Raw genomic sequence first — 144179 nt, 5'->3', positions numbered from 1 at the left:
GTAGACGTGAACGTCCCAAACCCCAACGAACTGATGTGACACTGGAAAGAAGACCAATCCAGAACTCCTCCACAACCACGAGACCCTGATGAGGTCAGGCAGGAAACTTATTTAGGCTCGTGCTGCTGATTAGACTGAACACGGTTTCAGAACTGGTACAAACTGGTAGATTTATTTTTCTTAGGTGTGGGTGGATGGATGGTGTCCTAACATGAGATGAGTGTATAGTACATGTGGAAGTCTGATGCATCTTTACACAAAAAAGAAAATAATTTCACTCTAGAATCTACAGACGGATGGACCAATGCAGAAGTGGAGACCAAAAGCCCTTGTTCATCTTTAAACTATCACCGACCAAACTTCTTCATTCTGCTTTAAAAATACCACCAATGTGACCATACAGAAGCAGAACTGAGACAGACTGAATGCTCCGAGAAGCCAGCAAACAGAAGACTGAAAAATGAAATAAACGCTCATGACAAGCAGAATGAGTGTGCAGCTGCTGAATGCCTACTGATGCTTGCAGTTCATCCGAGATACTCCTGGCCTCTCGGGTGGCGGGGTTGTGCCCTCCCTCTTCCACTCTAGTTGCAGTTCAGGTAAAGCACTTGTTTTCACCTTGCACACACACATTTACACAGACATACACACCTGCTCACTCCCCTACATACTCACCCCACAGTTTTGGGGACAGATAATGGCAGTATTCTTGTCAGGGTTTGACAGGGTTTGTGTTTTCTGACAGAGACGCTTCATGCCCTCAATACAGACATTAATCCATGGACATGGAGTTCTCTTTATCACTAAATTAGATTTAACAGGCGCACTCTGATCCAAAATAGATTTACTGTTAAAACTATAAGTGAGGCTATCCACATCTTGACATTCCTCAAGCACTTTAGAGTCAAACAAGGCAGAGAACCGAACTGCTGTATCCTCAGTGATGATGCACCTCATTGACCCTAATCTCAGAGGGCGTAGGTTTGGGAGCAAAGGACAGGTCAAATAAAACTCAGCAATGATCACTAATGTGGATATCTTTTACACAAAGGGTGGTAACGTTGATGCCAAGAGAAAAAACTAGGTCAAGAGTGTGGCCTCTTTGGTGGGTGGAGCCAGAAACATGTTGCTCAGAATTAAAAGTTTCAGTTAGTGTTAAAGGTTCCCTTCCTGCACAAGAATTGCTGTCATCTACATGAATATTCAAATCACCAACTATTAAGACTTTTTCCAACTTGATTATTGAAGATAAAAAGTCACTAAAATCCATAAAAAATGCAGCTGCAGGGCTAGATAACAACCGAATCAAATCCATGTCTTGTCTGACCTGACCTGGCCAAATAACGTGATTCTGATTCTGATTCTAAGGAACAGGAAATCCAAGTTTTGTCTGATAAAATTTAATTTAATTCATTTAATAAAAAGTATTTATTTGCAATTGAACGAGCATTCAATAAAAAAGCTGAGACAAAGGTCACAGACTTTGTGTCCTCTGGACACAGCGGAAAAAGAGGACACTTGATCTCATTGATCTTTAGCACTATCTGTTGCTCCATCACCTCATCCACTGTGTATTATTCATGCTTCTTTGTCCCACGTTGTCGCCAAGCTTAATGAAATATCGTTGCATTTTGTGCCCTCAACATGTAATGACAATAAAGTACTCTTGTGTTCTGGAACACAAATCTTAGAGTCAATTGCATATAAATGGACTTTTCTATTAACACTATAAGTTTTACGTCAGCGTAACGAAAATAAAGAATCAGAGGTCCTTATACAAAGCCTTGTGGTACTCCTCAGTTAGTATAACCAGGTTTAGACTTGTCCTTTTCCCAGGTTCCATGAATGGTTAAAGATATTCAGAGAAATGTGCAAATGCCATCACATTTTTCTTGTTTCAATATTTTTTTAAACACATTCATTTTCTTCCACATTTGTTGACAGAGTTGGGAACCTCTGTCCATCGTTGCTCCTCATGGAATCATCCCTTAATGGAAACTGGTTTTGAACCAAATTATATTCACAGTCACCACTTTACATCACCTATTCATTTTAAATCAATATGAACATTGAATTTCCCCATGCCAACTTTTTCTGGAATGTGTTGCAGAATAAAATATAAATATAGACTGTCTGAAAGGAAATAAAACTTGTTTAAGTTGAACCCGTGCGTATCTTCAATTCCAACGTGAAAGCATCCTTCTCTACGGTTCAGAGACGTGGAGAAGGACAAAAAGGACGTTGCAGAAGATACAAACCTTCATCAACTGCTGTCTGAGACGCATCTTCAGAATCAGGTGGCCAGACAAAAGAAACGAGGGAACTGTAGCAGAGAGGAAGACAGGAGCCAGTAGAGAAACAAACACTGAGGCGAAAGTGGGGATGGATCGGACACACCCTGAGGAAACCGGCAGCTACTACTACACGCCAGGCCCTGACTTGGAACCCCCAGGGGAGTTGAAAGAGAGGACAGCCCAGAAACAGCTGGAGACGGGACACTGAGGCAGAACTCAAGAGCCATGGAATCAGCTGGGGGAGGCAGAAAGGACAGCCAGTCGTCGGTGGCCTATGCTCCACTGGGAGCGACGGGCCTAAGTAAGTAAGTAAGTTGAACCCGGTCAGACCCCATGGGTAAAAGTACCAGACACTAACCAATGATCCCCTCCCCCAAGCTTCGCACCAGGGTGGGGATCCTTAATCTGAGCAATGGATATTGAGTTATTGATCTTTCACTACCCAGAAGACCCAGTGGAACCTTGGATGGATGATGGATGGATGGATGGATGGATGGATGGATGGATGGATGGATGGATGGATGATGGATGGATGGATGGATGGATGGATGGATGGATGGATGGATGGATGGATGGATGGATGGATGGATGATGGATGGATGGATGGATGGATGGATGGATGGATGGATGGATGGATGGATGGATGGATGGATGGATGGATGGATGGATGGATGGATGGATGGATGGATGGATGATGGATAGATGGATGGATGATGGATAGATGGGTGGATGGATGGATGATGGATGATGGATGGATGGATGGATGGATGGATGGATGGATGGATGGATGGATGGATGGATGGATGGATGGATGATGGATAGATGGGTGGATGGATGGATGGATGGATGGATGGATGGATGGATGGATGATGCATGGATGGATGGATGATGGATAGATGGGTGGATGGATGGATGGATGGATGGATGGATGGATGGATGATGGATGGATGGATGGATGGATGGATGGATGGATGGATGGATGGATGGATGGATGGATGGATGGATGGATGGATGGATGGATGCATGCATGAGTGGATGGATGGATGGATGGATGGATGGATGGATGATGGATGATGGATGGATGGATGGATGGATGGATGGATGGATGGATGATGGATGGATGGATGGATGGATGGATGGATGGATGGATGGATGGATGGATGGATGGATGGATGGATGGATGGATGATGGATGGATGGATGGATGGATGGATGGATGCATGGATGGATGGATGGATGGATGGATGGATGGATGGATGGATGGATGGATGATGGATGGATGGATGATGGATGGATGATGGATGATGGATGGATGGATGGATGGATGGATATATGGATGGATGGATGGATGGATGGATGGATGATGGATGGATGGATGATGGATGGATGATGGATGATGGATGGATGGATGGATGAATGGATGGATATATGGATGGATGGATGGATGGATGGATGGATGGATGATGGATGATGGATGGATGGATGGATGGATGGATGGATATATGGATGGATGGATGGATGGATGGATGGTATTATTCACATTCTCCCTACTTTTAAAACCCAGTAAAAACTAGTAAACACATTAGTATAGGAGCCGAGATGATCACATGACTTTGTAAAATCTGGTTTCTGTCGCTCAAAAGGCACAAGAATGATGGAACCATCAGAAGAAGGACAGCATTCTGGTTAACAGAAGAGGATCTGAGGCTGTCAGGATGATGAGACAACAGAAAAGGGAAGGAACGGGGTCAATAAGGGACAAAAAAACTAGGACGAGGGGGAGTACGGGGACAAGAGAGCAGTGACTAGGATGAGAGGACACAAAGAAGAGCAAAGGAACCCAATAAAAATGAGCTGAAGGAACGGGAAGTGTGTCCACGAGGAGGAAGAGATGTTGAGGTTCAGGGAGGAAACTGAACTCTGATCCTCTCATCTTTCAAAGACGACGCCTCGTCATATTTCTGGCTTCGGGAGCGTCCTCAGCGATTTATGTGAGCACTTTATCACTGACCTCCAGTTCGCCGGCAGCAGTGCACCATAGCAAGGCTTTCACGGGTCACAGGTCGGCTAAACACATGAGCCAGGAATGAGGCAACATCCACGAAGAGTTCCACCTTATCTGAGCATTGGAATCCCTGCAGACGCGGAGCTGAGCTGCAGAAATACGACTTCTTACAATTGAAAACCTCCAAAAATGATCTCACACTTTTTCACAATTCTCATTCATAAAAGAAATACCCTAAAGAGAAAGCCCATGCCAAAGGTAGTGCTTGCTAAGATCAGAAGGTCAGAAGATATGGCGAGGGCGTGCAGGGTGGGGTGTGGTCGGTTCCCTGGTTTGCTGCCTGTGTGTGGTAAGCAGTGTTGTGCTAGTTACTGAAAAATAGTAACTAGTTACCGTTATTAGTTACTTTATTAAAAAGTAACTCAGTTAGTAACTCAGTTACTTAGACCAAAAAGTAATGCGTTACTATGAAAAGTAACTTTTTAGTTACTTTAAATAAAAACATTATTTTAAATGCTCCCATTAATCCCCTCTAGCCTTCATTTCAGCAGGTACTGTGTGTATTTGCATTGTGCATCGTGTTCTGAATTCTGATTGGCTAAACAGTCTCCCCGCTTCTTCACTTCCTGTGTCAATAACGTTGGTTGCTTAGCAACAAGCTGAGAACGGCCAATGAGCTTCAGCAGCAGCTAAAGAACGGGAGCCTTTGATGAATCGTTCATTACAGTCTCAGATATAATCCATGGTGGCATGTCGGTTTATAAGAATCTTTTTGTCCAGAAGAAAAAGAGAGCGACAAAACGACCCATAACTATGTTCTTCTCTGGAAAAAACACACCTGCACCGCGGCTTTAGGAGAAAAAGACACTACAGAGTCGGGATGCAGCGGCTCAGAAGAGCCGCTGCCGAAGAGTGAAATACGTGCGAGGCGGTGCTGATCTCTGCAATTTGAAGTATACTGTATAATAATTGTAAAAAGAATTTCACTTATCACGGATTCTTCTTGGAACGTAACCCCTGCAAAAAAACAGGGATTACTGTAATGACAATATCTCCACGTTGCGAAACTCGCCTTCTCTTGGCTCATGGCCGTCATGTTTCTGAACGCACACACACTACGTTTCCTCTGGTCTCCACGTGTAGGGAAAAAAAGCTTCACTGTAGCCAGAAATAACGGAGTAACGCACCGTTTGGTAACGGCAACTGCGTTACTGAATTTAAAAAGTAAAACAAACGGCGTTACTGTAACGCGTTACTAAAAGCGCGTTAGTCCCAACACTGGTGATACGGTGGCAGGCGAATGCAGGGGGGCTGGTGCTGAGGAGGCCGCACTTTAAAGGTCCTCCCAGGGTTCTCCCGCCAGCCGGCTGGGGTCCGGCACTTTCCCAGCCCGGTGTCTCTGCTTGGGGCTTCCCTTGGTACCTGGTGTGCAGCTCAGGCCCTGTTTGGGGACTGGGGGTAGTTGTTGGAAGGGGAAACCTGGCCTACTGGCTTGGGCCCCCTGGGCCGCCCCAGGTTCTCATGGAAAGTGGGGCCCCTTACAGCTCCCTAACCTGCCTCCCTCCTACATGCAATTCTTATTTCACCCATGCACCCCAAAGAAAACATCAAGAAATTTTAGAAAAACAACACCAACTCCAGGGAACAATGAGGTGTGCATGCCAGCAAACACCTTGCATGTCGCATCCTTTTTCTTTTTAATATTCTCACCTTAGAAACACACATCCTTACAAAAAAAAATGGAAATCCAGGACCTATTTGCAGATGGATGAGCTCAGTCTGAGTGCTGCTGATCCGGGAGCTGCTCAGGACCCGAGTACGCCATAAACCGGGGTATGTCCGGAAACACAGAGGATGGTCCATGGTTGGAACTAGTGGACACAAAAAGGATTAACCGGGTCTTTGCAAGAACCAGAATCCGGCCAAGAAAGGTTAATCCTGATGTTCATCCATCCTCTTAAAACTACACCTGTCTGACAGTGTATGAATCCTGTCATTCTACATGCCCACACAAGTGACGTTTTGTCAGCAGTTAACACCCCTAAATTCGCCTTCAGGCCCGCCTAGCGTTTATATTACCAACGCGCGTTAAACACGCGTTCATCATCCAGCAGGACCCAACCTAGGAACGCCTGTAAATGTCTGTTAACACCTCAGAAAGCTGGTGTGAACAGCTTCTCAGTACCTGCCCAGGAATGTGGTCCAGACCTGCACCTGTGGGGAGTAACCCTCTGCAGGATCTGTCTCCACTGTCTTTTTCTCTTCTGTGGCCGTCTGGTGGGCGGTGGAAGTGATGCTGCTGCAGCCGGACTGCACAGGGGGGCTGGTTGCTCCTGGGGGCATCGTTGCTGTGGAGGGAGCGTGGTAGGTGGGGGTCCCTCAAGGTCCTGGTCGTCTGGGTTCAAGGCCTTCTGTAAATGGGCGTGACCTGTTGTGTCAGGGGCATGGCGGGGGCTCGGCTGGAGCTGGCGTACCTGTCATGGGATATGAGGAAAGCTGAGATCCCCTGAAGCTGACTTGCCATGAGCCAGCGCTGCATATTTAGCACATGCCAGACGCTGTCAAGCGTTGAGAGGACGTGCCAATTTTTCCGATAAGTGCAATGAAGAGATTTTACACGTAAAACATTTGCCCACGTTCCTACTCTTCCCCCTCTGTCCTGTTTGGTCTCCCTTTTAGGGGTCAATCAGAATCAGAATCAGAATCAGAAATAAGTTTATTGCCAAGTCGTTTAACACACACAAGGAATTTGTTGTGGTGATTGGTGCAGTACAAAAGAACAAATAATATTATTGTGTCTCTTGGAGACAGAGTAGGCAGTGTCGCTGGTTACTTTTCCTAGTTGTCGCAGCCTGGTCACGGCGTCTTGTTGTGTACGGGTCTCCGTTCCTGCTTGTCAAAGCGTCAGAACATTTGCAGGTCACTCCTTTGTAACATGGATGGACGAAAGATCCGTTCATTGGTTCTTGGTGTAGCGGTTGTACTCGTTCTCTTGCGTTGTGTAATTGAAGAAGAAGAAGACACGTTCATTTTCTGGCTCCGCTCATATTTATTCAGCTGAACCTGGTAATAGAACATCACAGTATTAGCTCCAACAGCCAGTTTTGCAGTTCACAGCTCCGCACACACACTGAAACAAAGCGACATGAGTTAGCCAGCTACACCACGAGGGTTAGCCACAAGCTAAATGTAGCTGGTAATTTCACCGACAACCTGCTCCATAAATCGTCCCACACAAATTGCAACCGACTCGCATCATTACAGAGCATTTGTAATGGTAACCGGAAGCTTAACTCACATATATTTAAACATAAATCACACTTAACACAAAATTACAAAAGTTACCAACGGAGCTTAACATAAGACGACTCACCACAAGCATTGGAGATGAAGACTGAAGACCCGACACGAGGCGTCTCCGTTAAATCCCCAGACTCGTGAGTGAGGCGTTAAAGTACATACATCTCCGTCGTAAATGTCAATGACAAGTGACATTACAGTAAAAGTAACAAAATAAAACAGTAAACACAAACGACACTACTAGCAGGTGACTGCTGATGGATGAAACTAATAAATCATAGCCAGACAGCTAGTAATGGCAAGTGGAATCATTAACTCCGTTACATTGGTAACCAGTGGGCTTTCACAAGTGCAGCTGGCGGGGTGGCTCCTCGGCTGATGCTAGCCACGCTGATCGAAGTTGAGGTGTAGTGCTTACAAAATGTAAGGACCGTAGACGTCGTCATCTTGTGATGAGGAAGGTCGGAGAGATTCTCTATGGCAGATCAGCGTTCCTTGGTGAACAGCTACATGGTTACGCTCCGCAAGGGGTCCCGGTGAAGAGCGGCTCTTTTCCCTGATTTCCTCGTCTCCGTGTTGACGAGCATCGAGCATTTGTAGCTCACAGAGAGTTCCATGGGAGATCTTGGAAGCTTGGAAGAAAAGAGAACGAGATTCGGGAAGCCACTGCTATTTAACAACCAGCGGAGCGATCTATGCGTCAGCAGGGGGGCCTCCTGTAAATCGGGGGCACTGACCAATGCACTGTCCGTGCGTCAATTTCATACTACCGTATTTTCGCGACCATTCGGTGCACCAACCAAAAAGGCGCCGTCAACACACACATGGAGCTCCGCCTTACAACACACACACGCGCGCACACAACACACAAATAGAGTGAAAAATAAATACATTAAAAATAAAGCGGGAGCAAAACTTATTTTGATTGTACTTTATTTAAGTTATTACATTAATCAAACCCATTGAAATCTTCATCCTCTGTTTCTGCATTCATCCGAGCCTGATCGCGCCCGGAGACCCGGAGAACTGATCAGCTGCGACGGGCAGAGCCCGCAGCTCTCTGGCCGCGCTGCAGCCGAGTCATTTTCCTCCCGTGCGGCCCCTCGGAATTGATGCCGGCCTTTGCAAAAGCCCGAACAACAGTCCAACCCAGCAGACACGTCAGCCCACGCATCTACAATCCTTCAACAGTAAACGACGGAGCCCGCCGACCAACCGAGCAGCAGCCGACGTGTCGGCTGCTGCTCGGTTGTTCCTCCGGCCTTCCGGCCCGCCTCTGCGGCGCAGCTCCCCCCTGGGAGCCGCGTCTCCTTCTCAGTAGCGAGGCCGAGTCTCCCCGCCTCCCTTCCCCCTTTAACGTTCTCATGGTGGTCCCTACTACGTCCCCAATTCACGCGCCCCTCTTCCCCCTTTAACTTCTCATGGTGGCCTCAATTACATCCGCCTTATGGATCCGCGTTAAGTTGACGCAGCCCTACGCCGTAGGCTCTGCGTTGGTGTAACGCGGAACCATAAATCAGCCTTTAAATAATACAATGGGCACATTGCATCATTGGGCGCGAGGCACATTTAAAAAAAAAAAAAGACGTTTATATGCGCCTAATGGTCGCAAAAATACGGTACCCCTTTTATTGCCCCCAAGGTAATAAACTGTCATTCCTTAATTTCCCTTGTATTAAGACCATGCGGTCAATGTTAAGACAATGTGGTCTTAAAATCGAGGCTGGTCTCTGAGTTAGGCCTCAGAGCTCGGCCTCAAAGTTGAAATTGAGGCTTCCCATGTTCACATAGGACTGTAGCCCAACACTGTGTTGTGAAGAGGATGTTCACGGTTCTCCATGATCTTCTTCATTTTATGAAGTATCCTCCTTCAGTCATCTCCACAGGCCCCAGGACAGTTCCCAGTCCCCCTCAGGCTGCTTTGCTTAGCTTCACCAACCAACCAGAGGTTTGGTGGTGCAGTTCACACAACAAGAAGACATGTCTTTACCATGAAACTGATTATGTTCTGTTCGTCTTTATTTACAGCTCAAGCTAACATATGTTCAAATATGAACTTTAAAGATTTATGTCATTTGATGGGGGGGTCAATCCGCGCAAAAAAAGCCTCTCAGGTAAGCGTGTCTTTGAATGCCATAGTCTGAGCCCATAATGATGGTGTGTTGATCCGTCACCACGGTGACATCACTCCTCCCACGCAGCCAATGGCAGGTCGAAGCAGGCGGACGATGGCTCCCGATTGGCTGCCAGCCTTGCCCTCAATTAAAGCTCATCATCCATCAAATGCAGCTCAGATACCTGACAGGGTAATTATCAGGCAGAGCGTCACTCGGCCGGAATCTTATTTATTTTATCAATCAGTCAGCGGATTAAAGAGCTTCTGGGAGAGGAGCTGGAGGCCCTGGAACTCAGCTTTGTATTTGTTTTCCACAGATTGTTTCTGCACCACAATTACAGCTGTGGGCTGCAGAGAAAACAGTGGGGATTTAACGGGACAGTGGTGAACCGCAGAGCAGCAGCAGCCAAAGACAAGATCACGGAAGCTCTCGGAGCAGCCGGGAGGCGGCGTTCCAGGAGTAATGAGGCCCGTCCAGAGTCCAAACTAACCCAGCAGCTCTCTGGTCCCCCTCCTTGTAGCTGCAGAGCTCCTCAGTGCTGCTCCCAAGCTGATGATGAAGTCCTTTATTTGGTCCATCAGTTTCTATTGATAAATACATTGCATTTCCTTTCCTTTTGTAGGAAAGAAATAATAAAAAAAAGAAGTAAGGAATAAACCGACCAAAAGGTGTAGCTGAAGCCTAAGCTTATTGTGCCTACCCTTTTTAACTTTGTTTACTTCATAGTACTACTACTGTACTAATACAACAAGGACAAACATAACTCTCATAACCCTCCATGTCCACATTGTAACCTTTATCTTTGTTGAGCCAGGTTTCAGACACCACAATAACATTGAATTTGGTGAATTTACTGAGATATTTTTTAATTTTTTAGTGATTTCTGTATAGGCTCCTACTGTTAAAGTGAATTATCGAAAATGCATCTTCTTTTTTTAAGGCTTGTTAATTTCTCATCATTATAATACTCACATGAATCAAGCATTGTATGTTCTGTGTGTTCAAAAGTTTTCAGATTGAGATTTTCATATTTAGTATACAACTGATATATAGGATCACCCACATTTAAGTCATTGGAATAGTTAACAGATTCTAATTCTTCGTCATCATTGTCCCTAAAAGGGAATACAGTCTCATCCTCATTTGATGTCATTGTTCTTGAAATAATTTTTCCTTAAAGTATTTGGATTCAGTTTAGATACAGACACTTGCACACGAGTCACCAGGCTGAATTAGAGAGTGTCTCATTTGAGAGCAGGTAGCTGCTGAATCATGGTGCCGTGCAGGTGATGTTTCACTCATATCACTCTCTCATATCAAAGTCATGTGACGTTCCATAACAATACTGACCCCAGAGTGGAGTTTCTGACTCTTTGTGGGGGTTTCACTTCCACTTCTCTCACTCTTTAATGTGACCTGTTATTCACACTGCTGCACCCTGCCCCCAGCTCCCATGTCCCCTCCAGAGGTGTGTAGTAACGAGTTACATTTACTCCGTTACATTTACTTGAGTAAGTTTTGGGAAATTTTGTACTTTTAGGAGTAGTTTTGAATCACTATACTTTTTACTTTTACTTGAGTAGATTTGTGAAGAAGAAACTGTTCCTCTTACTCCGCTACATTAGGCTACGTTGAGCTGTTACTTTTCTTTTATCCCTTTTATCCGCGTACGCGTCAATCTCATGACATCACTGGGTGATTCTTTGGTAAAAATGTTTGTTTTTGCATGTTTTGTCACATTTACACAGACTCAAACACACACAGAGTTTCTATGAGTTCATGTTTGTTCTAGTTCTGCCTGGTTAAAAAAGAAAAGTACAAAGGCTGGAAATTTTGTGCTACTTGTACTTAATTTATTTTTTTATTCTGTTATTATTTTATTATTTATTAAAATACTTGAATTTACTTTAAGATTATTTTAATTTAAAGGAGCTGTATGTAAGAGCAATAATAAAAGGAATCATAAAATGACCCCGATATGTCAACAGACATTTAAAAATCATGTTCATTTCAAATACTTATGTCACTGACAACAGCACTCAAGCCAGGATATTCCAGTTTAAAAAGAGGAGTTGCAGCCCTCAACTGATGTTTATGTTGTCATGTTTTGTTTTGGCCTGAAGCTCCACCCTCCACCTATCTCCCAATCACCAAGTCAGTATTGTTTCTGAAGCTCCACCCATCTCCCAATCACCAAGTCAGTATTGTTTCTGAAGCTCCACCCTCCACCTATCTCCCAATCACCAAGTCAGTATTGTTTCTGAAGCTCCACCCTCCACCTATCTCCCAATCACCAAGTCAGTATTGTTTCTGAAGCTCCACCCTCCACCTATCTCCCAATCACCAAGTCAGTATTGTTTCTGAAGCTCCACCCTCCACCTATCTCCCAATCACCAAGTCAGTATTGTTTCGGCATCCGGGTTGCCAGCTCGGCTCTAATTATGGCAGCCATGGCAGCCTATGTTCCTGCTGCATTCTGCAGCCTACCTGGCAACCTCTGGTCGGGGGGAGGAGGGGGAGGGTACACGCCGCTCAACAATATTTTGAAAGTGACTGCAGTACCAGTTTTGGACATTTCTTACAGACGGCTCCTTTAAGCTATTTTTTATTTTTTATTCATTTTAATTTATTTTATTATTTTATTGATTTAATTTGCCTGAAGATGATTATTTTGTACTTTTGTCTGTTTGAATGGTTGTGTTAAAAAAATAAATCAGACGTTACTCAACAGTTACTCAGTACTTGAGTAGTTTTTTCACCAAGTACTTTTTTACTTTTACTCAAGTCATTATTTGGATGACTACTTTTTACTTCTACTTGAGTCATATTATTCTGAAGTAACAGTACTTTTACTTGAGTACAATTTTTGGCTCCTCTACCCAGCTCTGGTCCCCTCATTGACCCGACAAGGACTCTTCTCCGGCCCCTCTTCAGCCTTCTGTGTCCAACCTTCAGCCCTTTGTGGCCCCTTATCTTTCTCTCTTTAGCCCTCTGATACCCCTTTTCCACCAAACAGGTTCTTGGGCTGGTTCTGGACCAGTGCTAGTGCTGAAAGAAAAACGCTTCATAACCGGTCACTACAACCGGAAGTGCTCCAAACCTGCAGGGGGCGCTCTCGGCGTAACAGCTGACTGAACCACAGTGTTTACATCCATGGTTTAAACATACAGTGGGAACGGTAATGTGATATAATGTGGTTTATATCACTGTACAACGCTGTACATTACGAGACGTTTCTTTATTATATTTTAACGTTACAGTCACCTGTTCGGTCTCTCTCTACATCCCGTGTGTCTGTCCATTGAGCTGTTATGCCGAGAGTGCCCCCTGCAGGTTTGGTAACCGGTTATGAAGCGTTTTTTTTGTTTTTTGCAGCACGTTCCTCTTTTTGTACCTCGTTTTGAGTTTGTGAATTTGAATCGTTTCTGTACTTGAAGCCGTTTTCCTTAACTGAGACGCATTAGGCCGTTGCAGTGCGTTTGGCCCTTGTCGGCCACCGTACTAAGGGGAGCCACGTTAGTACATTGCTGCGTTTGCATTGGCGCGAAAGTTGAAGCAACAGCAACTTATTTGCTCTAATACGGACTTGGTGCGCAAAGCACCCTCCGTGACCATATCGCTAAAATACAGGTTGTGTCCTCCACGGACCACTGCTGCTTTGTTGATCCATATTAATCTGTCGCTTATTTGAAAATCTTGCCGTCTCGCGGTCTTGCTATTGCCGTTGGTCTTAACAACTCCGCCCCCTTCGCTTACGTAAGCGGTTCTGTCCTCTAGCCCAGCAAAGAGTTGGTGCTACCTTGGAACTGTTTTTATGGCCCAGAACCAGTTCTTTGTCAGTGGGAACACAAAGCCCAGTTCCAAACTCAGCACTGGTCCAGAACCAGCCCTGGAACAGTCCTGGAAAAGGGGTATGTAACTCTCTTTAGCCCACTGTGGCTCTCTTTAGCCCTCTGTGGCCCTGTTTAGCCCATTTCGGCCCTGTTTAGCCCTCTGTGGCCTTGCTTCGCCCGCTGTGGCTGCCTATGGCTCCTTTGTGGCTCTCTTTGGTCCTCTGTGGTTCTCTTTAGCCCTCTCTGGCCCTGTTAGCCACTGTGGCTCTCTTTAGGTCCTCTGTGGCTATGCCCCGTCTTTACCTTCTGTGGTCACTGTTTAGCCCTCTGTGGCTCTTTCTATCCTACTCTGGCCCTTATTGGCGTCCCGTGGCCCCTCTTTAGCTGTCTCTTTTCCCTCTTTTCCCACCAGTGGTGTTTTCCAGCCCACCGAGGCCCTTCCTAAAGCCTCTGAACTGGTCTGAGTTCCACCTGCAGCGTCTGCACATGTGTTGAAAGTATTTTCCTGCTGTTGTTGCTGCTGTTTCTTCAGCGCAGGCGGTTTTGAAAGCCGCTGGCTTGAAGGCGGTTCTTCTTCAGACAGTTCTCCATCGTAGTGCTGTGGTCAGGTAGTTCTGCAAAACCTGGTCGCCGTTTACGGGATGAGGCCCTAAGCCGTTGGCCAACAGCACAGCAAACAGGAAGTTGCAGGTTTTTCTGAGCAGAGTTCGTTAACTCCACCTCGTTCACGGTCCGGGTCCGGCTCCGACGTCACTTAGCAAAAGACGGTTACCTAACAGCGGTGACCGGAGGACGGCGGCCCGCCAGGATCAGTCACATTCTTCTCAGGGTTTGTTCTGCTCCAACAGTGGCACCTAACATCGCCCAGTGTTAACCGTTTCAGCACTGTTTCAGTGCTGAAACGGTTTCAGTCCGTCCCTCATCTGGCCAGAGGGATTTACCAGCTCTAAGCAGGCACCCGCTCTTCAGTCAGTTCTGGAGTTGAGGGGGGATGAGGGGGGGTGGCATCCCCCCTGAAATAAAAACGGTCCAAATCATCCCCCCTGAAATAAAAACGGTCCAAATCATCCCCCCTGAAATAAAAATGGTCAAAATCCCCCCTGTAAAACTGCCATCCCCCCTTTCCATCCCTTATGTCATTTCATCAATAAATGTGGTTTTACTGCTATTTCAACATTTAGAGTCATCACCAGAAAAATAACACCAGAAAAATAACTTATTTGACAATTTTCACCTGTTTCCAGGTTTTCTAGGAAAATCTGCCAGTGGGACAAGATTTATCTTCTCATTACAAGCAAAAAAATCTTGTTCCACTGACAGATTTTTCTACTTATTTTAAGTGAAAATCTACTTGAAACAGGTGAAAATTGTTGTTTTTTCCAGTGATGAGTCTTGTTTTAAGTGTAATGAGATTTTTTTTACTAAAATAGAATAGAATAGAAGACTTTATTGATCTCCCAGAGGAAAAATTCAATCGTGCAGCAGCCAAACACACACACGCTCAACGGTTTATACAAAAAATAAAATAGAAACATATAAAATAAAAATGATAAATAAATAAAAATATAAAATGTAGAAAAATGAGCAATGTACAAGAGAAAAAATAGTAAACACAAAAAAACGGATAATATTTACATGTGCAAAAATACGTGATGAGAAATGAGACATTTTAAAATGAGACATTTTAACTAGAAATAAGACAAATATTCTTGTTAATATTTGGAGTTTTTGCAGCGATCCATTTTACTTATCCTGTGAAGGACAGAGTCATATTGATAAGTTCAGAAAAGTGTTTTTTATTGTTGTGTTTTGATGTATTTGATGTAAGCCCAGTGGATATTTAAAGCTTACAGAAGGCTGCATTTAACTGCTGCTATGTCATTCCTGCAGTATTTCTGCAGGTGTTTTGGTCACTGCTATTATTTGTAATATATTATATTATTTGTAATCAGCACAAATGATCTGTCCCCATATGATCAAATCCACCCCCCCCCCTGATTTTTCTTTTACAACTGGAGTACTGGTCAGGACTGCAGATATCTTCAGAGGACTGTTTCTCGTTGAGACCTAAATAAATACGTCCGGCTCATCTCGGCCACTGCATGATAACTGAACTGTGATGAATAAAGCCGTCTCTCTTACACGGGGAGACGGCTCATCTCCACCACAGCGCCTGTCTGGACTCTCTCTGACGTCTTTGGCCTTCTCTTTTCCTCTTCTCCTTCTTTCAGGCTGTTTTGTAACTCTGTTGTTGTTTTGTGCATCTTTGAGGTTATTTTGGACTAATTGGACTGTCTCTTAGGGTATCTTCACGCTGCCAGCCCAAATTACAACCAAACCACATGAAATGCGATTTGGAAGAATCAGATTTAAACCACATACGGAAATGGTATAAATGGGATTCCAGTCAGATTTTCACAGATGTGTCTCACAGAGCGTCTGGTTGCTCAAACAGAATGTGAAATGGTTTCTGTGTCCTTGACCAGGTGACACGTCTGCTGCTACCGGAGGGATGAGGGGGACGGGGATTCTTCGTCCTGCCTGACCCAACGGGCCAACAGAAGCCTCCTCCTCCACTAACAGGTAAGGATTTAGACAGGAGCAAAGCCAGTTCCCCGTCCTCTGTTCTGGTTCCCATCACTTCTAAGTGACCAAAAATAACATTTATTCACTGGGACAGATGAAGGACATCCTGTCATCATGAGGAAGATGACGTGATAAGTTCATGGAAACACTCATCAGCATCTTCACCTGGACTTTGTCTGGACTCAGAAGCGCTTCTTCTCCTCTCCTCTTCCCTTCCTCTCTTCTCCATTTCCATTTTTATTTATCATAAGTATCTCATAGCTATCATTTTTGTCCATCACTCCTGTAGTTTCTTGTGCTGGCCCCCTTTTTTCTCTTTTGTGCATGTTTGCAGGCCGGACATTATTGTCACAAATTTATCCATCAGGTCTAACTAATGTTAAAAAATGTAACTCACAAATTATTTTGGTTTAAATTGCCTTTATTTCTTTTTAAAGGGTACCTATTACGAAAAACATGTTTTCTCTTGCTTTAACATATATAAAGTGGTCTCCCCTCAGCCTGCCAACACAGAGAAGGAGGAAAGAAACCAAATTCTGCAGTGTCTGTACAGCCGCCCGGATGAGCCGTCCAGTGTGATGTGGATCTACGAGCCAATAAGATTCTGCGCCTGTCGTGACGTCACAAGGTTTATGATTTCCTTACAGTTAACATGATTCATTTGTCTTGTAACATAAGTGAAATGATAAGGAATCTGAGTAAATAACTGTGGTGTACCTGTTTAGAATTCAATTAAATCTTCCTGTGTGAATTAGTGTGAAGACGAGGTGACCCGTTCCCTCTTCAGGGAACTAAGGGCTGATTTATGGTTCTGCGTTACACCAACGCAGAGCCTACGGCGTAGGGTACGCGACGATTTAACGCAGAACCGTAATTCAGGCTTTAAGACCTGGAGAGGCTTTGTTCCCTCCCCTGCTACACATCATTCAAGCAGCCAATCAGCACAGAGCCTCATTATCATAGCTTCCCCTCTCCTCAGAATCCCTCACAGAAAATGAGGTTAGAAGCGGTTGCAGCAGCACGAGTACTGACAGGAATCAGCAGGAGAGACCACGTCTCTCCAGTGTTAGCGTCGCTCCATTGGTTACCCGTAAAATTCAGAATCCAATTTAAAATTGTATTACTTGCGTATAAAACCCAAAACGGCTTAGCTCCGCAGTATTTACAAGATTTGATAGTGCCTTATGTTCCTGTCAGAGCTCTCCGTTCTCAGAGTGCAGGTTTACTCGTAGTTCCTAGAGTATCCAAATGTAGATTTGGAGGGCGGGCGTTCTGCTATCAGGCACCATTACTATGGAACCAACTTCCAATCTGGGTTAAGGAGGCTGACACCACCTCCACCTTTAAAACTAAACTTAAAACCTTTCTGTTTAGTAAAGCCTATAGTTCGTGTTTAGTAAACCTCTAGCTGGTGTTGGTAAATCTCTAGGTAGTGTAAACTCTAGTGTGTTAGAGTCGCTCCTGTAGTTTCTTGTGCTGCCCCCCCCCCCCTTTCTCTTCTATTTTTTCTTGGTGCAGCATCCTCTGCCGGTGGCGAAGAGCATCTCTGAATGCAAAACACCGGATCCTGCAGTGTGGGAGTGAGGGGGGCAGGGCAGGGAGAAGGTTCGTCCCTCAAGACTCCTCTCACTGGCCCTGCCCCTTTTCAACCTTTCCCCGACCCTGCACCCCAACCTGGGACTTGCTGATTGGGCCGGAGCTTCGGGAGCTGCGTGCTGGCCTGCGGTCCCCACCCCTGGTCATCCCGTTGCTGCTTCCACCTGCCTGCTGTGCTGTTGCCGTCCCTGACCCACCAGTCTGGCCCTCGGCAGGAGGGTCCCCCCTTATGAGCCTGGTCCTGCTCAAGGTTTCTTCCCTCCTAAAGGGGAGTTTTTCCTTGCCACTGTTTGGCTTACGGTTTTTCTCCTACTAGGGGAGTTTTTACCTGCCATTGTTTATGTAATAATTGCTCGGGGGTCATGTCCTGGGTATGGGTCTCTGGAAAGCGTCTAGAGACAACCTTTGTTGTATTAGACGCTATATAAATAAAATTGAATTGAATTGAATTAAAACTAGAGACATGGCCCACAGGCTGAATTTCTGTTTTATGTAGAAAAAACAAGCTTTTGATTGTTTTTAAGACATTCAAGGCCTGTTTAAAATATATATTAAATGCCATAATATGTCTCCTTTAAGTTGGAGGACCCCCTGCAGTACCTCCGCTACCCCTAGGGGGGCCGCGGACCCCCGGTTGAAGACCCCTGCTTTAGAGGGTTCACTCTCCTCCAGAGAACTCCCAAAGATCTTAATACCCTTCCTGCTCCGTCCCCAGGTGACCACTGGTCGGGGTCACGCCGGGCCCCTGCCGGGCTGAGCCATGCCCCCGCCGGGCCGAGCCTTGCCCCCGCCGGGCCGTGACGTCAACGTTCCCAACCTGCAGATTAAAACTCCAAAGTTCAGTTCCTGTTTGAAGTGTTCTGAATAGGCTGGCTCGGAACCCTTGGATTAAACGGGTTTATTTTTGTTGAAGGACACGAGGACAGATTAGCGGCAGCCAGCATCCCTGGTCCCCCCACGCCGGAGCTGCGGCTGGTTTGGGAGTTAAAAATATCTTTTAAAGGCTTAGTGGGGGGAACGACAGAGAGGACTCCTCAGTGTTCAATTATTTATTTGTATTTTTTATTGACCTTTATTTATCCAGGTAAGTCTCACTGAGACCCAGGGTGTCATTTACAAGAGAGACCCTCTGGTTTAAGAAGGTAACATCCATCTGTTCATCCATCCATCCATCTGTTCATCATCCATCCATCTGTTCATCCATCCATCCATCCATCTGTTCATCATCATCCATCCATCTGTTCATCCATCCATCCATCTGTTCATCATCATCCATCCATCCATCCATCCATCTGTTCATCATCCATCCATCTGTTCATCCATCCATCCATCTGTTCATCATCATCCATCCGTCTGATAATCATCATCCATCCATCTGTTTATCATCATCCATCCATCTGATAATAATCATCATCCATCCATCCATCCATCCATCCATCCATCTGTTCATCATCCATCCATCCATCCATCCATCCATCCATCTGTTCATCATCATCCATCTGTTCATCATCCATCCATCTGATAATCATCATCCATCCATCTGTTCATCATCATCCATCCATCTGTTCATCATCATCCATCCATCTGTTCATCATCATCCATCCATCTGATAATCATCATCCATCCATCTGTTCATCATCATCCATCCATCTGTTCATCATCATCCATCCATCTGTTCATCATCATCCATCCATCTGTTCATCATCATCCATCCATCTGATAATCATCATCCATCCATCTGTTCATCATCATCCATTGTTTATTTGTTTATGTATTTATTTGTTTGCACTTACAAACATACAAGCATCAAAAAAAGAACAGAAAAAAAACAAAGATAAAATGTGCAGGAAAGATCATGAAGCCCGACGGGCTTATAAGCCATCCTCCCCTCTTAAACACACAAATAATTATAATAAACAATTATAATAAACTATAATAAATAAATTATAATAAATAATAAATCCATCCATCTGTTCATCATCATCCATCCATCTGTTCATCATCATCCATCCATCTGTTCATCATCATCCATCCATCTGTTCATCATCATCCATCCATCTGTTCATCATCATCCATCCATCTGATAATCATCATCCATCCATCTGTTCATCATCATCCATCCATCTCTTCATCATCATCCATCCATCTGTTCATCATCATCATCATCCATCCATCTGTTCATCATCATCCATCCATCTGTTCATCATCATCCATCTGTTCCTCATCATCCATCCATCTGTTCATCATCATCATCATCCATCCATCTGTTCATCATCATCATCATCATCATCATCCATCCATCTGTTCATCATCATCCATCCATCTGTTCATCATCATCATCATCATCCATCCATCTGTTCATCATCATCATCCATCTGTTCATCATCATCCATCCATCTGTTCATCATCATCCATCCATCTGTTCATCATCATCCATCCATCTGTTCATCATCCATCCATCTGTTCATCATCATCCATCCATCTGTTCATCATCCATCCATCTGTTCATCATCCATCCATCTGTCCATCATCATCCATCCATCTGTTCATCATCCATCCATCCATCCATCATCCATCCATCCATCCATCCATCCAACCATCCATCCATCCATCCATCATCCATCCATCCATCCATCCATCCATCCAACTATCCCTCCATCCATCCATCCATCCATCCAACCATCCATCCATCCATCCATCCATCCAACCATCCATCCATCCATCCATCCATCCAACCATCCATCCATCCATCCATCCATCCATCCAACCATCCATCCATCCATCCATCATCCATCCATCCATCCATCATCCATCCATCATCCATCCATCCATCCATCATCCATCCATCATCCATCATCCATCCATCATCCATCCATCCATCCATCATCCATCCATCCATCCATCCATCATCCATCCATCCATCCATCCATCCATCCATCATCCATCATCCATCATCCATCCATCATCCATCCATCCATTCATCATCCATCCATCCATCCATCCATCATCCATCATCCATCCATCATCCATCCATCCATCCATCCATCATCCATCCATCATCCATCCATCCATCCATCCATCATCCATCCATCCATCCATCCATCATCCATCATCCATCCATCCATCCATCCATCCATCATCCATCATCCATCCATCCATCCATCCATCCATCCATCCATCCATCCATCCATCCATCATCCATCCATCCATCCATCCATCCATCCATCATCCATCCATCCATCCATCCATCATCCATCCATCCATCCATCCATCATCCATCATCCATCCATCCATCCATCCATCATCCATCATCCATCCATCCATCCATCCATCATCCATCATCCATCCATCCATCCATCCATCCATCATCCATCATCCATCCATCCATCCATCCATCCATCCATCCATCCATCCATCCATCCATCCATCCATCATCCATCCATCCAACCCTCCAGCTTCACTAGTAAGGTAATAAGTGTGTGATATCTTAGCCATCCAATGGGAGATTAACGAGTGATCATCAGGATGACAGGAACAAGTGATTAAATGCTGTTTAAGGAGGCCAAGAGTAAACACACACACACACACACACACACACACACACACACACACACACACACACACACACACACACACACACACACGCCCCATGCCAACTGAGCACTAAATTTAGGTGACAGATTGTGCTGATTGATGACTGGAGCTTCAGTCCCTCATTCCTCTGAAACCACGAAGCACAACAACACACCGGCCTGCCAAACCCGCAGGACTGGGCCAGAAACACCCAGCGTAGGTGAGGGGGGGAGGGGAACATGCCGGAGGGGTGAGGAAGGCAGGGAGAGCGGGGGGAGATGGAGAGGAAGGTGTGTCCTGACCTCAGATCAGTGTTTACCCTGATGACTGAGCTGTCAGCCCAACCGCTGCTCCACCACCTCGTCACCTCTGCTGACATCTGTCAGGAATGGGACTGGGTCTGTCCGCCCCGCCCACCTGTCAATCATCCGTCAGGAATGGGACTGGGTCTGTCGGCCCCGCCCACCTGTCAATCATCTGTCAGGAATGGGACGGGGTCTGTCGGCCCCGCCCACCTGTCAATCATAGAGCTGTCGCTACAGACGCCAGCACACAGTCACGTATAGAAGTTCTGCTCAGCCCAGGTTTCATTTGTGAAAAATCTCACATCTTCTTGTAGTCCCCTACGGTGGCCGAGACCCGCCATTGCTGAAAATAAAAGTAACGCTGCAAACAAAAAGAAACGCTGCTGCAAAATAAAATAAACGCTGCAAATAAAAACAAACGCCGCTGCAAATAAAAGAAACGCTGCAAATATAAAGAAACCCCACTGCAAATAAAATAGACCCCGCTGCAAATAAAATAAACGCAGCTGCAAATAAAAAAAAAATGACGCAAATAAAAAAGCCACTACAGAAGTGAATTACCGGGGACTATTTTTGCTGATGCACCAGTGTTTTTTAAGTGAGAGGAGAAGAAGAAGACGAAGAGGATGTAAGTGAAAGTTCTTCATATTTCTTCCTTTTCACTTACGTCCTCTTTTTCTTTTAAAACCCGAATATTGGCAATAACCCGAATTTGCACGGCCATGTAAACACCAATAACCCCTTTGAATAACCTGAATTTGCTCATATTCTCATATTCGGGGTCATATTCGGGTTTTAAAAACCTGGGTTACTCATTTTAAAACCCGAATATTGGGTCATGTAAACGCCAAACGGAATATCCCCATCAAACGGAACAGGAATCTGTTTTCTGCACATGCTCTGTTCACAAGGAATCCTGGTCTTTTGAGACCAGGAAGTTCTTATAAACACGGAGAAACCAAGACCAGGAGGAGACTAATCACTTCATAAATGTAATGAAGGATATGAACATTTCTGCATTTGTAGACGGTAGAAAGTACGGGGATATCGAAATTTAAAAGAAGGTGAGAGAAAAGTTGCACGAAGCAGCATTTGTTTTGAATTTGGATACAGGAAGAAGATGCAGAAATGACAGGAATTGCGTCATGACGTTCTCCGCGCGTCGCTGGTTTGATGGAGATATCCCGAATGATTAATCACCATGTAATTAATGACTTTTTTCATGCGTGACCCTTTTTGGTCACGCATGTAAACTGAATATTCCGAATGTTTCAGTAACCGGAATATTAGCAATAACCCGAATTTTGACTGCATGTAAACGTAGTCATTGATTAACATATGGTGGGCACGTCTCATCCGTCCACAGGATCTTGTTCCATAAGTCTTGTGTAAAGCTGAGAGCACTGCCGATGTTTTTCCCTTCTTGCGTTGTGTTAACACATACTCCTGTCCAAACGTCTGCTTTGGATGATCAGCAGCACTTAAATCTTCTGGGAGTAGAGTGGAGTACTTCAGATTGCCCACATCGCTGCTGCTCAGGACTGCAGGAGAACAAGCCTGAGACGAAGCTGACGTGGATATTTGAGCAGTAGATGAGGGCTGAAACCTCACAAGACAGCAGATTTTTGGGGTTGGTGAGGAGCCACTTCCACATGCACACAAACTGGAGTCCAAACAGCAGCTGACCAGTGCCGAGGAGGACGCCGGCTCTGCCGAGGAGCCAGTCGGACGGGGTCCCGGCAGAGTGTGTGGGAGGACTGTCGCTGCTGTTGAAACCGTGTTTACACTGCATGTGGGAGACAATGGTGGCCGCAGAGGCCTGTCATTACATGGTATGTTAGTGATATCTGTACATTCCCTCTCTAAATGGAGTTATTCTTCAGCTGCAGATCCCAGAACGGTCTGGAGGTCCAGAGGTTGACCGCTTAACAAACACTGAACTGGACCCTCAGCACTTTTCTGCTGGTTCACACGACAGCGCGCTCGAAAAACCCTGCACCTCAGCAGTCAGCCAGGGTGGAAAACAAGTTTACTGAACATGGTTTTTAGTCTGAAACAACTTGTTTTAGAAGCCCATGTTATGGTTCGGATCGTTCTTGGAAGCAACCACGAAACTCAAGTATCAGAGAAAGACAACCCCCGAGACATTACCCACGGGTTTCTGGAGGGAGGATTTGAAGGTTTTTCAACGCCATGTTGGAAGGAACTGACTCCACTCAACCTCAATTGATCCAAAATAAGTGGTTCTGCAAGCCGGCTACACGGACCGCCCTCGGCTCGGTTTCCACGAGTTAGCTGTTTTATCTTGGCCGCTTGGCTTGTGCTCACCTATGATGCTAAGTAACGTCACCTTTACTGCAGTTGAATTTATCCGTCCATCCTCATTCACATGGACGTTTGAACCAAGTGTTGCGAGAGTGGAACCAGGAGTGGGCGGCAGTAGCTCAGGTGGTAGAGCGGGTCGTCCAATGATAGGAAGGTCGGCGGTTCGAATCCCGCTCGATCCCAGTTGCTGTCGTAGTGTCCTTAGGCAAGACACCTTACCCACCTTGCCCCGTGTGAATGTGTATGAATGTTTGGTGGTGGTCGGAGGGGCCGTTTGGCGCGGAATGGCAGCAACGCTTCCGTCAGTCTGCCCCAGGGCAGCTGTGGCTACAAAACGTAGCTACCACCACCAGAGAGAATGTGAATGAATGAATAATGATCTCTGTAAAGCCCTCTGGGTGCCTTGAAGGGCGCTATATAAAACCAAGCCATTATTATCATTATTATTAGGACTGGGGGGGCTTGTCAGGGGAGTCTCAAAAGTCACACGCAAATCAAGTGCAGCTCACACACAAAGAAACGTTTGTAAATCAGGTTATATTTGTGTGTGCATCAAAAATACATTTGTATATCTTGTCCTAAGCTTGTGTGAATTGTTCTGTGCATTTGTGAAACTTGTCCTGTGCATTTGTGAAACGGTGTGTGCATTTGCGAATCGGTGTGTGCATTTGTGAAACTTGTCCTGTGCATTTGCGAATCGTTGTGTGCATTTGTGAATTTTCTTCCTGTGCATTTGCGAATCGGTGTGTGCATTTGTGAATTTTGTCCTGTGCATTTGCGAATTATGAGACTGTTCTAACTCCATATTTGTCAGGTCCTGCCGGAGGTCCAGGCAAAGTTAATCGGTCTGAAAAGGTGCGGGCCAACCTGGAGGGTGGCCCGGCAATCTGGAATCTGTTCACTGGGTCGACATGGAGACCTTCATCCACGGACGAGTGGAGCTGCTAACCCGACCACACCAGCTCAGAACCAGTTGCAGGAGTCGAGGCGAGCAGCAACAGTTATCATCCATCTGGGAGTAATTATCCTAGAGACCTTAACTTACAGCTCAGCAGTCAAACCTCCCGGGGCCAACCCCCAAACTAAAGACCACACCCCTGATTATGCAGACATTTGGGACTGATGTGATACATCAAGATTTATCACAGATGTGGAATCTAACTGCAGACACCAAATCAGGGCAACTCAGAACATTTCTAATTTCTGCTGTAAAGAACCATCTAACATGGAGGTCAATGGACATGGACTCTGGGAACCCCGGAGCAGCTAATACCGCAGCTGACCCTGACCCGGTCAGCACAGGAACCGCATGAACGTCTTTGTCGAGGTGTTTCTTGGGAACATCACCATGGAGCCTGGTCCAGTAGCGGATGGTTGGACTGTTCCGAGGCTTGGCAGGTCAGGTCTTGGGCCGGTTACTCAGGTGATGTCAGAGCAGTGTGCCGATCTTTGCTCAGCGTTTTTAGCTGTGATGACATCACCCATTCCTCGCAGCCTCGCTGGGTGACAGCAGCCGGGGCTAAATTTAGCTCTTGTCAGCAGGCGGTGACTGAGAGTCACAGGAGAGGAAACCCCAGAGTCTTGTGGTCGGAGCATGACTGATGTCCATGTCAGGGCTCTTCCTTGATTCTGCTGCAAGGCCCCACATGGACTGTAGAGTCCGCCAGAACCGTCCCGCTGTTGTGGGGAGGACTCGTCGTCCCTCTCTGGCTCCACTTTGACACAACAAGCTCTTAGAGATTCCTAAAATATCAGATGTGTCACACTCAATTTGGGGAAATGTGTGTAAAAGGACGCAGCCCGGCGGCGCTCGTGGGTCAGCCTCCGACAGCAGCTGTTTCAGTTTAATGCTGAATACCTCTCCACATAAACAGAACAAAACCACCGTTACAGCTTCAGCTCAACATGACACACAGACCATTAAATATACGCAATAAATTACTCCGTTACTCTCCCACGAGTATAACGTGCTTTCTGTTTGTGTACATGCTGAAATCTGCTGATAAGACCTCTAAAAGTGGTTTGTTCCTGCCTCCCAGCCAATGGTTCATATGTAACACTTGTAGTTAACCCTTTCCTAACGGCCCAGCACACATTTATGTCTGGGCCCGATGTGGGTCAAACGTTGCCTGACTTAAAAGCCCTGGTAGCATCCTCAACCAGAGCACCAGAGGGGCTCATGGCAGTCCTGGAGCTCCACCAGCACCAGCCGCTCTACCAGCTCCAGTAGCTCCAGCAGCTCCAGCAGTGCCAGCAGCTCCACCAGCTCCAGCAGTCCCAGCAGCTCCAGCAGATCCAGAAGCTCCAGCAGCTCCAGCAGTGCCAGCAGCTCCACCAGCTCCAGTAGCTCCAGCAGCTCCAGCAGATCCAGAAGCTCCACCAGCTCCAGCAGTGCCAGCAGCTCCGCCAGCTCCAGAAGCTCCACCAGGTCCAGAAGCTCCACCAGCTCCACCAGGTCCATAAGCTCCACCAGCTCCACCAGATCCAGAAGCTCCACCAGCTCCAGCGGCTTCAGCAGCTCTACCAGCTCCAGTAGCTCCAGCAGCTCCAGCAACTCTACCAGCTCCAGTAGCTCCAGCAGCTCCAGCAACTCTACCAGCTCCAGTAGCTCCAGCAGCTTCAGCAGCTCCACCAGCTCCACCAGGTCTAGAAGCTACAGCAGCTCCAGCAGCTCCAGAAGCTCCAGCATCTCCAGCAGCTTCAGCAGTTCTAACAGCTCCAGTATTTCCAGCACCTCCAGCAGCTCCACCAGCTCCACCAGGTCCAGAAGCTTCAGCAGCTCCAGCATCGACAACAGCCCTACAAGCTCCACCAGCTCCACCAGGTCCAGAAGCTCCAGCATCGACAACAGCCCTACAAGCTCCACCAGCTCCACCAGGTCCAGAAGCTCCAGCATCGACAACAGCCCTACAAGCTCCACCAGCTCCAGCAGCTCCAGACTCTCCAGCATCGACAACAGCCCTACAAGCTCCACCAGCTCCACCAGGTCCAGAAGCTCCAGCAGCCCTACAAGCTCCAGTAGCTCCAGCAGCTCCAGCAGTGCCAGCAGTTCCACCAGGTCCAGAAGCTCCAGCAGCTTCAGTAGCTCCAACAGCCCTACAAGCTCCAGCAGCTCCAGCAGCTCCAGAAGCTCCAGCATCTCCAGCAGCTTCAGCAGCTTCAGCAGCTCTACCAGCTCCAGTAGTTCCAGCACCTCCAGCAGTTCCACCAGCTCCACCAGCTGACAGCAGTCTGATAGTTACAGTTAATAAATAAATCTAAATTAAGAGAAATAATGACACTTTTTTTATGTTGTAAACATATAGTTGTTTATCTTCCGAGCTGACAGCATGCTGCGAGAACAACAGCACGACTCAGCTGTCTGCGTTCATAATTCTTCATCTTTAAAGGTGAATAAAATGTTTTTAAACTAAAAGGTTTATATTTGTGAACATTTGTTTAAAGTTGGGAAGTAACTGTCCTGCAAAGAGTGAATAATATCTGAGACAGTTTAATGCTGATATTTTATTTTCAACTCATGTGACGAGACAAACGTTGGAGTTGTGAAGTAAAAATGAAGACAGCGCAGTGACACCATCAATAAATCACACAGAAAACATTCATGTAAATTAATCTCTCCAGCAGCAATTATGTAATGAAGGGCGACAACAATTTTACCCCAGTGGAGTATGAAAGTTCCTTCAGCTGATTGACTAACTTCAGGGTTCTCTGCAAATGAGTCCTGCAGAGAACTGGACCAGTGGACTAGAGAAAGACTAGGACGGTTACGAGTGGCCATGGACCAGTGGACAAGCGAGAGACTCGGAAGATTACGAGTGACCATGCACCAGTGGACTAGCGTGAGACTAGGACGGTTACGAATGGCCAGGGACCAGTGGACTAGCGAGATATTAGGATGGTTACGAGTGACATTGGATAAGTTGACTAGCGAGAGACTAGAACGGTTAGGAGTGACCATGGACAAGTGGACTAGAGAGGTACTAGGTCGGTTACAAGCAGCCATGGACCAATGGACTAAGTAGAGAATAGGACGATGACAAGTGACCATGCACCAGTGGACTAGCGAGAGACTAGGACGGTTCTGAGTGGCCATGGACCAGTAAATTAGCGAGAGACTAGGATGGTTACGAGTGGCCATGGACAGGTACTAGCGAGAGGCTAAGACCGTTAGAGATTAAGACGGTTGCGAGTGATGATGGTCAAGTAGACTAGCAAGAGACTAGGATGGTACGAGTGACCATGGACAAGTGGACTACCGAGAGACTAGGATGGTTACGAGGGACCATGGACAAGTGGACCAAAGATAGACAAGGATGGTTATGAGTGGCCATGGACAAGTGGAGACTAGGATGGTTACGAATGACCATGCACAAGTGGACTAGCAAGAGACTAGGACGGTTATAAGTGGCCATGGACAAGTGGACTAGCAAGAGACTAGAACGGTTACAAGTGGCCATGGACAAGTAGACTAGCGAGAGACAGGGGCAGTTACGAGTGACCATGGACAAGTGGACTAGCGAGAGACTAGGACCGTTACGAGTGACCATGGACAAGTGGAGACTGGGATGGTTACGAGTAACCATGGACCAGTAGACTAGATTATATTATATTAGATTAGATTAGATTGTCCTTTATTCATCCCTGTTGTGTTCATGCAATGAATAGTTCTTACAATAATATGCCCTCACTGCAATTGCCTGATTGTCATATTTGAGGACCTATAGAGGGTGCTGTTACACTGTGTACTGCATGGGAATGAGACATTGCATTGTGGGAAGAATGAGATGACTGAGAAGGAATGAAGATGAATAAAGTCGCGTCCTGTTCTGTTCCTTAGTACTGTGTGGTAAATTCCTGATACACCCACTCAACAATCACTCAGTGGGGAAATTCACTTTGAGCCGCAGCAATACACACAACACACACTTGCAGCAAAAGAAGGATAAAAAAAGTAAGAAATATATAATTAAAAAATATAAACAGTATATACAGTGGAATGGAAATAAAAATAGTGCAGCACAGGAAAGAAAAAAAAACAGTGCAAAAAAAGCAGTTAGGATGAGTATGAGGTTGAAAGATATTGCACATCTTGTTGTTATTGTCCGTTTGCTACTGTGAGCAGGCCTGATTGTAGAGTCTGATAGCAGCGGGGAGGAAGGACCTGCAATGCCTCTCAGGGTGACGAAGGCGGTCGCTAATGGAGCTCTCCAGGGCTCTGACAGTCCCATGAAGGGGGTGGGAGACATTGTCCATGATGGACTAGCGAAAGACTAGGACGGTTGAAGGAAACCAAGTGGACAAGTGGAGTAGCAAGAGACTAGGACTGTTACAAGTGACCATGGACCAGTGGACTAGAGAGAGATTAGGACAGTTACGAGTGACCATGGACAAGTTGACTAGCCGAGATTAGGATGGTTACGGGTGACATTGGACAACTGGACTAGTGAGAGACTAAGATGGTGACCATGGTAAAGTGGAGACTAGGATGGTAACGAGTGACCATGGACAAGTGGAGACTAGGATTGTTACGAGTGACCACAGACAAGTGGACTAGCGAGAGACTAGGACGGTTACGAGTGACCATACACCAGTAGACTAGCGAGAGACTAAGACGGTAACGAGTGGCCATGGATCAGTAGACTAGCGATAAACTAGGATGGTTATGAGTGGCCATGGACAAGTAGAATAATGAGAGACTAGGACGGCTGGTCTTCAGCAGGAGGGTCCCCCCTTATGATCCAGGTCCTGGTCCAGGTTTCTTCCCCCCCTTATGATCCAGGTCCTGGTCCAGATTTCTTCCCCCCCTTATGATCCAGGTCCTGGTGCAGGTTTCTTCCCCCCTTATGATGCAGGTCCTGGTCCAGGTTTCTTCCCCCCTTGTGATCCAGGTACTGGTCCAGGGTTCTTCCCTCCTAAAGGGGAGTTTTTCTTGCCACTGTTAGGTTTTTCTCTAGCGGAGTTTTTACCTGACATTGTTTATGTTATGTTTATGTAATAATTGCTCAGGGGTCATGTTCTGGTCTCTGGAAAGATCCTAGAGACAACTTCTGTTGTAATAGACGCTATATAAATAAAATTGAATTGAATTGAATTGAATTGAATTGAAAAAAAACCTGTCTCCAAAGGTAGCATGTAAAGAGATAACAGTAATGGGCCCAACATGAAGCCTGGCCCCACGAGACAGAGGGACTACAGTACATACGAAAACTAATTTATGTGAACAGGAAAGCTCCTGTTCACATAAGCTGACTTTTCAGCAGCGCCGAGACAAACTAACAAAAAAAAACGTTGCCGCTTGAAGCTTCTCTCACTCTTGTTTTTTAACTTGATATGGAACACAAGCCACAGACCCAGCAGCACATCTATCATCTCCTCCAGGTTCTACATCTTTAGTGTTGTTGTATTCTTCGTTTAAATCACAAAATCAAATACGTCACAGCAGCTTTGCTCCAACCCTCCTACTTCTGCTCCAGGTGCTGAATTGTACCGTATTTTGACGACCATACGGCGCGCCGTGTGGAAAGGCCCACCCTCAGTTTTGTGTGTCATTTCTGCATTTAAAACACACATACAGCGCAGCGACCGAAAAGGCGCCGTCTACACACACCAGAGCGCCAACTTACAACAACACACACACGCGCGCCGCCTTACAACAACACACACACACACACACAAGCACACAAGTGCGCGTATTTAAAAATAGAGCGGGAGCAAAACTTAGTTTTATTGTGCTTCATTTAAGTTATTACAATCGTTATTGCATTAATCAAACCGATCGAAGTCTTCATCCTCCGTTTCTGCATTAAACAGGTGCGCTAAATCGAATATGCAACAGTTGTGTGTCAGCGTGTCAGACTTTTTCCGAGTCTGATCGCGCTGAGACCGGGAGAACCGCAGCTCTCTGGCCATGCTGAGCAGCCTAGTCATTTTCCGTGCCGTGCGGCCCCTCGGAAATGATGCCGGCTTTTGCGAAAGCTCAAACAACAGTCCAGCCCAGCAGACATGTTAGCCCACGCATCTTCAATCCATCAACAGTAAACGACGGAGCCCGCCGACCGAGCGGCAGCCGACGGTTCCTCCGGCCTTAGGTTTAGGGTTAGGGTTAGGGTTAGGGTTAGGGTTAGGGTTAGCGAGCCCGAGTCTCCCCGTTCACTCCAGGTGTCCCGCCACAGATCCCGCCGCCGGTCAATCACGGGCAATTCATGCGCCCCCCTTGCCCCTTTAACGTTCTCATGGTGGCCTCAATTACGTCCGCCTTACAATAATACAATGGGCGCATTGCGTCATTAGGCGCGCGGCACATTAAAAAAAAAAAAAAGACGTTTATATGCGCCTAATGGTCGTCAAAATACGGTAGTTGAAAAGAAACCAGGCCGAGTTGAGTCGAGCCGAGTAGGTACTAGTGGGAAAGCGCTATTATTCGCCCATAATTCTAAAACCATAATGAACACATGACGTTTGATCATTTGGAGCCCAAACCCACTTTATACCCAACGAGCCCACTTTCAATCCAGAGGGGGTTCACATTGCCAAGCTGGCTGGGGCCTGTTTTAGAGCTAGTTGTCGAAAGATAGAGCAGAGCTCATTCTGACAAGATCTTTTAGAGGCCATATATGTTCAGATTCACAGAGGAAAAAACTCAACACTGGAAATCTCTTCTGGAACATTCTCTCCATTTATTTATTTATTGGACCAACACTGAAGACCAAGTTCATCTATCAATCACTAGGGTCTGGATCCAGACCTGCAGTTCCTCTACAGACCACTAGGGTTTGGATCCAGACCTGCAGTTCCTCTACAGACCACTAGGGTTTGGATCCAGACCTGCAGTTCCTCTACAGACCACTAGGGTTTGGATCCTGACTGCAGTTCCTCTACAGACCACTAATATCTGGGTCCTGACCTGCAGTTCACGTGGGTGATGTTGGTGACGTGTAGATATCCAGATAGATCAACTTTCCCAACTGGCAGTTTTGGCTCCAATCATTGGTTCAGGGTGTTTTGTGAGGTTGTAAATGTCAGTGATGGGAGGGGTACCGGGGGCACCAGAATCCTTTTTAAGAGAGAGAAATGTCATGAAGTGCACGAGTTGCCCATCTTAGATTGGAGACATGAACACAACAGATGATTAACACTCAAAGCAATGAGCTAAAGTTCACCAGAAAGTCCTTCAAACCTTGTTCAGCATGTCCTTATTTCCTGACCTTGTCTCCTCTCCTCCTTTTTTGTCTCCTTGGATTTTGAGGTTTGTGTATGCAAAAATGAAAACATCCCATTTAGGGATTACACCTCTCGTTACTATGTTTGTGTGTTTTGAAATGTGTGTGAAGACCAAACTCCATTAGAGAGGGTGTGGGTCCCACATCACCCGCGTTCCCTCACCGGCCTGGGATAGGTGGGTCGGGATACCCGGGCCCGGTGGGGCTCGCCGTGCAGCCTGGGGTGCCTTCTGGCGGTGCTGGACCCCCCCGGGGAGGGGGAAACGGTGCATGATTGTGTGTCTGTGTCGGTGAGAATGCGGTATGGAAGGGTCCTGCCATGGAGGATTTGAGCCTCCATTGGCAGGACATCAAAACTTAATAATTTATCAATATTATATTATACAAAGATGGTTATTATTATTATTATTATTAGTAGTAGTAGTAGTAGTAGTAGTAGTAGTAGTATTAGTATTATTAGTATTATTAGTATTATTAGTATTATTAGTATTATTAGTATATCATATTATTATTAGTATAGATATCGGATAGTTGAATGGATGAATGAATGGGATGCCTGGGTCTGGGGCCCTCCGTTGTCGGGCCTGCACGGGTGTCGCCTTGTTGGGGGGTTCCCTCTCTCCGGGCCCGTCTCCGGTCCCCCCCGCTGCCTCTGCGGCGGGGCGCCCCTCTGGTCTTGGAGGGCCACTTTCGTGGGGGGCGGGTGCGCCTGCCCGCGTCGGCGGCCGGGGCGGCTCTGTCTCTCCGGGCAGGCTGGCCCCCTGCCGGGTGGGGGTTGTTGGCCTGAAGGGTGAGGGCCTCCTGGCCGCGTGTCCGACCCGGACCGGGTGGCCGGGGATTGCCTGGGTCGCGGTCCGCCGCCGCGGGATCCCTGGCTGCTTCTTCCCGCGCCGTGGGGGCCCCGCCCGCGGACCCCCTCGGCCGGGGGGGGGGCCTCGCAGGCGGTGGGTTGCCTCCCTCCTGCTTCTTCCCTCTGTGGGGTTGCCGGTGGCCTGGGTTCCAGGCTCTTCCGTGTCGGCCTCTGGTCTCGCGGGTGGCGGGGTTGCTCCCCCCCCTCTCCCACTATAGATACACTTCAGGTAGAACTTTGTTTGGTTTATTACACACACACACACACATACACACACACACACACACACACACACACATATAGCCACTTAGTCACATACATATACACAAACAGACACAGCCACACAAACATATACACACACACACACACACACACACACACGCATGATCATATGCACACACACACACACACACACATAGACATACACACTGGCTTGTTCACCTGCATGCTGGCTCTCTAGTTTTTGGGGTTAGGTAGCGGTAGCGGTAGCTTAGCTCAGACTGCGATCAGGGGTCCGTTTCACAAAGCAGGTTCAACAAACTCTGAGTCTAATCCTGAACTCTTAGTTGATCTACTCTGAGATCGGAAACTCTGAGTTTTCGGTTCCAGAACAGCGGATTTGAGGTAATTTACTCAACTCTGAGTAGTTTCACCTGGAGTTAAGCTCGTGCGTGAGGGAAATAAAAAGCCATCATCAGTAGAGCGCTGATACAAGGATTCACCATGGCAACCGGCGACACAAAAGAGCACAATACACTTTCTTTTTTTATTTTAAACTTTATTTATCTTTTCAATTTACAAAATCCCTTTGAGGAAACATTAGTTTGCATCTCAAGATCCACATACTTCACGCCACTGGAGTTAGAAGTGTTAATACGTGCATATGGCGAGTATGAGAGCATATTTTGGAGAAAAAAAATGAAATTTTATTGTCATTTAGATCAGGGCCATCAATTGGGTACGGCAGCCGCCACACCTCGGCTTCAGGGGAAAATGTAAATGTTTTTTTTTTTAAATACATTTATGGAATTACTCTGCATCTATTTGTATTGATTTATTCTATTACTTCATACATATAAAATAACTACAAATGCATATCAGAACAACATGATGGATTTCAGTAGGTATTATCTTTCCCAACACTTGTACCCCCCCCCCTCATATCTTGAAATGTCCCAGCGTCCCTGACGACAGTGGTCGCTATCAATCTGTTTTTTAGCGCTCTCTGCAGTGTTACTAACTTACAAAAATGAAAAGGAAGCAGACAACCACGCAATAAAAAAAAAGAAAGAAGGCAAGTGATGGGTCCAGAAGATATTAACGAGGCTGTTAGCCACTGATGGATTAATTATGGAAGTTCATCTCAAAGTAAGATATAAATCCTCTTATACATCTGTTTAAGGGAAATATTAGACTTTTTTTTTATTCTCCCTCTCCTTTTTGCATTTGGACTTTAACTGTTTGAAGTTAAACTGGGATGTCCCTGTGATATTGTTGCACTGACATAGTGAATAAAGTGAACGAGTTAAATTGCGTTTGTTAGATAAGCCTTTTCTGCTCTCTAACTCTGCCGCTTGCTGTCCGTGGTGCAGAAAACAGATGCAATTGCGTAAAGACCCATTGGCTGAATTGACGCCACTGAGGGAGGAGACAGAGAGAAACTCAGGGTTCATTCATATAAACCTGGTCCCGAGCAGGTTAGGTTCAGAGCGTCTGTTACTACGGTAACTGACCGAGAGCTTAAGTTACCTCTCTTTGTGAAACAGGCTAGAGTTACTCCTCTTTCTCTGGTTTGAGTTACCTCCCTTTGTGAAATGGAAAACTCAGAGTTTCCCTCATTTCAGGGTTAACAGACTCCGAGTTTTCACTAAACCTGCTTTGTGAAACGGACCCCAGATCTCAAGATTTAGGTCGATTGCTGTTGTTGTTTTGGTTGGCTCCGTGCCGGTTTCGTGTTTTGTTCGTGGTTTTTTGTTGCAGATTTCCAGTGCGTGTGTTTCCGTGTGTTCCTGCTTCCTGGATTGGCAGTGGATGTCGTCATTAGCGTCATTAGACGCTATATAAATAAAATTTAATTGAATTGAATAGAATATATGTATATATATTAAATATAGTAATAATGCACATATATATGCAGGGCTGCACATAAGTGGGCCGCCAGAGCGCATGCGCCGTCAAAATCCACAGTGCGCTGTCAATCTTGTGCTGCAAAGCGCTTTTGCGTACCAACAGCTGGGGCTCATATTATTGGTTGTGGCCAGACCAGAATACTAATATTAAAACATCTATTGGGAGAGCTTTTCCCCAGAACCGCCACTCAAAGTTGGTACTGGGCTGGCCAATCACAGCGCGTCCGTTGCTGCGGTGGGTTGCGCAGGGAGAGAGGTAAGGATCAGCTTTACTGAACAAACTTCGACACGTCTCGTCAAAATGTCCAAGAATCAAGCGCCATTAAGTAATTATTTTGGCGTTCCACCACCACCAACTACAAAGAGACGCCAAACTGAACCACTACCCGTGGATAGAAACAGAAAACGTGTGTTCGCCGAGAAGTGGCTGCATGATGTTACGCGGCGACGCGCACCGTACGTTCGCGCTCCCGCGTATCCTACCCCGTAAGCTCTGCGTTGGTGCAACGCGGAACCATAAATCAGCCAGCGTCCGTCACTGCATGCAGCAGTTACCTGCAAGACGCTGCTCTGATTATGGCTCACAGTTTATGAAAACCCCAAATAAAAAATAAATGAGAGAATATTTTATGAAATCAATAAACAATTCCATCATCAAAATTATAACAAATAAAGGTTCAACATATCTTGCTTTGCATGTAATAAGACTAGGTAATATATTAGTTTCACCTTTTAAGTTGAATTATTGAAATAGATTAACTTTTACACCATATTCTATTTGAATTATTGAAATAAATTAACTTTTACACCATATTCTAGTTGAATTATTGAAATAAATTAATTTTTACACCATATTCTAGTTGAATTATTGAAATAAATGAACTTTTACACCATTTTCTAGTTGAATTATTGAAATAAATTAACTTTTACACCATATTCTAGTTGAATTATTGAAATAAATTAACTTTGTAAAGGACCATATTGAGCCATTCATCTTTATAAGTGAATAAATATCGTTTTGCCTATAACTTATTCCTGCATCCCTCTTTTATCGATCCGGCGAGACGGGTCACCGCGTTTTTGGAGGCCCAAGTCACATATCCAGGGGCTCCTCTGAGCACCAGACCAAAATAGTTATGTGCAGCCCTGTATATATGCTTTTGGTTTCTACCGTCATGGTATCAATCATTAATATGTGTGCAGACAAGGGAAAAAAAAAAAAAAAAAAGAGAGGGTGTGGGGGGGGGGGGGGGGGGGGGGGGGATGAGCAAATGGTTGGAGGGTGCTGGCGTGGAAGCTGACGGGAAAATCTCCGTCTTAGTTGGGTAAAACAGTTGAAAAATAAATATAAAATAAATACATTTCTATGCAGTTTAGAAGTTTTGGGGATGACCGTCCCTTATTTCTATTTCTGCAGGTGGCAACCCCTACATGCAAGCCATGCTAGTCAGGTGTGTAACCATGTAGCTATGGTACTCAGGTATGTTTGTCTGCTATAAGTCTGCTTATTTCTTGAAAACAAACTGAAGATGCAATTAACGTTAACAAATAAGAGGAGGAAACAGGGATAACGGAGGTATGGCCGGACTGCATCGGCGAGGCTGACCGTCTGTAAAGGTCACCGGTTTGTTTGTGACCATGGGGAACGGATTTGTAGGAGAACATCTAATCTTTCCAGACTCTAAGACTTCTTCTTCCTCTCCTCTTTCTGTCACAGAGCCAACCTCTGCATTTCAGTGTTCTCTGCAGCCAACAGCGATCATGCTGTAGGCGGCAGTCCACCCGCCAGCTTTTCTTGGCTCCAACCTTCGTGTTCAACACGTTAACGTGCATGTCACTCTTTTTTTCCCAGAGGCCTCCTGAAAATCCTTCTTCCTGTGCAGCTCAGAAGGAGCGCAGAGCCTGCCGAAGCTTCAGGGAGACCTGGGAAAGTTGCAGTCTGGATTTCAGCCTCTGTCATCATCTGAGACGGCAGAGTTTTAACACCGACGGGACAGAGGAAGAGGAGGAGGAGCTCTTCTTTACACAACTTTTTCTTTTTCCAACTCTAAAGTAACTCTGAAAGTTTCAATACTCATCTGCAGGTTTCTGGCTCATGTCTTCAGACTGTAAAACCTAAATAGTTTCATTCTGAGCTAGAAACTAAAACAGAAAGAAAACCTTGTGAAGGTCATGCAGGTCAGTCAGTTCACACGATGACGAACACAAATGTTTATTTTCATTACGATAACCCATCCTTATATTTTGAGTCCAGCACAGATATGTACAGGACCTATTTATAGACCAGTGACAGGATGGTGTTTGCAGCATGCAGTGGTTGGACATCGGTTCTGCTCCTCCGCTGAACGTCTCAAAAACAGCGGCACCTCTTCGGCTCTCAACTTCCTCAGTCTGCTCGCAAAAGGACGACGGTTTCTTTCTTGTTTTCATGCCGTTGACAGGTGTGCCGTGCACGGGTGTGAACACAGTGATAGAGGCGGAGCCTGCAGGGGGATGAACTGATGCATTTAAGCTGCAAAATTCTTATAGAGGGAATGCGCATGACATCACAGATGCAACTTCACAGCGGGTTACGCCCACTGAGTGGCAGAAAGACTGAGTGGCAGAAAGACTGAGTGGCAGAAAGACTGAGTGACAGAAAGACTGAGTGTCAGAAAGACTGAGTGACAGAAAGACTGAGTGTCAGAAAGACTGAGTGTCAGAAAGACTGAGTGGCAGAAAGACTGAGTGTCAGAAAGACTGAGTGGCAGAAAGACTGAGTGGCAGAAAGACTGAGTGGCAGCGTAAACTTTCAGTTTGAACAACTGGAAAACATCTAAAATTGGAAAGAGTTGTTGTGTGATCGAATGTACTCATAGATTTAGCAAGAAATCGGAGTTATCGAGTTATAAAATAGCAGATCTACTTAAGCTTCGTTATTGACGAAGCTTAACTTCGTGTTCCCGTCCGAGCATGCTAACGCTGCTCCAGAGTTGGTAAAATATGCAAGCAAATGATTAACTTGTCATATTTTGTGTTCAAACTTATGAAAGGTTATTTTATTGTAGTTCGCCCGGTGTTTTTGTTGTTTACATGTCTCAAATCTTGGAGAAAAAAAAATTGAGATTAAGGGTGATGGCCAAATGCAGATAATACTGGGGTCCTTGACATGCCAGTTTGAGATCTAAATATGTTATATCGTTATTGAATGCACTGTATTTTTTATTTGTTGCATTGATTGACTGAATGTGCCTATATTTTCAACACTGTGCCTAGTTTTATGTTTTACACTATGCAATACGTTTTACACTGTACAGTATGTTTTTATATAGAACTTTGTATATTTTTCTTTATCCTTTTGAAGAAAAAAAAAGTCTTTGACAGATCACCTGTTTTGGCGTATTTGTTACAAGGTGGTGGTGGTGTGTGAGGAGGTGTGTGTGAGGGGGTATATGTGAGGGGGTGTGGTCCAACTTTCTAATTGCGGGGTAAAGGGGAGGTAATTATCAGACGTTTTGCCAATTGTTCAAATCTTTATAATTATAATCTACAATTACCAGGTAATATTATGGAAACAACACACACTTTCTTTTACAGTCCAGTTTCACTTTAATTAATGGGTAAATATCAGGTAATTATTTCTGTACTTAATGAGGAAGTACCAGGTAATATTATGGAAACAACACACACTTTCTTTTACAGTCCAGTTTCACTTTAATTACTGAGTAAAAGCCAGGTAAAAATGTCTGTACTTATTGGGTAAATACTTAGGAAATAGAATTACTGGGCAAGTAACTACAAGGTAAGTACCTGGATTACCAGGTAAAACATGGTAACTATCAGCTTAATTACAAGGTCAATAGAGTCATTTACACCCTCGGGGGTACATGCACCAATCCATTGATAATACATAAATCAATAATAAATGGGTAAATACCCGGTAGTTATCCATGAAATGTATAGTAAATACAAGGTAACTACATGGTCATTGAAGTGTAATTAGCTGGTAACTACCTCAAATATAGGTTATAATTTCCTGGTAGTTTGCAGAAAAATACTTAGTAATTACCTGGTACTTACTTAGAAATAACTCATGTAATTTCAGAGTAATAACATGGTAAATTGACTGGTAGTTACCAATATTAACCTAGTAAATACCTGTAATTTCCCTCATAGTTCCCATCTAATGTCTTTGTAATTACCTAGTAATGTTTAGTTTAAAGGAGCTTGAGGCTCCTTTTAAGAAATGAGACTCTCTAGCGCCACCCTTCACCACGACGGCCGTTGGGGGTACTGCAGCCAACAGTGAAGCCGGCACGGGAGAACGGGGAGAACGTGCATGCAGCGTCATGTGACGTCACATCCGCAGCCCAGCGCGGGAAATTCGGGACCGAATTGAAGCACATTTTGCAGCACACAGCCTGTTCAAGGCAAAGGAGAGATACACTAGAGGAATCATTATTTTTGGTTTGGAACGCTTCATCTGACATTATTACTAGAAAACTTAAAATGTATACGGATTTTTTTCATAAATCCTGACACAATCCGGCCTCAAGCTCCTTTAAACAACTAGGTATTTACCATGTTATTACATGGTAAATACACATAATTACATGGTACAAGAAAATACGTAATAATTACCTAGTACTTCTGGGTAAATTACCCGGTAGTTACCATGTAATAACCTTGTACATACAAGGTACTACTAGGTAATTACAGTGTAATTACCATGGTATAACCTGGCTATTACTGTACTGTAAAAGAAAGGGTTACCCCCATTTTGTATCAGGTAATGTTGGATTTTTGGGTAGCTAACGTTAAACGGTCAAATCATAAAGTTTGGTGTCCTCATCACTTTAATTTCACCAACAAATCCTGCCTTGAAGTCGGACCAAGCATCAAAACGTTTGTATGCCTTCAAGCTTTGCTTCGTGTATTTCCCCGGCGTAGAAATTAAGTACATATAAATATCAGGAAACTGTATTCGTGGACAAATATTAATGTCCATGGACCACTGGTTCTTGGTAACTGTACCAAATATTAATGTCCATGGACCACTGGTTCTTGGTAACTGTACCAAATATTAATGTCCATGGACCACTGGTTCTTGGTAACTGTACCAAATATTAATGTCCATGGACCACTGGTTCTTGGTAACTGTATGGGTCACTGTCAAGTCCAACTGACTTTAATTTAAACCCATAATCTGCTGTTATCCCGTCTTCTCCACTAGTTGCATACATTTTTACCACTCAGTGTGAGTAAGGGGGCTGGTCCATTGGGGAGGTGACATCAATGCAGACCCTCTATAGAAGTAAATACAATATTCTGTTTATTTTGAATTATTTAAATGAACATCAGTCATGCAGGAACGAATGTAACAAGAACAGTGGACCAACATTTTTGTGTGACCTGTTGCAGATACCGCCCCTGGCTCTTGTGGGGAGGAACGGTACTACTGGTGCTGCCTTGGCTCAAGGGCACGAGGTCAGGGACCTCAGTTCTGACAGCAGCGCTCATGCTCATTCCTCCACAGCTTTCCTGCCGTCTACGTTCTCCCATATGAAGCAGAAAGCTGAGATTATCCGCTGCACCATCTTAATCTGGGGTGAAGTGAGGGCCATGTGACTGTAGGGGCTGATGGGAGCCCACAGTGGCCCGTTTGTTCCGGTGACATTTGCACAGTTCCAGTCTCGGCATATGACTAGGGTCAGCTCAGAGGTGAAACTCCATTAACGCTTTCCGCAAAAAAACAAACCTTGAAGTGGACTCAGAGGTGTTGCCCAGGTTGGTGGACTGGAGCAGAACGTAGAGGTGAACAGTGTCATGACTCAAAACTGAATGAAGAGTCACAACCTGGGTCGGATGGAGGTCAGAACAGAGGCTGAAGCTTCCCCCGTATACCTGGGGATCATCACCAATCACACCAATCACAATGAGGCCTGTGGGCAGTTCCACTGAGACCCAGACAAGGGTTATTAGCAGGACCACTGCTAGTCAGGAGGTATAGAGGGTCTGCATTGATGTCACTTTCCCACTGGACCAGCCCCCTTACTCACACTCAGCAAAAATGGCTGCAACCAGTACTCGAGTTGTAAAAAATAATCAGGGGGGATGGTGGATTTTATCATATGGGGACAGATAATTTGTGCTGATTACAAATAATATAATATATTACAAATAATAGCAGTGACCAAAACACCTGCAGAAATACTGCAGGAATGACATAGCAGCAGTTAAATGCAGCCTTCTGTAAGCTTTAAATATCCACTGGGCTTACATCAAATACATCAAAACACAACAATAAAAAACACTTTTCTGAACTTATCAATATGACTCTGTCCTTCACAGGATAAGTAACATGGATCACTGCAAAAACTCACAATCTTAACAAGAATATTTGTCTTATTTCTATTTAAAATGTCTCATTTTAGTAATAAATTCTCATTACACTTAAAACAAAACTCATCACTGGAAAAAACAACAATTTTCATCTGTTTCAAGTAGATTTTCACTTGAAATAAGTAGAAAAATCTGTCAGTGGAACAAGATTTTTTTGCTTGTAATGAGAAGATAAATTGTCAAATAAGTTATTTTTCTGGTGTTATTTTTCTGGTCATGACTCTAAATGTTGAAATAGCAGTAAAACCACATTCATTGATGAAATGACATAAGGGATGGAAAGGAGGGATGACAGTTTTACAGGGGGGATCATTTGGACCGTTTTTATTTCAGGGGGGGATGCCACCCCCCATCATCCCCCCTCAACTCCAGTACTGGCTGCAACTAGTGGAGAAGCCGATTATCGACTTAAATTAAAGGCAGTTGGACTTGACAGAGACCCGTACAGTTACAGCTACTGACCACTAGGGTCCAGAGCCAGACTTGCAGTTCCTCTACAGACCACTAGGGACTGGGTTTGGAGTTAGGGTCCCTGGAGAACCCTCTCCATTGAATTAATGAAGTTCTATCTAAAGTAATCTGATATAACCTCATCTGCTGTAACTATATACAGTAAACGTATTTATTCTGGCTAAAGGTCGTCACTTTGGCTTCTTAGCACTGTCTTGACTCAAGGGTTTCTAAGCTGTGAATAAAGACTTAGCAGGAGATAATCATTGTTATCTTAACAATAATAATAATAATAATGTATCTTGTTCTGCTGTTATCTGTACGAAGAGACCCAGTTCAGGGTTGGGGGCAGCTATCTTCAGCCCCGGTTGTAGGCTGCTTGTCAGGACTAATCAGAGGACACCAGCTGGACTGTCTCTAGATCATCAGCCGGGTCATTCATGACCCTTCTAATTGGACCAGTGCTGAAGCTGAAGGGTGCAGCTGCTTCTCATTGCTCCGTCACACATTTGGTCAGTCCCCGGTCGACTGTGACCATCCCACTGCCTGTAGTCCTAGACCACTAGTGACCACTAGTGTCCACTAAAGATGGGAATCGAAAACCGGTTCTTGTTGAAACCGGTTCCCAGTGTTTCAATTCCTTGGAATCGTTTGCCTTTTTTGCAAACAATTCCCTTATCAATTCCAGTGGGCACAAATGATGTCACCGCGCACGTTGCGTAGTTACGTAACGTGCTCATTCGCGCCCAGCAGGAAAACATGGCGACAAAGCGGCATAAACGCTCGAAGGTTTGGTTACATTTTACCAAAAAGGATGACGACAGGACGACTTGCAATACTTGCAAAATAGACATCAAAGGGAGGAAACACTAGCAACATGCAAAAGCATTTGCATACACAGCATGCAATAACTTGCATGCTGTGTATGCACACCATGGTGCCCCAGCCTTGGGCATCATCGAGGAGCCCAAGGCTGGGGGCGTCTTAAGACCTCATTGTTCACCTCACTTGTATTTTTTTGTTCAAAGATTTAAAACAAAGTTATGCTAATCGACCTGTTTGGTCTCCTTTTGTCCAAATGAGTATCAATAAGAGAATCGATAAAGAATCGAATCGTTAAACAGAATCGAAAATGGAATGGGAATTGGAAAAATCCTATCAATTCCCATCCCTAGTGTCCACTGGTCGCAGGAGAACTTCACCAGCCATTTCAGCAGATGTCAGGAGGATGTTTGGGCAGATGTCAGTGAATGTGAGGTGACAGTATGGAGCTTTTCCACTAGCACCTACTCGGCTCTACTCATCTCAGCTCGGCCTGGTTTCTTTTCCACTACAATTCAGCACCTGGAGCAGAAGTAGGAGGTTGGAGTGAAGCTGCTGCGATGTATTTGATTTTGATTTAAACGAAGAAGACAACAACACTAAAGGTGTAGAACCTGGAGGAGATGATAGATGTGCTGCTGGGTCTGTGGCTTGTGTTTGATATCAAGTTAAAAAATTAGAGATAGAGAAGCTCGAAGTGGCAACGCTTTTTTTTTTAAAGTCCGTTTGGAGCCGCGAGCAGCTATGAAGTGACAGTCGAATAAAATGAACCAGAACCCGCGAGTCTCTTTTTCACTGATTTCCTCCTCCTGACTCAGACGTCTGACTCCAACCCCCCGACCAATCGGTGGCCTGTAGTGTGATCAGTGTGCGAAATACCCATACATATTCGGGGGGGTCCCTAACTCTTTTTTTGTTTTTTGTTTTTTAAACAGTGTGGCCCTATGCAATAAACCAATACAATCAGCCTATTATAGCCTATGACAAATACACGCACACTTGTATGCACAGTGCACCTAATGAATGAATGCCAGGTATAGGACACTGGCGCACAACCAGTGCATTGCAGAAACGAATAAACAAATAAAATAGGCTAATGTATTTTTTTAGATAAATAAAAAAAAATACAATGAAAATGAATTGTGCATTCAAATAACAGTAATAACAACAAATGCCACTATCGGAGACGTGCAATCAGTGCACTTAAACAGATCCTCAGCCTGCACAATGATGACTAATTATTTAACGTTATGTAACCATCCAGGAAATTATGTTTTAACACAGCTTTGTGAACACATTACCAAACTCCACTCATAACAGGTCATAACACAAAAAGAAAAAAAAACAGGTGGGTTCACGCAGCTTACACATTCACAAATCACACTCATAACAGGCCATAACGCAAAATAATAATAACAATTATTAAAAAAAAACATTAGCTCTCAGGTGGGTTCAGGCCATATTAAGCAGGCTGGCCTCTTACCTTAAGTTAAAGCAAGTCACTGCTGGCAGCGGGCGGCGCAGTAGCATCTGCCCCGGAGCACTCGGCCTCGACTTCACTTCCTTCACCAGAGGGTGGGAGAGGAACGGGACCCTCTGTTGTGACATTGTCTCTCTCCTCATCTCTGGCTGCCACTGACACCTTTTTTGATGTGAACCCAAAGTGTTCAAGTGACACACTCTGAGTTAGCTTCTGCTTAGCCATGTTATTGTGGCGTCTCAACTAGCCGGCCTAGTCATTGCGCTGTGCTGGCGCACATGGCTAATTTGCATACATAAAGGTGCAGGACTTGTGTTAAACCAATAAAAGTTTTGAATTGTGAATACTTGATATGGCGATCTCTTAAACATATTTAATTGACCATTAGTGACAATCAAATTATCATATTATATTATATAGCCTATTTTTTTTTTTTTTTTGACAACATTGAGACCCCCCCTAAATTTGGCTTTTGAGTCCTTCAGGGGGGCTCAAGGGTTAATCGAATGTGATGATGTCAGATACAGCCGACTCAGCCGCTTAGAACCTCGGCAGAGTAGTTACAGAAAAAGAATCTACTAGGCACGTTAGACCCCTAGTGGGAAAGAACCAAACCGAGTGAGGGGAAGTCGAGTCGGGCTGAGTAGGTACTAGTGGAAAAGCGCCATTAGTTAGCGTCATAGGTTAGCCTGAGCTAATTTCACAAACTCCAGATTCTTTCTATTTATGATATCAATATTTTTCAGATATGCGTTTTTATTTATAAGCTAAATTCAAGTGAAGGGAATATTCCTGGACCGTTAAAGACTAACTTTAAATTAAATTCACAGGTTCATTCTTATTCAACTTGACAATCCTCAGATCTTCATCTTCCTAAATTTCTCACTTGCAGACGTCAACGTTCGGTGAGATTTAGGGGCACTCAATTGTGGAATGATTTTTCCCACTTGGCAAAGAGCTCTTCCTCTTTGAAATGTTACAAAAGACGTTTGAAGGACCACTGGACTGCTGTTTTGTAACTGTTTTCCCAATGTATTGTTGTACATGTATCCATGTTCTTTTTTTGTGTGTTTGTTTCACACATAGTGACATGTACCCGTCTTATTTGCTCCGGAGTCAATATAAGTAATATAAGTTGCAAAAACAATATCCCATGCACACTCACACACACTTATTTTTTTGTCTTTATTCTTTATTATTAATATATTGCATTATTAGCTTGCCATCACTTTTGTGTAGTTATACGTTTTGTTTTTGTATGTTAATCTTGTGTTCTTTATAACACTTTTATTATTTTAATAACTTCGGTGGAGGCTTCAAATAAGCCCATTAGGTTTTTTGCCTCTTCCTGCACCTATAGTATTTATATTTGATATTTCCTGTATATTTTTAAAACTGTGCAAAACAATAAACTAAACTAAACTAAACTAAACCCGCCAAGCTAAAGCAGCTAACTTGGGGTGACTGAACTAAGGTGGGCGTGTCCCCAACGGATTGTTCCACCCATTTTTGGGTAAATCTGTTTGGGGGCGGAGTCAGCTCTCTTCAGAAAACCTCTGGGTGACATCGGTCTTGGGTTGAGCTGGTGGTTCTGCTCCTGGTCAGGTCCAGTCTCCATCCAGACCTGGATTGGACAGAAGAAGAGACAGACAGCAGCACATATGTTGCACGTGATTCTCTTCTGTCCTCCCCAGGGCCATCTAACTCTCTTTTAAGCCCCTTTCTTTCCTCCTTCCTCATCTCATCCTTTCCTTTACACATGTTTCTATTTTCCTACTTCTTTATTTCCTTTCCTTTGCCTTCCTTTTTCCATCTTCGTCTTTCCTCCCTTACGTTGCGTTTTCATTTCTACTTTCTTCCCGTCATCTACAACATCTTTACTTCCCATTCTCCTTCTCTCCCTGTCTTAACGTCTTCCCATTCCATCTTTTCTACACTGCTTTCCTTCATCCCACGCTCTTCTTCTTGTCTTCTCTCCGAGGCGTTTGGTTGCAGCGTGTTGCCTCATCTTCAGACCTTCAGGAGATCAGCAGCAATGAGTCTCTGAATATTTCAGCAGTCATGACGACATTTGGAGCTGTAGAGGTGAAACTCTGACGGATGAATCTGGACGTTAGCTCCACCATGAAGACGCGTTTCTCTCTTCACTCCCTGTCTTCACATTCCTAATGCACATTCAATCAGAGCTGTTTTCTGTGCAGTCGCGACCTATGCAGGCCGGGGCAGGGGTCCACGCTACGAGGGCCGGTATTTGTCCTGGTGACATGCAAAACTGCAAAACAAAAGAAAGAAAGAAAAGAAACTAACTAAAACAGCATTACAGGGCAGTTTCCTGGTTGCTGGGGCCCCTCCTGTACGTTCACTTTGGGGGCCACTGTTTAGTAAAACTGCAGTACGATGGGGTCAGACTAGTGCTGTCAGGCGATTAAAAAAATGTATCTAATTAATTACAGGATTTATAATTAATTAATCTAATTAATCGCATTTTAATCTCATATCTGCTAAAGGTCCCCAAATAAAGAATTTGAATTCTAGGACATTGCAAAATTGCAGTGTATGACTAATCAATTGAATAACACTAAAAAGAGAAGATTTGAAATCCACATTTTTATTGGTGAAGTGTGTTTCATAAATGAAATTCAAAAGAAAAAGCTCAAGCATCATCAGCAAACCAATTAGTCCAGGTGCATTATTCAAAAATGCAATGCAAATACAGTTAAATAAATAAATTCAGAAATAAAATAAGGCTGAGTCTCAAATAGGCACTTAAGCAGACTCTCAATTCAAAATTAAAACTAAAGCTGACTCAATACAGCAATTTAAGTACTAGTAGCTGTAACGTTTACAGTGGAACTTGTCCGGACATGTTTAGCGTTTAAATGATAATTCAGGCTGGAGCAGCTCCGCTGATAGGAACATTCTTTTTTACAAAATGTGAAATATCACTGCGTTCTTGTTGATAGCCCTTCTTTCTTTTTATACATCAACGTGACCTGCCACTACCAAGTGGCCTACAGCTCCCTCAATGGGCCAAATTTAAGATGCTCGCGCATTTTGCCACTCATAATTAATTGCGTTAATTTTCATAACACGTTAATTAGCTGTGTAATTAATTAATCTGATAGCCCTAGTTCAGACACTTTAAAATGATCCATGATGATGCATCAATCTGGGCCGCTCGGTGGTGCAGTGGGTAAAGCGGCGGCTCATATACTGAGGCTACAGTCCTCCTCCTGCAGCGGTCGCGGGTTCGAATCCAGCCCGTGCACCTTTGATGCGTCTCTTCCCCGTTCTCTCTCTCTACCCCTTTCCAGTCTGCATCTCCAATAAAGGGCCACCAGAGCCCAAAAAAAAAAAAAGATGATGCATCAATCTGCTGCACAGCAGGACAACAGGTGAGTTAGTAGGTTCAGTCACTCTGGGGGAGTTTAGTCTCAGCTCATGCGGGAGCTCTGACTGACCAGGACCCCCAGGGAGCAGGTACTCAGTCAGCTGATCATGCCCTTCGCTGTAGTGGAGCCAGAGGGGGTTAGGGGGTGGTGGCCGTAGGGCCCCGTTTTGTGTGATACGTTCATATATAATCTTAAATTGTAGGCTATAATTACGATAAAATGTGCATTGTGCGGCCAGTGTAGGTTAATCCTTACTTTACAACTGTCCTGAACGCATCAGGGCCGTGAGCCAACGCTGATTGGCTGTAAAGCCTGATTTATGGTTCCAGGATAAATCGACGCAGAGCCTTAGGGTACGGCGTAGGGTACGCAGCGACGCGCACCGTATGTCGCCGCGTACCCTACGCCGTATCTCTGCGTTGGTGTAACGCGGAACCATAAATCAGCCTTAACAGTTACAGCCAATTTGCCGACTCGGCAAGTTTGCTGCCATGAAGGAGATGAGCGCTAAACTTTAAAAGAGGACTAAGCATGTACAAAGTTTTGAATGTTACCCTGTTTTCCACGTTACCTGGATTATTTTGGGTTATGGAAGAGTCGACTACCGTTGGTGAGTCAGTGTAACCTTCATAAATAATTTCTTTATCAGAATGTTGTGTAGCTTTGACCACCTGCCTATTAGAATGTACTTTGTGTTGTTGTCAACTAGTCTAGAGTCTATTCTCTGTTCTAGAGCTCAGAAATGATGTTTTTAGACTTTTTTAGACCAGTTATGTTGTTTTTTGTATTTAAACTGAATCAAAGATGGAACTGAGTCAGTCCGTGACTATCTGAGTTTTCAGCTCCATGTGATTGACAGCTGTCAGGCCTGTATGTGTGTGTGTGTGTGTGTGTGTGTGTGTGTGTGTGTGTGTGTGTGTGTGTGTGTGTGTGTGTGTGTGTGTGTGTGTGTGTGTGTGTGTGTGTGTGTTCTTCTGAACAAGTTTGTGACTTTACTCTGCTTTCTGCAGCATAGTCCTATAGGCTTGGCTCAATAAAAGTGAGAATAAATGTAGTTTGATGGGTAGGATGATGTTGTTGAACGTTAAAATGACTATCATAAGGGCCCGTGGAGAATGCTCCCCCCCCTCTGGACTGAGACCCACGCTGCACCACTGGCCCTTGGGTTCAGTTTTTCAGAGCGAGGTCTTGGCGGTGGTCAGCTCTGCTGGAGGAGCCAGCTGTTCCAGCTGCTGCCAGGGCGGCCGGCCAACCAGTTAGAGGGTGTCTACGTGGTTAGCCCAAGTCTTTTGCTGCGGGTTCAAAACCTTGTTGAGCGAGTAGAATAAATCTAACCAGCCAACACTTATTTAGCTGATAGCAGCTGCGCTAGCCCAATAACTTATCAGGGCCATTTGAGAGGGAAAACTGCATGACCAGGGGCAGCAGTGGAATAAATAAAAAGAGAATAAAAAACTGCAGTTTCTGCCATAAGCCCGTTTCGACAGCTAGAGGTCAGCACACAAAGGACCAATCCCAATGTTCACCCTACTTTCTACCACTAGCCCTAAAAATGAAGCCACAGGCGTAGGGCCCTTGTAATGTTCCCTAGGGATTGGGACACCACTTGCTACGTCACTGCGTGGTTTACGTTCGGGTATGTAAGCGACTGCGTAGTTACGTTAGCACAAACGTCACACCATATCAGGAAGCCCAGAGATAAAAGCTGTTTTAATTTCAGCTGTAGTGCTGTTAATATGCCACTTTATTAAAGGAGCCGTCTGTAAGAAATGGCCAAAACTGGTACTGCAGTCACTTTCAAAATATTGTTGAGCGGCGTGTACCCTCCCCCTCCTCCCCCCGACCAGAGGTTGCCAGGTAGGCTGCAGAATGCAGCAGGAACGTAGGTTGCCATGGCTGCGATAATTAGAGCCGAGCTGGCAACCCGGATGCCGAAACATTACTGACTTGGTGATTGGGAGATAGGTGGAGGGTGGAGCTTCAGAAACAATACTGACTTGGTGATTGGGAGATAGGTGGAGGGTGGAGCTTCAGAAACAATACTGACTTGGTGATTGGGAGATAGGTGGAGGGTGGAGCTTCAGAAACAATACTGACTTGGTGATTGGGAGATAGGTGGAGGGTGGAGCTTCAGAAACAATACTGACTTGGTGATTGGGAGATAGGTGGAGGGTGGAGCTTCAGAAACAATACTGACTTGGTGATTGGGAGATAGGTGGAGGGTGGAGCTTCAGAAACAATACTGACTTGGTCATTGGGAGATAGGTGGAGGGTGGAGCTTCAGGCCAAAACAAAAAATGACAACATAAACATCAGTTGAGGGCTGCAACTCCTCTTTTTAAACTGGAATATCCTGGCTTGAGTGCTGTTGTCAGTGAAGTATTTGAAATGAACATGATTTTTAAATATCGGGGTCATTTTATGATTCGTTTTATTATTGCTCTTACATACAGCTCCTTTAAGTTTTAATATTTTTTCAGGCGCAAAAGTAACCATTAAGATCCCCAACCTGGGCTCAGTTTATCCAAATTAAAGCCTGTTAAGAAATATGATCCAATGTTTTCGGGGATGAGAAGAGCCGCCGGTTCGGGAGCTGATTTATGGTTCCGCGTTACACCAACACAGAGCCTACGGCGTAAGCTCTGTGTTGGTGTAACGCGGAACCATAAATCAGCCTTTATTCTGGCGAGATCTGAAGATACAACGCAACAACGAGCAAGCGAGTGATTATATACATTCACTGAGTGAATATTATGAAAGTAAAATATATATTTCTCGCTAGAAATGTAATCAAAACGCATTTTTATGCAGAAACTAACTCAAAATATTGATTTTATTCACTAAAAATTAGAAATGTCCGCCATGTTTTTTTGTTTGATTCAGTCTGCAAATGATGACGTAAAGCATTCGGGGAAATTTCTCAGGCCCTCGGTCGGTGAGTCAGTATCTGAAATCCCTCGCTGTGAGGGGTTAGATTCATACACACTAGCCCTCGTTATGTCCACTACCCCTACATGCAAAGAGGAATTGGGACACCACTACCCTCACTGGAACGCGCAAAATTTAGGGGTAGGACTGAAAAGTAGGACTAGGGGGGGATTGGGACTGGCCCTAAGGGTCATGCCTTCGACTGCTGCAAAAAACACTTCATACCAACCCATGTGGTCCCTCCTGCAGGTGGTGATACAAAAGAGGATGAAACCAGTGTAGCTTGTTTTGACTGAGCTGCATGTAATAATCCCTGATGGATGGTCCCTGGTCCCTGGTCTCTATAGCAGTGGCGTCATTTCAGTCAAAGCTAAGGTATGGCAAGGTTACGAGTCACAGAACTGAACTACAGTATCAATCAACACGCCCAGTATACTCATCACAGAAGTCTGCTCCAGCTTATCTGTGTGGTCAAGAAAATTTTAACTTTTTCAAATTCAATCTCACTCACATCCTGCTAACTATGAACACTACACTTATGTTTTGATTACGCAATACGCATCCGTTTCGGCTCCGACAGCAAGCGGCAGAGTTAGAGCAGAAATCTTGTATCTGAAAAACGCCATTTAACTCATTCTGTTCACTTCATTCACTATGTCACTGCAACAATATCACAGGGACATCCCAGTTTAACTTCAAACAGTTAAAGTCCAAATGCAAAAAGGAGACGGAGGGAGCAGAAGACAGAAAGAGAGGGTAAAAAATTCAAATATTTCCCTTAAACAGATTTATAAGAGGGTAGGGTGATTTGATATCTTACCTTAAGATGAACTTGCATAATTAATCCATCAGTGGCTACAGCCTCGTTAATATCCTGACTGGGGAAACATTGGACCATCACTTGCCTTCTTTTTTTTAAAAACAATTGCAGGGTTGCCTGCTTTCTTTTCATTTTTGTAAGTTAGTAACACTGCAGAGCTAAAAACCAGATTGACCTAGCGGCCACTGTCGTCAGGGACGCTGGGACATCACATTTCAAGATATGAGGGGGGGTACAAGTGTTGGGAAAGATAATATCTAGTGAAATCGATCAGTTCTGATTTGCATTTGTAGTTATTTTAAATGTATTAAATAATAGAATAATCAATACAAATAGAAACAGAGTAATTCCATAAATGTATTTAAAAAACAAACATTTACATTTTCCCCTGAAGCCGCGGTGTGGCGGCTGCCAAACCTTGCCAAACCAATTGACGCCCCTGCTCTATAGTCCTTCGTCCCCCGTCCCTGGTCCTTGTCCCGGTCCCCAGTCCCTGGTTCTCAGGCATGAACATCTCTCCACCACAATAAAGCAGCGGTTCCAGAGGAGGTTGAGAGGAGCCATGTGAAGTGGTTTCTCTGGTTAGAATGATTCTAATAGAATCCCTCCTGGTCTCCTCCCTGGGGACGTGTTTTGGACACGTCCAACCAGGAGGACGCCCTGAGACAGACCCAGGGACATGCTGGAGAGATGATATTTTTTGGCACATGGAGGTCTGGACCTCCTGCTGAGGCTGTCGCCCCAGTGACCCAGACCTAGATAAGAGGAATTTAAAGGACAGATGGAACTTCAGGTCTCTCTAATAGATGTTTTTGTTTAGGTATCTACAAATTAGGAAAACTCATTCTGTTTATCCACAAACACAGGATGTTGAGGCTGACCTTGTAGCTTGGGAGCCCCCTTAGTGGCTACAGGATCTCAATGCGTCTCTACACTGTCACATGCAGCTCTGCCGTGACGTTAGAATACAGTTTCTTGTCTCAAAGTTTTTTACTTTATAAAACCAATGCTTCATGTGGGAATTTTCTGCATTTTACTTAAATAAATAAGAAAATCAAGCCTTTATTCCCTCTATCCACAGTCAGAAACCGTAAAGCACAACTCATAATCTGTTTTATGTGCAAATATTGGTTGAAACACGGTGTTAAGTGTGGCTGTGTGATGAAAGCAGCGGCTTCACTGACTGAACTGTGGGTAAACGCTGACCCCTGGTGGCCACAAGCAGAACTGCAGCATGGCTGTTGGTTAGCAGGTTTACTGTCACCTCACACCTACACCTATTATATATATATTATATATATATTATATCTCTGTCACCTCACACCTACAACCAGTACTCGAGTTGTAAAAGAAATCAGGGGGATGGTGGATTTTATCATATGGGGACAGATAATTTGTGCTGATTACAAATAATATAATATATTACAAATAATAGCAGTGACCAAAACACCTGCAGAAATACTGCAGGAATGACATAGCAGCAGTTAAATGCAGCCTTCTGTAAGCTTTAAATATCCACTGGGCTTACATCAAATACATCAAAACACAACAATAAAAAACACTTTTCTGAACTTATCAATATGACTCTGTCCTTCACAGGATAAGTAACATGGATCACTGCAAAAACGCAACATCTTAACAAGAATATTTGTCTTATTTCTAGTTAAAATGTCTCATTTTAGTAAAAAATCTCATTACACTTAAAACAAGACTCATCACTGGAAAATACAACAATTTTCACCTGTTTCACTATGAGGGCGTGGCCTACCTGCCAGGTTTGACAGGTAAAAACATAGTAGTAAAGCATAGTAAAAACAGCTGATAAGGACGTTGTCACTTCCCATCCCGTGACACTCTGAGGAAGGCGGGAGAACCACCGAAACTGTTAGAACGGAAGGTAAGAAGTCGGAACTTTGTCTGGAAAAAAGAAACTTTAGGATATCTATTTGAAGACATAATGAACACAATACAACAACAAACCGCTTTATAGTTGAAGGGGATTTTAATCACACCAGTTTAACAACTGTGCTCCCCAAGTTCAAGCAATTCGTGGATTTTAAAAACCTGAGGAGAGAACAGGTCGTATTCAAACTTCCCTGATGCATACAAAGCACCTCCCACCCCCACCTCTGCCAATCTGATCATCTTCCTGTTATGCTGGGGTCATTTAGAAACCCCTACTGAGGCGCAACTGGCCAGTCAAGAAACTAACCGGGATCTGGCCCGAGGGTTTTGATGGATATGGGTAGCAGCTGAATCCCAATACTTTTATTAGGTTTGTACTTTCCAGTGCAGAGAGTCTCACTCACACACACAGGCTGCTGCTTCTCTTCCCCCCCTTTACCGCCTGTACATACATACGGAGAGAGTGATTGTTAATTTGGCCCAGGTGTGGTACTCTGCCCCTCATCGTAACCACCGACTCAGCTCTCCTCTGCAGCTGAGCTGAACACCAACCCACCGCCACATAACCCCACCACCCGATACACTGACAGGTGCCTGAGGCTGCAGCCATGGCTCAGCGCTCCCCTTTTATTAGGTGAGAAAGAGATGACACTTGGAAAGAGGAAAGAAAAAACATCTTACACTGTGTGCTGTACAGCAGTGTCTCCCAACCTAAGGTCCAGACCCCCCTGAGGGGGCGCCAGAGATCTCTGGGGGGAGCGCAAAACTTTGTCTGCTTTGAGGATATGCAGTTGTACAAATTATATTTGTTGGTTGTTAAAGGAAAAATGTTAAACATTTTTGCACTCATATTGAGAGACATTTTTCAGAAATATTTTTATGTCCAATTATTTTTTGTGCATATTTTGTGCATATTTTATACATCTGTGACACAAAATGAAGTGAGTAAAACAAAGTCATATGTATACAGGGTAAACCAAAAATGTATCAAAAAAACATAATTAATGTTCATTTTTTCAAATAAAGATTTGTAACCAATGACTTTACTCTTTCGAGGGGGGGGGGGGGGGGGGGGGGGGGGCTGGTCTTAGACACAAGTAGGGGGGGCTCCAAGGGAAAAAGGTTGGGAACCACTGCTGTAGGCTACAGGACACCGTGAGTGTCCTGTAGCGTATCCAAATGTAGATTTGGAGGGCGGGCGTTCTGCTATCAGGCACCATTACTTTGGAACCAACTTCCAATCTGGGTTAAGGAGGCTGACACCACCTCCACCTTTAAAACTAAACTGAAAACCTTTCTGTTTAGTAAAGCCTATAGTTAGTGTTTAGTAAACCTCTAGCTGGTGTTGGTAAATCTCTAGGTAGTGTAAACTCTAGTGTGTTAGAGTCAGTAGTCATAGCTGCAACTATAGAACAAGACTATAATAGTTAGTCTCAAATATAGCTTCGCGGTAGATATGCTGCTATAGGCTTATGCTGCAGGGGGGCACCGACATGATCCGCTGGGCGGTGCCTCTCACCCTTCTTCTCCTCTCCTTTTCCCTTCCTCTTTTCTTCATTACCATTTTAATTTATTATAAATATCTCATAGCTATCATTTTTGTCCATCGTTCCTGTAGTTTCTTGTGCTGGCCCCCCTTTTTTCTCTTTTGTGCATGTTTCCAGGCATTATGCACTTCGAGGAAAAAGTCGAAATGTCGAGAAAAAAGTCAAAATGTTGATAAAAAAGTCAAAATGTCGAGAAAAAAGTTGAAATATTGAGATTAAAAAGGAAAGGAAAAAGGAAGAAAAAAGAGAAAAAAGGAAAAAAAGAAGAAAAAAGAAAAAAAAGAAGAAAAAAAAGAAAAGAAAAAAGAAAAAAAAGAATGAAAAAAAGGAAAAAAGAAGAAAAAAGGAAAAAAAAGGTTAAACATTTTGAAAAAGCTCCAGGAGCCACTAGGGCGGCGCTAAAGAGCCCCTCTAATGCCGCGGGTTGCCGACCCCCGGGATAGAAACACAACCCTCCACCAGGAGTCCATTGTGTGTCCAGCGACAAACATCCTGTCGGGGCAGGAGGGCTCCCCTTTGCCCAGCCTTCTGGTTGAGAACATTTGATCAATTTCATTGAGAGACCAGCTGACCAGATCCATGGTTTGAAAGTTTCAGAAGATATGCAGAGAGAGGCTCCAAAATAATGATTTACTGGATGCAAGGCGGTGAGAGGAGCACAGGCTCCGCCCCAAACAGATCCTAGAAGGTACAGCCTGTCCATCAATCCATCTCTGACTCAAAATCTAACCTGAGTACATTTCTAAACCCAGTAGCTGCTGTAGATCACCACCTCCACTATTCCCCCTTAACAGGCACCAGGGACTTATCTGGATGCATCCTGTGCAGGTCAGAGATGAGGGTGGAGTTGATGAACCTTCATAACGGGTGGCAGTATAAAGTATAACAAAGGGATTTGTGATCTTCTCCATTTCAAAGTATCATGGGCAAAGAGGGTAGTAGACAGAAGCAGACTGGAAGCTGGTTGGGAATAAACTAAACAGGCCTTGACATATCCACAAATAACCTTTTCAGGAGATGGACACCAATAAGAACATTTAGAAAAAGGATCCCCTGTACTGGCAAGCCAAACGAGCGGGATGAATCCAATGAACTACTAATCGCGCCTTTTCAATGTGGCTGAGAAATCAGCAGCCTCCTCCCGGGGGAGACAGATCTCCCCTAGGTCCATGTCCATGTTGTGGGGTTACTGTAGGGGCACAGGACCCAAGGGCAAGAAATTGGAGCGACAAGAGTTCCAGAAAGGTCATTTTCAAACCAATGCAAAAAAGACATGGCTTGTGTTTGTATCTGTCCCAGTTTTATTTTGAAAGCCTGTGTCCTTGTGTCTGTTTTCAGTTGCCTTTTCCTCTCCGCCCTGATTTTTTTTGTACCTGTGTCTCATCAAGTCCTGTGAGTACTTCTTGTCTCGTCTTTCCCTTTCTCCCTGCTGGTCCGTACTGTTTCTTGTCAGTGTTACTGTTTGAACAGAAAACAGACAAGGTTTGATGCAAAACACAAAACAAGACCAGGGAGCACTGACATAGAACTAAACATGAACAGCATAACAAAATTAAAGAGCCAAGTATAAAAACTGATTTAAACTCCAACCCCACTACAATAACCCTCCACATGACAGAGAAGGCATCAGGCTCAATCTCACAAGTCCCAGGAAGATCAGTGATGATGAAATTAAAGCCATAGGGGGCACCTCCAACCAATTAATCAACCTTATATAGTAAATAATCTGACACTAATGAAAAATGTGAAAGCAGAGGTGATAAATCACAAGGGGTATCTGTTCTTTGCAGTTATCTGGTGCTTGAACGTCTTATCTTTCTTCAGTACAATAAAGTAGCCTGCAGGTAAGTGGGTGGTCAGATTGTCACCTATCAGTACCCCAACTTCTACTGGTAGGTTTGATTGTTTGGCTGCAGCAGAGACGTTGCCACAAAATGTCAGAGCTGAAGTTGTGGTTGCAAGGTCTCCGGTCGTGTCGGGTCCTGTCGTGGCGGCAATCCTAGAACCCGGTGGTGGACACCGGAAGTACAGGATGCCGTCAGACTGAAGAAAGAGTCCTACCAGGCTATGTTGGCCATTGGGACTCCGGACGCAGTAGATAGGTACCGGCAGGCCAAGCGAGCCGCGGCTCGGGTGGTCCTGGAGGCAAAAACCCGGGTCTGGGAGGAGTTCGGGGAGGCCATGGAGGAAGACTTTCGGTCGGCCTCGAGGAAATTCTGGAGGACCGTTCGGTGCCTCAGAAGGCGGAAACAGTACTCTGGCGGCACCGTTTATGGTGCGGGTGGGGAGCTGTTGACCTCGACTGGGGACATCGTCGGACGGTGGAAGGAATACTTTGAGGATCTCCTCAACCCGACTGACATGCCTTCCACTGAGGAAGCAGATGGTGAGGACTCGGAGACGTGCTCATCCATCACCCAAGCCGAGGTTACTGAGGTAGTTCGTAAGCTCCTCAGTGGCAGGGCACCGGGGGTGGATGAGATTCGCCCTGAGTACCTCAAGTCTCTGGATGTCGTAGGGCTGTCTTGGTTGACACGCCTCTGCGACATCGCATGGAGGAAGGGGACAGTACCGCTGGAGTGGCAAACCGGGGTGGTGGTCCCTCTGTTTAAAAAGGGGAACCGGAGAGTGTGTTCCAACTATAGGGGGATCACACTTCTCAGTCTCCCCGGGAAAGTCTACGCCAGGGTACTGGAGAGGAGATTACGGCCGATAGTTGAACCTCGGATTCAGGAGGAACAATGCGGTTTTCGTCCCGGTCGCGGAACACTGGACCAGCTCTATACCCTGTGCAGGGTGCTCGAGGGTTCATGGGAATTTGCCCAACCAGTCTACATGTGCTTCGTGGATCTGGAGAAGCATTTGACCCTCATGCCATTCTGTGGGGGGTGCTCGGTGAGTATGGAGTCCGGGGCCCTCTATTAAGGGCTGTCCAGTCTCTGTATGATCGGAGCAGGAGTCTGGTTCGCATTGCCGGCAGTAAGTCAGACTTGTTTCCGGTGCATGTTGGACTCCAGCAGGGCTGCCCTTTGTCACCGGTCCTGTTCATAATTTTTATGGACAGGATTTCTAGGCGCAGCCAGGGGCCGGAGGGGATCCGGTTTGGGAACCTCAGGATTTCATCTCTGCTTTTTGCAGATGATGTTGTCCTGTTGGCTTCATCGGACAGCATGTGCTGGGGCGGTTTGCGGCCGAGTGCGACGCGGCAGGGATGAGAATCAGCACCTCCAAGACCGAGGCCATGGTTCTCCACCGGGAAAGGGTGGCATGCCTTCTCTGGGTGGGTGGAGAAGTCCTGCCTCAGGTGGAGGAGTTCAAGTATCTCGGAATCTTGTTCACGAGTGAGGGAACAATGGAGCGGGAGATTGACAGACGGATCGGTGCAGCATCCGCAGTTATGCGGTCGATGTACCGGACCATCGTGGTGAAGAGGGAGCTGAGTCAAAAGGCGAAGCTCTCGATTTACCGGTCAATCTACACACTTACCCTCACCTATGGTCATGAACTTTGGGTAGTGTCCGAAAGGACAAGATCGCGGATACAAGCGGCCGAGATGAGTTTCCTCCGCAGGGTGGCTGGACGCTCCCTTAGAGATAGGGTGAGGAGTTCGGTCACCCGGGAGGAGCTCGGAGTCGAACCGCTGCTCCTTCACATTGAGAGGAGTCAGCTGAGGTGGCTTGGGCATCTGTACCGGATGCCTCCTGGACGCCTCCTTAGGGAGGTGTTCCAGGCATGTCCCACCGGTAGGAGACCCCGGGGAAGACCCAGGACACGCTGGAGAGACTATGTCTCTCGGCTGGCCTGGGAACGCCTCGGACTCCCCTCGGAGGAGCTGGAGGAAGTGTCTGGGGTGAAGGAAGTCTGGGCATCTCTGCTGAAGCTGCTGCCCCCGCGACCCGGGAACGGATAAAGCGGCGGACGATGGATGGATGGATGGACACGCATGTGCTTCCCTCCTCTGCCACCCGCCGTTCCTCTAAAATGACGATGCCTCTGCACCACTCTCCATCTAAACGATGGTGTATCTGCACCACCTTCGATCAATATGACGATGCCTTTGCACAACCCTCGATCAATATGACGATCCAAACGCTTCTGCACCACCCTTTACCACAAAGAAGGTGCCTTCGCACCACTCTTGATCACAACGCAGGTGCCTCTGCACCACCCACGGTCAAAAAGATGATGATGCTGCTGCACCACCCCTCGATCAATATGACGATGCCTTTGCACTACCCTCGATCAAAACGACGATGCCTTTGCACAACCCTCGATCAATATGACGATCCAAATGAAGGTGCCTCTGCACCACCTTCGATCAAAATGAAGACGCCTTGGCACCACCCTTGATCAAAATGAAGACGCTTCTGCACTACCCTCAATCAAAACGATGATGCTGCTGCAACACCGTCGATCTATATGACGATACCTCTACACCACCCTCGATCAAATTTAAGACGCCTCTGCACCACCCTTTACCACAAAGAAGGTGCCTTTGCACTACCCTTGATCACATCGCAGGTGCCTCTGCACCACCCTCGATCACAGCAACGACGCCTTCTGCACCACCCTCGATCAATATTATGACGCCTCTGGACCAACGTTGATCATTCATTCATTCAATTTTATTTGTATAGGTAATACAACAGATGTTCAATTCAATGCAATTCAATTGTATTTATATAGCGTCTAATACAACAGATGTTGTCTCTAGACGCTTTCCAGAGATCCAGAACATGAACATAAACATAAACATAAACATAAACCCCCGAGCAATTATTATATAAACAATGGCAGGTACAAACTCCCATAGTGGGAGAAAAGCCTTAAGCCAAACAGTGGCAAGGCGGGAACACAGGCCAGAACGCAGCTCCCGAAGCTCCAGCCTGCAAACATGCACAAAAGAGAAAAAAGGGGGGCCGGCACAATGTTGTCTCCAGACACTTTCCAGAGACCCAGAACACATCACAACGAAAACGCCTCTGCACCACCCTCCATCACAATGTCTTGTCATGGAAAAATTCAAACATTACATGCTTTACAACAAAAGGTCAACAGCGGTGGGGAGCAGGATAGGAGGAGAGGGGTCTAAGCTGTGTAAATGCAAATACCAACAAAAGGCGGACAACAGCTGTGAGAAAGGAATGAGAAGACGGGGTTGTAAAACATGTAGATGCAGATGAACGGGTTACATCTCTTTTGCAGTATGCCTTCCTCTAGGTGAACTAGCACCTACTGTATGTGTCGGGTGCAGGGGGCCACAGTGTCCTCGAATGACCTGTCAGGTTTCCTGTCTTTCTTTTAACCAGCTTCCAATGATCTGTCAGGTGCTACCCATTCCCATATAAAAGGAGTCAAACAACATGTTGCCACGGACTCAACCACCACCCCCAATCAAAATGAAGATACCTCTGCACCATTCTTGATCAATATGATGAAACCTTTGCACCACCCTTGATCAAAACAAAGAAAGATGGTTCTCTGAACCAACTTCTATCACATCGGCGATGCCTCTGCACCACCCTCGATCAATATTATGGCGCCTCTGCACCAATATTGATCACAACGATGATGCCTCTGCACCACCCTCAATCACAATGACCCCACAGCTGCACCACGCTCGATCACAACCACCATGCCTTTGCACCACCATTGATCAAAACAATGAGGTACTGCCCCATCCTACATCAAAATGAAGACGGCACCATCCTTGATAACAATGGCGATGCCTCTACACCACCCTTGATCAAAATAAAGAAGCTCTGCAGCACCTTTGATCAATATTATGGCGCCTTTGCACCACCGTTGATCACAACGATGACGCCTCTGCACCACCCTCGATCAAAACTAAGACGCCTCTGCACCACCCTCGATCAGTAAAACAACGTCTCTGCACCACCCTCCATCACAATGGCGATGCCTCTGCACCACCCTCGATCAAAGTTAAAACACCTCTGCACCACCCTCGAACATCCTGGAGAAATTGTGCACCACCGTTGATCGTCACGACGATGCCTCTCCACCACCCGTCGGAAGCGCAGCGCTCCGTGGTAACAGATCTTATGCCCAGCGGGAAATTCCTGCCCCAGCCCCCCCCCCCCCCCCCAGCTCTGAAGAAAAGGAGAGACGTGGGTCCAAACGCTGGGGGGCAGATACAGTGTATCCACACAAACTGGGGACAAGAGAAGAGCAGAAGAGAGGGGAGGAGAAGACTTTTGTCCACCTGGGGATGCGGTGACGTCATCAGCGCCCGGCCAATCACAGATCATGACTGTGAAGCGCCGCCTCACGAACTGCCTTTTGTTCACACCTCCTGGAATACAAAGCCCAGCGGTTTTGTAGTCTTTTCTTACATTTCCCAAACAAAGCGGTCATTTCACGTAATCACAAATGTTCATAAGAGTTCAAAGTTTACGTTTTTTGCTTGTAATGAGAAGATAAATCTTGTCCCACTGGCAGATTTTCCTACTTATTTCAAGTGAAAATTTACTTGAAACAGGTGAAAATTGTTATTTTTCTGGTGATGACTTTAAATGTTGAAATAGCAGTAAAACCACATTCATTCATGAAATGACATAAGGGATGGAAAGGTGGGGTGGCAGTTTTACAGGGGGGATGATTTGGACCATTTTTATTTCGGGGGGGGGATGCCATCCCCCCTCAACTCCAGTACTGGTTGTGCACAACAGAACAGAACAAAAAGCGGCAGCTATTTTTTTGTAGGTTTGGGTTTTCAATGTAAACAATTTGGAAAGTTTAAATTGAAAGTGTGTTCAATAATAATCGAAACCAAATCAAGTGACAGTGTGTATGTGTCATTCTTTGTGTGAAGTCAAGAAAATTTACAGTCAATAGATTTATTAGTTATTCAGGTTCAATTAATACCTGTTTGATAACTATCTATTCCTCTCGAACCGGAGCATCATTTGCAGATGCGGTGACTCTAGACCTCAATCAATCAATCAAACTTTATTGTCACGTCATATTACTCGGTAACATGGGTAAAAAACTTGTTTGTGCAGGCTCTTCATCATTTGCAGTTAAAAGATAGACATACAAACAAAGTGCATAGTGCATGAATAAAAGCATAAAAACAGTATGTGGAATAAGAGGATAGAAAAACAAATAAATAGTCTTGGGCTTCTATGTATGATATGAAAATCTTCCGTTCAGTCTTTCACAAGAACTATGTCTTGTTCAGTAATGTATTTGCTGACAGATAAAAACTGTTCAGGAATCTGGTGGTGCTGCTCTTTATGCACCGGTACCGTTTGCCCGGCCGTGGCTGGAGCAGGCTATGGCTGGGGTGATGGATGTCCCGGATAATGTTGTGGGCCTTAGCCACACAACGTCTCACATGAAGTTCTTGGAGAGGTGGAAGCTCCCCTCCCACGATGCTGTGATGTTCGCACCGCCCTCTGCAGTGCTTTCTGTTCTGCAGCGGTGCAGTTTCCAAACCAGGCCGTGGTGCCGCTCATCAGGATGCTCTCGATAGTGCTTGTATAGAAAGCCCTGAGGATGCGGGGGCTCACTTTGAAATTCCTCAGACGCCTCAGGCAGTAGAGCCGTTGTTGGGCCTTTTTCACCACTTTTGTGGTGTGTGTAGCCACTTCAGGTCCCTCCATATGTAGATTCCGAGGAACTTGAAGTCTTTGACCTGCTCCACAGCCGCACCATTGATGATCACAGGTGCGTACTTTCTCTCTGATCTCCTAAAGTCCACGATCAGCTCCTTGGTCTTGCTGACGTTTAAAGCCAGGCTGTTCTCTCGACACCACTGTGTCAGTGACCCGACCTCTGCCCTGTAGGCCGACTCGTCATCGTCATCAATCAAGCCTATGACTGTCGTGTCATCCGCATCTGCGACCTTGAGATATCTTTTTTATTTCAGGTGAAACGTCATAGGTGGATTATTTTATTTATTTTTATTTTTTTGTCATAGGTGGATTAAGACCTGGTTACATGTCAGGTGTGTGCTGCCGTCTGTCCTCCACCAGAGGGCGCCAATGCACAAAAAAGCCGCCCCGCTGACTGGACAGTGACGTGTCAGGTTCTCCTGTTGCTGTTGGCAACAACAAGAACAACAACAACGTCACTGCTCAGCGTGTCTCTGTTCTCTGACCATGACATCATGATGACTCACTCACGGTGACGTCATCACCACCAAGTCATCTTAAAGAAACCATAAAGCGCTGGGACACTTCCTTCACAATAAAAGCATCAACTTTATTCTTATTTTTGGAGTAAATGTTTTTTTCCAGGATAGAATAATTCAATTCAATTGTATTTATAAAGCGTCTATTACAACAGAAGTTGTCTCTAGGATCTTTCCAGAGACCAGAACATAAACCCCCGAGCAGTTATTACATAAACAATGGAAAGTAAAAACTCCCCTAGTGGGAGAAAAACCTTAAACCAAACAGTGGCAAGAAAAACTCCCCTTTAGGAGAGAAGAAACCTGGACCAGGACCTGGATCATAAGGGGGGAGAAACCTGGACCAGGACCTGGATCATAAGGGGGGACCCTCCTGCTGGAACAAGTTGCAGGTATGACTACTGACTCTAACAAACTAGAGTTAACACCAACTAGAGGTTTACTAAACAGAAATGTTTTAAGTTTAGTTTTAAAGGTGGAGGTGGTGTCAGCCTCCTTAACCCAGATTGGAAGTTGGTTCCATAGTAGTGGTGCCTGATAGCAGAACGCCCGCCCTCCAAATTTACATTTAGATACTCTAGGAACTACGAGTAAACCTGCACTCTGAGAACGGAGAGCTCTGCCAGGAACATAAGGCACTATCAGGTCTTGTAAATAATGCGGAGCTAAGCCGTTTTGGGCTTTATACACAAGTAATACAATTTAATTGGATTCTGAGTTTTACGGGTAACCAATGGAGTGACGCTAACACTGGAGAGACGTGGTCTCTCCTGCTGATTCCTGTCAGTACTCGTGCTGCTGCATTTTGGATCAGCTGGAGGATATTCAGGGAATTACATGGACATCCTGCTAACAACACATTACAGTAATCTAGTCTAGAAGATGCAAATGCATTAACAAGTTTTTCTGCATCACTCTGTGAGAGGATTTTCCTGATCTTTGTGACTTTACGGAGATGGAAAAAGGCTATGTTACAAACCTGATTGACATATGGTTTAAACGACAAATCCTGATCGAAAACAACACCAAGGCTTCTCACAGTTGCACTGGAAGCCATCGCAACACCATCTAGTCCCTTCCTAAGATGCTCTGGACCAAGAATGATAACCTCTGTTTTATCTGAATTTAGAAGCAAGAAATTTCTGGACATCCAGTCCTTAATTTCCCTAAGACATGCCTGAAGTTTAACTAACGGTTCTGTTTCATCTTCATAGACAAATAGAGCTGCGTATCATCAGCATAGCAATGAAAGTGTATGCTGTGATTCTGGATTATACTTCCCAATGGCTGCATGTATAAACTGAACAAGATTGGCCCTAGCACTGAACCCTGCGGAACACCATAACAGACCCTTGACTGTTCTGAAGAAACCTCATGTACATGAACAAACTGGAACCTGTCAGATAGATATGATTTAAACCAACGTAGAGCTGTCCATTTAATCCCAACAACATGCTCTAACCTGTGCAGTAAAATGCTGATCTACAGTGTCAAAAGCAGCACTGAGGTCCAGTAGAACCAATATGGACACTAATCCCTTATCTGAGGTCCAGTAGAACCAGTATGGACACTAGTTCCTTATCTGAGGTCTAGTAGAACCAGTATGGACACTAATCCCTTATCTGAGGTCCAGTAGAACCAGTATGGACACTAATCCCTTATCTGAGGCCATAAGGAGGTCATTCGTAACTCGAACCAGTGCTGTCTCTGTGCTATGATGCATTCTGAACCCTGACTGAAAGACTTCAAACAGATCATTTCTATACAAATAGTCACATAACTGGCTTGAAACTGCCTTTTCCAGAATTTTAGATACAAATGGAAGGTTGGAAATTGGTCTATAATTAGCTAAGATCTGTGTCAGGACAAGTTTTAATTACTAAGTAAAGGTTTAATTACTGCAACTTTGAAAGCCTGTGGTACATATCCTAAGTTTAGGGATAGATTGATCTGGTCCAGTATTGTTGTGCCAATAAGAGAAAAAATATGTTTGAATAGTCGAGTCGGGATGGGGTCTAACATACATGTGGTTGACTTAGCTCTATTAACGAGTGAGGTCAGCTCAGGGAGGTCTATAGGATCAAAACAGTCTAGAGTCAAGTCAGAGCGTAGGGAAGTCGCTAAAGCTGAAGAAACACCTACAACCGGCTGGTTGATTTCTTCTCTAATTCTCGTGATTTTACTGTTGAAGAAGCTCATAAAGTCTTCACTACTGAGAGCTGCAGGAATGCACGGCTCAACAGAGTTGTGACTCTTTGTCAGCCTGGCTACAGTGCTGAACAGGAAACGTGGGTTATTTTTGTTATCCTCTATCAACAATGAATAAAAAGCTGTTCTGGTTTTGTGAATGGCTTTTTTATATACTATTAGATTATCTTCCCATTTGCGATAGGTATCTACAGACTTACAAGAGTACCACTATTGTTATTTAAGCGTACTCTTAAATTAAATACTCATGATTAAATTAAATACTTGTGATTTTTGAAAACCGCGCAAAGTTATGGATAAGCCCTGAATGCAGGCATTGTGACGTAGAATTGTCAAATTGGTTTGATTCACCACACGAATCTGCACAGATTACTTTTGTAATACTGTATTTGACCTGGTCTTTGTACGTTTTGACCGTATAGAAACGTAATTCTTGCCATTTTAAGAATGAAATGTGTACCTGCTGTACTCTACTGTCCTTACTTTTTAACAACTTCTGCTTTTTTTCCCCACAATATCTTTATTTGAGTTTTATAGCAGCACATGATAATCACAGTACAAACAATCATGACATTACAAAAACACAGAATGAACAATATGCTTCTCTTGTTATTAGACAGATTCTGAACACAATGTAATGGATTGTGAAATAATAGTAATGATAATGATAAGCTAAGGGCTTAAAAGTAACAGAAGATTTTATATATATATATATATATATATATATATATATATATATATATATATATATATATATATATATATATATATATATATATATATATATATATATATATATATACTGTATATATATAAGGATAATAATATTAATAATAATAATAACTGTAGTAGCGAAAAAGACATTAACGTTCACAATTTTGGAAATTGCCATACCCACAGTTAGCCATCAATTTGAACAACTTGTGCTTTTCATTATTTTACCTCTTTCTTATCATTGAATTTCATTTTATTTGTTATTTACTGTTTAATTGTGTCTTGCCGCTTTTATTGTTGATGTAAAGCACTTTGAATTACCTTGTGTTGAATTGTGCTGTACAAATAAACTTGCCTTGCCTGGCCTTACCACTTGTGGACTGGAGTTTTACTCATTATTGATCCCCAGATCAGTGGTGCCACCAGGGAGGGGGGAAGGGGGGCAGGGGTGGCCAGCATATTTGTAGGGGGGACCGTGGCCACCCGACTTGCCTCAATAAAAAAAAAAAACAAAAAAAAACACTTGCTGGTCAAATAAATTCTATCGTCAGTTATGCGTTTCATCCAGAATCATTTGGGCAAAATGCACATCAGTAGGCGTTTCTTTAATTATTTCTGAGCCTAATAATAATAATTAAAAAAAAATATATATATATATACAAAAAATAATTATATATATATATATATATATATATATTGTATTAATATATATGTATATATATTTATTTTATTAATATATATATATATATATATATATATATATATATATATATATATATATATATATATATATATATATATATATATATATATATATATATATGTATATAAAAACCTTAGGTTTTTACCAACTTGGTATTAACCATTAATATATATGCAGACAAGTTAGAAAGTAAAAGAAAAAAAGTATTTCTGAGCATGTATACTACAACAGTATAATAAAGTCCTGTAATGATGGCTTTTAGTTTTGGTTCCACCCCAAGAATTTAAGTGGCCCCATCTGACCCCCCCTAGGAAACATTTTTGGAGGCGCCCCTGCCACAGATCCCCACAGAACTGGGCATCGAAAAAAGCCCTGTAGGTCAGTTATTGAGAAACTTCTGAAGCCCAGCTCTTATTTTGAAAGGCCGCAGACGCAGCCCGCATGCGCGGTGCTCCACAGCGCAGTCCAGTTGGAAGTGTCCTGGGACACGGACGCATCTGTCCGGTCTCTGCCGCTGCTGCCGCTGCTGCCGTGGACCCGAGCCATGGCCTCCGTCACCTGCCGGGTCCAATTCCTGGACGACTCGGACCCCTTCATCTGTACCAACTTCCCGGAGCCGCGCAGACCCCCGACGGTGGACCTGGAGGAGAACCTGCCGCTCAGCGAGCAGGTCGCCGGGATCCACAAGCTGCTGGAGCCGCCGCTCAAGGTGGGTGAATCCCGAGCCTGATTTATGGTTCCGCGTTACATCGACGCAGAGGCTACGGCGTATGGTACGCGGCGACGCGCACCGTACGGCGCGCGTCGCTGCATACCCCGTGGCCGTAGGCTCTGCGTTGGTGTAACGCGCAACCATAAATCAGCCTTTAGTCCCGTATTGAGCTGAAAAGGGACGCACTTTGTCCCGCATTACTGTGAGAGTCAATATCTCATTACATTATCAGCAGAGAGAGCGTATTTTAACCAGAGGTGGGTAGAGTAGCCAAAAACTGTACTCAAGTAAAAGTACTGTTACTTTTACTGTTAAGTAAAAAGTAGTCATCCAAACAATTTCTTGAGTAAAAGTAAAAAAGTACTTGTTGAAAAAAACTACTCAGGTACTAAGTAATTGTTCAGTAACGTCTGATTTATTTTTTTAACACAACCATTCAAACAGACAAAAGTACAAAATAATCATCTTCAGGCAAATTAAATCAATAAAATAAATAAAAATTAATAAAAAATAAAAAAATAGCTTAAATTAAAATAATCTTAAAGTAAATTCAAGTACTTTAATAAATAATAACAGAATAAAAAAAAATTAAGCACTAGTAGCACAAAATTTCCAGCCTTTGTACTTTTCTTTTTTAACCAGGCAGAACTAGAACAAACATGAACTCATAGAAACTCTGTGTGTGTTTGAGTCTGTGTAAATGTGACAAAACATGCAAAAACAAACATTTTTCCCAAAGAATCACTCAGTGATGTCATGAGATTGACGCGTACGTGGATAAAAGGATAAAAGAAAAGGAACAGCTCAACGTAGCCTAATGTAGCGGAGTAAGAGGAACAGTTTCTTCTTCACAAATCTACTCAAGTAAAAGTAAAAAGTATAGTGATTCAAAACTACTCCTAAAAGTACAACATTTCCCAAAACTTACTCAAGTAAATGTAACGGAGTAAATGTAACTCGTTACTACACACTGCTGATTTTAACATTTTCAGTTATTTATAATAAAGCTGAAACATAAAAGGATAAATCCCATTAAAAACACTGAATGTAAAGTATACACAGTGATAAACACTTTCCGGAGGAGTCCAGATTTATTCTGAGTCATATTAATGCTCTGAGTGTTTTTTGGTTGCTTTATTAAATTGTATACATTGTTCCTTGCTCTGCTGTGTTGTGTTGTTCCAGTTCCAGAAAGACTGAAATTCATCCTCTCATCTTCCACAGTACATCACCCCGACTCATATGCCAATTATGAACTATGAAGTACACGAGTCCAAACTTTGGTTAAGAAATGGCCAGTGGCAGCACCGGGGGGGTGCCAGGGCTGGCCACGGCCCCCCCCACAAATTAGCTGGCCACCCAACTGGCGTCAATAAAAAAATAAAAATAAAAAAAAACACTTGCCGGTCACATAGATTCTATCGTCAGTTATGCGTTTCATCCCAAATCATTTGGGCCAAATGCATACCAGTAGATGTTTCTTTAAGTATTTCTGAGCCAACAGTATAATAAAATCCTGCAATGATGGCTTTTAGTTTTGCTGTCCACCCCAAGAATTTAAGTGGCCCCATCTGGCCCCCCCTAGGAAACAGTTTTGGAAATGGCTGATAGGTTCCTCAGCTGCTTTACCCACCACTAGGGTTGCAGACCGTCCCCTGAAAAACGGAATCGTCCCGTATTTATAAACTAAAGTACGCCCCGTATTGAGCTGACTCGTGTACTTCATAGTTCATAATTGGCATATGAGTCGGGGTGATGTACTTTGTCCCGTATTACTGTGAGAGTCAAAAAATAGCCATAAAATGCCAATGGAAAATGGCATTGAGCTGTTGAGTTCATAAGTTATTGTTTTCTGTTTTACTCCAACTGTAGCTACAGCCATGACCTTTGAGGCACAAATATGTTTACAAGTTTTCTACAGACTTTCTGTTTGCACTTTTGTTATTGCACTAAAAATGTGCACTATTACAGGATGGATTGTTAGGATTTTATGAAACTGTTAAAAGTATGAGGGTTTTTCTTCTATAAGATGGTAGTTGCTCTCAGTGCAGAACCAGCTCCTGTTTTTATGAGCAGACTGATTAGCTGAGTTCTTCTTTAGGTGAGGACGGGGAAGGGGAACGGGTGTTTAAGATTGATGGGTCCCATTCAGTTTTTCTCTGGGTTTTGGTCGTCGTAGATCTTTGCTGGGTTGGCACGTCGGATTAGAGATAGACAACAGACAATATATGGCTGAAAGTGTGACATGTTTAGGTTTCTTTCACTGCAGTTGACCTCCCAGATACGGTTCAACAGATAAGGCTCCTATAACATACAACACACCTCCCTTTTCAGTATAAATAGGACTGGATTGATGACCACTGTGTGCATTTCTCTCCTACCTATGTGGTTTGAGAAAAGTGTAGCTCTGGCTGGAAAACATTGTGCATGATATAAAAGCTTGTAATAACTTTGATTCTGTTCCCTGGTTTTCTTATGGTGCACCAGACAAACGAACACAAGGATCTTTCAGGATGTTCTGCTTTCTTTCTATTGTTTTATATTAATTTATACAATTTTAAGTTAAGCAGGACAGGTTTCTGTTTAAGAAAGATACTTATTTTATTCAGTTCATTTTGTTATTTTGTATGAAAGTGAATTGCTGGATAATAATTTGTTTTCCGCGTGTTCATGGCATTCAAAAATATGCATCTAATTCAATTCAGGTTCGAGTCAAATAGTTAAAAGATCGATTCACTCACAAAAAAAGGGGCTAAAAAAATTCACCACGCCAGGAAGTGTGAAGGCAATCGGGTCAGCCGGCCCTGACGATGAAGTGTCTTATTTATTTTTCAGGGAGTTGGCAACCCTAGTCTGACCAGAACCGACTCTGGGATCCAGTCACCTTTGCTACATGTGGAGTTGAGTTGGATGACCGATGAAATGTGCCTCCATTATTCTAGAAACTAACCAAATTCCAGAAATTCTGATTTTATGAACAGAAATGTGCAAGAAGTTACCAGAAGGTGTGACGTTCTCAACTTAATAGATTTAAATGTGAAAGAAAGAAAGAAAGAAAGAAAGAAAGAAAGAAAGAAAGAAAGAAAGAAAGAAAGAAAGAAAGAAAGAAAGAAAGAAAGAAAGAAAGAAAGAAAGAAAGAAAGAAAGAAAGAAAGAAAGAAAGAAAGAAAGAAAATCCCAGTTTTACTTCACAAAGGTAATGAATGTGGGCAGCTCTCTAATTGTGACTTTGTAAAATAGAAATGTGCAAGAAACAAAAGATTACAAGGTTGGGGGTAAAGAAAACCACTTCATAAGAAATTCTGACTTCATGAACTCAACTTCCAAGAAAACAAAACTTTCTGAAGTCATGAAATCCCAAATTTGCAGGAAAAACAGAATTATAAATGTATGACTTTGTAAACTTTGTAAAAACAAAACTCTCATAGAATTGGAATCTAGTGGGAGAAGAGTCAGCGTTTCTGACTCGATAGTCACATTTGAAGAATAAACACAGAAATGTGGAATTTATAAACTTTGTTTGTATCTGAATAGTGTTGTTTTTGTCAGCTTGTTTCAATTTTAGTTTTAGTCTTTGAGTCAAGCTATCATTTTAGTTTATGTTAGTTTTAGTCACGTTCATCCTCCTTTTAGTCGTGTCAAGTTTCAGTCGACTAAAAGTCTGAGCATTTTAGTCTTATTTTAGTCAGAATTGTCCATTTTAGTCTCGTTTTAGTCAAAGATTGTATTTAGCCAAACTCATTTTACAATTCAAACAAGGTTATCTTATTATTATATTATTGTTACCTTATAGACTCAAGAATACATTCATTCCAGATACAGAAGAGACTAATTTGAGTTTACAACATATATATTTTTCTACATTTCTCCCCGTCTTTTTCTTTGTCGACGACACATTGGGTTTTCTTTTCCACGTCTATGTAGGAAAGTGTATCCAAAGATGGATCTTCTTCTCCTCCAGCCCCAGAGCAGATCCCCACGTTTCTCTATGGAACTTTGTTTTTAATAGACGTGAACCTAGAGATCTGCGTTAACGGCATCAGCCTCTAACTCTACAGCTGCATCTTCTGGATCTAAAAGATTGAGGACTAACGTCACCCAGTTTTTATTTTGTAATCTACATTTTAGTCTGGTTTTTATTCGTCAATGCTATTGCATTATATATTTAATTATCGTAATCGTCACATGACCAGAATTCTCGTTGCGTCTCGTCTTGTTTTCCTAAGGTGATAAAGGTTCGTGAACGACGATATTTAGTCATAATCTTCGTTGACAAAAGCAACTTTATATCTGAGTGATAATTTCATGTGTTCAGAACAAGACGGCTCGCTTTGTATTTTTCTCCACAAATTCTGGATTTTGGGGCTGAACTTGTAGATGAGGCGTTCTAGTCCTTCAGTGTGTCCCCCGGGGCCCCGGGGCCCCCGGTCCTGCATGTTTGAGAGGTTTCCCTGCTTCATGATACAAGTAGCTGCGCCACCAGTTGTGCAGACCTTGTTGACAAGCTGATGACGACCGTTAATTGTGGCGCTTTCCCACCAGTACCTACTCAGCCCGACTCCACTCGCCCTCCTTTCTTTTCAATACCCAGATCAGAAGTAGGAGGTTGGAGGAAGCTGCTGTGACGTAAAGGCGCCAAAGACGGAGAACATGGATGAGTTGATATATGTGCGGCTTGTTCTGTGGCATTTATTTGATATAAATTTAAAACAGCGCCATTGGAAAAAATGAACAAGAAGCCACGACTCACTCTTGAAATGTCACATCCAGACTGAGACATTGATTGGCCAACCGCCCGTCCAATCGGTGGCCTGTAGTGTGACCTCAGCAGAATAGTTACAGAAAAATTATCTACTCGGCACGTTAGACCCCTAATGGAAAAGAACCAAACCGAGTGGAGGAGAGTCGGGCTGAGTAGGTTTTAGCAGAAAAACGCCATGTTGGTTCAATTCTGGTCATGATGTGGCAGCTGAATCTCAGCTCTGACTCAGTTTAAACTTCAAGGTTTCTGAGTTTTAGTTTCGGTGCCTCTGGTGGAAAGCCATATTTTTAGTTTTTATTTATTGTATATATACACTCACTTTATTGGTACACCTTGCTAGTACCGGGTTGGACCCCTTTTACCTTCAGAACTGCCTTAATCCTTCCTGGCATAGATTCAACAAGGTTCTGGAAACATTCCTCAGAGAGTTTGGACTTTAGACTCAGGTGTGCTCAAGCAGCGAAACATCTCAAACACATCTCACCTCAAACATGCAGGCCTGCGGGCCCTCAGGGGGGCATGCATGGCATGCATGAAAAAATATCTGATTGTCGGTCAAAGTGTACACGCTCAAATGAACGTCACAACTTCTTTCACATTGCCATTTTCCATGAAACAAAAATGAAGGAATGAACACGAGCCAATGCTAGATCCTGCAGCGAACCCCCGACCATCAACCCTCCACCGCCGGGCCCGTAACGCGCTGCGTCGGCTCTGCATATCACTCTCTTGCTCTGTAGCTGAGCCACAACTACCAAACTACCTCAGAGTTGATGTGCTAACAGGAGCAACGCAGCTCCAGCTTCCCGTTGCTGGGCTGAGGAAAGAGGCTCGGTTGAGGGGGAGCCTCTTCTTCCCGACAGGAAGCGGATGCTCCCGGGTCTCAGTCAGCGTGAGGTCACTGGTCTGAGTCATCCTGATTCCTCGGTTATCAGAGCTCAAAGTACACGGCTGTATCTCCCAAGAGTGTTGTTGTTGTCGCTCTTGAAATGAGGACAGTCCAGATCCTCAGACTCTGGTGTCTGTAGCAGTCAGCGCTTGACCTTCTGGACCCCAGAAATCCATGGCTGGGTGCAGGCGTCGCCTGCATCGATCCCCCATCGGCAGTGGCGGAGCGCAGTTATCAGTCCAGAGGGGGCGGAGCATTCTCCATGGGCCCTTATGATAGTCATTTTAACGTTCAACAACATCATCCTACCCAACAAACTACATTTATTCTCACTTTTATTGAGCCAAGCCTCTAGGCCTATGTCTCAGAAAACAGAGTAAAGTCACAAACTTGTTCAGAAGAACACACACACACACACACACACACACACACACACACACACACACACACACACACACACACACACACACACACACACAGGTCTGACAGCTGTCAATCACACAGCGCTGAAAACTCAGTCACGGACTGACTCAGTTCCATACAAAAAAAAAACATAACTGGTCTAAAATGACACAATCTATTTAGATAGATATAGACACAGCGGTCTATAACATCATTTCTGAGCTCTAGAACAGAGAATAGACTCTAGTCTAGTTGACAGCAACACAAAGCTCATTCAAATAGGCAGGTGGTCAAGAATACACAACATTCTGATAAAGAAATTATTTATGAAGGTTACACTGACTCACCAATGGCAGTCGACTCTTCCATTAAACTTTGTACATGCTTAGTCCTCTTTTAAAGTTTAGCGCTCATCTCCTTCATGGCAGCAAATTTGCCGAGTCGGCTCACAACCCCGATGCGTTCAGGACAGTTGTAAAGTAAGAATTAGCCTACACTGGCCGCACAATGCACAACAATTTACGATTATATATGAACGTATCACACAAAACGGGGCCCTATCATTGGGCCCTATGAGCTTGTGGGCCCCGGGGCGCCCGCCCCCTCACCCCCCTCTGGCTCCACTACAGCCCGTCGGTGCCGGAGTGTTGACACATTTTCAGCTGCCTGATGAACGACCCATCAGGAAAGCAAGGGAGCACTTTTAATGTCGTTAAAAAACAGAGCAAGGCAACCGCGGGGTAACGAGACCGCAACGGTTCCACAGAGGTTCATGGAGCTCTGCAGCAGACGTCATGGTGCACTGCATCCTGGGACACGGAGTGAACCCAAAACCAGGAGCAGACCGCTGCTGATCTTCATTTTGGATGATCCGGTCATCTCCCTCCGTCACCCTCAACCGTCCCCTCAACCGTTGTTTGTTGGGGTCTGAGGGATGCGGGGCCGTGAGGCCGGAGTCTGTTGGAACACCTCAGAGATATGGAGCTTTTCCACTAGCACCTACTCAGACCAACTCGACTCGACTCGGTTTGGTTCTTTTCCACCAGGGATCTAACGTGCTGAGTAGATACTTTTTCTGTAACTATTCTGCTGAGGTTCTAATTCTGAGTCGTCTGTATCTGACATCATCACACTACAGGCCACCGATTGGTCGGGGGGTTGGAGTCAGACGTCTGAGTCTGGAGGAGGAAATCAGAGAAAGAGACTCTGACGGATTCTGGTTCATTTTATTCAACAGGCAATGGCAGCAAAAGTCTGTTTGATCCAACTCTGAGGGTCAGATGTTCATAAACCTGGTGCTGAGGAGAGAATTAAAAAGGGATCTAGACGGAGATAAGGAACAACCAGATCTACCAGGAACTCTGTCTCTTCATAGCTGCTCACGGCTCCAGCTGACTTTTCAGCAGCACCGAGACAAACTAACAAAAATTAAAAAGCGTTGCTGCTTGAAGCTTCTCTCTCTCTCATTTTTTAACTTGATATCGAACACAATCCACAGACCCAGCAGCACATCTATCATCTCCTCCAAGTTCTACATCTTTAGTACTTCTGATCTGGGTATTGAAAAGAAACGAGGGCAAGGCGAGTCGAGTCGGGCTGAGTGGGTATCATCATGCAGCTCGTCCAGCGAACAGGAACAGGTTCCGCTCCAGTCCCGTACAGACAGCCCGGATCCACCTGCTCCCACCCCTCCGGGTTGTGGAACCTCAACCAGGTTTCTGAGGGAAGGCCCAATCTCTTCAGAAAAGCTGGACCTGGAAGAGCGACCTTGAGGGAGCGCCTCACATCCTGTCCTTTGTTCTCCGAGATGAGGTCTCCAGGACCCCCCCTTGGCTGTGACGATTCCGTAGAGGTCAGATCCACCAAAATCCATCGAGCCGTTCCTCAGATATGGCCTGGTTCGACATCTCCAGCGCGGCCTGCTACGGGGCCTTCAAGCACCGCAGGAATCTCCAGCGTCCGATAAAGATCACAGAGCTACCAAATTACATTCCTCCCCCTAATTGTTCCCATCATGCCCTGGGGCTGGACCTGCTGCTTGGGAGATCCTCAGAGATGATATGGTGGCGGCGGAAGAATTCCTCCCATTCTACTGCCCCCCCATCCCCCTTCCTCCCTGCTGGCTGTGGTGGAGGAAGAGGGTGGGGCCTGTAAACAGCAGATAAGCCTGGATGGACGGACGGACGGATGTAATACTGACAGCAGTGTGTGGATAAGGACCAAAGCGGCTTTCCTCCCACAGCTGCACACAACAACCCCACGATTTAAGGAGCAGGTTCTGCCCTCCAGCTACGCTAATGGCGCTTTTCCACTAGAACCTACTAGGCTCTACTCATCTCAGCTCTCAGCACGAAGGAGACAACAATAAAGATGTAGAACCTGGAGGAGATGATAGATGTGCTGCTGGGTCTGTGACTCGTGTTTGATATCAAGTTAAAAAATGAGAGTGAGAGAAGCTTCTACTTTTTTTTTTTAGTTTGTCTCAGCGCTGCTGAGAAGTCCGTTGGAGCCGTGAGCAGCTATGAAGAGACAGAGCTCCTGGTAGATCTGGTCGTTCCTTATCTCCGTCTAGATCCCTTTTTAATTCTCTCCTCAGCACCAGGTTTATGAACATCTGACCCTCAGAGTTGGATCATGAAACAGACTTTTGCTGCTGTTGCTGGTTGAATAAAATGAACAAGAATCCGTCAGAGTCTCTTTCTCTGATTTCCTCCTCCAGATCCAGACCTGCAGTTCCTCTACTGACCACCAGGGTCTGGATCCAGACCTGCAGGTCCTCCAGCAACCCCTATGGCAGGGGTAGGCAATTCCGGTCCTCGAGGGCCGGTGTCCTGCATGTTTTAGATGTTTCCCTGCTTTAACACACCTGATTCTAATTAATCATCGTCATCAGCTTGTCATCAAGGGCTGCACAATTCTGTTAATGACACAGGTACTTTTATCACGGTGTGCTGAAGCAGGGTAACATCTAAGACATGCAGGACACCGGCCCTCGAGGACCGGAATTGCCTACCCCTGCCCTATGGTGTGGATCCAGACTCAGTTGGACAGAAGCTCAGACCTGCTGTGGGTTGTTCTGGAAGGGTTCAGGGACGAAGCCTAGCGAGTCAGCTGCCCCCCTGGTTGAAGGCTGCTAGCCAGGACTAACCGGACCCCCCCAGCTCCAGGTCTGGCTGCAGGTCTGACTGCAGGTCTGGCTGCAGGTCTGACTGCAGGTCTGGCTGCAGGTCTGACTGCAGGTCTGGCTGCAGGTCTGGCTGCAGGTCTGGCTGCAGGACTGCAGGACTGCAGGACTGCAGGTCTGGCTGCAGGACTGCAGGTCCGGCTGCAGGTCTGGCTGCAGGACTGCAGGTCCGGCTGCAGGACTGCAGGACTGCAGGACTGCAGGTCTGGCTGCAGGACTGCAGGTCCGGCTGCAGGTCTGGCTGCAGGACTGCAGGTCCGGCTGCAGGTCTGGCTGCAGGACTGCAGGTCCGACTGCAGGTCTGGCTGCAGGACTGCAGGTCCGACTGCAGGTCTGGCTGCAGGACTGCAGGTCCGACTGCAGGTCTGGCTGCAGGTCTGGCTGCAGGTCTGGCTGCAGGACTGCAGGTCCGGCTGCAGGTCCGGACCCCCCCAGCTCCAGGTCTGGCTGCAGGTCTGCAGATCACCAGCTTCTGCAGATAAAGCAGGTCCTCCATCCACCTTCACCTCCATCATTTCAGGACCGTCCAAACTGACCAACCAATGAGCCAGTCTCACCGGACCACTCAGAACAGGAAGCTGCAGGGTGGTATTGTGGTCCAGGCAGGTCCCGGCCCCAGACCCGTGTGTACGTCCAGAGGGGGGTTCTGCTGCTGCTGGGTACCAGTGCCCCAGAACCCGCTACGCCGGAGGCATGACGTCCTCTACGCCACCATGACGGTGACTGACCCGTCATGGATTCTAAATCGATTCTCATATTACTTCCTAAAAATCCATTCGTATGTCTTGCAGGAGGAAAGAGGGAAAAAAGAAGGGAGGGAGGGAGGGAGGGAGAAAAGAGGAAGGGAGAAGGAAGGAGAGAGCAGGAGGAAAGAATGACAGGAGAATTAGGTCATTTTGACCCAAAGACAGTACAAGGATTAACAAAACAAACAAAAAAATACAAAAATAAGAAGAAAAAAAAGGGAAAGGAAAAAGGGGGAGGGGTTATATCTATACATTGGAAATGTTTGAGGTATCTATCTTTTCAACCTGATCTAGAACTGGTTGCCATATAGAATAGAAGTTGAGGGCACAGCCTTTTGTAACAAATCAGATCTTTTCTAAAGTCAGATGATGGAGAAGAGATCTGGTAATCTTTAAGGTGGGGGTACTGATGTTGCCCAACAAGTGGTTGTATTTATGATTCGGTCCAAACAGAGTCTCCATAAATCACTTCCTACAGATTTACGAAGGATGAGGAGACGAGGTGTTGAGGGATTGCTGTGTAAACTTTGAATCCCTGAGATATGAAACTGCTTTCACAAACATCATAACTGCGGGGTTCCACAGGGCTCCTGGTTAAGACCTCTGCTTCACTTCTGCATAACACTGATCTGGCACTAGACCTGAGAGGGAACAGCAGCGTGTGGCTCCCTGACCCCGTACGCTTGTATGGAAGGGATGCAAGTAGGCCTGTGTTGAAAAAAAACGATTTTCCGATTCTAAATCGATTTTTTATAAAATAAAATAAAATAAAATGTTAGTTAAACAAAATAAAACAAAGTAGATAACAAGTACAAAGAACAACAACTAAAAAGAAAAACAAGACAAAAAAACAAAAACAAATAAAAAATAAAAAATAAATTTCTCAAGATCTATTTCTTTTCTTTATATACTGTCTTGGGGTTACATTTGCATAAAATGCTAAAAACCAAATTCTCAAAAATGGGAAAAACTAAAACCGATTTCATCCGTCTCTGTTTGCTGCCCTGGATCTGTTTGGTAATTCTGATCTTTGATTCTGATTTTTGGCTTTAAATGTATTTAAAGGTATGAAAACATTAAAGTTTTCAGTTATAATTGCATAAATTCTCTATATTTCATTACTTTATATACAGTCTAAAAACCAAATTCTCAAAAATTAAAAACCGAAAAAGACAGACAAATGGAATGTAGGAAAAAATAAAACTGATTTCATCCGTCTCTGTTTCCTCCCTGGATCTGTTTGATAATTCTGACCCACACGATGTTTCTGTTTGCAGTTCTATCAGCATTCTGGGAGCTGATTGGTCCTTACAGCATCATTAGCTGCCAATACTTGCTGTTTAATCTCAATATAATACTAGTATTAATATGTTGCAGAACTACAGTCATATCATTAATGCAACAGCTCAAAAAACAGTTTTAATCACACTAACCCAAATCAATATCCGAAATCGAATCAGATCGAAAAAAATCGTGATAATCGATTCTGAATCTTAGGAATCGGAATCGAATCACTTCATGGCTGTGGTGGAGCTGCAGACGGAGCTGCAGACGGAGCGTGCTCAGTGGGGTGGGGGCGTGTTTGTTGTGGCAGCAGCTGCCGTGGGTTTGTTTATGCTGGTTATAACCGGGGGGGTACCCGGACCTGGCTGACGTTTCCTCTCTCTCTTTGACAGCTGGAGGACTGCACCCTGCAGGTGTCCCCCCACGGGCACTACCTGGACCTGGACTCGTCTCTGGCCGAGCAGCGGGACGAGCTGGAGAGCCTCTACGAGGACGTGGCGTAAGTAGAGATGCACCGATCCATCGGCAACCCATCGGTTTTGATCGGCGTTCTCAAAATAATAGTTCAAATCAGGCCGATCTGATGGCGTTTACAACAACAACCGCGTTCCCACACCTCAGACCCAGGTCTTCCAAGGGGGCGTCGCTGGCCTGGCCGGTACGGGAGTTTTACAATGTCCAAAAAGGACAACAAATTTGCAGTTTGCCAAGTGTGTGCAAAGGAGATACCCAGAGGAGTGATGTTATAAAAGAATTTCAACACAACGAAGCTGATAGGACATTTGAAAGTTTCTCAAGTCAAGGATTATATAAAGAACAGGAGGTGCAGCAACGCAGCTAACTCACCTGTAACAGAGACCTAGAAACGACAGCAGTAAAGCAAGAAACAAAGAACTACATCATAAGCTCATCAGCATCAGACATCGGGTTTAAATGCGTCGTTAGCTGCTCGGATCCGCGGTTTGTGCTGCTGAGTCTTAAATATTTCACTGATGAAATCTTGTTGGAGTTATACCAGAATATATACAGTCCAAAGCCTTAAGCTGCTTTCACATAGAACGCGGTTTGCGCCGTGCACACCGCCGGGGTGGGCGCAGGGTGGGCACAGAGCAAGGCGCACATGCGCGCATCACGTACATATTTATTGCAAATTGCTAGGCGACCGAAAAAAGTTTTTCCGGTCTGGCGCCGTTTTCCCACTCGTTTGGACGTACAGTAGCTACAGCTCGGTTTGAAAAATGTATCTGTCCCTGCGTCAAAGAAAAGCCCTGGCTTTAGTTCTTCTTCTGAGGAGGAGGAGAGCAGCAGCAAGGAGGGTCCATGAAATCCTCATGAAGACAGGATTTGGGGGAATACAGGCTCGTCCCACTTTTAAACACACCTGGAATGTCCAAATTCTGTGAGATTTCTCTCCACTTTTGTCCCTTTTTATTGATGTCCCGATAGGCCTGCAGTCTCATCCCACAGCTCCTCATAGACTCACAGCCAAGATCATTCTTTCTTCCATCTTGATCGTCTCTGATCTACAACCTGCCAGTGTTTTTCACCCTCCACCACCTTCTCTCCGCGGAGCCCGCCGCTCTTGCGCGGCGGCAGCACATACACAATGAATGGGAAAGCCGGCGGCGTTCTATGTGAAAGCCCCTTTATGCAGGACAAGAATCGTCTCAGTCGCTTCACGGGTGACATTAGCAGCTTTAGTATGAAGAGTTTTGCTTCACTCACAACAGTTTACTCACACGCAGTGGATGCGAATGCTAAAGCTTTCACAAAGCTTAATAATTCACAATACATTTTTTTATTTTAAGATTTATTCCTTTTTCTTCAGGAAAACGAAGGTTTATAGTTTACAACCTGTACTATCAACTCTAAGAGAGTGACATGTCTGCTGTTGTGTTGTACACACATTTATTACCACAGGAAAGCTGAAGTTAATAAGCTACATGAGTCTAAATCATCTCTAAGAGTCTCTATACCAGGGGTCAGCAACCCAAAATGTTGAAAGAGCCATATTGGACCAAAAACACAAAAAACAAATATGTCTGGAGCCGCAAAAAATGAAAAGTCTTGTTTAAGCCTTAGAATGAAGGCAACACATGCTGCATGTTTCTATATTAGTTATAACTGGGGGAAGATTTTTTTTTTCATTATGCACTTCGAGAAAAAAGTGGAAATGTCAAAAAAAAAGTTGAAATATCGAGAAAAAAGTAGAAATTTCGAGAAAAAAGTCGAAATGGCGAGATTAAAAAGGAAAGGAAAAGAAGAAAAAAAGAAAAAAAGAGGAAAAAAAAAAAGAAAAAAAATTTAAAAAGAAGAAAAAAAGGAAATAAAAGCTCCAGGAGCCACTAGGACGGCGCTAAAGAGCTGCATGCGGCTCTAGAGCCGCGGGTTGCCGATCCTTGCTCTAGAGGGTGAAATATTGCATATTGCCTCAGTCTGAAATAAGAAGAAAATTCATGATACTTTCTCATCTGCAAATTTTGATACCTATTAATACAATGTCAGTGTTGTTGTACATGAGACAACAATATTGAAGAATTTATGGAATTCACGCTGTGATCGGTGATCGGCGCTCAAAATCCTGATGGGTGCATCTCTAGGCGTGAGAACACCGTTCTCTCCTCTCTGTCACCCTGGGCCCGCCCCCCCAGGGCGACCCTGAGTAGGCGGGGCCCCCAAAACTGCTGCTGCTCAGACTCTCAGGGCCTGAAATGCTGACTCGCTGCCGGTGATGTGGAAACTGTGAGGAGAGCAGGAGTCTTTATTTAGCCTGCGCTTTTCTTCTTCTCCTCATTCTTTCCATACCTCCGAGCCGTCGTCGTTTCCATCTGCAAGCCGCAGGCCGCAGTCTGCAGGCGGGGCGCCGTGGAAACTGGGATCAGCTGTGCGACGTCAGGAACCCGCCTCCAGCGGGGGGGGGGATCTGACCCAGACCCAGGTCATGTGACCTGAGAGTAGAGGCAGCAGTGAAGAGCAGTTCAGACATCACCGTCACCCCCCCCCCCCCCCCCCCTGCTGGCTGGAGCCGAGGCCCAGTCCCTCATCTGGACTCCAGCGGGCCGGGGTCGTGGACTTGGGTCTGTCCCGGGGGGTCCTTGGCTAGAACCGCTGCTCGTCTGTGTCTGTCGTCAGCAGCTCTGACTGTCTGCTGTCTCTCTGTTCCGTTTCCACAGGAAAGGAAGGAAGCCCATCCTGATCCTGAGGACTCAGCTCTCCGTACGCGTCCACTCCATCCTGGGTAATTATCTGCCCCCGTCCTCTTGCAGCAGAACAGTGATGACTCAGGGGAAAATCTCCATCTGGAGGTTTTTTCCCCTCTTTTCTGTCCACACTTCCACCGCAGCGGCCTGGCGGGGCTCCCTGGGGCTCCCTGGGGTCCTGCAGCGAGCTGGCGGGGCTCCCTGGGGTCCTGCAGCGAGCTGGCGGGGCTCCTTTTGGGCTCCCTGGGGCCCTGCAGCGAGCTGGCGGGGCTCCCTGGGGCTCCCTGGGGCTCCCTGGGGCTCCCTGGGGTCCTGCAGCGAGCTGGCGGGGCTCCCTGGGGTTCCCTGGGGTCCTGAAGCGAGCTGGCGGGGCTCCCTGGGGCTCCCTGGGGTCCTGCAGCGAGCTGGTGGGGCTCCCTGGGGTCCTGCAGCGAGCTGGTGGGGCTCCCTGGGGCTCCCTGGGGCTCCCTGGGGTCCTGCAGCGAGCTGGCGGGGCTCCTTTTGGGCTCCCTGGGGTCCTGCAGCGAGCTGGCGGGGCTCCCTGGGGTTCCCTGGGGTCCTGAAGCGAGCTGGCGGGGCTCCTTTGGGCTCCCTGGGGCCCTGCAGCGAGCTGGCGGGGCTCCCTGGGGCTCCCTTGGGCTCCTTGGGGTCCTGCAGCGAGCTGGTGGGGCTCCCTGGGGTCCTGCAGCGAGCTGGTGGGGCTCCCTGGGGCTCCCTGGGGCTCCCTGGGGTCCTGCAGCGAGCTGGCGGGGCTCCCTGGGGCTCCCTGGGGTCCTGCAGCGAGCTGGCGGGGCTCCCTGGGGTCCTGCAGCGAGCTGGCTGGGCTCCCTGGGGTCCTGCAGCGAGCTGGCGGGGCTCCCTGGGGCCCTGCAGCGAGCTGGCGGGGCTCCCTGGGGCCCTGCAGCGAGCTGGCTGGGCTCCCTGGGGTCCTGCAGCGAGCTGGCGGGGCTCCCTGGGGCCCTGCAGCGAGCTGGCGGGGCTCCCTGGGGTCCTGCAGCGAGCTGGCTGGGTTCCCTGGGGTCCTGCAGCGAGCTGGTGGGGCTCCTAGGGGTCCTGCAGCGAGCTGGCTGGGCTCCCTGGGGCCCTGCAGCGAGCTGGCGGGGCTCCTTGGGGTCCTGCAGCGAGCTGGCTGGGCTCCCTGGGGTCCTGCAGCGAGCTGGCGGGGCTCCTAGAGGTCCTGCAGCGAGCTGGCGGGGCTCCTTGGGGTCCTGCAGCGAGCTGGCGGGGCTCCTTGGGGTCCTGCAGCGAGCTGGCGGGGCTCCTTGGGGTCCCGCAGCGAGCTGGCTGGGCTCCTTGGGGTCCCGCAGCGAGCTGGCGGGGCTCCTTGGGGTCCTGCAGCGAGCTGGCGGGGCTCCTTGGGGTCCTGCAGCGAGCTGGCGGGGCTCCCTGGGGTCTTGCAGCGAGCTGGAGGGGCTCCCTGGGGCCCTGCAGCGAGCTGGCTGGGCTCCCTGGGGCCCTGCAGCGAGCTGGCGGGGCTCCTTGGGGTCCTGCAGCGAGCTGGCGGGGCTCCCTGGGGTCCTGCAGGGAGCTGGCGGGGCTCCCTGGGACTCCCTGGGGCCCTGCAGCGAGCCGTCCTCCAGTCAGCAGCCAGAGCCTCACGCCGCGACCTGCAGCATCAGCACTCCGTTCTGCTGTCTCAGATCAGACTTTTTTCCTTATTTTGCAAAGTTTGTGACTCAACAAAAACAAGACATAGCGACGGTGTCAAACATGTTTATAGATGTGTTTATAGAGGTGCAAAAGGTCCCAAATCAAGCGAGTAGAAACGGACTCGGCCGTGGCTCTGACGTGACCTTTGCATATGCAAACCTTTGTCCTGACGGAGTCCCTGGTTCAACGCCAGGGTCGGCTCACGCCGGGACTCATGCATTCTGGGAGGGTCTGACTCTGGTCTGGTGGAGTAAACTGTGTGGCTGGGGGGGGCGTTACAAATCCTTCCATAGAGGGCGATCTGGTGTTTGGGCTTGCTGAGATCTGGGCTGATTGTTTGTTGTTGTAGGACGGGCCTGCAGGACGGGCCTGGGCCTGAACGCGGTGATCCCAGAGTCCAGAGCTCTGGGTTCTGTCCTGCAGCATAAGGCCTGTCTGGCCTTATCTGGGCCTGCCGCTCCGCCGCTCTCCTGCTCTCTGAAGGCCTTCCAAACAATGAGTGAAAACGCTGCAGCAACAGGAAACAAACACCAGTCTTTATTTCGGGGACAAACGAGCTCCGTGTTGCCATGGTAACCCTCCGAGACGTGAAAGCGAGTTGCAACGAGCCTCGGGAGACCCATGAAACCGGTTTAGCGGTGGAGCAGCATGCTGGTTCTGTGCTGCTGTTGCCTTTTAAAGCCATCCAGCTCCGAGGGAAAGGCTCCTGCGCCACAGATCTCCAACCTGAGCGCTTTCCCAGCGTTCCCGCGCTGCTGCCTGGCACCGCCCCACCCTTCCTGCTGGCTGGGGTTTCCCAGCGTGCTTCCTCCACCCAGCCCTCGCTGGGTTCTGTTTGATGACAGATCATCTGAGAAACTACCAGCATACAGGTGGGATTGGGGGATGGGGGGATGTGACGTGGCACCAGTCCAGAACACGTTGGTCTGACGAGCTTCAACAGCTCAGCCACCTCTCTCTCTGGTGGAGTACCCCAACACTCAGTTCTGGGCCCTCTACTAATGTTCCCTTATGGTGCATTTTAATGAATATAATCTGTCCGGGACATCTGAAGCTGATTGGCCATAGCCTCTGTTGAAGAATATTATCAAAACCAGTTCAGAAGTCCGCTGTGGTGTAGTGAGTTTTATTCAGTAAGCCGGCGGTGAGCGGACCGACGCAGCGCATGGCTGGGTTGGTGTGCTGACCCAGAGTGGTTGGAATCATGACTTTTATACAGTAAGTTCAAAGCACAAAAGGCAGGAATAAACAAGCCAAGTGAGAGACGAAAAGCAATTTACAGTCAGATGTGATCTGTGGCCAAATGCCGTTATCGAGCATTTGGCATGAATGTTACTAAGTTGTAAATTATCCCATAGGGTGTTCTCGTGGTTCAAGTCTGTGGCCAAATGAGTTGGTATTAACATATCAGTCAGTCAGGAACTTCGTCATATGGCATTCCCGTGGTTCAAGTCTGTGTTGAAGCCAGTTCCAAGGTGTCGCCCCTGCAGGGGGTAGAAAGCTGGAGTTTCACGTCAGCCACGGTGTCACAATGCCTCATCACCTCTATCGGTCTACTTATGGCGCTTTTCCACTAGTACCTATTCGGCTCGACTCATCTCAGCTCGGCTCTACTCAACTTGGCCTGGTTTCTTTTCCATAACAATCCAGCACCTGGAGCAGAAGTAGGAGAAGCTGCTGTGACGTATTCAATTGTGTGATGAAGATGTAGAACCTGGAGGAGATGATAGATGTGCTGCTGGGTCTGTGGCTTGTGTTCAAAGTTAAAAAATGAGAGTGAAAGAAGCTTCAAGCGGCGACGCTTTTTAATTTAGTTTGTCTCTGCGCTGCTGAAAAGTCAGCTGAAGCCGTGAGCAGCTATGAAGAGACAGAGCTCCTGGTAGATCTGGTCGTTCCTTATCTCCGTCTAGATCTTTTTAATTCTCTCCTCAGCACCAGGTTTATGAACATCTGACCCTCAGAGTTGGATCATGAAACAGACTTTTGCTGCCATTGCTGGTTGAATAAAATGAACAAGAATCCGTCAGAGTCTCTTTCTCTGATTTCCTCCTCCTGACTCAGACGTCTGACTCCAACCCCCGACCAATCGGTGGCCTGTAGTGATGATGTCAGAAACAGCCGACTCAGCAGCTTAGAACCTCGGCAGAATAGTTACAGAAAAGTATCTACTCTGCACGTTAGACACCTAGTGGAAAAGAACCAAACCGAGGTGAGTGGAGTCGGGCTGAGTAGGTACTAGTGGAAAAGCGCCATTAGTCAGACGTGAAGCATCACTGACTTTAGTCCGAAGTTCATAAACAAACAGGATGGAGGACAGAGGTGAAGCCGCTCCACCCACACAATCCTAGCTCCAGCTCTGCGTTCTGACGCTTGTTTATCTGAGCAACTCAAAGCTGCAGGCTGCACGTGTCAGCTCAGCATGAGAGGGCAGTAGAAACGGAGCTGGGAGCAGCTGCACAACCTGAAACCACAACTATGACAAAGATCCCTGCGAGCTGTGGAGCCGCTGGTTCCTGCCAGACCCGCTGGTTCCTGCCAGACCGTCTGAGACGGCCGGGACTCAACCGGCGTCGGGCTGCAGTGAGGGAGCAACCATGTCCGTCTGTGTGGGAGGAGTGAGGCAGGAACCATGTTGGAGTGAGGAGTGATGCAGGAACCATGTTGGAGTGAGGAGTGATGCAGGAACCATGTTGGAGTGAGGAGTGATGCAGGAACCATGTTGGATTGAGGAGTGATGCAGGAACCCTGTTGGAGTGAGGAGTGATGCAGGAACCATGTTGGAGTGAGGAGTGATGCAGGAACCATGTTGGAGTGAGGAGTGATGCAGGAACCATGTTGGAGTGAGGAGTGATGCAGGAACCATGTTGGATTGAGGAGTGATGCAGGAACCCTGTTGGAGTGAGGAGTGATGCAGGAACCATGTTGGAGTGAGAATGATGCAGGAACCATGTTGGAGTGAGAAGGATGCAGGAACCATGTTGGAGTGAGGAGTGATGCAGGAACCATGTTGGATTGAGGAGTGATGCAGGAACCCTGTTGGAGTGAGGAGTGATGCAGGAACCATGTTGGAGTGAGGAGTGATGCAGGAACCATGTTGGAGTGAGAATGATGCAGGAACCATGTTGGAGTGAGAAGGATGCAGGAACCATGTTGGAGTGAGGAGTGATGCAGGAACCATGTTGGAGTGAGGAGTGATGCAGGAACCATGTTGGAGTGAGGAGTGATGCAGGAACCATGTTGGAGTGAGGAGTGATGCAGGAACCATGTTGGAGTGAGGAGTGATGCAGGAACCATGTTGGAGTGAGGAGTGATGCAGGAACCATGTTGGAGTGAGAATGATGCAGGAACCATGTTGGAGTGAGGAGTGATGCAAGAACCATGTTGGAGTGAGGAGTGATGCAGGAACCATGTTGGAGTGAGAATGATGCAGGAACCATGTTGGAGTGAGGAGTGATGCAGGAACCATGTTGGAGTGAGGAGTGATGCAGGAACCATGTTGGAGTGAGGAGTGATGCAGGAACCATGTTGGATTGAGGAGTGATGCAGGAACCCTGTTGGAGTGAGGAGTGATGCAGGAACCATGTTGGAGTGAGAATGATGCAGGAACCATGTTGGAGTGAGGAGTGATGCAGGAACCATGTTGGAGTGAGGAGTGATGCGGGAACCATGTTGGAGTGAGGAGTGATGCAGGAACCATGTTGGATTGAGGAGTGATGCAGGAACCCTGTTGGAGTGAGGAGTGATGCAGGAACCATGTTGGAGTGAGAATGATGCAGGAACCATGTTGGAGTGAGAAGGATGCAGGAACCATGTTGGAGTGAGGAGTGATGCAGGAACCATGTTGGAGTGAGAATGATGCAGGAACCATGTTGGAGTGAGAAGGATGCAGGAACCATGTTGGAGTGAGGAGTGATGCAGGAACCATGTTGGATTGAGGAGTGATGCAGGAACCATGTTGGAGTGAGGAGTGATGCAGGAACCATGTTGGAGTGAGGAGTGATGCAGGAACCATGTTGGAGTGAGGAGTGATGCAGGAACCATGTTGGAGTGAGGAGTGATGCAGGAACCATGTTGGAGTGAGAATGATGCAGGAACCATGTTGGAGTGAGGAGTGATGCAAGAACCATGTTGGAGTGAGGAGTGATGCAGGAACCATGTTGGAATGAGAATGATGCAGGAACCATGTTGGAGTGAGGAGTGATGCAGGAACCATGTTGGAGTGAGGAGTGATGCAGGAACCATGTTGGAGTGAGGAGTGATGCAGGAACCATGTTGGAGTGATGCAGGAACCCTGTTGGAGTGAGAATGATGCAGGAACCATGTTGGAGTGAGAAGGATGCAGGGACCATGTTGGAGTGAGGAGTGATGCAGGAACCATGTTGGAGTGAGAATGATGCAGGAACCATGTTGGAGTGAGGAGTGATGCAGGAACCATGTTGGAGTGAGGAGTGATGCAGGAACCATGTTGGAGTGAGGAGTGATGCAGGAACCATGTTGGAGTGAGGAGTGATGCAGGAACCATGTTGGAGTGAGGAGTGATGCAGGAACCATGTTGGAGTGAGGAGTGATGCAGGAACCATGTTGGAGTGAGGAGTGATGCAGGAACCATGTTGGAGTGAGGAGTGATGCAGGAACCATGTTGGAGTGAGGAGTGATGCAGGAACCATGTTGGAGTGAGGAGTGATGCAGGAACCATGTTGGAGTGAGAATGATGCAGGAACCATGTTGGAGTGAGGAGTGATGCAGGAACCATGTTGGAGTGAGGAGTGATGCAGGAACCATGTTGGAGTGAGGAGTGATGCAAGAACCATGTTGGAGTGAGAATGATGCAGGAACCATGTTGGAGTGAGGAGTGATGCAGGAACCATGTTGGAGTGAGGAGTGATGCAGGAACCATGTTGGAGTGAGGAGTGATGCAGGAACCATGTTGGAGTGAGGAGTGATGCAGGGACCATGTTGGAGTGAGGAGTGATGCAGGGACCATGTTGGAGTGAGGAGTGATGCAGGAACCATGTTGGAGTGAGGAGTGATGCAGGAACCATGTTGGAGTGAGGAGTGATGCAGGAACCATGTTGGAGTGAGGAGTGATGCAGGAACCATGTTGGAGTGAGGAGTGATGCAGGAACCATGTTGGAGTGAGGAGTGATGCAGGAACCATGTTGGAGTGAGGAGTGATGCAGGAACCATGTTGGAGTGAGGAGTGATGCAGGAACCATGTTGGAGTGAGAATGATGCAGGAACCATGTTGGAGTGATGCAGGAACCAAGCGAGACCGGCACGGCCCCGGGTGACCCGGGGGACCAGCACCAGCCCAGATGTACGACCCATCCTGCAGGTTCATCTGTCCGGCCTCTGGTCCTGGTCCGGAGACCACGGCCCCCCACCAGGACCACAGGTTCCTGGGGGGTTCCCAGCATCTGCCAGTAGTTCCTACTTCTACTTCCTACTCTAACATGAACAGTTGAGTCAGAATGTCCAGGATCCAGGAGTTCTCTCTCGTGAGTCCTGCTAGCTCAGCTAGCCACCACTAGGTTTCTGTGAGCTAGCCAGGTTTATTTTTCCAGATCAACCTTTATTTGAACTCCAGACTCTTTGATCCGGCTAGGGAACGTAGACCAGCTTTGTCTCTTCTCAGGCTTCCAGCTCCGGATATTTTAAGACCTGTGAGAAGCGTTTGGGATGCGAGTTGTTTGTTGTCGTAGCCTGTAGCTTATTTATGGAGGAGTGTGTTCAGCAGGAAAGCAGCCAGACCTGCCATCGCAGCAGCTGCTCCTCATAAACATCAGATACTTGTAGTAAAAGAGTCCCAGGATCCCCAGGAACCTGCCCGACCACTGCAGACCCCCAGGCCCGGTTCTACGAGGGTGCATCGGCATTGCACCCTCAGTTTATGTGTTTGCATGCTCAGTGGAAAAGACGAAAAGAAAACTGACAAATGCGCGCGTTAAGCCTGATTTATGGTTTCGGCGTAGGGTCCGCGGCGACGCACACCGTACGTTCACGTTCCCGCGTATCCTACCCTGTAAGCTCTGCGTTGGTGCAACGTGGAACCATAAATCAGCCTTCAGTGTCCGTCACTCATCTGCTTCCAGCAGTTTCCTGCACCAGCAAGATGCTGCTCTCTGCTGCTCCGTTAACACAAAGTAACCATGGATATTCAGAAGTGGTTCAAGCACAACCACGCCAGCAAGTTTACTGGACTGTCTCAGAAAATTAGAATATTGTGATAAAGTCCTTAATTTTCTGTAAAGCAATTTAAAAAAACAAAAATGTCATACATTCTGGATTCATTACAAATCAACTCAAATATTGCAAGCCTTTTATTATTTTAATATTGCTGATTATGGTTTACAGTTTAAGATTAAGATTCCCACAATATTCTAATTTTTTGAGATAGGATATTTGAGTTTTCTTAAACTGTAAGCCATGATCAGCAATATTAAAATAATAAAAGGCTTGCTATATTTCAGTTGATTTGTAATGAACCCAGAATGTATGACATTTTTGTTTTTGTAATTGCATTACAGAAAATCACAATATTCTAATTTTTTGAGACAGTCCTGTAGATTTATGGTTATATTTATTTTTGTTGCTATGTTTTATCTTCAGGGTAAGAAACATCTGTTGCTAGATTGTCTGATGGGTGAGGTAGCCCAGACTAAATGTAGCATTTTCTTTGTAATGCAGCAATATTGGGCAGCACGGTGGCTTAGTGGTTAGCACTGTTGCCTCACAGCAAGAAGGTCCCCGGTTCGACTCCCAGGCCCTGGCAGGGGCCTTTCTGTGTGGAGTTTGCATGTTCTCCCCGTGCTCGCGTGGGTTCTCTCCGGGTACTCCGGCTTCCTCCCACAGTCCAAAAACATGCATATTAGGTTAATTGATGACTCTAAAATTGCCCGTAGGTGTGAGCGTGAGTGTGGTTGTGAGCATGGTTTGTGTGTCTATATGTGGCCCTGTGATGGACTGGTGATCTGTCCAGGGTGTATCCCCTGCCTCTCACCTAAAAATGAGCTGGGATAGGCTCCAGCAGACCCCCGTGACCCCGCAAGGGATAAAGCGGGTAAGATAATGAATGAATGAATGAATGAATGAATGAATGCAGCAATATTGCTATTGCAGCAATATTGCTGCAGAACAAAGAAAATGCTACATTTAGTAGCATATGAAATACACTTTAAATATTCTTGTTTTGCTAGTATCATTTCACTTGAAATTATGGGAAAATGCATAATTTAGTGTTGAATAAGGTGCCAGGCATGTGCACCCCCTCTGATCTGAGATGCAGCCCTAGTCATCATTTTCTAGAACCGGCCTTCCAGACCCCCATCCCAGCTTCTCTGGTGAAGACCGGACCGGTCAGTCTGGCTGAAGTCTTGATGAAGGTTGTTCCTCTAAACAAAGCCCTCAGCCCGGTTCTTCCGCTGAGTCGCCAGTGACACTAACAGGAAATACCGCACAGCGTTTATCAGAGCTACTTCCTGTGTGTGCAGGATAAACAGGAACCCATCCTGATTTCCTGCTGCATTCACTCTGATCCCAGCGATCATTCTGTACGTGAAGAGGATCGACAAAGATCAGCAGGACAAAAACAAAGGGGAGGGACAGAAGCTGAATCAGAAAGACGTTGTTCCTCTCAGACAGAGGAACTCTCCTCCGGTGCTCTGCCATGTTGCCCTGGTTGCTGATGGGAACACGCCCACTGTGTGTCAATCAAAGTTTTCTGTGGCTACCAGAGGAGCTGCAGAGCTGCTGGTGGACGTTTGCAGAACATCCAACTTCACACGTTGTTTCGGTGGTGAAATCAGACTCTGGGTTAGAAAGTGCAGAGAACTCCCCGACCTTTGTTTGACGGTTTCGATGAAAGGACTAGTTCAGGGGTGGGCAATCCTGGTCCTCGAGGGCTGGTGTCCCTACAGGTTTTAGATGTTTCCCTGCTTCGTTGCACCATGATACAAGTGACTGTGTCATTAACAGAATTGTGCAGCCCTGGATGACAAGCTGATGATGATGATGATTAATTAGAATCAGGTGTGTTAAAGGAACCATGGAGGAGTAAGGCAGGAACCATGTTGGAGTGTATAAATACATGTTTTTGACATGTAATTATACAGCAACAATCATTTGTCCCTCATTATTTCACTGTGAAAAACATCTTAAGGGCAACAGAATATTAAAATGGTGTGAGACATGGTGCCTTTTCATCTGAGGTCATATTTACCAAATTTGAAGGTAGATTTTCTCTGCCGATGCATAAAACTGGAGGTCTGATCGAGGGACTACTTTCTTTTCCACGCAACCCTAGAAACACAACAGGCTCGCTACGTGCCTGCCATGCTTTGTAAGTGCTCTATAAATAGGAGTGATTTCACTTCTGTTGAGGAGTTAAGGTGGAGTGTTTAAGGTGGACAGATTGTGGAGCAGACTCCCTGGTCCTGTTCACCTGCATTCCTGCAGAGCTTGAAGCGTCTCCTGAGTCCGTGTGCAGCCGTCACAGCGCAGTAGTGCTGATGTCAACCCGGTTGTGGCTCTGGAGTGGAAGTGGTGGCAGAGCGACTGCAGAGCGTTTTCAGTCCGCGCACGGCAGCGGCTGACCACAGGCGGAAGATGAATCAGCTGTTCATCACATTTCTGTTTATTGGAGCTTGATCCCTCTGTCCGGTGAATGTTTGTGATGTTTTCACAGCAACAGCTTTAAACCTTTAAATCCTCAGAAGTTCAGCTGGATACCAGCCAGAATTAATATTATTATTATGTAATGACAAAGTCTGTGTGATCATAAGCAGAGAGGAAAACTTGCACAAATGTTTACATGGCATGGGAGGTCAGCTGTTCTGTCACGCCAAGTCCAAACGACCCATAGTTCCTTCCCATCCAGGGGTTAAGGCTCAAACGGCTGGTTAGCGCTACGACCAATCCGAGTGACGAACCAGGCGACGTATCCAGAGAGACGAGTCAACGAGAGACTGCGCTGTAACTCTGGACGCTCCTAGTGGCTGCAGGCGCTCTCTGCACCTGTGTGGTCTGGATGCTGAGAGCAACTGAGGCCGAGGCACAGGAGAGGGGATTCCGAGCTTCATCAGCTGTTCCCACGGAAACAAACCTCAGTACAGTGTTGTTGGTGAACACATGCAGAAAAGGTGTTTCCCCTGCTGCTTTTGTGTTGACATTATAAACTAACACTTTCTGTGACTAAGTCTTCAGGAGAGGAAATGGTTGGGGAGTCAGACCGCAGCAGCTTGAAGGTTCAGTCATTTGTTTTTGTGCAAGTCTTACTGGTCCAACTGGTTTATTGTGTCTCCTGTTCACTGAAGCAGCAACATGAATCTTTCAATCTCAGAGCGGGACTGCAGTCATGACGGAGGAATGAAACAGCTGTGTGTGTGTGTGTGTGTGTGTGTGTGTGTGTGTGTGTTGGCCCTGTAAAACACTTATAGCTCTTGATAATCCGCGACCTTGCGGCTGTTGCAGTAAAACCAATGCTGGCAGCCGTTAACGTCGCCTTGAGTCATGGTCTCTGAGCGGCAAGAGGGTATCTTTTACCTGCCAGCAGGTGTGACTGCAGTGCTCCCATCTGGTTCCCCACCAGCTCCCGGTTCCCCACCAGACCACACAGGTGCAGCTCCCGGTTCCCCACCAGCTCCCGGTTCCCCACCAGCTCCCTGTTCCCCACCAGCTCCCTGTTCCCCACCAGCTCCCTGTTCCCCACCAGCTCCCGGTTCCCCACCAGCTCCCGGTTCCCCACCAGCTCCCTGTTCCCCACCAGCTCCCTGTTCCCCACCAGCTCCCGGTTCCCCACCAGCTCCCGGTTCCCCACCAGCTCCCGGTTCCCCACCAGCTCCCTGTTCCCCACCAGCTCCCTGTTCCCCACCAGCTCCCGGTTCCCCACCAGCTCCCGGTTCCCCACCAGCTCCCGGTTCCCCACCAGCTCCCGGTTCCCCACCAGCTCCCTGTTCCCCACCAGCTCCCGGTTCCCCACCAGCTCCCGGTTCCCCACCAGCTCCCTGTTCCCCAACGGCTCCTGGTTCCCCAACGGCTCCTGGTTCCCCAACAGCTCCCAGCTCCCCTCCCGGCGATGAGGGCGCAGCCTGTGGGCTTTGGACCGTTTGGTGTCCAGCTCTGAGCAGGTTGTGGTGCAGTGTTAGTACAGTTAACAGCACAACAAGCCAAAGTAGCTTTAAAGGGACCTATTATGGCATTTAATGTCTATTTTAAACAGGCCTTGAATGTCTTAAAAACTAGCCTTTGATTGTTTTTCTATATAAATTAGAAATTCAGCCTCTGGGCCGTGTCTTTATCTTTACCGTTTCTAACCTCATTCTCTATGTGGGATCCTGAGTGGGCGGGGCTATGATAATGAGGCTCTGTGCTGATTGGCTGCCTGAATGACGCGATACACCGCTACGAAAAAATGGCGGGAGTTCCGGCCGGCGGAGTTAAGCCTGAATTATGGTTCTGCGTTAAATCGACCCACACCGTACCCTACGCCGTAGGCTCTGCGTTGGTGTAACGCGGAACCATAAATCAGCCTTTACACCATGTCATGCATGCGATGCGAGTGAGCGTCAGCGACAAAATCAATTCCATTGCTTTAGTTTCTATTGGACTGTCCTAACTGGCCGTTTTGAGCTGAACATTTGTCGGACGCCCTGCTTCTATCTTCTTCCTGTCGCTCGCCTTGAAAGCCGGTTGAAAGCGCTGTAGGAAACAGTCATGGAAGAGGAACGGCTGATCCAGTTAGTTGAAATGAGAAGTTATCTCTATGATTCCTCCTCATTTCACTACAAAAACCTCAATAAAGTGGCAGCTGCTGGAGGGAGATGGACAGAGAGCGTCTGATGTCACAGTGCTACGATAGTCGGACGCTCATGCAGTTACCCGGTTTTATAGTTGTGGGCGTGGTTTGCATTTTGGTTACGTAACGAAAATGTGCAGAATCTTATTGGTTCGTAGATCCACATGACACTGGACGGCTCATCCGGGCGGCTGTACAGACACTGCAGAATTTGGTTGCTTTCCTCCTCCTCTGAGTTGGCAGGCTGAGGGGAGACCACTATATGTTAAAGCAAGAAAAAAAGTGTTTTTCATAATAGGTCCCCTTTAAGATAAGACTGATTAGGCCATAGTCCTGATAACACTTAAGTATTGGTGTCAACAGATCAATCAGGGCAGAGTCCCGGTGCGCTAGTGTGTTTCAGCCTCCATCTTTTGTTGTTTTTCCTGTCACACTGACACATTTTTGTGTCTTGATGGTGTCTTTGTTCCCTCGTGGCCGTCAGGACATCCTCCATGGTTGTTCTTCCGTCCTGTGGTCACTGACAGGAACTCTGTGGCCCATCTGTCAGCGATTCAGCTGCAGCTCTCTAACCCGCCTCACTCTCGTTACTTCAGACCTCTTCCACTCCTCATCTGTCAGACTTTTGATTCCTTCGTCTCAGATGGAGGTAATAACGTTTCACCTCAGAGGCCTGCAGGATCCTGCAGACACATACCAAGTCCAAACAGATCTACTGCAGTGAGGAGCTCAGACCTGCAACACATTCCTAACCCTGGATTCACGCCAAAAGTGTCAAAAATCGCCTATGGTCGTTCAGGATTCCTGCATCGTGCTGCTTGCGATACTATTTCACCATGGATCACACTTTGGGAAGCCTTCTTTATATTTTAGCGTTATTTCCGCGTAGATAAGAGTGAGTTTGATGCTCCTTAACCAGGTTGGTCCTGGATCAACATCAACCATCATCGTTGGTCCTGGTGAAGCTGCAGTCTGTCTGCAGTGAACACTGACACACCGGGTCGGAGCGGATTTGGTCATATTGTTTAAACTGTGTTTTGTGATTAATAAGCGCGGTTTTTAATTATTTTGTGTTGGATCAATGTAGCAAATAAAATCGTTGGGACCATACAGCTCCTCAACCATCAGTTACTGTTTCACGTGATCAGTTCAGGTAAAAACGGCAGTCAAATCAGGAAAAATGTCAGTTTGCTGGATGAAATATATTAATTCCTGATAAAATAAGTGTGTTAGTGCACAGCCCTGTACGCATGTGAATGAGTGAACGTTTGTGTGAACATGAAAGTACAATCTGCATTGAGGCTTCTCATTTGGGGAATCCTGGTCTGTGATTGGACGCTGCCTCGGCGTCAACGCTGCTCATTTGCATAAAGTTGAGATTTTTATACTTCAAATTGACGCTCTGGACGACTCCGATGCCTCCAATCCCAGTGCGCTTTCATAGACAATGAATGGCAACCGGACGCCTATGTGGCGCTTTCAGTGTGAATCCAGGGTAAGAAAGTCGTGTTTCCATTCCTTCTCACAGCGCCTACAAGTATCACAGTATGGAGGATACCGCTGACAAGGACTTTCAGGCATCATTACGTCCTGCAGACACAAAGATGTGTTCTTGAGGTAGCAGACGTAATCCCAAAAGGGAAATGAATTAGTTTGATTGAAAGGCTGCCATGGCTCAGCATTCTTCTCGACGGCTTGTTAATTGGGCATCTCGGTTCTGAGAATCTCCCGCGGTCCAGTGAAATGTGGACGATGTAACGTCACATATCTGTTGGAAGTGAGCAAGCCTTGCTGCTGTCTGTGCTGCCGTGTCACCATGTTGTTCCCAGCAGCCTCAGCGTTTCACACGGCCACTCGAAAACCCCAGCGCCTGCTCACGCACCCTCTTCATGGTGACTGGCATGTTTGGATGAGAGTTAAATACACCGATCCAACATCCTGTTTACTGCACAATAAACAACACACAGCTCCAACAACAGTTTCACCAGCGCCGCAGGAAAAGCAGACACTAGAGCAGCCGGGTTGAAGCAAAGGTGGCATGAAACCTCCCCAGAAGGATCAGTGAACCACCAGAACCAGCAGCGGATGAGTTTTCTTGTTGGTCGGGGTGGGGGGTGACATCCGCTGGTAGTCTAAAACACAGGGAAACGCACAACGAGCACACAAGCCTTGGAGATCTGTAAGAGCAAAAACAAACACGAGAACAAGCAGAGACACAAACAGCAACCATTTCAGGTCCCTGAGACTGAATCAAAGCTAGAATACTGCGTTTATCTGTCCCCCAAAACTGTGGAGTGAGTGTGTAGGTGAGTGAGCAGGTGTGTATGTCTGTGTAACTGTGTGTGAATAGAATAGAAAGCCTTTATTATCATTATACTGGTACAATGAGATTAGGCAGCAGCTCCATAAAAGTGCACACATGCAAAGACTATGTAAACAAAGACTGTTTACAACACAATGAGAAACAAGAAACATAAATATATATACACTATGTTAGTGGAAATATGAATATTTCAACCGAGTGAGCATTTGTGTCTCCCCAGCTAACTCGCTAAGTGCTAGCTTCTGCTACGCCCATTTCAGCAGTTAGTACGATATCATGATAAAAAATAAAAACAAAGACTAATGGTAATATTATTATTCCGTTAGGTATTAATTACACTGCATTTTACTGGAAATAATAAAATAATCAAGCTGATAGCCAGGTGGGCGTGGCTAAGCCAGGTGGGCGTGGCCAGGCCTGAAGCCGATTCGTGGCCTGGGACGACTAGACAGAAGCAGTTTCTGCATTTGTCCCGCTCTTCCAGGCTGATCTCATTTAAAGTCAACTTTGTCAAAGCAACCCATGACTCCCCGTTACCGTGACGACGTCCCATGGTTACAGACTGTGCATTCATGTTTATTTCGGTTTCATATCCTCATTTGTGGTTATTTGAGCCCTGGAGTCGGTTCCTTGTAAACGTCCGTCGTCCTCCTCTGGCTTCAGGTTATCTGGAGTATCTGGGATGGTTTCTCAGAGGTGAGGAGGAGGTTTGAGTTGATGGACATGTGTCCAGCTTCTAAAGAGCAAATATTTGTTTATTTGTAAGGATCCCCATTAGCTATGCCCTTAAACACAGCTCGTCTTACTGGCTTACTGGATATTTCTGCTTGTCCTCATCATCATTCTGGTTCTTACTTTAAAAGCCTCTTTGTTCCCTGGAGTTCAGAGTGACTCAGAGTTGTTGACCGGAGGAACAAACAAACAGGAAATGCTTTATTTCCAGTCTTGGATCTCATTTCACGTAGTTCAGTCACAAATCACTGCAACAGAAGATAACCCTGCTGTTAGTGAGACAGGCCACAGATGTTTCATAACCCTCAACGACATAGAGACCGTGTCAGCAGCTCCAGAGACAGAAGGAGCAGGAAAAGAGTCTGGAACTAGAAATGCACCGATCATTCAATCTCCAAAAGCAGTATCTGCCCATCACGATATTGCAGATCACTGATCACAGCCTGAAATCCATGAATTCTTCACTATTGTTGTCTCATGTACACAACACTTCACATTGTATTATTAGGTATAAACATTAGGAGATTAAAAAGTATCATGAATTGACCACTGTTTTATTTCAGGCGGAGGCAATGTGCAATATTTCACCCTCTAGAGACTCTTAGAGATGATTTACACTCATGTAGCTTATTAACTTAAGCTTTCCTGGGGTAATAAATGTGTACAACACAGACAACAGTAGACATGTCACTCTGTTTACAGTTGATACAAGTTGTTAACTATAGACCTTAGTTTTCCTGAGGAAAAAGGAATACATCTTAAAATAAAAAATGAATTATGAATTATTAAGCTTTGCCAAGGCTTTAGCAATAGCATCGGCCGCGTGTGAGGAAACTCTTGTGAGTGAAGCAAAACTCTTCACACTAGAATTCCACATGTCACTAGTGACTTACGATGTAGTTCTTTTTTTTAATTATTATTAGGTGAGTTAGCGGCGTTGCTGCACGCTCCTGTTCTTTATATAATCCTTGACTTGAGAAACTTTCAAATGTCTTATCAGCTTCATTGTGTTGACATTCTTTTATAACATTCATCCTCGGGGTATCTCCTTTGCACAGAGCTTGCAAACTGCAAATGTGTTGTCCTTTTCGGACATTGTTAATCTCCCATACCGGTGAGGCCGGTCAAGCTCCCTTAGGAGACCTGGGTCTCAGATGTGGGAACACACACCCAGGCAGCAGGTTGTTGTTGTAAACATCATCAGATTGGCCTGATTTGAACTATTATTTTCCGATCTCCGATCTAAACCGATAGGGGCATTATCGGCCGGTACCGATCGGTTGCCGATCAATTGGTGGATCTCTATCTGGAATGCCATCTGATCCTAACGTAGAGTCAGTAAGATGCTGTGATCTGGATGTTGGGAACATGACGTCCTGTTGCATGCATTGATGAGCTGGTGCGTTAACTTCCTGTGTCTTGTCCTTGTGTTTCAGAGAAGCTGTACAACTCCCACGGCCCAGAGCTCCGGCGCTCGCTCTTCTCCCTCAAGCAGCTCTTCCAGGTAACGTCTCAACGCTCCTCTGGAGCTCTGCAAGACACGTCCTCCTCTCTGCCAACCTCCAATTAAAAACAATATGGACGTTTCTCATAGAGCTGGGTATCATCACTGACCTCCCGATACCATACGATTCCGATACACTAGGTGCCAAGACGATACGATTTCCGATTCGATATGATATCGATATTCTGGTTACAATAAGGGAATAACGTGATCCTTCCACGCGCCACGTCCGGCCAGAGAAACCCCACCCTGCCTGGTGAAAAGAAGCGGCCTGCTCACTCCTCAAGTAAAGAGGAGACTTGAGCTCAGTGCAGGGCCTCCCGGGGTTGGTAGATGGAGCAAAGCCCAGGACTGACTTAGGTAGGAGCACTGGGTGATAAAATGGGGTAAAAAATAGGGATTAAAAAAAAAAAAAAAAAAAAAAAAAAAAATTAAATCGATACTTGGATTTATGTATCGATAATCCTTCCTACACATGCATATCGATAAAATATCGATATATCGATATTTTTAACCCACCCCTAGTTTCTCACATCTGCTTAATTTTGATGTCTTTGCTGGCAGCATGAACCCAACATATTTCATGTTTCTCTCATCAACTTCATTTCATTTGTTCATTTACATCCATTTGCAACACTTTTCAAAAAATGTTGGTACGGGTAGATCTGGTAATCTTTTTTTTTTTGTTCAAAGTCTTTTTCTTAGTTTTTTAAAATTGTACAAGATACAATTTGACATGCATTTCAATACATTTCAAAACAATCCCACCCCATTGCATTTTCCGATTCTAAATTGATTCTCATATTAATTCCTAAAAATCGATTCCTATGTCTAAAGAACAATTTTTTTTTTTCATCATTACATTCCAACTTTTGGTATTTTTTTGTTTATGCCCAAAAAAGGAATGTTTTGTTGGAAGAGAATAACTAGTGCCATGTTTTTGCCTTTATGTTTAAAGGTATGAAAACATTAAAGTTTTCAGTTATAATTGCATAAATTGTCTATATTTCTTTACTTTATATACTGTCTTGGGGTTACATTTGCATAAAATGCTAAAAACCAAATTCTCAAAAATGGGAAAAACTAAAACCGATTTCATCCGTCTTCCTCCCTGGATCTGTTTGGTAATTCTGACGCACATGATGTTTCTGTTTCAGTTCTATAATCATTCTGGGAGCTGATTGGTCCTTACAGCATCATTAGCTGCAATACTTGCTGATTAATCTCAATATAATACTGGTATTAATATGTTGCATAAATACACAGTCATATAATTCATGCAACAGCTCCAAAAACAGTTTTAATAACACTAACCCAAATCAATATCGGAATTGAATCGCAATCGGATCGGATGATAATCGATTCTGAATCTTAATAATCGGAATCGAATCGATTCTTGGCATTTGAATGGATCCCCAGCCCTTGATGCAAGTATTATAAAGTGGTGAAAGATTTCTTTGAGTTGCAGGTCTAAACTGTAAAAATGTATGTATCTTTACAAATTCAATTAGGTTGATGGGGGAAAAAACCTGAAATATCACTGTAAGAGCTGTTACAACAGACACGTGACACAGCTAGACTGATACTAGTCTAGTTCCACTCTGCCATGCTGCTCCAGGATCTCCTTCTGATTAAATCCTTAGTCACGGCTGCTTTCCAGAAAGTAAAAGAAAATCTGATTGACCCATGTGCAGAAGCTCCGCCTCCTTCCAGCTGACAATAACAAGAGCAACAAAGCGAGTAGAACATTACTATATACAGTACAGGTGCTTGCTGATCAGGGAAAACAATTAAATAATAATAACAAAGGTGAATAACAAGAAGAGAAAAAAAAGAAAAAAGGAGCGCAATATATCGGAGTCTCTTGAGAAAGGAAAAATAAACTGAAAGAAGAGGTGTGCTCCATCTTCACATCGAATCCTGTTTACATTATTTTTTTTTCCATTTTTATAGTGAGCTTTTACCCACTCCCCCACCCCCCACCCTCGCCCCTAGGTATGTTGAGCCACACATAATAAAATTACTAAGTTAATAAAAATAGAATCATAAGTTAATAAAGGGGAAAAAGTGAATAAGTAAACTGGTTAAATAATAATAATAAAAAAAATAAATAAATAAATAAATAAAAAAAACCAACCTCAGAACAACAAAAGAAGGAAAAAAAAGGCGAAAAGAAAAACAGCTTCATAGACAAGAATGGGAAATTAGTATAGCAAGATGGGAAGAAATTTGAGATGATAGAAAGGAAGAGGAAGGGTCACCTGTTTCAGGGATCCTTTCAATGAAAATCTTAACTTTTCTAACTGAAGGCATTGTAAGACATCTCGTATCCATTGGTCATGTGTTGGGGGGGAGGCATGTTTCCATTTGAGAAGGATACAGCGTCTAGCCAGCAGAGTGGTAAAGGCAATGACACGGCGTACAGTGGTGGGCATATTATCATTGTCTCTTTGAGCCTTTGGCTGATGTGTTGTGTCATGTTAGCTTGTGTGTGAGTGAGGAGGTGCTGCCTTGCAGACCGGGCTCAGGGCTCCGAGGCCCGGGCTGCAGCGTAGCGTGTCCAGTTCTGACATGTGTCCATGTTCCATCCGTGGTTTTGGTCTCTGCAGGACGATAAAGACCTGGTTCCAGAGTTTGTGGCATCCGAAGGTTTGAACTGCTTCATTAAAGTTGGAGCTGAGGCCGACCACAACTACCAGAACTACATCCTGAGAGGTGAGACCCCGCCCCCCGCTCTGGCCCCGCCCCCAGCCCGGCCTGTTAACCCTCTCAGACCTGGAGACGGGTTTCTGGAAAACTGAGGAGAACTGCACCAGCAGACCTGTAATCTGTCAGCTGCACAATGAAAAAGAAACCCAACAAAAACATTTGAGAGCTGAAACCTTTGGCCTTAATTGTAAAATACAAACTATAATTTTGTGTGTGTGTGTGTGTGTGTGTGTGTGTGTGTGTGTGTGTGTGTGTGTGTGTGTGTGTGTGTGTGTGTGTGTGTGTGTGTGTGTGTGTGTGTGTGTGTGTGTGTGTGTGTGTGTGTGTGTGTGTGTGTGTGTGTGTGTGTGTGTGTGTGTGTGTGTGTGTGTGTGTGAGATAAAAGAAATCTATATTTTTATACTAAACTGGGCAATGGTTTCACACATTTTATTTATATATATATATATATATATATATATATTTACAGGACTGTCTCAGAAAATTTGAATATTGTGATAATTTATTTTCTGTAATGCAATTTACATTCTGGATTCATTACAAATCAACTGAAATATTGCAAGCCTTTTATTATTTTAATATTGCTGATCACGGCTTACAGTTTAAGATTAACATTCCCAGAATATTCTTATTTTTTGAGATAGGATATTAGAGTTTTCTTAAGCTGTAAGCCATGATCAGCAATATTATAATGATAAAAGGCTTGCAATATTTCAGTTGATTTGTAATGAATCTTGAATGTATGACATTTTTGTTTTTGTAATTGCATTACAGAAAATCACAGTATTCTAATTTTCCGAGACAGTCCTGTATGTATATACATATGTATACACACATATTATTATTTTTTAAGACATTTGATTGGCTGTTTTTAGTAGGGCGAAGAAACCGTGGAAACGCCCCCCTCCGTACTTTGACTACATCGATCCACAGTGATCAGTCTGGCCTGAGACCGTCCAGCAGGGGAACACGTTTGATTTCCCACCGAGGGGAGTGACTTGCAGTCCAGATTTCATCTATAAATAAATCTATTTATTTAAAGTTGGTGGTGCAGGGAATGCCGCCCTGCCTAATTCTAAACCCAGCAGCAGCAACGTTAGCTAGTCCTTAGCTAATAATATTGCTAAGAACTAATTAACCAACGAATGCTGTCTATCATATTAACGCCATTTGCCTCATTGTTGTCATTTTTTTCCAAATGAGAATCGATAAGGGAATCGATAAAGAACCGAATAGTTAAGCAGAATCAAAAATGGAATTGGAATCTTAAAAATGTTATCAATTCCCATCCCTAGACACAGGTGTGACCAACACCGCTGAAGTCCATCTGAACATTGGTCCTCACAACCCTCTCAAACTCTGGGGGGGGGGGGCCTCTCTAATCTCACGTGCTCCAAACTTATTCCAATATGCCCTACAGTTGCTGAAAAACTCCAGTAAGACATTATGGTGCAGGAGTCTGGAGAACAGGCCTCAGAGTTGATGTTGTCGGTCGTCTGTTGATCCGTGGTCCATCTGTCCATCTTTCTGTCCCTCCTCAGCTCTCAGCCAGATAATGCTGTTCGTGGACGGCATGAATGGGGTGATAAACCACAACGAGACGGTGCAGTGGCTCTACGCTCTCACAGGAAGTCTGGTGAGTCCTCACAGCGCTGAACTGTCACGTCCTCAGATCGGCCCCAGACTGCCGTAGTGGGGGAACCCAGCTGAGACCCAGAGAAACCCCACACTAGAGGCTGATGTGAGCTGTGGTGACGTGGTGGTGGTTGTGGTGGCTGCAGCGGCCTCAGCGGCCTCGGCCGGTCCTGCAGCGCTGCAGCACCCTCTGCTGATCAGACCCTGAACACTTGTGTCTGTTCCAGTCTCGTCTGGTGGTGAAGACGGCCCTGAAGCTGCTCATCGTGTTTGTGGAGTACGCCGAGTCCAACAGTCCTCTGCTCATCCAGGCCGTCAACATGGTGGATGGAAAGAGAGGTAAACGCCAAGTTTACTTCCTGAATAATGGTCAGCGTTCCCCAATGGGGTTGCTGCTGTGAGAATATCAAAGTGGTTGCCATGGTTACGGCTTCAGGCTTGTGCGTGTGTGAGTTGCAGGTGTGAAGCCGTGGACTTACATTATGGATGTCCTGGAGGAGAAGAATGGCGCCGACACGGAGCTGCTAATGTTTGCCATGACACTCATCAATAAGGTAAGAAAGTAATGTTGAAATGTCCAAAGATCCAGCCCCTCCTTGAAACCACGCCATCCATTTTCCACCGCTTATCCTTAGCAGAGATGCCCCGGACCCCATATTCACTGACCCCCCACAGAATGGCACGAGGGACACGGTCAAATGCCTTCTCCAGATCCACAAAACACATGTAGACTGGTTGGGTAAACTCCCATGAACCCTCAAGCACCCTGTGGAGCGTGTAGAGCTGGTCCAGTGTTCAACTATCGGCCGTAATCTCCTCTCCAGTACCCCGGCGTAGACTTTCCCGGGGAGGCTGAGAAGTTTGATCCCCCTATAGTTGGAACACACTCTCCGGTCCCCCTTTTTAAAAAGAGTTAGCGACAGATTAGTGAGGTGATCGATGAAATAATGAAACTGATCTGTGCGTGTGTGTGTGTGTGCTAGACGCTGGCCGTGCTCCCGGACCAGGACTCGTTCTACGATGTGACGGACTGCCTGGAGCAGCTGGGCATGGAGACCATCATCCACAAGCACATGAGCAACAAGGGGACGGAGCCGGACCTGAAGGCCCAGTTCACCGCCTACGAGGTAGCGCCGCCCCCCGGAACTACCGCACCAGTGACTACGTTTACATGCAGTCAATAACCATTTTCTAACCGGAATATTGGCAATAACCCGGTTACACGGCCATGTAAACACCAATAACCCCTTTGAATAACCAGAATTTGCTCATATTCCGGTTTTTAAAAACCCGAATATGAGCCCTGGGTTACTCCTTTTAAAACCTGAATATTGGGTCATGTAAACGCCAAACGGAATATCCCCATCAAACGGAACAGGAATCTGTTTTCTGCGCATGTTCTTTTCGCAAGGAATCCTGGTCTTTTGAGTCCAGGAAGACATACGGAAATTCTCCCGCCAGTCGGCTTGGGTGAACTCCATCATTACTACCCGTTCCAACGAGTCCTGACTGCACCTTCATCCAGAGTGTCCGGTGCTCTGGTGGAAACGGGTAGCATGGATATGGAGGCACAGCTCCGGCTCCATTTGCCATTTCTTCACGTTCTCGCCTTCCATTAATGAAGAAGGCAACGAGGAACAGTGTTAAGTCCTGGTGGGTCAGAACCAGAACCAAAGCTCAAAAGAAGGCGACTTCTACTGGGCTGTTCATTATCCTCCGTGCTGCTGTTATTGTTGTTGTTTTAGATTTGGATACAGGAAGAAGAAGCAGAAATGACGGTAATTGCGTCATGACGTTCTCCGTGCGTCGCTGGTTTGATGGAGATATTCTGAATGATTAATTACCATGTAAACGGAATATTCTGAATGTTTCAGTAACCGGAATATTAGCAATAACCCCCATTTTGACTGCATGTAAACGTAGTGAGTGATGGTGTTTCAGACCCATGTTTGTGTCTCCAGACGGCCCTGCGGTACGAGGACGGCGACGCCGACGACCCCTCCCCCCACCTCCGTAAGGAGAGGAGGAAGCTGGCGGCCAGCGAGCAGGAAGGACGCAAGAGTCGCCGCTCCTCCAGTCAGAACCTCCCGGATCTCCTGTCCACCTCGCCCCCGCCCTCCGCCATCCTCTCCCCCACATCCACCACCTCCCCCACCTCCCCCGCCCCCTCCTCCTGCAGCCCCACCGAGGGGCTGGACAGCCGGGCCTCGTCCCCTCTGGTTTCTGAAGCCAGCAGCTCTGCCTCCAGTCCGTCTGGATCTCAGAGAGGGTCGCCGCTGCCCCCACCCGTGGCCGCCAACGGCACCGTGGCAACAGAGGAGGAGGAGAAGGTGCCGCTCAGCCCGTAAGTTCAGGCCGACATGAGAAGGTAACCAGGTTAGATACCGGTGGAATGTTCAGTAATGGGACTTTTCCACTAGTACCTACTCAGCTCGACTCCACTCGCCTCGGTTTGATTCATTTCCACTAGGGGTCTGACGTGCCGAATAGATACTTTTTCTGTAACTACCGTATTTTCTGGACTATAAGCCGCATCCGCTCTATTTAAAAAAAAAAAAAAAAAAGATATGCAAGCCGCAGATATTTGTTGTTAGATTAGATATTTACTACATGTACAGAAGGATTTTGAACTGTAAATGATGTACATGTTTGTACCTAAATAGATCTTTCCTAACAGTGTCTTTTAACACGGCAGCAACTTTGCTGATTAAAACAGGACAGAACCAAGAGAAAATAACCGCTATTTATTTATCTATTTATCTGTTTGAAATCTGCTTCTACTTCTATCTGCTAAAGAAGAAGTAGCGTATTCTTCTTTGCATTTATTTTGTCTTAGTTTTGATTCTAATTCCGGTTAGAGCGCCCCGAGTGGTGGAAGAAAAATCCACAGAATAGAATAACCTTTGTATAAGCCGCATGGTTGAAAACCTATGAAAAAAGTAGCGGCTTATAGTCCAGAAAATACGGTACTCAGAGTAGTTACAGAAAAAGTATCTACTCGGCACGTTAGACCCCTAGTGGGAAAGAACCAAACTGAGGAGAGCCGAGTCGGGCTGAGTTGGTACTAGTGGAAAAGTGCCATTAGTTCCTCATCAGACTCAACCTGGACGTTAGATAGTTGGCGCTTGGTGCTAACCAACGACGCTGCATGCTAAAGCCCGTGCTAACCAACAGCAATAGCCACATGCTAATCAATACACATGCCAACTGACAAGTTTAGCCACATGTTAGCCGACATGTTGGCCAAATACTCATTGACGTTGTGTTAGCCGCAGGCTAGCTGACGACGGTGTTGGCTGCATCCTAAAGCCCAAGCTAACCAACTGCAGTAGCTACATGCTAACTAGCGTTGCCACCCGTCCCTTGAAATACAGAATCGTTACGTAATTGGAAATTAAAAGTTACGTTCCGTATTGAACCAATACAGACCCATATTATGCTCTTATTTATTGATGTCATAATATACAGGTGAAGGTTGGAGAATTTGAATATATTGCAAAATGTCATTCGTAGTAAATTCAACTAAAGTTGAAGCAAATATATTATTTCCCACTACATTCAAAGTGAGATATTTCAAGCCTTTATTTCTTATAATTGTGTTAACATATCTGCTTTGCATGTAATAAGACTAGGTAATATATTAGTTTCACCTTTTAAGTTGAATTATTGAAATAAATTAACTTTTACACCATATTCTAATTTCTCGACCTTCACCTGTAGGTTATATTCTACATCTGGGCTGATGTGGACATACATAGCATTTCAGTTGCTAGTATGGTTCTCTGTCTGTAAAGTCATGCAAGTTCAATGCTATTAAAGCACTTTAAACTTTAAATCAAAGCATTCAGTTTTTTCATATAAAATAAACACATTTCTATGCAGTTTAGACGTTTTGGGGATGTCCCTTTTTTTTTGGCGCCTGCACTGCTGAAATCAGGGTGTCGCTTATTTCTATTTCTGAAAGGTGGAAACCCTAATGCTAATTAATACACATGCCAACTGACAAGTTTAGCCACACGTTAGCCGCGTGGTAGTAGCACTGGCTACAAGGTAATGGACAGTGAGCGCCAGTCGTAGAGGACGAGGAAGACAGGAGGAGCTTCATCCCAATCAGACCGGTATAGCTGGAGGAAAAGTGAAGTCACTGCAGGTCCCGGTGTTGTGGACTGAGCTGAACATGTTTTTGTAGCTTGGCAGAACCACAGACTGTTTGGTTTGGAAGCTGGTTCCTGTGAGTTCAGTCAGCAGGAATGTTTGTGGTCCAGCATCTCTGTTTCTGTTGGAGTGACGATCTCCCAGTGAAGCTGACGCAGCACACACAGGTGTGTGTTTGTGTGTCAGGCTGGAAATAATCATCTGGATTTGAGCCGATTCAGAGTACCGTAGTTTGCGGACCATAAGGCGCATGATAAAAAATATATAATATTATATATAATATATATATAATGATGAGCTAGTTAGCTGCTGCTGTTGATTGTCAGTCATTAAAAACGTTAAAATGTTACAGCGGCTTCTTTTTGGAGCGTCAGTGTTACCTATCCTGGGACTTCTATATAATTGTGCACTTTTCTGAGAACTTTATTTTCTTTTCTGCTGCATACTCAGGGTGAATGTTAAGGATTACCTAACCGTACCTAACTTTTCTCACCATAAGCATTGTTTAATGCTGAAACCTGAAGAGATGACTTTTCGCACAACATTAAAACTGGCTGCTAACCCAGAGCTTGTGCAGCAGAAACCAACTTCCACAGGACTGCAGACCTTTCCTTCCACTTCTGTCTCATGACATATAATTCTCATCTCTGATCTCAGAATAACCTATTTTCTTCTGATTTTGGGTGTCTTTGGTGAAGGTTTACTGTCTCTGATTTAATCATCAATGTTTCCCTCTTCCTTCTCTCTGTTGTTCCTTCTCTCTGCTGCATCTCCACCACTAGGAGTCGTTCTTTCCTCAGCCATCACATGTTGGCTCTGGGTCTCAGCAGGAAGTCCAGGCTCTTCTCCAAAGCCAGCTCCATCTCTGAGGAGCCTTTGGCCAGCAGCAGGTCTGTAACACTGAGAGAATTCAGGGCTGCCGACAGCAGTCCACGGATCTGCAGCGCCCCCTGTAACCGCTAATACCTATCAATATTAGCCCAGGAGTCCGAGACGTTCCCAGGCCAGCGGAGAGACATAATCTCTCCAGCGTGTCCTGGGTCTTCCCCGGGGTCTCCTCCCGGTGGGACATGCCTGGAACACCTCCCTAGGGAGGAGGGACATGTCTGGAACACCTCCCTAGGGAGGAGGGACATGCCTGGAACACCTCCCAAGGGAGGAGGGACATGCCTGGAACACCTCCCTAGGGAGGAGGGACATGCCTGGAATACCTCCCTAGGGAGGAGGGACATGCCTGGAACACCTCTCTAGGGAGGCGTCCAGGAGGCATCCGATAGAGATGCCCAAGCCACCTCAGCTGACTCCTCTTAATGTGAAGGAGCAGCGGCTCGACTCGAAGCTCCTCCCGGGTGACTGAACTCCTCACCCTATCTCTAAGGGAGCGTCCAGCCACCCTGCGGAGGAAACTCATCTCGGCCGCTTGTATCCGCGATCTTGTCCTTTCGGTCACTACCCAAAGTTCATGACCGTAGGTGAGGGTAGGGGCGTAGATTGACCGGTAAATCCAGAGCTTCACCTTTCGACTCAGCTCCCTCTTTACCACGACGGTCCAGTACATCGACCGCATAACTGCGGATGCTGCACCGATCCGTCTGTCAATCTCACGCTCCATCTTTCCCTCACTCATGAACAAGACTTGAGGTACTCAGGGCTCATCCACCCCCGGTGCCCTGTTACTCAGGAGCACCGGGCACCTCAGTAACCTCGGCTTGGGTGATAGACGTCTCTGCTTCCTCAGTGGAAGGCATGTCAGTCGGATTGAGGAAATTCTCCAAGTATTCCTTCCACCGTCCAAAAATGTCCCAGGTCGACGTTAACAGCTCCCCACCCACACCGTAAACGTTGTTGGCAGAGCACTGCACCGGAGACCTTGCATCCACAGGCCGCTGCGTCGACAATAAAGTCAGAGAACATGGTCCACTCGGACTCGATGTCCCCCGCCTCCCCCGGGATCTGAGAGAAGCTCTCCCGGAGGTGGGAGTTGAAGATGTCCCTGACAGGGGGCTCAACCAGACGTTCCCAACAGACCCTCACAATCCGTTTGGGTCTGCCCGGTCTGTCCAACCTGCTCCTCCGCCAGCGCACCCAACTCACCACCAGGTGGTGATCAGTTGACAGCTCAGCCCCTCTCTTCACCCGAGTGTCCAAGACATGTGGCCGAAGGTCAGGTGAAACGACAACAAAGTCGATCATTGACCTCCGGCCTAGGGTGTCTTGGTGCCACGTGCACTGATGGACACCCTTATGCCTGAACATTGTGTTCGTTATGGACAAACGGTGACTAGCACAGAAGTCCAACAACAAAACACCGCTCAGGTTCAGATCGGGGAGGCCGTTCCTCCCAATCACGCCTCTCCAGGTATCACTGTCATTGCCCACGTGAGCGTTGAAGTCCCCCAGTAGAACAATGGAGTCCCCAGTTGGAGCACTATCCAGTACTCCTCCCAGGGACCCCAAGAAGGCCGGGTACTCCGCACTGCCGTTCGGCCCGTGGGCACAAACAACAGAGAGAGACAGTTTCCCGACCCGAAGGTGCAGGGAAGCGACCCTCTCGTTCACCGGGGTGAACTCCAACACATGGCTACTGAGCTGAGGGGCTATAACCAAGCCCACACCAGCCGCCGCCTCTCACCCTGGGCAACTCCAGAGTAGTGGAGGGTCCAGCCCCCTTCAAGGAGCTGGGTTCCAGAGCCCAAGCTATGTGTGGAGGTGAGCCAGACTCTCTCTAGCCGGTATCTCTCAACTTCACGCACAAGCTCCGGCTCCTTCCCCCCCAGCGAGGTGACATTCCATGTCCCCACTGTGAGGGTTTTGGTCCAGGGATTGGGTCGTTGAGGCCCCGCCACGACTGCTACCCAGACCACAATGCACCAGCCTGTCATGGACCTTCCTGCGGGTGGTGGGCCTACGGGAAGGCGGGCCCATGACGCCGTTTGGGGCTGAACCCGGCCGGGTCCCACGGGCAAAGACACAAACCCCTTAAAGCAGGGGTGTCCAAAGTGGGTCCTCGAGGGCCGGTGTCCTGCATGTTTTAGTTCGTTCCCTGCATCAACACATCTGATTCTAATTAAGCTCGTCACCACCTTGTCATCAAAGTCTGGATAGTTCTGTTGATGACCAAGCTCCTTGTATCACGGTTTGATAAAAAAAGGGAAACATGCAGGACACCGGCCCTCGAGGACCGACTTTGGACACCCGTGCCTTAAGGTTAAGGTGCTGCAAGGCGCTCGGCTGACTGTAGTCACATTGATTCCCATTTTCTCCTCAACTGGAGCTAAATATCTGAAGATAACAGTCCCAACTTTGTCCAGAGGGGGTCACAAGAGGGTGAATTAATGTGAGCTGGGATCACAAACACATTACAGTCATAGCGGAATGAACTGGCAGAAAATGTGTTTAGAAACCAGTCTCTCTCTCCATTATTGGCTGTTCCCTCACTCTGTGTGTGTGTGTGTGTGTTGCAGCTCGTCCTCCTCAGACCTCTCTCTCCAGGAGAAGTCATCGTCTCAGCCGAGTGCAGATCAGTCCAAGACGGACACCAAGACTGGTTTCAAGTAAGTGAAGTTGTACTGGGTGCTCTGGTGTCCATGGTAACCATGGTAACAAGGTTTTGTTAGAGATTTCCTATTGATTCAGACGTCATAGCGTTCTCTGTGGGACTGGTTTGACTGGTGCCCAGGCGGTTTTTCCCAGTCTGTGTGGTGTGGAAGGTTCTGGTAGGTGTCTGAAGTTTTCAGTAACGCTTGCGGAGCTCTGCTTTGATCCTGGATTATCTTCTCACATGTCTGCGTTGGCTCTGGTTCGTTTATGGAACTTCCGTGGAATTTAACTGGATTATCTTGTAATCATATCCACTTAACCTGGTTACGGTATCCCGATCGTTCCTTCATCATTTCACTCATGTTCTGAGACTAAGTCTGACTCTTTTAGATTTCATCCTCATACTTGAATCATCTCTGAGTGTTTCTGGAAGCTTTCTGGAACGTTTCACTTCTGTGTGAAATCCCATCACTTCAAATTCCCAAACTTTTTCTGAAAATTCTTTAAAATCTTTCCTGAATATGTCTGGACTGTTTCTGGATTATGTTGGGCTGGTTAACTTTTGTAGACTAACTAATAACTAACTAATCATTTCTGTGTCCAAAATGTTGTTTGTGATTACCTGAGTTTTATATCTGAATTGTAAACTCAACTCATTTTACAGATGAAGGGATGGGGGGCCGCTTAAAGGGGACCTATTATGAAAAACATTTTTTTTCTTGCTTTAACATATATAAAGTGGTCTCCCCTCAGCCTGCCAACTCAGAGAAGGAGGAAAGTAACCAGATTCTGCAGTGTCTGTACAGCCGCCAGTGTCACGTGGATCTACGAGCTGTTCAGATTCTGCTACCGTCGTTACGTAGCGACGGGATGGATTTCCATAGGTTGGCCTCCGATGTGTGAAACCACGGCCACAACTAACTCCGCCGGCCGGAGCTTCCACCATTTTTTCGTAGCGGTGTATCGCGTCATTCAGGCAGCCAATCAGCACAGAGCCTCATTATCATAGCCCCGCCCACTCAGAATCCTGCATAGATAATGAGGTTAGAGAATGGGAAGATAAAGACATGGTTTAGAGGCTGATTTTCTGATTTATTTAGCAAAAACAATCAAACGCTTGTTTTTAAGACATTCAAGACCTGTTTAAAATAGGTATTAGATGCCATAATAGGTCCCCTTTAAGTTCAAAATGTCACCCAACCAGGACAAGACTGAGATACTCCTGAAGTTCAGATTGGAGAGCTCAAGATTAACTCGAAAAATAAACCCTGTTGGCTAACTCATTTGGTTATCTGAGGCTAGCTTGCACTAGCTGAGGCTAGGTGAGTTAGCTGAATCAAGCTGAAGCTAGATATGTAAAATGAGATTAGGTAAGACTAAAGCCTGATTTGAGGTTCTGTGTTAAACCATCGCAGAGCCTACGCCGTTGCCGTGACGCCGTCGTGAACCCTTCGGACTTCTCCGTCACTCCATTTCTCTGCGGTGCAGTACCCTCCCAGAACACTAGTTGATACTTTGTTTAGCTTCCGGCTTTTCTGGTCACAGTGAATCAAAGAGATAAGGACAACTATTGTTCAAAAAACCAAAACAACCCAAAAAAATAAATAAATCACACACAGACAAAGAAAAGAACGCTGAAAGTTCACGACTGCTTCACGAACCAGAACCGGAAATGCGTTGCTACCAAGTAAACCAATCACAGCCCTCTCGGTCTGCGTTGGGTCTGAGTCGCCTCGAAGTTACATTTTTTGGGAGGTGCAGGTCAGGCTTAGGTGTAGGCTACGGAGAGACTCCCGCGTAGTCTACGGCGTAGGTTTAACGCAGAACCTTAAACCAGGCTTAAAAGAGACTAGGTGAAGCTAGGTGAGTTAGCTGAGGCTAACTCATTTAATTAGCGGAGGCTAGCTTGGACTAGCTGAAACTAAATAAGACTTGGTTAGTTAGTTGAGGCCCTGATGGAGGCTAGGTGAGTTGGCTGAGGCTAGGTGAGATAGCCAGCAATACAAATGTAGGAAGACTCCTCCCATCCACAGCTCCATCTTCTAATGATGAAGATGGCAGCAAAAGAAAAAGTAATGGGCGGTTGAATTTCATCAGAATTGTTACTTCTTTCATCACAATTCTGACTTCTTTCATCACAATTCTGACTTCTTTGCTGTGTTCTCTGATCGAAGTCAGTCAGAAAGGCAGATTTGTTAGGAATTTTGGTTTTAATCTCATTCTACAGTTGCATTTAGGATTACACTGCAAAAACTCAAAATCTTAACAGGAATATTTGTCTTATTTCTAGTTAAAATGTCTCATTTTTAGTCAAAAAATCTCATTACACTTAAAACTAAAGTCATTACCAGAAAAAATAACTTGTTATTTGACAATGTTCACCTGTTTCAAGTAAATTTTCAAAAAATCTTGTTCCACTGGCAGATTTTTCTATTTATTTTAAGTGAAAATCTACTTGAAACAGGTGAAAATTGTTGTTTTTTCCACTGATGAGTCTTGTTTTAAGTGTAATGCGATCTCTTTTGACTAAAAATGAGACATTTTAACTAGAAATAAGACAAATATTCTTGTTAAGATTTTGAGTTTTTCAGTGTAGTCACAATTTGAATCTCCAAATTTCGAGTTCTTGGAAGCTAGGTAGACTTCCGCCCATGTTTTTGCCGTGTGCTTCTGTAACACACGGTCTGTGTATCGTAACTTGACGTGACACGTGACCGGCGGTCTCCACCTGCCGGCAAATGTCCGTCTACGTGAGATCAATTCAATCTGACAATCATCACTGCAGCTGAGTTTGTCCCTACGTAAACTTTTTAAGCATAAAACCTCTGAACTTGAGGTATGTGGTTAATGTTAAAGGTTTAGTGCACGTTTGAGGGATATATCTGCATAAAAGGAGGTTGGCTGGCTTTATTTCTCCGTAAATATGGGTTCTGATGGCGGCGTTGTGGCGCCCCCCTGTGGCTGCAGGGTCCCTCTGATCTGTGGAGTCCCTTTACCAACGTCTTTCACTCTCTTTTCTCCATGAAAACACAAGATTTGTCTCTTGTTCTAATGTTTCTCTTTTTCCTCTCCAAACTTCTTCCTCCCTTGTTTTTCTTTCTCTTCCCGTCCTCCCTCGTTCCTCCAGCTCTGTGGAGCCTGAGCAGCTCTTTTGGTGAGTATTTGTCCTCCTCGTGTGTCTGCCCTTCGTTCTGGTGCTCAGCTGCCCAAACGGGTGGTTAAACTTTAAACTCTAAACTCGGGGTTCAGGTTGGGGTTAAGGGTCGGGGTTGGGGTCGGGGTCGGCTGCTCATCAACGCCGGTGTGTGACATAAACTAACATTATATTTTTTAAATTGAGAAATAAGCTCAGACACAACCGCAAAGCTTTAAAAAAATCCCTAAAGATGTGACTATAAATCAGCAAATTTGGGGGAGAAATGCTGTAATTGTTCATTTTACATTTCAAAAATTTGCAAGAAAATCTTTTTTATAAACTTGTATATGTGGAAAATAATGCAGACATTTTACTAATTAAAAAATCTGATTTGGGGAAAAAAAGTGATTCTGACCTTGAAACTAAATCTTGTGTTACGGATGTTGAAAAAAAAGCTCCCTTTAGAATTTCACTTTGAATAAATGAAATATGCTATAAGTAAGGTGTCCATTAACATAAACAAGGTGTCCATTAACATAAATATATGGACGTTTGCCTCCGCGAAGTCCATATATTTATGTTAATTTACACCTGGAAGGGCATTATCCCGCTTATACCACGGTCACTTACCAAAAAACTAATATTAAATCAGTTATTCATGCTTTAATGTGTTTTCAGTGTAAATCATTAGTTTTATAACAAGTCACAGCTGAGTAGCTGAGCGACTATTTAATCTCTCGTCTGCAGCTGTTGGGACCTGGTAAGTTTTTTAACAAGCCATAACTCAGTTTCTTTGGTCACACCTGAGGGTCTGACTAATACCTGGAACAATCACTACCGTCCCATAAGGTCATTAATGGACACAGTGTTGATTCTCCAGTAACTAGGACGGACCAGAGATACGACTTAGCAACGGGAGATATTCTAGTCCGCTTAACTCTGCTTGGCTATGCTGCAGTAACAAACAGGAAATAGATTTGTTTCAAAGAATCAAAGTCCCCGCAAATTCACCAAATAAATTAAAAGAAATGACAAAATCACTTGTCCCCGTTCTGCGGTAGCCGGCTCTTCTTCTCTGAATCTCCGTTGCCGTGGTTACCACCTGGCAGTTGATCCAGCGCAATGATATTAAAGTTATCAGGGAATTTGACTCAAGTATTCACACAGACCTTGGTATAATATGCTATATATTACGATCGGCATCCTCTAGTGGCTCGGAGGCTGCACAACACCCATCTGCTGTTGTCAAGGGCGGAGTGTTCTCTCTGCCTCTGTGCAGCTGAGCTCCTGCTGATGCATGATGGGAAACCTGCAGCAGGACAGAGCCGTCCTGACACTCTGAGGTGTGTGTGTGTGTACTCTGCTCAGGTGTGTGTTGTGTCTCTGCAGCTCTGATGACTGTAGTGTAAATCAGGACAAGCCGGTTCTCAAGAGGTTTGAGTAAGTACTGTTGCTGCCCCAATGCATGCTGGGAACTGCAGGGACAGGTGCTGGGATGGAGTGCTTCTCTTGGGATTTGCCGTGTGTGTGTGTGTGTGGTGGTGGTGGTGGTGTTTAAATATCAAATCAAACTTTATTTATGAAGCTAACAGGGACGCAGCGGACCTCAGGCCGTCGTCATGGCAACCGGAGTCAAAATCGCTCCCACTGAGGAATCACAAGTACGAAAATTTAATAAAATAAGAGAAATAATTAAATATATAACTGTAAAAACGAAACAAATAAAAGATAAAAAAATGATCCATTATAATAAAAATAGACAAATAAGTAAATAAAGTAAAACATCTGGATTTGAAAGACACTGGTCCTGGTCCTAATCTCATCTGGGGCCAAGTTTACATCCAGGTCTTAGTGTTCAGGTCCTGGTTCTGGTGCCCAGTCCACGTCCAGCCCGGGTGCTAGTTTGGGTCCCGGTTCTGGTTCTAGTTCCAGTTCTGGTGCTGGCCCTAGTCCCGGTCCTCATTGTAATTTCGGCCTGGTTCCTCGTTCTCATTCCAGTCGTTTCACTAATCTGGATTGGCCACGGTTACATGATGTTCTTTAATTCGGAATTAATTACTCTGAATTAAATAATTCCGAATGTAACTATTTTCCTTGGAGTTTACATGGAAATAGTAAATCCGAATTAAGGTTTACATGGAAAACACGTTTGATGGTCTTTATCTAATTCCTCTCCAGGTCTGGGGGTTGGGAAGGTTCTGATTGGATAGGGGGGGACCGGAAGTTAAACTACCGGAAGAAAAACAAATTTAGCCGCTACAACTTTGAAACGCTCAACACTTTGTATGTTTCCTGTTTCCATCTGTTCTTTTAATTATTTCTATTTATTAAATAAATGGTCTCTGCTCTTGACCAGCGTTTACTGCTGCTGCATCTTGAAACTTTGTTAGGAAAACCAGCCCAGCAGGAATATAAGGTCATGGAGACAGACGGGCGAGGGAACGAGCAGAAAGAAAGACCAGAATTAATTTAAAGCAGAATGAGTGTTTACATGATCACGGAATTATTTTATTCGGATTTAAAATCTGAATAAACCAGCCACTTACTTTGGAATTAAGTTTAATTCGGAATGGCCATTTTCATTCAGAATTAGTTGTTTACATGGTAATTTTTACTCATTTTAAATCTGATTTAATTTTAATTCTGAATTAAAGAGGAATTAAACTTCCCATGTAAAAGCACTCATTGTGTCCTTGCCATCATCTCTGTGGGTTCCCAGTCCTGCTCCTGTCCTGGTTTTGATCCCAGTCCTGGTATCCATCTGGATTCCAGTCCCTCATCCCAGTCCCTCAGTCCGGGTCTGGGTCCTAGTGCCAGTTACTACCCTGACTTGAGTTCCTGGTTCCAGTTCCAGACCCGGTCCTAGTTCCCGTCGGGGCCTGGGCTCCCCGGTTCCGGTCTCTTCAGCCGAGCTGCGGTTCGGTCCAGACCAACAGAAAGTGTTAGTTCTGCTGGAATCTGAGCGATGTGATTGTTGGACGCCGCTGCAGAAGTCCAGACGGCTGAGCGCTGAGCCGAGCCCAGCAGATCCGGTCTGCCCAGACCTGGACCCGGTCCAGAACCAGCACCTCAGGAACCTCACCGTCAGTGTCTGAATGATCCGTGCAGGTTCAGTTACTCAAACTTCAGTTGCGTCTTTTAGACGTTTAACAGACGAAACACAAACGGACCTTGCTGTTACGTCATCGCAGACGTTTCAGAGCCAGAGATCCACACCCAGATGTTTTATTGTCAGGAGATCCTGACCCGTCGTGACCAGGCTCTCATGTGGAAGTTACATGTCATGTTTGATATCTGGAAGGAGCGCCGCTCCTCCAAAATGTCAGACTGTCCTCGGACCGCCATCCTCCCAGCGCAGCCAGGAATGTGTGTGTGAGTGTGTTTGTTTTGGTTCTGCTGCTCTGATTTCTGCCCAAACATTTCCCATATTAGCATCATAAATCTGAGTTTGTTGTTTCATCGTCGCTCTGCAGATTCATGTGTGTTAACAGAGTTGTGTGTGTGTGTGTGTGTGTGTGTGTGTGTTCTTGTTTATGTTACCTCACGAGACCACTGGTTTAATCACAGACAAAGTGGGGACCGGTAGTCCTGGTGAGGACCCAACCAGACCTGGTCCTGCTGAGGTCTGGTCTTGACTAGACTGGTTCTCAGCGTCTGGTTAGAGTTGGAGAGACAAGTTTAAGGACGAGATTAAACTGGTTATTGGTTATCTCCGGTTTCGGCTCAGGCGGTACAAAAAGAAAGGAAGCTGGAGTGATGTCCTAATATGGCAGTGGGGAACCTTCAGGGCCTTCTACGCCTTCAGACAAGGACTAAAAAAAAAAGAAATAATAATAAATGTAATAATAATAATGGTAATAATAATAAAGTATTCAATAAAAAAAAATATTTTGGCCATTTTCATTCGGAATTAGGTGTTTACATGGTAATTTTTACTCATTTTAAATCAGATTTCACTTTAATTCTGAATTAAAAAGGAATTAACTTCCCATGTAAACGCACTCATTCATTGGTTAGGACTTCACAAATCCCGGGGAAGGCCAAGCTATGTGTTTTGGTATGGAGAGTGACGGGCAAATTGACCAATCATGGTTTGATTTCAAGTGGGCGGAAATTAAACAAAAGATCGGAGGCCTTCATGAAGTCCCAACATTGAATTTCTGCAGAGTGGTGAGAGCCGTTGAGAGACGGAGTTAAATGGCGGAAGACAGCATTTGCTTTTTCAGTTGCTTTTTTCCACGGTGATTTCTTTTGTGATGAGGTGAAGGCCCAGCGGTGACGCTCACAGTTCAACACTGTGTGTGTGTGTGTGTGTGTGTGTGTGTGTGTGTGTGTGTGTGTGTGTGTGTGTGTGTGTGTGTGTGTGTGTGTGTGTGTGTGTGTGTGTGTGTGTGTGTGTGTGTGTGTGTGTGTGTGTGTGTGTGTCACCGGTGGCGGGCTGACATCGATCTGCTCCTGAGCCAAGTTTCTGGATCTCTGTAACTGTGTGGAGTTCATTGCTGGTGTTGGTTTGGCTTTTTGAGGAATGAAAATTAATCTTAAATTTGTTTTGGTTGTTAAGCAATTGACTGATTCTGTTGATTGGGTTCTGTTTTCATGTTGCTTCCAGAGATTGAGATGTCTGTTTTTTACATTTTTCTTGTCGCCAGATCTCATGTGCAGACTTAAACCGACGGTGTGGCTCTGACTACTTCCTGGCATCTACACTTTTTCTCTTGCTTTCTTCCATCAAAGCTTTTATTTATTTCACTTTTCAAATGAAATTCATCCTGATCCAGAAAATGTGCAGTCATGTGATAAAGTCCAAAAAGAATGAAGTAAAACGGAGGAAAAAGAGTAAATGTAGAGAACATGGCTGTTCATCGGGGTGCTGCTGTTAAAATCATCTAATCCCCCCCACAGAGGAACCTTCCTGCGCAGTCTGGCCGCCACCCAGTGGGAGAAGAAGAGGCGGAGCAAGAACCTGAGCCAGTCCCGTTTGTCCTCGTCTGATGATGTCATAACTCCGAGTCCTCAACCGGCTGCAGAACCTGGCGGCGGCTCGGCAGCTAACCAGCGTCATGGTAACAGGATGGAGTCCACACACTACATTTCCATGTACGATAGCAGTGGGGTTACTTCAGTTATAACCAGTACTCGAGTTGTAAAAGAAAATCAGGGGGGATGGTGGATTTTATCATATGGGGACAGATAATTTGTGCTGATTACAAATAATATAATAGATTACAAATAATAGCAGTGACCAAAACACCTGCAGAAATACTGCAGGAATGACATAGCAGCAGTTAAATGCAGCCTTCTGTAAGCTTTAAATATCCACTGGGCTTACATCAAATACATCAAAACACAACAATAAAAACTGTTTTCTAAACTTATCAATATGACTCTGTCCTTCACAGGATAAGTAAAATGGATCACTGCAAAAACTCACAATGTTAACAAGAATATTTGTCTTATTTCTAGTTAAAATGTCTCATTTTAGTAAAGAAATCTCATTACACTTAAAACAAGACTCATCACTGGAAAAAACAACAATTTTCCATGTCATCAAGTAGATTTTCACTTGAAATAAGTAGAAAAATCTGCCAGTGGAACAAGATTTTTCGCTTGTAATAAGAAGATAAATCTAGTCCCACTGGCAGATTTTCCTACTTATTTCAAGTGAAAATGTACTTGAAACAGGTGAAAATTGTCAAATAAGTTATTTTTCTGGTGATGACTCTAAATGTGTAAATAGCAGTAAAACCACATTCATTGATGAAATGACATAAGGGATGGAAAGGAGGGACAGTTTTACAGGGGGGATGATTTGGACCGTTTTTATTTCAGGGAGGATGCCATCCCCCCTCACCCCCCCTCAACTCGAGAACTGGTTATAACTCTGCCACCAGGAGAACGTGGTGGTTCAGTGAGCACAACGTAGCTTTTTTAGCTTGGCTGGCTGAAGCCTGATTTATGGTTGTGCGTTAAACCAACATGGAGCACACGCCATTGCCGTGACGGCGTCGTGAACCTTCGGACTTCTCCCTCACTCCATTTCTCCGCGGTGCAGTACCCCCCCAGAGCACTAGTTGATACTTTGTTTAGCTTCCGGCTTTTCCGGTCACAGTGAATCAAAGAGATAAGGACAACTATTGTGCAAAAAAACAAAAGATTAAAAAAAATAAATAAATAAATCACACACACGAAGAAAAGAGCGTTCACGAGTTCACGACTGCTTCACGAACTGGAACCGGAAATGAGTTGCTACCAACTGCAGGTCTAAATCCAGACCCTAGTGGTCAGTAGAGGAACTGCAGGTCTAGATCCAGACCCTAGTGGTCAGTAGAGGAACTGCAGGTCTAGATCCAGACCCTAGTGGTCAGTAGAGGAACTGCAGGTCTGGCTCTGGACCCTGGTGGTCAGTAGAGGAACTGCAGGTCTGGATCCAGACCCTAGTGGTCTGTAGAGGACCTGCAGGTCTGGATCTGGACCCTAGTGGTCAGTAGAGGAACTGCAGGTCTGGATCTGGACCCTAGTGGTCAGTAGAGGAACTGCAGTTCCCTGGTTTGTGTCAGACTGAGCGAGTGTGGGTTCTCGGTCAGATCAACCAGGCTGTCTGTCATCTATCGCAGTGTTTAAAAGGACAGTTGACCATCTTTGTAACACCTGACTGTGTTTGTCTGTGTGCAGCTTCCACTTCCGGTAGTTTGGACACAAATGGACAAAAAGAGTCCCAGAACAACCCAGGTTAGTGACAATTACCCATGATGCCCTACTATCTTTAGAAACCCCTTTCCCCACCTCCTCTCCTCATGTGTCCCGCCCTCTTTATTTACTGTTCCCTCTGTTTTTCTTCTTTATTCTGAACATAGTTGACTGTTATTCCAGCTTATTTGTCCATAAAACACTTTAATTCCAGATATCTTGGCTGTTTACCAGGTTTTTCTGTTTGGTGTTAAAGTAACAAAAGCTCCTTAATGCATGTGCCCGTGTGTGTGCAGCGTTTCCCGTGCAGAGACAGTCCAGCACGTTGTCTGACGATAAGAAGTTCCTGTTGGACATGCTCTACTCCAAAACCTCTGCCCCGGAGCCTCTGAGCCCGACCGCTGGGCCGCCCAAACCCACGGAGGAAGAGGGGACCCTCATACCGGGTGAGAGGGCTGGACACATCTTAATCTGGAATGAAAAAGAGTCCAGTTTTTAGCCAAGTTTGTGGTTTAATGGCGCGTTTCCACTAGAACCTACTTGGCTCGACTCAACTGGGCCTGGTTTCTTTTCCACTACAATTCAGCTCCTGGAGCAGAAGTAGGAGGTTGGAGTGAAGCTGCTGTGACGTATTTGATTGTGTATCTAAAGGAAGAAGACAACAACACTAAAGATGTAGAACCTGGAGGAGATGATAGATGTGCTGCTGGATCTGTGACTTGTGTTTGATATCAAGTTAAAAAATGAGAGTAAGAGAAGATTCAAGCAGCAACGCTTTTTAATTTTTTAGTTTGTCTCTGTGCTGCTGAAAAGTCAGCTGGAGCCGTGAGCAGCTATGAAGAGACAGAGCTCCTGGTAGATCTGGTCGTTCCTTATCTCCGTCTAGATCTTTTCAATTCTCTCCTCAGCACCAGGTTTATGAACATCTGACCCTCAGAGTTGGATCAGAACAGACTTTTGCTGCCATTGCTGGTTGAATAAAATGAACAAGAATCCGTCAGAGTCTCTTTCTCTGATTTCCTCCTCCTGACTCAGACGTCTGACTCCAACCCCCCGACCAATCGGTGGCCTGTAGTGTGATGATGTCAGATACAGGCAGAATTGAAATGTTGAGAAAAAAGTCGAAATGTCGAGATTAAAAAGGAAAAGAAGAAAAAAAAGGGAAAAAAGAGGAAAAAAGAATAAAAGAAAAAAAAAGGAAGAAAAAAAGGTCAAACATTTTTTTAAAAGCTCCAGGAGCCACTAGGGCGGCACTAAAGAGCCGCATGCGGCTCTAGAGCCACGGGTTGCCGAGCCCTGGCTTAGAACCTCGGCAGGGTAGGTACAGAAAAAGTCTACTCTGCACGTTAGTCCCCTAGTCGAAAAGAACCAAACCGAGTGGAGTCGAGCTGAGTAGGTGCTAGTGGAAAAGCGGCATTAGAGGCGTCAACATGTGTGATTAGGCTTACAGTCATGTGCAAAACTCCCCATGTAAAGGCACTGATTGAGACGTGTGTGTGTTTCCCTCCTCTCAGGTGAGGACCTGAGCGGCCGGGTGTCTGAGCGCGTCACCAGCTTCGGAGCGCGCTCCGTGGAGCCGTCGGCCCCCAGCGAGAGCAGCGCCACCCGCCGGGCGGAGCTGCAGGGCCTGGGCGGCTCCACCCAGGCGGCCCGGGCCCGGCTGGCCGAGGAGCAGAAGCGGCAGCTCCTGCGGCAGCAGAGCAGCGTGGACATGGAGGCCCACGCCCGCCGCCTGGACACCACGCCCATGACCCCGCAGGGCCCCGGGGGAGACGCCTGGGACCAGCTGCAGCCCAGCGCCGCCGCCCTGCGCATCAAGGACCTGGACTTCTCCGACCTGCTGGACGAGGAGGACATCGACGTCCTGGACATGGACACCTTTGACTGCTCCTCCTCCTTGTCCTCCGGGTTCTCCGGCATCCCCCCTCCTCCTCCTCCTCCTCCTCCAGGTATGCCTGGAGCTCCTCCTCCCCCCCCTCCTCTCCCAGGAGGAGCGATCCCCCCCCCACCCCCGCCCCCGCCCCCTCTAGGAGCTCCTCCCCCGCCCCCTCCCCCCTTCTCTGCCGCGGCGTCCATGCTGCAGAAGAAGAAGAAGACGGTGAAGCTGTTCTGGAAGGAGCTGAAGCAGGCGGACGGGCCGCAGAAGTGTCGCTTCGGCCGCGGGACGGTGTGGGCGTCGCTGGACAAGGTGGCGGTGGACACCACCAAACTGGAGCACCTGTTTGAGTCCAAGACCAAGGAACTACCCGTCGCCAAGGTAACGGTCACCACAGGAGTCGGGGGGGGGGGGGGGGAGAAGGAAAGAGAGGGGCTGGAAATGTGGTTCTGGAAACCACAAGTGTCCAGTATGTTCTAGGGATGCCCCGATACCACTTTTTTCACACAGAGTACGAGTATTTTAATTTGTGTACTCGCCGATACCGAGTACCAATACGATACTTCTACCACAAAAATAACTAGGCTAAAAATGCAATGAATTGGAAGACAGGTTTTATTTGCAACAGATAAATTCAATAAAAATAAATAAAATGAGTAGAATAACTACTTTAAACAAAAAATAATCTTTCTGTGTAAATAAAAAGTCTCCACACTGGCACTGTCTTCACATTTAAGAAAATATCAAACATATAACATATCAATGAAACATCATATCGTGGCTCGAGTGCGTCGAGAAGACGGTGAAATCCTTCGTCTTCTCCAACTGACAGTGGCTGGTCATCCAGCGCTATATATAGTAGTAGTAGTAGTAGTAGTAGTAGTAGTATTAGTAGTATATAACGGGTTAGAGCCTCCATTATCTTAACGGCCCGTGGGTCGTCTCTTGTCTCTTTCCATTGTCTGTCTCTTTTGTAGAACCTGAGCTAATGTTGCTGTTGTGTTCTTGCAGTAGCATTAGCAAACTCCGTATACTCAGCTTTATGATGCGTCTGGAGATGTTTTATCAAGTTGCTGGTATTAAACAACGTATTCTCCTTTCCTCCTCTTGACACCTAAGCAGCACGTAGCTTCAGTCTGTCTTGCTTCTGTCATCGTCCCTTATTCTGAAACATGTCCACACTGCTGACGTCCCGCTGCATTAATTGTTGCTATCTTGCCTGAAACGGCGCTGCCAGTCTCACTCACGTATCACTCTCTTCTCACTCACGTATCACTCTCTTCTCACTCATGTATCACTCTCTTCTCACTCACGTATCACTCTCTTCTCACTCATGTATCACTCTCTTCTCACTCACGTATCACTCTCTTCTCACTCATGTATCACTCTCTTCTCACTCATGTATCACTCTCTTCTCACTCATGTATCACTCTCTTCTCACTCATGTATCACTCTCTTCTCACTCACGTATCACTCTCTTCTCACTCACGTATCACTCTCTTCTCACTCACGTATCACTCTCTTCTCACTCACGTATCACTCTCTTCTCACTCACGTATCACTCTCTTCTCACTCATGTATCACTCTCTTCTCACTCACGTATCACTCTCTTCTCACTCATGTATCACTCTCTTCTCACTCATGTATCACTCTCTTCTCACTCACGTATCACTCTATTCTCACTCACGTATCACTCTATTCTCACTCACGTATCACTCTCTTCTCACTCATGTATCACTCTCTTCTCACTCATGTATCACTCTCTTCTCACTCACGTATCACTCTCTTCTCACTCACGTATCACTCTCTTCTCACTCACGTATCACTCTCTTCTCACTCACGTATCACTCTCTTCTCACTCACGTATCACTCTCTTCTCACTCATGTATCACTCTCTTCTCACTCATGTATCACTCTCTTCTCACTCACGTATCACTCTCTTCTCACTCATGTATCACTCTCTTCTCACTCACGTATCACTCTCTTCTCACTCACGTATCACTCTCTTCTCACTCACGTATCACTCTCTTCTCACTCATGTATCACTCTCTTCTCACTCATGTATCACTCTCTTCTCACTCATGTATCACTCTCTTCTCACTCACGTATCACTCTCTTCTCACTCACGTATCACTCTCTTCTCACTCATGTATCACTCTCTTCTCACTCATGTATCACTCTCTTCTCACTCATGTATCACTCTCTTCTCACTCATGTATCACTCTCTTCTCACTCACGTATCACTCTCTTCTCACTCATGTATCACTCTCTTCTCACTCATGTATCACTCTCTTCTCACTCACGTATCACTCTCTTCTCACTCACGTATCACTCTCTTCTCACTCACGTATCACTCTCTTCTCACTCATGTATCACTCTCTTCTCACTCATGTATCACTCTCTTCTCACTCACGTATCACTCTCTTCTCACTCATGTATCACTCTCTTCTCACTCACGTATCACTCTCTTCTCACTCATGTATCACTCTCTTCTCACTCATGTATCACTCTCTTCTCATCACCACTGACTGCAGCTCAACATCTCCCCCTAGAGTCACTAATCAGTAACTACAACAACAATGAAGTATCGGTGCGCGGTATCAGAGAATTTTTGCGAGTGCAAGTATACGAGAGCAGTATCGGTCCGATACCAATACCAGTATCAGGGTCAGGTGCTGCGTGATTTGGGCAGAAACATCATATCTGGACCCAGAGGCCCCCGGGACGGGCCGTCACGTTGTTGTGTGACGGGCGGTACCGACTGAGGAGAATCACAAGGTAGCGGGCTGGAGGTGAACAGGAGGAGTCTGCCAGACGGGGAGCCTGTGGAGATGCTGCAGGGGGGGGGAGATGTGGTTCTGATCCGGGCAGAGGAGTTGTGGTCCAGTCAGAGCTGGTGGAGGAACTTGTGGAGGAGATAAAGAGGATAGTTACGGCAGCGTGGACAGGGAGGGGTGGAGTCTGTTTCTGTTACCAAGGTGGAGGTAAACAGACCGGGTGACGACAGGGACTCACACAGAGTTTACAGGATTTAAAATAAGATTAGGTTTTTGAAACTCAAACTTAAAAGCACCAGTGTAGAAAAGAGTCTAAAAGCAGAAATTAAAGACAGACAGATATCCGTTAAAAATAATTAACAAATGAGATGCAAGAAATAAAGGTTGTAGTGCATTGTGGGAGATTACTGACATGCAGCAGTAAATAAAAAGATTTCAACCTTGATTTAAAGCAACTGAAGCTGCGTCCGAAATTCCATCCTTCCACCCTAATGAGTAGCAAAAACAGTATGTAAGATTTTTTAGTACGTACTCAATAGTATGTACTATCCATTCTCATTCTGGAGAAATTTATTAGTGTGGATTGATGGACACTAGCCAGGAAAGAGCGGTGCTGCTACTGCTGCTGTGACAGGAGTTGTTACCATGGTAACAGCTGCTACTGCTGCTGTGACAGGAGTTGTTACCATGGTAACAACTCCTCCTCCCAACGGCAGGAAGTGCCGTGTGGCTCTGAGTAGTACGTATTAATTATGCATAAAACTGATATTTACTCAAAAGCATGCCGAACTAAAGTATACTTTTTGAGTATATACTGTTTAGTACGGCATTTCGGACGCACCTTGAGAGTCTCAGCAGCCCTGATGCATTCTGGGAGTTTGTTCCACAGGTGGGGAGCATAAAAGCCTCACCGTGTTTGGTTCTAATTCTGGGTAAAGAAAGTAGACGTTGCCCTGACGACCTGAGGGTTCTGGTTGGTTCATCATGGACATGGAGATCAGAGATGTGTTTAGGTCCGAGACCATTCAGAGATTTATAAACCAGCAGCTGGATTTAATATCTGTCCTGGGACAGACAGGAACCTAGAGTAAAGATCTGAGAACTGGAGGACTAGCTCATTTGGAAGCTGTGTCTCTGTTTGTCCAGTAGAGGTCTCCATGTCTCCTTTATTCTTCCTGGGAAGCAGAGATGATGATGTGGATACGGGTCATAGAGGACCCTGGTCTGATCCACGCTGTTGTTTCTATCACCTTCATGTCTCTGTGGGTTTCTTAGTTTATTTCAGTGTGAATATGATGAACCAAATATATTGTATGGGTTTTCTTTCAGTACACCCATATTTACATTCAGACCCGCAACACATTGCAGAAAAGCTGGGAAAGGAAAGATGTCACCACTTTCTAACATTGCAATGGCGTTGATGATGGCAAATAATGGGTCTTATACAGAGCCTTGTGCTAGAGCCCTAGACTGTTTTCTTCAGCCCGCTCCTGCTGAATTTCTGACCATTACCGACCGCATCCGCAAAACTCTGAGAATTCCTGCCGCACAATAATAGAAATACATTGATATAGTGTCTTCTCCCGCCCCGCAAGAGAAATGTCCAGACAAATCTATCTGATTTAATGTTAACATGATCATTGTGGAGCTTGATGGATGATTGACAGTTCATAGGTCACCTGACTGAAAGTTAGATACAAATCCATCATTGTCATCATCGCACAAGCTATTTCTCCTTTCACGCATCAATTATGTGATTGAGTTTATAGCAACGAGAGTAGCTGTGAGTGGCTCAAATAACACTAATAAATAACATGAAATAAACAAAGTTAATGAATGGAACAAATTAATTTAACAAATGAATCACTCCCTGCGTCTCTTCCAAGATGCTCCACAGACACTAAACACAGTTTCTCCAAAAACAGAGCAGGGACCCCCACTTGTAATTCTTATTTTTTCCCTTTTTTTAATGTGTCAAGTTTTAAGCCTGGTTTATAATAACTTTTGAATGTGTTTTATTCTGCTTATATCACCTTATTCACGAATTCCTGACTGGGTTATTAGCCTACATGTGTTTACGGTTGATGAAACTTTGTCCTCGTCAGACGTGAAGGAGTAACGTTAGGGCGAGCTGGAACGTTACAATCTCCAGCTTTAGGCTTCGTTATTGTCACTAATTTATCCATCAGGTCTAACTAGCGTTAAATATGAAATAGCCACGTCAATTTTGCAATGAATTTTCTTTTCCTAAACAGCTAACTAGCTTGTTTTTCTGCTCTAAAGTTGACATTAGTCACATGACTCACGTCATGGAATCATTTATGTAGAGTTGTAGACTAAATAGTTGTTGTCAAAGGTAGATTATTATCGCCTGTTAATGGAGTTTTCTCAATCATAATTTTATATGCCTTTATATTATTATTTTTATATATTTTTTTACTCTCACAAATTATTTTGGTTAAAATTACCTTTATTTCTTTCTAAGTTGGAGGACCCCCTGCAGTACCTCCACGGCCCCCCTAGGGGTCGCTGCCGCCCAGTTGAAGACCCCTGTTTTACATAAAGAAATGGGTCACGTTCTAGTGTTCGGGTTGTCCGTATCACTCTGATGAGCCCTTCCTGTCCTTCCTGTGCAGAAAGGACCAGAGAACAAGAAGTCTGAGATTCAGGTCCTGGACTCCAAGAGGAGCAACGCCATCAACATCGGCATGACCGTCCTGCCTGCCGTGCACGTCATCAAGACCGCCATCCTCAACTTCGACGAGTTTGCCATCAGCAAGGAAGGGATCGAGGTAGGAGCACTTCCTGTTTCAGAGGTGTGAGCCGTCCTGCTGGGTCTGCTGACCCCCCCCCCCCCATCTCCTCTGTCCTGAGCAGAAGATCCTGACCATGACCCCCACAGACGAGGAGAAGCAGAAGATCCAGGAGGCCCAGCTGGCCAATCCCGACGTCCCCCTGGGCTCAGCGGAGCAGTTCCTGCTCAGCCTGGCCTCCATCCACGCCCTGCTGCCCCGCCTGCAGCTCTGGGCCTTCAAGCTCAACTACGAGACTCTGGAGAAGGTGAGGATGCTGATGGGGACTCACACCTGCAGCTAATGGGGATCCAAATAAAACTATAAACTATAAACCTATAAACCAGCAGCTGCTTCCAGGTCATGTTGGCCAAACCCTTCTCATGGTGGATTCACACTGAAAGCGTCACAGGCGTCCGGCTGCTATTCATTGTCTTTGAAAGTGCTGCAAGAGAGCCGTCAGAGGCCACGGAGACATTGCAGGCGTCCAGAGCGTCAATTTGAAGTTGAAAAATCTCAACTTTATGCAAATGAGCAGCGTTGACGCCGAGGCAGCGTCCAATCACAGACCAGGATTCCTGAAGCAAGAAGCCTCAATGCAGATTGTACTTTCATGTACACACAAACGTACACATTCACATGCACACATGAGCAGAGCTGTGCACTAACACACTTATTTTATCAGGAATTAATATATTTCATCCAGCAAACTGACATTTTTCCTGATTTGACTGCCGTTTTTACCTGAACTGCTCACGTGAAACAATAACTGATGGTTGAGGAGCTGGATGGTCCCAACGATTTTATTTGAGCATCGATCCAACGCAAAATAATAAAAAAAAGTGCTTATTAATCACAAAACACAGTTTAAACAATATGACCAAATCCGCTGGGACCCGGTGTGTCAGTGTTCAAACAGACAGACTGCAGCTTCATGATGGTTGATGTTGATCCAGGACCAACCTGGTTAAGGATCAAACTCACTCTTATCTATGCGGAAATAACGCTAAAATATAAAGAAGGTTCCCAAAGTGTGATCCATGGTGAAAGAGGAAACTGAAGATGTGCAGCTATAGATAGATATGTGTAGACTATCTACACTTTGTTCCCTCCAGTTCTGCAGCGCAGCTTGAAAGCGACAGACTTTAGCAAGCAGCGATGCAGGCGTCCCAAGCCTCCACAGGCTTTTTTGACACTTTCAGTGTGAATCTAGGTTAAGTTCCTCCTTCAACAGTCCGGAAGTCCTCTGGTCCAGATGCTGGCTAGCACCGCGGCGGCTTGCCTGCTCCATCGTTTGTTCAGCCCGTCGTCTGATCATAACCGTCTCACCCCCTGCAGGAGATCGCTGAGCCGCTCTTCGACCTGAAGCTGGGCATGGAGCAGCTGGCGTCCAACCAGAGCTTCAGGAGGATCCTGGCCACGCTGCTCGCCATCGGGAACTTCCTCAACAGCTCCAGCGTGAGACACAGACTGCATTTCCATGCATCAATAACCCCTTTAAAACCCGAATATTAGCAATAACCCGGTTTTGCACAGCCATGTAAACACCAATAACCCCTTTGAATAACCAGAATTTGCTCATATTCAGGTTTTTAAAAACCCCAATATGACCCCTGGGTTACTCCTTTTAAAACCTGAATATTGGGTCATGTAAACGCCAAACGGAATATCCCCATCAAACGGAACAGGAATTTGTTTTCTGCACATGTTCTGTTCACAAGGAATCCTGGTCTTTTGAGTCCAGGAAGTTCTTCTAAACACGGAGAAACCAAGACCAGGAGGAGACTAATCACTTCATAAATGTAATGAAAGATATGAACATTTCTGCATTTGTAGACGCTAGAAAGTACCGGGATAGAAGATTTACAAGAGAAAAGTGAGAGAAAAGTTACGAGAGCAGCATTTGTTTTGAATTTGGATACAGGAAGAAGAAATGGAAATGACGGGAATTGCGTCATCATTTTTTCCGTGCGTCGCTGGTTTGATCCAGATATCCCAAATGATTAATTACCATGTAAACGGAATATTCCCAATGTCTCAGTAACCGGAATATTAGCAATAACCTGAATTTTGACTGCACGTAAACGTAGTCACTGAGCCAGCACCACGGCAACCGCAGACACCGAAACGCCTTCAAGTGACCGGAGTGCTGTAGCACAGGGGGGACGATGCTGTAACAAGAGCATGTCCTCCTCCTGGTCCTGGTCCTGGTCCTGGTCCTGGTCCTGGTCCATGGACAGGTCTATGGGCAGAAATATGTGCCACTAGAAACTGAATTTGAATAATTTATATTTGAATTTGAATTGCTCAACTTGAATAATTGCATTAAAAAACTGAATCTAAATCACATAATTTGAATTTGTATTGTTTAATTTGAATCATTTATTGAAAAACTGAATCTACATCCAGTTCTCACAATTCAAATTCAGTTCTCACAATTCAATTTCAATTTTACTGTGCCAGACATCTGGGTCTTCCGGAGGAACAGCAATCGAGTGCAGATACAAAGAACTCCTTTTCACGTAGCCTACTATAACCTCTATTTTCTTTCAACGATATAAACGACCAATGGAAGCTAGATATTTCCAAACCTATTGTGTTTTCTCTATTCTGTGTAAAAAGTGTAGATTTATATCTTATATCTTATATGGCCCGTCCGTGAAGGGACGGGCCATGGATAAGAATCAGAGATGTGCACACGTGTGTGTGTGCACAGGATTTATCTCCAGATGACAGACGGAGCAGATGGTTTATTGTGTTGTCACTGTAAACACGGATTACAGCCTGATCTCATACTACGTGTGTTTTATGTGTGTGTGCAGGCCAAAGGGTTCGAGCTGAGCTACCTGGAGAAGGTGGTGGAGGTGAAGGACACAGTCCACCGTCAGTCCCTGCTGCATCACACCTGCAGTCTGCTGCTGGAGAATTACCCAGAATCCTCAGACGTCTACTCGGAGATCCCCGCCATCACCCGCTCAGCCAAAGTACGCTCGCCCTGTCCGTCCCCGTTTCTCCCACCACTGCGGTATCCACACTTTGATTTCTAGAGCAGGTTAGAGGAAACCAAGACCTCAGTTATCAGACTCCCGCACTCGTCTGAATCTCATTTACATCCTAAACAGTGTGTCCAGTCAGGATCGCTCAGGCCCTTTTCCACCAGAACCTACTCGACTCTATAGCCTGGTTTCTTTTCCAATACAATTCAGCACCTGGAGCAGAAGTAGGAGGTTGGAGAAGCTGCTGTGACGTATTTGATTGTGTGATCTAAACGGAAAAGACAACAACACTAAAGATGTAGAACCTGGAGATTATAATATACAGGACTGTCTCAGAAAATTTGAATATTGTGATAAAGTTCTTTATTTTCTTTAATGCAATTAAAAAAACTAAAATGTCATACATTCTGGATTCATTACAAATCAACTGAAATATTGCAAGCCTTTTATTATTTTAATATTGCTGATTATGGTTTACAGTTTAAGATTAAGATTCCCAGAATATTCAAATTTTTTTAGATAGGATATTTGACTTTTCTTAAGCTGTAAGCCATGATCAGCAATATTAAAATAATAAAAGGCTTGCAATATTTCAGTTGATTTGTAATGAATCCAGAATGTATGACATTTTTGCATTACACAAAATAAAGAACTTTATCACAATATTCTAATTTTCTGAGACAGTCCTGTATGTGCTGCTGGGTCTGTGGCTTGTGTTTGATATCAAGTTAAAAAATGAGAGTGAGAGAAACTTCAAGCAGCAACACTTTTTTTTGTATTTCTTTTTTTTTGTCTTGTGCTGCTGAAAAGTCAGCTGGAGTCGTGAGCAGCTATGAAGAGACAGAGCTCCTGGTGGATCTGGTTGTTCCTTATCTCCGTCTAGATCCCTTTTTCATTCTCTCCTCAGCACCAGGTTTATGAACATCTGCACCTCAGAGTTGGATCATGAAACAGACTTCTGCTGCCATTGCTGTTGAATAAAATGAACAAGAATCCGTCAGAGTCTCTTTCTCTGATTTCCTCCTCCTGACTCAGACGTCTGACTCCAACCCCCGACCAATCGGTGGCCTGTAGTGTGATGATGTCAGATACAGCCGACTCAGCAGCTTAGAACCTCAGCAGAATAGTTACAGAAAAGTATCTACTCGGTACTTAGACCCCTAGTGGGAAAGAACCAAACCAAGGCGAGTCGAGTCAGGCTGAGTAGGTACTAGTGGAAAAGCACCATTGGAGAAAAAGCTCTGGGGGTGGCTCTGGTACCCTGTCATTCAATGCCATTTCCAGCGGTACTAAACCTACCGAGCCAACCATAACGGGGTGGGAGCAGGCTTTTAGCCATGGTTCGTACAGGAGCATCAGGAACCCGTTAGAGCTCCTCCACTGCAGCCATGTTGGATGTCTTTTGTTGATGCTAGTCTGGTTGTACGTCTGTCCAGCGGCGCCCAGGGGCAGTTTCCTCTGTGTCTGTTGGTGTCACAGACTGGATTAAGAGCCAGTCCAGAGTTACCGGACTAATGCTTTGTGACTTGGGGCGGGTATCCAGACTGCTTTAACATTCCACCGTCCATGTAGCTGATTATCTGTCTTGTTTGAGGGAAAATGTTGGCTGAGCAGGCGTTCGCCGCTGACATAGCAGTAATCAATAACAACGGACCAGTTGGGACCAGAGTTGTAGGGGTGTAACGATACACTAATCTCACGATACGGTACGATACACGATATTGAGGTCACGATAACGATACGATATTATATAGCAGTATTTTTTTAACAACCTTGCATGAGGAACACATGACTTTTATTTGAAAGACACAAAATACAAAACAATTCTGGGCGTTTGCCCTATTGTTACAGTTTGCTTTATAACTGTTTAAGTTTTAAAGAGAAAGCCAGGCCAACCATTTTCCACAAACTGAACTAAAAGTAAATGTCAGGTTTGCATTATGCATCTTCAGTTTCATACAAGTACAAATATTTACCCACAAACTGAATAGTTTCTCTCATGTATGACTTGACTTTTTTCTTTTCCAGAAATTTAACAAATAAAATAAAATAAATAAATAAAAGTAAATAAATACATACAATTTTACATCATAAAAAAGATTGACTCCTGCTCACCTTATAAGTGTAAGAGGAGATTTATTTTTGTTAAGAAGGTTATTTTGGTAATTCAGGGTTCATTATTTTATAATATATTCTTTATATTGTGATGTAAATCAGGGACTATAATGACACTAGTCAGTTTATCTGTAGTGATTAGTCTGTTTTAGATTGGGCGGAGTGATACGCCACAGTACGGCACTAGGTGCTGTGTTGATGTTCTAAAATCCTACACTGTTGAGGGACATTAAAGTAACTGGAACTCAGCACAAGTTTCCCCGTGTTTATGCTACTCACCACCCCAAAAAGGTTTAATTTAATAAGGTAAGGCTTAACTCTACACCAGCCTTACATCAGTAAAAGTTCAGAGCTCAAAACCCTGCAAGAGTCCCGTGATCGGGACCAAAACGGAACTAGTTTCTTCTGAGCGGAGGAACATTTTGGTCCGCGGGTCGAGGCGCGGTCGTTAATAGTCAACACAATAGATTAATATTAATAACCAAATGTTGCGCTATAGTTTGTCACCTCCACGACACGTATCGTGACGTTTTTGTATCGCAAAATTTAGTGGCACGATATATTGTTACAGCCCTACAGTGTTGGTACCAGTCTGTACCAGTGTTGTTACTATTGGGGCAGTGCACGCGTACGTCGTCAGGCTGTGATTATGAATGGAAAAGACCCACCTGAGTTTATTTCCTTTTTTCCAGGTGGACTTTGATCTGCTAGCAGAGAACCTGGTCCAGCTGGAGAGACGCTGCAAAGCCTCATGGGAAAACCTGAAGGTAGTGGCCAAGCACGAGACTAAAGCGGTGCTGAAGAACAAGCTGACGGAGTTCCTGAAGGACTGCACGCAGCGGATCATCATCCTGAAGGTGGTGCACCGGCGGGTCATCAACCGCTTCCACTCCTTCCTGCTGTTCCTGGGCCAGCCGTCCTCGTCCGTCCGAGACATCAAGGTCACCAGCTTCTGCCGCATCATCAGCGAGTTCGCTCTGGAGTACCGCACCACCCGGGAGAGAGTGCTCACCCTCAAACGGAAACGGGCCACCCGCCGCGAGAGAACCAAGACCCGGGGAAAGATGATCACAGAGGTAACGAGGGCGGGGCCGTCCGTTTATCTCAGACTCTATAGGAGGTCTGCGTTGACGTCACCTCCCCACTAGACCAGCCCCCTTACTCACACTGAGTGGTAAAAACATCAGCAAAAACAGCTGCAACTAATGGAGAAGACGGGGTAACAGCCGATTATCGGCTTAAATTAGCGTCAGTTGGACTTGACAGTGACCCGTACAGTTACCCCAAGAACCAGTGGTCCATGGACCTTAATATTTGGTACAGTTACCCCAAGAACCAGTGGTCCATGGACATTAATATTTGGTACAGTTACCAAGAACCAGTGGTCCATGGACATTAATATTTGGTACAGTTACCAAGAACCAGTGGTCCATGGACATTAATATTTGGTACAGTTACCAAGAACCAGTGGTCCATGGACATTAATATTTGGTACAGTTACCAAGAACCAGTGGTCCATGGACCTTAATATTTGGTACAGTTACCCCAAGAACCAGTGGTCCATGGACATTAATATTTGGTACAGTTACCAAGAACCAGTGGTCCATGGACATTAATATTTGGTACAGTTACCAAGAACCAGTGGTCCATGGACATTAATATTTGGTACAGTTACCAAGAACCAGTGGTCCATGGACATTAATATTTGGCCAGGAATCCAGTTTCCTGATATTTATATGTACTTAATTTCTACGCCGGGGAAATACACGAAGCAAAGCTTGAAGGCTTACAAAAGTCTTGACGCTTGGTCCGACTTCAAGGCAGGATTTGTTGTAGAAATTAAAGTGATGAGGACACCGAACTTTATGATTCAACCGTTTAACGTTAGCTACCCAAAAATACAACATTACCTGATACAAAATGGGAACTGTAAATCCACGTTTCGGTGCCTGGAATCCAGTTGTTTCTGTGAATTGCAGCGATCCATTTGTCTCTCTTAAGCTTATTTTTCGTCAGTCTGTAAAATGATAATTCTGATTTCTTGCTAAATCTATGAGTACAGTCGATCGCACAACAGCTCTTTCCCATTTGAGATGTTTTCCAGTTGCTCAAACTGAAAGTTTACGCTGACACTCAGTCTTTCTGACACTCAGTCTTTCTGACAGTCAGTCTTTCTGACACTCAGTCTTTCTGACACTCAGTCTTTCTGACACTCAGTGGGCGTAACCCGCTGTGAGTCACATCTGTGACGTCATGTGCATTCCCTCTATACCATCACACCTCACGAGAGCCGACTCTTCATTGAACGTGTCCATGAACCGGTGCTGGTGTCTGAACCGATGCTGGTGGACGCTCAGTAACGACATAAGTCTCTGTTATTATTTCTGATGGCTTAATGCAGTCTGTTTCCATGGAAACAACTCTGTTGGTGTTTCGTATCAACAGCTTGAGTTTTTCCATCAGTGAACTAATCCCAGTTCCTCCCTCAGACGGAGAAGTTTCTGGGGGCGGTTCCTCGTGAGGACAGCCCGTCCCCCGTCTCCATGGCGTCATCAGAGGCGGGGCCGGAGCAGGAGGAGGAGCACGAGAACATGAAGAACCTCCTGATCAGCAGCAGCACCCTGAGCGTGGACCAGCGGGGCCTGAGACGCTCCAGAGCCGTCCGCAGTAAGAGCCGCTTCTCCCCCGAGACCAAAACACCACCTTTTAGTTTGGTCTTGTTCTGGCTGCTCTTTAGAAATCATCCTTCCACCAGAAATGATCCGTTTAATAAAAAGAAAGAAGTCCAGACCAAATTATTAGCTTTAATGTTGTGTATAAACTAGGGCTGAACGATTTTTGAAAATGATCTAATTGCGATTTTTTTCCTCAATATTGCAATTTAATATGCGATTATTTTTTCAAGGTCCTGTTCTCATGTATTTTTCAACTACACAAGCAATAAATCAGTCTGTTTTATAATAAACAATGTCAGATTTATTCAAAGCACAGATAACAAGAAAACAAATCTGTGTCTTTACCTCTTTAACACGTCTACACACGTCTGTACACACGTGTTATGGGTCGTTCTCTCTGAACCCAATCACACGACACCAGACATAGTTTAATAGAAAAACACAGAAAAAAAACCCCACAGGGAACAAAAAAACCTCTGCGTTGGTGTAACGCGGAACCATAAATCAGCCTTCACTGTCCGCCGGCGCGCGCAGAGCCTTGCTACGCCCACTCCGCGCTCATATATTTAATACATTTATAAAGCCCATATATTTATTAAGCCCCGCCTGGCCGAGCCCTAACGGTGAGGCCATGGTAGATTTAGGTTACTGTTGACTAGTATAAACTAGGGCTGTCAAAGTTAACGCCTTAACTTAACATCCTCTTAACGGCGCCAATTTTTTTAGCGCAGGATAAAAAAATTTAAAAAACGCGCATTATATTATTTCTGACGGTCGACGGCACCCGTAGCTTGAGGAAAAGTATGGTGGAATACTGCGTGAATTTTTTAAAAGCAAGGAGAGATGGAGAATGAAAAGGGACTTTTGAACGGCAAGTTCACTTTTAAACCGTCGATTTGAAATGAATTACCATGGTAGTACGTCGAGTCTCAAACACCACTTGCAGCCAAACACACGACCGATGCAGAGAGCGCCCACCCAGTTAAAAGCAGAGAAAGAATGTATAGATGTGAGGGAAGGAGGTTCCTCATCTGAATACATTTGATGAGCAAAGAGAGATCTGTTCCAAAGTAAATAATAGCCCAACTGCACTTTATAGGTTGAGCTACTCCCTGCTGTTACATGTGCACTTTATTAGTCTGTGATTTATTTTTTGTATCACCCTGTTTTGATCTCACTTAAGCCTGGTTTATGGTTCTGCGTTAAATCAACGGTAATTTGGAACAGCAAAAACTGTGTGAATAAATGTGTGTAATAAAAAAATGTGCGATTAAAAAAAAAAGAATGGTTTGACAGCCCTAGTATAAAGGTTGGTACTCATGGTCTTCAGCAGCTGACGTTCTGGTTCTGGTCCTCAGGTCTGGGCAGGGTGAGTCCGTCCCACATGTCCGTCGCCAGAGACGACGGCGCCAACTCTCAGGACGACGCCACCGACGAGATCATGGACCGACTAGTCAAATCCGTTACCCAGAATCCTTCAGACAGACAGTCCAGCCCCAAGACCCGCAAACGGTCCCGCCTCAACAGGAAGTCAAGTGAGTACAGACATACACCACCATGTCTGGAGAAAACCAAACGTCTCCGCACTGGTGTCATTTGTTCATCACATTGTTCCAGAAGACGTGTGTAGTCCAGCTATCATGCTGGTCTAATCTGCGTCATGGACGAGTGTGGCTGAGTATCGGTCTGACCGTCCCTGTGGACCACCGTGACCAGCTTCAGTGTATGAGGAAGTGAACTAACTGGAATCTGGATGAATCTGACTTAAACTGGAGGAAACATGGCTGAAGCTCCAGCTTCTGACACCTGCTTTCAGTTTTGTTCTGCAGAAGGTCAAAGCCCAGTTCAGTCCGGCTCAGACTCTGTGTGGAGACACAACAGCAGCTCTGTGTCCTAAACAGGTTAATCTTCAGGGGGACTCCTTATCACTGTTGCCACTTCCTGTGTAAATCCGCCCGGGGCTGCCAGCCCTCCAGAGCTGAGAGGCTGCGATCTTCAGCCGCTGACATATCACAACCATTTGGCTTCTTTCAAGCACAAATGACCAGAAGGTGCTGATTCTGTTTAACCACAGGTGAAGCAAGTTCAGACAAGTGATGTGAAACTAAAGCTGATACATCAGAGAAGCCAGTTTTGTTAGTGGTAGTGTACCGGCCCCCTGCTGAGTGCTGAGTTTCTGTCTGAATTTTCACATTTCCTATCTGGTTTATTGATCAGTACAGATAAATTCATCATAGTGGGTGACTTTAACATTCATATGGATGTTGAAAGCGATTATCTTAAATTAACTTTCAATTCTCTTTTAGAATCAATGGGCATCTCACAAAAAGTAAACAAACTGATGCACTATTTCAATCATACCCTGGACCTCGTTCTCTCAGTAGTGAAGACTTTATGAGCTTCTTTAACAGTAAAATCATCCAAATTAGAGAACAAATCAATCAGGCCCACCCGGTAGCGGTTGTGGGCCTTTCTTCAGCTTTCAAGTTCAAGTTGACTTTATTAGTGGGTTACAGCCCATGCGTTTCGGCCACAGCCTTCCTCAGGGGCCAATCTTGTTCAGTTTATACTTGCAGCCATTGGGAAGTATAATCCAGAATCACGGCATACACTTTCATTGCTATGCTGATGATACGCAGCTCTATTTGTCTATGAAGCCGGATGAAACAGAACCGTTAGTTAAACTTCAGGCATGTCTTAGGGACATCAAGGACTGGATGTCCGGAAATTTCTTGCTTCTAAATTCAGATAAAACAGAGGTTATCATTTTTGGTCCAGTGTTAGCGTCACTCAATTGGCTACCCGTAAAATTCAGAATCCAATTAAAATTGTATTACTTGCGTATAAAGCCCAAAACGGCTTAGCTCCGCATTATTTACAAGACCTGATAGTGCCTTATGTTCCTGGCAGAGCTCTCTGTTCTCAGCGTGCAGGTTTACTCGTAGTTCCTAGAGTATCTAAATGTAGATTTGGAGGGCGGGCGTTCTGCTATCAGGCACCATTACTTTGGAACCAACTTCCAATCTGGGTTAAGGGGGCTGACACCACCTCCACCTTTAAAACTAAACTTAAAACCTTTCTGTTTAGTAAAGCCTATAGTTAGTGTTAGTAAACCTCTAGCTGGTGTTGGTAAATCTCTAGGTAGTGTAAATTCTAGTGTGTTAGAGTCAGTAGTCATAGTTGCAGCTATAGAACAAGACTATAATAGTATATATAATAGTCTCAAACAGGAGGGTCCCCCCTTATGATCCAGGTCCTGGTCCAGGTTTCTTCCCCCTTATGATCCAGATCCTGGTCCAGGTTTCTCCCCCTTTATGATCCAGGTCCTGGTCCAGGTTTCTACCCCCTTATGATCCAGGTCCTGGTCCAGGTTTCTTCCCTCCTAAAGGGGAGTTTTTCCCTGCCGTTGTTCCTGTATGTGGACAGAGGTTCTAGAGATCATGACCGTGTCCCTGTGTGTTTCAGTGAGGAGGACTCTGAAGAGCGGCCTCAGCGTGGACGTGGTTCAGGCTCTGGGACTCAACAGCAAGACGGGAGACAAAGTCTGACCGCAGACCTGAACTGATCCATCAGTTGATGACGGACGGATGTCAGAGCGGCCGCGAGGCTGCGTCTGGTTTCAGCTGCTGCGTGAGACTCTCACACGCCGCTGCGCTGCAGAAATCTGATGTCCGGTCTGCTGAACGAGGACTCGGCTCCGACGATGATCTTCCAGCACCGACCATGATCCCAACCAAGTCTTCTCAGTCCATGAATTCCTATAGCAGCTCTAAAAACAAGAACAGGATCAAAGTGGATCCTAATCAGGTCTCAGAGGGCTCAGACACCAACGCCCAGTGGTTTTATCAGTCCTGTGTATGAACCTCTGCTCTGCCCCGGTCTGGGTTTTTATCCTCATCCCATGTGACGTTTGGTCTCAAACCTTCGCTGTTTTCAAGTCTCAACCGTCTTCAAACGCAGCACGTGTGTTTTCTTGAATGTTCATATTTATTCCCTCTCCCCTGCTGCTTTCTGTTTTAAATTTGCATTGTGGTATTTTTGGTTTTTCCATTTTTCTGACCTCCGTCCCGTTTGACCCGTAACTTCTCCAGGCAGCGTCTCTCTGTGCATCAGCTGTAAAAAAAAACCTGGGGAAAATGGAGTCTTTTAGTTCTTTAGTAGGACTTCAGATGAACTATCAGAGAAAAACCCTGTAAAAGAAACCTAAGCTAAAGTGTTGCAGCATTTCTGAGCTGCCTTTGCTACTCCCGGGTCTCCACAAACCGCTGGATTCTTGTTCTGTTACTGAAACGTTGAAAGCCGTGGAGTTCATCCCGAGGCCGTTGAAACGGCCGCCGTGTTCAGAAGCTTCACCTTCTGCTCAGTCTGAATGTTTCCTGAGAAAAGGTCAAAACTGTATGAATAAAAACCGAGTGCAGCTGAAACAGCGGCCGCGCTTCGCCGTGTCGTTGTCACTGCCGTCCGTCCACAGGCATGTTCACTCACTTCTCTTTTTTTGCACTTTTAGGTTTGTTGTTTTGTCTCCAATCAGATGTTTTATTCTGACTTCAGTTTGTGTGGAAACCTTCCTCACAAACTGATCAAGATGATTTCACTTGAAGAGCAACATGAACGTTTTATTAAAATATGGAATGGAGATGTATTGTTTCTGATTATGTTAATAAAGTTTTTGAACAACTGACTGGGTCTCATTTTTTACTCGCTTAACGTATTAATATTATCAAGAGGTCTTGGATTGAAATCCCATTATATGTAGTATGTTCTCCATACTGGTCCTGCACTGGTTTTAGGTATCTAGTATGTTCTCCATACTGGTCCAGCACTGGTTTTAGGTATCTAGTATGTTCTACATACTGGTGCAGCACTGGTTTTAGGTATCTAGTATGTTCTCCATACTGGTCCAGCACTGGTTTTAGGTATCTAGTATGTTCTACATACTGGTGCAGCACTGGTTTTAGGTATCTAGTATGTTCTACATACTGGTGCAGCGTGGCTGTCGATATCTTTATTGTTCTACACACTGGTCCAGTGGTGGTTGTTGATATCTATTATGTTCTTAATTGTGGTGCAGTGGTGGGTGTCGTTGGTTTTTGATATCAAGTAAGTTCTGCACACTAGTGCAGTGGTGGTTGTTTAAATCTACAATGTTCTGCATGCTGGTTCCAGTGGTGGTGGTTTATATCCAGTATGTTTTACACACGGGTCCAGCTGTGGTTGTTGATATCTATTATGTTCTTTTTACTGGTCTAGCGGTGTGTGTCGGTGGTTGTTAATATCTAGTATGTTTTACATACTGGTACATTGGTGGTTTTAGGTATTTAGTATGTTCTGCATACTGTTATATAGGCCTATGCTGCAGGGGGGCACTGACATGATCCACTGGGCGGTGCCTCTCACCCTTCTTCTCTTCTCTTCCCTTCCTCTCTTCTCCATTTCCATTTTTATTTATTATAAGTATCTCATAGCTATCATTTTTGTCCATCGCTCCTGTACTTTCTTGTGCCGGCCCCCCTTTTTTCTCTTTTGTGCATGTTTGCAGTCTGGATCTTCAGGAGCTGCGTTCTGGCCTGCGGTCCCGGTCTCCCACCCCACCCCCGGTCATCTGGTGTTGCTTCCACCTGCCTGTGGTCCCCTCCCCCCCCTCTGGTCATCCCGCTGCTGTTTCCACCTGCCTGCTGTGTGCTGCTGACATCCCTGACTCCCCCAGTCTGGCCTTCGGCAGGAGGGTCCCCCCTTATGATCCAGGTCCTGGTCCAGGTTTTTCCTCCTAAAGGGGAGTTTTTCTTGCCACTGTTTGGCTTAAGGCTTTTCTCCCACTATGGGAGTTTTTACCTGCCATTGTTTATATAATAATTGCTCGGGGATCATGTTTATGTTTATGTTTATGTTCATGTTCTGGATCTCTGGAAAGATCCTAGAGACAACATCTGTTGTATTAGACGCTATACAAATAAAATTGAATTGAATTGAATTATATTCAGTATTTAATTCACAATGGTCCAGCAGTGGGTGTCTGTGGTTGTTGAAATCCAGTAAGTTCTACACACTGCAGCGGTGGTGGTCGGTATCTAGTATGCTACCATAAAAAACAAAGATCCGATTCTCGGACAGGCTGGTCTCATGACGAGCTCCAAACACAAGTGACCCATTGCATTATGGGTCACAGTGTATGACGTAGACTGGCCGGTTAGACTCTAGAACATTTCCTGGAAGTCGCAAACTATCCAATACTTGGTTAACAATGGTTCATTGTCACATTCTGCTGAAATCATAATGAACCAGTACTGAGTATTTGGTTTCAAAAGTACTCTCATTTTCATGTTGAACATCCATCTGTCCATCCCAACCATCCACCCCCCCATCCATCTATCCATCCATCCATCTGTGCACCCATGCCTTCATTTGTCCCTCATTTAAAAAAAGATACAAAGAAACATTCTATTCAAAATACAGATGCGAATAAACATGTAGATATGAACATTTATTAATATATGTAGATATATAGATGTATATTATGGATATAGATATGTTACATGTAGGTATGTATATGGACATATTGAGTTATATTATACGTACAGTATTTGTGTATCTATATCTCTGTTAATATATATTGATTTATAGTTATATGTAGATATGTTTATATATAGATTTATAGTAATTTTTATGTATATAATTGGAGGTAAATATATGAACCAGTGTATATATAGCATATCTACTCTTATATAGTTAATCAAGTATATTGTTATACCATTGCTGTCTATTGTTCTCTATTATATTGTAGTATTATAGTAAAGTAATGATAATGTAATACTATACATTATAATTACTTCTATTATTACATACATACATAGTAACACAACTAAATGCTGGGCGTTTGTTTTTTTTTTCCTATTGTTTGATTTGATTTGTTTGATTTTGACTATATTTATCTACATATAATTGAGTATTATATCACTATATAGAACAGTTATTAAAGTATGTGTGTTTTATAAGTAAGTTTATTGAAACTCTTGTTATATGTAAGAATGTATGTAAGATTCAGGGGTAGGACTAGATAAGTGGCTACTTCATTCCTACTTATTATATTATATAGTATATATTTTTTTGTATTCTGTTTTTTTACTTTTTTGTACTTTTTTTATCATGAATGTTCCAAATAAAATCTTCAAATAAAATAAATAAATCAGATCTCCCGGTCCAGGTTGGGGCAGCACTTCCAGTTTTTCCAGGACACCCTGGCATTCCTAAACCAACCACAGTCCTGGCCTGGATTACTGCAACGCTCTTCTGCACTAAAGTTTTTTATTTATTCATGCTTATAAGAACATACATTCAAACTCAAAACACAACATTTATAAAAGCATCCACAGACAGTATACCCATCATACAACCATATATACAAAGGCCTGCTGTAAATCCATCATTTCTTTTTGAAACAATCAGAATGTACATCATGTCTACAAATTTCCCCCTCTGCTCTACTTATAAAAAAAATACAGTCCCACACTCCTCCTAGAATCTTCCTCTTCATTGTTCACTCTAGCCAGCATGCGTTCATAAGACGCAACTTCTGACATCATTTCCATTTATTTTTTTACATCTGGGGCAACTGTACTTTTCTTTTCCATACTGAGAATCGTTGCAGCAGCTGTGACCATCCCCACTTTTAAAACTACCCCATCATATTAAATATATTGAATGTTCGTGGTTAGAGAGGGAACATACAATTTAAGAGGGAATCGTAATTTTAAACAACTTACCATCCATTAAACTCTGAAAAGTACTGTATGTGCATATCTGTCTGTGGTGTAAAATTGTGGAACAAACTAGATGAGGACATGAAAATGTGCATTAACTCAAAACAATTATAATAGTATAAACAAACACGCTTGGCCAGCTACAAAGAACTGGACAGCTAATTGTATTATTTTTTTTAGACAGGATTTTATTTAGTTAGCATGTTTGTAATGTGGGTTTTATTTATATTCATTCATATTAAAGTTAAATGTTCTGAATTTTTTAGATTGTATTGATTTATGGATTATGAATATTCTTATGGAATTGAATTTTGTATGAATGTTTATCTGTATTTGTGTGTACATCTATGTATGTATGTGTGAATGTATGTATATGTGTATAAATAGGAAGGGATTAGATGGTGTTGTGATGGCTTCCAGTGCAACTGTGAGAAACCTTGGTGTTGTTTTCGATCAGGATTTGTCGTTTAAACCATATGTTAATCAGGTTTGTAAAATAGCGTTTTTCCACCT

At 45.4% G+C, this 144179-nt stretch overlaps 1 protein-coding gene across 6 annotated transcripts; it reads left to right on the top strand.

Moving 5' to 3' along the window:
• The first annotated feature begins 67115 nt into the window (after positions 1-67115).
• Positions 67116-140588, top strand: fhod1 (formin homology 2 domain containing 1). Of its 6 annotated transcripts, XM_061736286.1 has the most exons (26): positions 67116-67345; positions 79008-79114; positions 81789-81853; positions 98749-98816; positions 101426-101531; positions 103067-103161; positions 103388-103499; positions 103620-103714; positions 104144-104287; positions 105122-105504; positions 108098-108205; positions 110780-110869; positions 113983-114009; positions 115381-115431; positions 118894-119054; positions 120664-120720; positions 120975-121124; positions 122193-122935; positions 127968-128123; positions 128209-128391; positions 129462-129581; positions 130946-131107; positions 133927-134310; positions 135724-135901; positions 137268-137444; positions 139375-140588. In XM_061736286.1, exons 1-26 carry the CDS (start codon positions 67181-67183, stop codon positions 139455-139457), a joined length of 4170 nt encoding a protein of 1389 aa, XP_061592270.1. In that variant the 5' UTR covers positions 67116-67180; the 3' UTR covers positions 139458-140588. The 6 variants fall into 6 exon arrangements, with proteins under 6 accessions (XP_061592270.1, XP_061592297.1, XP_061592280.1 ...); XM_061736313.1 differs by lacking the exon at positions 108098-108205; XM_061736296.1 differs by lacking the exon at positions 113983-114009.
• The last annotated feature ends 3591 nt before the right edge of the window (positions 140589-144179 follow it).

Source organism: Cololabis saira, chromosome 2, assembly GCF_033807715.1.
Source record: "Cololabis saira isolate AMF1-May2022 chromosome 2, fColSai1.1, whole genome shotgun sequence".
Taxonomy (NCBI): domain Eukaryota; kingdom Metazoa; phylum Chordata; class Actinopteri; order Beloniformes; family Belonidae; genus Cololabis; species Cololabis saira.
This window is presented reverse-complemented; position numbering and strand designations above follow the sequence as displayed.

Bases quoted from the DNA above. Each gene is read 5' to 3' on its own strand.
- fhod1 (XM_061736286.1), top strand. From the start codon at position 67,181: ATGGCCTCCGTCACCTGCCGGGTCCAATTCCTGGACGACTCGGACCCC. The intron at 101,532-103,066 runs GTGAGACCCCGC...GTCCCTCCTCAG, and splicing joins CCAGAACTACATCCTGAGAG to CTCTCAGCCAGATAATGCTG. The intron at 129,582-130,945 runs GTGAGACACAGA...GTGTGTGTGCAG, and splicing joins ACTTCCTCAACAGCTCCAGC to GCCAAAGGGTTCGAGCTGAG.